Below are 116388 nucleotides of genomic sequence, written 5' to 3'. Positions count from 1 at the left end.
CAGTCTGGTTCTGGGAGAGGACCAGGACTAGAATGCAGCAGTGCTTGGGGGGCTGGCTGGTAGATTTTCAGGAACTAGCTCTGGAGCCATGGGTTTCCCACCCCAGCACTATTGGGCGGGGCCAGTTTTAGCCACACAGTGGGCATAGTGCCAGCCTTATGTGCTTCAGTCACCTTCCAGGAACCCCAGAACCCTCCCCCTCACCTCACCCTGTTGCAATCCTCTGCAGTGGGCGGAGCTTCCCAGGAAGTCCCACCCTCTGCTCCTCAGAGGATGGAAGGCTTGAGGCCTGATTATTCATTTCCTCCTTCAAACAGGCATCCTGCTCATTCCAGCCTCTTCTCTCTGCTCCTCCTGCTCCCTTGCACCAGAAAGCTCTCCTTGGACCTTTCTACCAACCAGATGCAGTACAGAGTGGAAGAGAGATCTGGGTTTGAGTTTCAGCTCACATTTAGAAGTTCAGAGTTGGGCAAATTATATAACCTCCTTGAGCCTTGGTTTCCCCTTGGTAAGTGGAGAGAACTGAGCTTCTTGTGAGGGATATAAGAAAATGTACATATAGTGCTTATGCAGAAAGACTTTAATGTTGGATCGCTTCCTCTGATCCACTGTCCAAGACCCAGCTTCATTCAAGTTCTGTCTCCACGCCGCTTTCTTGGGCTACTTACCCTTACCCATATTTTTTTGTCTAACTCCTTTTGCAATTATTTTATGTACCAGAGAATTAACAATCTCATATAAATGTTTTCCATTTGAACCATATGATTTTGTGCGTTGTTGTATCATTCTGTAATAGTGATAATATAAACTATATTAGGGGGCTTCCCAGGTGGTGCTGGTGGTAAAGAACCCACCTGCCAATGCAGAAGACGTGGGTTTGAATCCCTGGGTCAGGAAGATCCCCTAGAGAGTGCCTGGCAACCCACTCCAGTATTCTGCCTGGAGAATCCCATGGACAGAGGAGCCTGGTGAGCTGCAATCCACAGAGTCACAAAGGGACTAATGGAACTTAGCACGCATGCATGAAAACTGTATTATACAAAACCTGTCTCAAGCATCATAGTATAACGGTTAAGAAGACAAGTTTGAGAGTCAGAAATGCCTTCATTCAAACCTTGGGTCTGACAGTCACTTTGAGATCTCAAGCAAATTCTTTAATCTCTCTGAGCCTAATTTTATCCATCTATAATTTGGGGATAATTACAATACTTATCTTACATATTATTGTGAGAAGTTAACAACTGGGTATGTATGTTTAATTTGGTGATTCAATGCCTGGGCTATAATAAATACTATTAAATAGCACATATATGGTACATCTATTATTATAAAATAAATATTAAATATATTAAATTAAATTATTGTTAACTAATAGGTAAACTTCTTGTGAGGGATTGCACTTTATGTTTTTTTTTTTTTTTAAACCATACTCCACAGCATGTAAAATCCACCAAGGATTGAACCTGTGCCTCCTGCACTGGGAGGCAGAGTCTTAACCACTGGACTGCCAAGGAAGCCCCATGTTTTGTCTTTTATACATATATCTCAAGGTGTCTGTTTCTGAGCACAGCATACTGTCACCCACTCAACAAATATTTTCAGAGTATTTAACAGATTGCTAAATTGAAGGATACCAAGATAACTGAGGAGTGAGCCTTGCCTTTGGGAGACACATATGTAAACAGATAAACGGTGATGTGAAGTAAGAATGGCAAAGTTACATTTCAGGGGGAGCAAAGGAAAAGCAGCCTCAGAGGAAAAGCCTCAGAGAAGAGGTAACCTTTCAACTAGTCTTGAGAAACAGAAGAATATGAATTTTCTAGGGAGAAAAATAGGAGACAGCATTCTGGGAAGAAGAAACATTATGTGTAAATACACAGTGGTGGGGGAAAAGTCTGTAAAGTTTTGATCAGTTACAGAGTCTAGGAGTCCAAGGGTATTTTTAAGGAGATCTGGTTAGAGGGGTAGTTTCCTGAACTTTCCTGGGAAAGTAGGGTAGGTCGTGGTGACCAAGCCCAGGGCCCCCTCCCTGCCAGGAGTCTAGCTGTGTATCAAAGTTCTCGGGATAGTCCTCTCCCTCCAAGGACGCTGGGGCAGGTTTGGCTGACCTCCCCTGAGAGCACTAAGGGTGTTTCCCAAATTGCTTCCAGTCTCTTGGAGTGACTATTCCAGCCAAAACCAACAGGACGGGGGCGCCCTGGGATTCCCTCCCCTGTCGTCCCTTTGAGTCCCCATATCTTGTGTATGGTGATGGAGAACCAGGATGAGCATTGTCTAATTTGCTCAGTGTCTGCTGCTTTGTGCTCAGTCGCTCAGTAATGTCTGACTCTTGAACTATAGCCCACCAGGCTCCTCTGTCCGTGGGATCTTCCAGGCTAGAATACTAGAGTGGGTTGCCATTTCCTCCTCCAGGGGATCCTCCCGACCCAGGGATCAAACCCAAGTCTCCTGTGTCTCCTGCATTGGCAGGTGGGTTCTTTACCACTTTGCCACTTAGGAAGCCCCACTGTCTCTGGATCACTTCCCAAATTCTCTTGTGTTGAAAGCTCTTCCCATGAGGTCTGTTTCCACACCAGGGCCTCCCACTTTCCCTGGTTATTGTCTGTGTTCTTTCTGGTTGCAGCTAAAACCATGCCCATAGGCCGGTGTCTGCAGTCTCTGGCCTTTTTTCCCCTCAACGAGATCACTTGCCAGAGAATGAGATGTCCACAAGGAGGAAGGTGGAGGGCTCATGGGCCCCATCATCCCCCAACTATCAGCTTCCCTTTTTGAGAATGGAAAGAGAGAAGGAGAGACAGAGACCCATCTGATTGGTGTAGATAGAGCCAGCATCTCAGTCGTCCAGACAGGAAATGAAAAGAAGACTTCATCACTTCTCTCTCTCTTGTGTTAGGAGAAGTGGAAAGAAGAAATAAGGGAAAACCAAGGGTTAGAAAAGAAGATAGAATAATAAAAAAAAGAAGAAGAAGATAGAGCTGGAGCAATTCAATGCAGAGAAAATCCTCTGAAATTGAAAGTACTTATTCCCCGGTGGTCCAGTGGTCAGGACTCGGCACTTTCACTTTCAGGGCCTAGGTTTGAACTAAGATCCTTCAAACTGCACAGAGCAGCCAAAAAAAAAAAAAAAAGGAAAGAATCATCTTCTGTTTACCATCTGCCTTTCCTTCTCATACCCTAACACTCCTCCTCCCATCCTAATACCCTCCTGCCTCAAGGACCAATAAACCATTAGTACTATCTTTTAATTTTAACTTTATTTATTTTAAAAATAAATTATTTTTTTGGCTATGCCATGAGGCACGTGGGGGATCTTAGTTCCCCAATCAGAGATTGAACCTGCACTGACTGCACTGGAAATGTGGAGTCTTAACCCCTCGACCACCAGGAAAGTACCTGAATTTTATTTCTAAAATAATCCGTCCACTTCCCTTCACATCCAGATCTATAAACTTGCATTCAGCATAAACTTCCTTGCCCCTCTCAATCTCCATTGAACTTTCCTGTAGAACAAAACATTTTTGGTTGAATCCAATGATTCAGCTTCTTCACATCTATACCTGGGCAACTAAATATGGATGGAAGAGGGACTTACTGGGTGGTCCAGTGGCTAAGACTCTGTGCTCCCAATGTTGGTGGGGGGGAGGGGCGGGGGGGGGCCAGGGGGCCAGGGTTCGGGTCCTGGTTAGGGAACTAGATCCCACATACTTCAACTAAAGATACTGCATGTCACCATGAAGATCGAAGATCCCTTATGCTGCAACTAAGACTCAGCACAGCCAAATAAATAATACATATTTTTAAAAATATATATTGATGGAGGAAATTCCAGAATCTTGTTAAGTAGTATATTTCAAATTTATGCCCCTAAAACTCAACTAATTCAAATTTATGCCTCCAAATTCCAACTAGTTGCCAACTAATTCTATATTTACCTGGTAAATTCCTCTTTTGTTTTTTCTTTTGTGTGTGTGTGGTAAATTCTCTTTTCTACTCTACTCTGTTCAATAACTATTTCAAGCTTTCTCTCTTTTAAAATCTCTAACACCACCTCCACTTTTGACCTTGCCTATATTTCATTGATAAAATAGATGTAATCTGATGAGATGTCCCTATTTTTCCAATACAAAATCCTCCAGCTTACGTGCATCTACCTACATGCTTGACATTCTACGTCATTAAAATGAAAGAAGTACCCCTGTTCCTAAGTAAGTCCATCCCCTCTCAGTTCTCTGAAAAGATGAGAAAATTAGATTCCTCTGGGTGCATAGCAAAATTCAATTCTGTTCCATAGCAAAGTGCAGCCAACTGTATGGATTCAGTCCTGAGAAGAGTGATAAAATAATTCAGAGGCAGGGCTGAATCACAAGGTGGTAGTCTTAAGAGTTCATCCAGGTAGAACTCCTCACCCATTCTCTTGGATGAAAGCAGCAGCTATATAACCCTGCTGCTGCTGCTGCTGCTGCTAAGTCGCTTCAGTCGTGTCCGACCCTGTGCGACCCCATAGACGGCAGCCCACCAGGCTCCCCTGGGATTCTCCAAGCAAGAACACTGGAGTGGGTTGCCATTTCCTTCTCCAGTGCATGAAAGTGAAAAGTGAAAGTGAAGTTGCTCAGTCGTGTCCGACTCTTTGCAACCCCATGGACTGCAGCCCACCAGGCTCCTCCGTCCATGGGATTTTCCAGGCAAGAGTACTGGAGTGGATTGCCATTGCCTTCTCTGATATAACCCTAGGAAACCCTAGGAAGCTTCATCTTTGTGGTCTTACGTTTCATCATAGCTGTATGCTGGGGAGACACTTCCTATACGTCGGAGACAAAGCCAGACTGTTATTAGGTCAGAAAGATGCTACCTTCTGTTGTCTCCTTAAGACCTGCTTCACTGAGCACCCAAGACTTGAGTGACATGTCCTCACCAGTCACCCTGTGGAGGGCACGTGCCCACATATCTAGCCAACAGCTGGAGCTGCCAACACTGCTCTCTGTGATTACCACAGTTTGTACTGTTTCCCATTCTGCAGTGGCTGCAGTAGAAGCAGTCTATGATTGCTTTAGCAAGAGGCAGAGCAAGCCCTGGGCTTGGAGTTAAAGTGCTCAGCTGATAGAATTACATTCATTTTCTTTGTGTGTGTGCGTGCGTTTGGCCTCGAGAGACTTGTGAGATCTTAGTTCCTTAACAGGGATTGAACCCAGGCCACAGCAGTGAAAGTACTAATTACTGGACAACTAGGGAATTCCCTTATTTATCTTTAAATTTTTTTCTTTATTTTTGAGAATATAGTTCCCTGTGCTATACAGTAGGTCTTTGTCAGTTATCTGTTTTATTAATATGTATAGTAATGTGTACATGCTAATTCCACACTCTTAACTTATCCTTTCCCCCACCTCCTTTTCCCTTTGATAACCATACTTTTGTTTTCTCTGTCTGTGGGTCTATTTCTGTTTGTACATAAGTTCATTTGTCTCATTTTTTTAGATTCTACATATAAGTGATATCATAACTGATACTATCTTTCTCTGTCTGATTTGCTTCACTTAATATGATAATCTCTCATCCGTGTTGCTGCAAATGACATTATTTCATTCTTTTTGTGGTTGAGTAATATTCCATTGCATTTATGTACCACATCTCCTTTATCCATTTATCTGTCAATAAACATTTAGGTTGCTCCCATGTCTTGACTTTTCTATTGTAAACGATGCTGTGATGAGCACTGGGGTGCAGTATCTTTTTGAATTATAGTTTTCTTTGGATATTTGCCCAGAAGTGCGATTGCAGAAATATATGTGGTAACTAACTCAAGTTTTAGTTTTTTAAGGAAACTCCATATTGTTTTCCATAGCAGATATACCAATTTATGTTCCCACCAACAATGTAGAAGGGTTCCCTTTTCTCCAAACTCTCTCCCACATTTATTATCTGTAGACTTTCTGATGATGGTCACTCTGACTGATGTGAAGTGATACCTCATAATAGTTTTGATTTGCATTTCTCTAATAATTAGCAATGCTGAGCATCTTTCCATGTACCAAACAGAGAATCTTCTTTCCTAAACATCACTGGAGAAATATTTACAGCTTTTTGTTGTTGTTGAGAAGGCGAATTCTGTGCAGACTGTCTCCTCCCATGAAGACAAAGTACAATTCAAGTGACTGGGTTTCAGCTTCAGTCAGTCTAGGTGAACTGTGTCTAAGCCAACTCCAATCCCTTTTCTGAGTCTCTGGTTCCATTCTAGAATGGAAAAGCACAACAAAAAACCCCTCTCAATATCTCTGAGTACATGAAATACAGTAATCTTAGAGTTACAAGAAATAGAAACATTGTTGACTTTTTTCTTTACCATGATCCAAACCTCAGCTTGCTTGCCCAGAACTTGATTTTGGTCAATTAATTCATGTTGGGAGAGCCCATTCATGCTGACTAAACTTAATAGAGGATAATACATAAGCCATACAGTTGATTTACATTGTTCGTTGTTCAGTTGCTGGGTCACGTCTGACTCTTTGCAACTCCATGAACTGTAGCACACCAGGCTTTCCCATCGTTCACCATCTCCCAGAGTTTGCTCAAACTCATGTCCACTAAGTCAATGATGCCATCCAACCATCTCATCGTCTGTTGTCACCTTCTCCTCCTGCCTTCAATCTTTCCCAGCATCAGGGTCTTTTTCAAAGAGCTGGCTCTTTGCATCAGGGGGCCAAAGTATTGGAGCTTAGATTCAGTATCAGTCCTTCCAATGAATATTCAGGGTTGATTTCCTTAGAATTGACTGTTTTTATCTCCCTGCAGTCCAAGGGACTCTCAAGAGTCTTCTCCAGCACCACAATTCAAAAGCATCAGTTCTTTAGCACTCAGCCTTCTTTATGGTCCAACTCTAATATCCATCCATGACTACTGGAAAAACCATAGCTTTGACTGTATGGACCTTTGTCAGCAAAGTGATGTTTCTGCTTTTTAATACGCCGCCTAGGTTTGCCATAGCTTTTTTTCTAAAGAGGAATCTTTAAATTTCATGATTTTTAATTTCAGTCACTGTCCACAGTGATTTTGGAGCCCACGAGAATAAACTCTGTCACTGTTTCCACTTTTTCATCATCTCTTTGCCATTCAGAAAACTAAAATCATGGCATCTGGTCCTTCGTGGCAAATAGATGGGGAAACAATGGAAACAGTGACAGACTTTATTTTGGGGGGCTCCAAAATCACTGCAGATGGTGACTGCAGACATGAAATTAAAAGACACTTGCACCTTGAAAGGAAAGCTATGACCAACCTAGACAGCATATTAAAAAGCAGAGACGTTACTTTGCCAACAAAAGTCTGTCTAGTCAAAGCTATGGTTTTTCCAGTAGTCATGTATGGATGTGAGAATTGGATTATAAAGAAAGCTGAGTATCCAAGAATTGATGCTTTTGAACTGTGGTGTTGGAGAGACTCTTGAGAGTCCCTTGGAATGCAGAGATCCAACCAGTCCATCCTGAAGGAAATCAGTACTGGTTATTCATTGGAAGAACAGATGCTAGAGCTGAAACTCCAATCCTTTGTCCACCTGATGTGAAGAACTGATTGATTTGAAAAGACCCTGATGCTGGAAAGATTGAAGGTGGGAGGAAAAGGGGATGACAGAGGATGAGATGGTTGGATGGCATCATCGACTCTATGGACATGAGTTTGAGTAGGCTCTGGGAGTTGGTGATGGACAGGGAAGCCTGGGGTGCTGCAGTCCATGGGGTTGCAAAGAGTTGGACATGACTGAGCGACTGAACTGAACTGAACTGAACTGATGGGATCAGATGCCATGATCTTAGTTATTTGAATGTTGAGTTTTAAGCCAACTTTTTCACTCTCTTCTTTCACCCTCATTAAGAGGCTCTTTAGTTCCTCGTCACTTTCTGCCGCTAGAGTGGTATCATCTGCATATCTGAGGTTGTTGATATTTCTCCCAGCAATCTTCATTCCAGCTTGTGAGTCATTCAGCCCAGCATTTTGCATGATGTATTTTGCATATAAGTTAAGTAAGCAGGGTGACAATATATAGCCTTGACGTACTCCTTTCCTGAAATTGAATCAGTTCATTATTCCATGTCCAGTTCTAATTGTTGCTTCTTGTCCTGCATACAGGTTTCTCAGGAGACAGGTAAGGTGGTCTGGTATTCCCATCTTTTGACGAATTTTCCAGTTTGTTGCGATCCACACAGTTAAAGGCTTTAGTGTAGTCGATGAAGCCAAAGTAGATGTTTTTCTGGGATTCACTTGCTTTTTCTATGATCCAGTGGATGTTGGCAGTTTAATCTCTGGTTCCTCTGCCCTTTCTAAATCCATCTGGAAGTTCTTGATTCACGTTCTGTTGAAACCTAGCTTGGAGGATTTTGAGCATTATCTTGCTAGCGTGTAAAATGAGTTCAGTTGTACAGTAGTTTGAATATTCTTTGGCATTGCCTTTCTTTGGGATTGGAATTAAAACTTTACATAGATTTACATAGTTTGACATAGAACTTTCAGTAGCCTAGGCAATCCTATTGACTGATGAAAACAGTTGACAGTTTTGGAAGTCAAATGTTATAATTAGAAGTTGTTTAATGAACAAGTGATTCAAATTAGCTGCATAATTTTGATGGCTAATAGAATTGCATCGCTCACCTTTGTAAATATATTACATTCTCTTGGCCAAACAGGGAATGTTCCTCCCTAAACATCACAGGAGAAATAGTGGCTACTTTTTTTAAATTTGGTTGGAGAGAGGGAATTCTCTGCAGACTATCTACCCTTTCTAGGAAGACAAGGTGCAATTCAACTGATTGGGTTTCAGCTCCAGCCAAGTTAATATAATTGATTCTGTTTCTGTTCACTTCAGCCATTTTATTATAATTGATTGGGTTAGAGTTTGATTGTGTTAGGGCTTCAGCCATTTTACTTTAAGTGATTAGGCTGCTAGAGCTTTAGATATATTGATAGAATTATGCTTTCCTGAAACTACCCCAGCTTATTTGCGGCTTCTAATAAGGCTGATCGCATCCATTACACTTTGACTTTTCCTTATTTCACTTGTGGAACACAATCTTTTGAGTGCATTATCCTTCTGTTACTATTTTGCAGGTTTGTTGCAACTTGAAGAAACGCAATGCCTTCCTAGTTGGTCCTTCTGCCTTTCATTTCTCCTCCAATCTTTCCTGTACACACAGTTGTCAAATCAATTATCTTAAAATCTGTTTCAAACATCCTACAAAGTAGGAGAAAATACTTGCAACTCATATATCTGATAAGGGTCTAGTATCTGGAGTATATAAAGAACTCTTAGAGCTCACCAACAAAAAGACAAACAATCCAATTAAAAAATGGGTAAATGTCTTAAATCAGTTCAGTTCAGTTCAATCAGTCGTGTCCGAATCTTTGCAACCTCATGAACTGCAGCACGCCAGGCCTCCCTGTCCATCACCAACTCCCAGAGCCTACTCAAACTCATGTCCATAGAGTTGGTGATGCCATCCAACCATCTCACCCTCTGTCATCCCTTTCTTCTTCCGCCTTCAATCTTTCCAGCATCAGGGTCTTTTCAAATGAGTCAGCTCTTCGCATGAGGTGGCCAAAGTATTGGACTTTCAGCCTCAACATCAGTCCTTCCAATGAACACCCGGGACTGATCTCCTTTAGGATGGACTGGTTGGATCTCCTTGCATTCCAAGGGACTCTCAAGAGTCTTCTCTGACGCCACAGTTCAAAAGCATCAATTCTTCAGCGCTCAGCTTTCTTTATAGTCCAACTCTCACATCCACACATGACTACTGGAAAAACAATAGCCTTGACTAGACGGACCTTTGTTGACAAAGTAATGTCTCTGCTTTTTAATATGCTGTCTAGGTTGGTCATAACTTTCGTTTCAAGGAGCAAACGTCTTTTACTTTCATGGCTGCAGTCACCATCTGCAGTGATCTTGGAGCCCAGGAAAATAAAGTCAGCCACTGTTTCCACTGTTTCCCCATCTATTGGCCATGAAGTGATGGGACCGGATGCCATGATCTTCGTTCTCTGAATGTTGAGCTTTAGGCCAACTTTTTCACTCTCTTCTTTCACTTTCATCAAGAGGCTCTTTAGTTCCTCTTCACTTTCTGCCATAAGGGTGGTGTCATCTGCATATCTGAGGTTATTTATATAACCTTGATTGGCAATCTTGATTCCAGCTTGTGCTTCTCCCAGCCCAGCGTTTCTCATGATGTACTCTGCATAGAAGTTAAATAAGCAGGGTGACAATATACAGCCTTGACGTACTCCTTTCCCGATTTGGAACCAGTCCCTTGTTCCATATCCAGTTCTAACTGTTGCTTCCTGACCTGCATACAGATTTCTCAAGAGGCAGGTCTGGTATTCCCATCTCCTTCAGAATTTTCCACAGTTTATTGTGATCCACACAGTCAAAGGCTTTGGCGTAGTCAGTAAAGCAGAAATAGATGTTTTTGTGGAACTCTGGGTTTTTCAATGATCCAACAGATATTGGCAATTTGATCTCTGGTTCCTCTGCCTTTTCTAAATCCAGCTTGAACATCTGGAAGTTCACGGTTCACGTACTGTTGAAGCCTGGCTTGGAGAATTTTGAGCATTACTTTACTAACGTGTGAGATGAGTGCAATTGTGCAGTAGTTTGAACATTCTTTGGCATTGCCCTTCTTTGGGATTGGAATGAAAACTGACTTTTTCCAGTCCTGTGGCCACTGCTGAGTTTTCCAAATATGCTGGCATATTGAGTGCAGCACTTTCACAGCATCATCTTTTAGAATTTGAAATAGCTCAAGTGGAATTCCATCACCTCCACTAGCTTTGTTTGTAGTGATGCTTCCTAAGGCCCACTTGACTTTACATTCCAGGATGTCTGGCTCTAGGTGAGTGATCACACCATCATGATTATCTGGGTCATGAAGCACTTTTTTGTACAGTTCTTCTGTGTATTCTTGCCACCTCTTCTTAATACCTTATGCTTCTGTTAGGTCCATACCATTTCTATCCTTTATTGTGCCCATCTTTGCATGATGTGTTCCCTTGGTATCTCTAATTTTCTTGAAGAGGTCTCTAGTCTTTCCCATTCTGTTGTTTTCCTCTATTTCTTTGCATTGATCACTGAGGAAGGCTTTCTTATCTCTCCTTGCTATTCTTTGGAACTCTGCATTCAAACTGGTATATCTTTCCTTTTCACTTCTTTTCTTTTCTCAGCTATTTTTAAGGCCTCCTCAGACAGCCATTTTGCTTTTTTGCACTTCTTTTGCTTGGGAATGGTTTTGCTCACTATCTCCTGTACAATGTCACAAACCTATGTCCATAGTTTTTCAGGCATTCTGTCTATCAGATCTAATCCCTTAAATCTATTTCTCAATTCCACTGTGTAATCATAAGGGATTTGATTTAAGTCATACCTGAATGGTCTAGTGGTTTTCCCTACTTTCTTCAATTTAAGTCTGAATTTGGCAATAAGGAGTTCATGATCTGAGCCACAGTCAACTCCTGGTCTTGTTTTTGCTGACTGTATGGAGCTTCTCCATCTTTGGCTGCAAAGAATATAATCAATCTGATCTCACCATCTGGTGATGTCCATGTGTAGAGTCTTCTCTTGTGTTGTTGGAAGACGGTGTTTGCTACGACCACTGCGTTCTCTTGGCAAACTCTATTAACCTTTGCCCTGCTTCATCCTGTACTCCAAGGTCAAATTTGCCTGTTACTCTAGGTGTTTTTTGACTTCCTACTTTTGCATACCAGTCCCCTATAATGAAAAGGACATCTTTTTTGGGTGTTAGTTCTAAAGGTCTTGTATGTCTTCATAGAACCATTCAACTTCAGCTTCTTCAGCATTACTGGTCAGGGTATAGACTTGGATTACCATGATATTGAATAGTTTGCCTTGGAAATGAACAGAGATCATTCTGTTGTTTTTGAGATTGCATCCAAATACTTCATTTTGGACTCTTTTGTTGACCATGATGGCTACTCCATTTCTTCTAAGGGATTCCTGCCCACAGTAGTAGATGTAACGGTCACCTGAGTTAAATTCACTCATTCCAGTCCATTTTAGTTCGCCGATTTCTAGAATGTCAACGTTCACTCTTGCCATCTCTTTGACCACTTCCAATTTGCCTTGACTCATGGACCTAACATTCCAGGTTCCTATGCAATATTGCTCTTTACAGCATTGGACCTTGCTTCTATCACCAGTCACATCCACAACTGGGTGTTGTTTTTTGCTTTGGCTCCATCCCTTCATTCTTTCTGGAGTTACTTCTCCACTGATCTCCAGCAGCATATTGGGCACCTACTGACCCGGGGAGTTCATCCTTCAGTGTCCTATCTTTTTGCCTTTTCATACTGTTCATGGGGTTCCCAAGGTAAGAATACTGAAGTGGTTTGCCATTCCCTTCTCCAGTGGGCCACATTTTGTCAGAACTCTCCACCATGACCAGACCATCTTGGATGGCCCTACACAGCATGGCCTAGTTTCATTGAGTTAGACAAGGCTGTGGTCCGTGTGATCAGATTGGCTAGTTTTCTGCGATTGTGGTTTCAGTCTGTCTGCCCTCTGATGCCCCCTCTCAGTGCTTACTGTCTTACTGGGGTTTCTCTTACCTTGGACGTGGGGTATCTCTTCACGGCTGCTCCAGCAAAGTGCAGTCACTATTTCTTACCTTGGATGTAGAGTACATTTGTATAAAATTATCCAAATGGCCAATAAGCACATGAAAAGATGCTCAGAGCCTTAGTCATTAGGAAAATGCAAGTCAAAATCACAGTGAAACACTACTTCATGGATTTCCCTGGCAGTCCGGTGGTTAAGATTTCGCTCTTCCATTTCAAGAGGTACAGGTTCAATCCCTGGTGAGGGAACTAAAATCCCACAAGACTCACAGTGTGCCCCCCACTCATATGGCTATTAAAAATGTGAGGGTGCATCTCCAAAATGTGAGTGGTACTACTCCAAATTATGCAACCTAGTGGGATTGTCTCCAGCCTCTTTTTCAGTTTTAATTTTCTCTATGACACTTATCACTACCTAACCTCCTATATAGTTTACTTATTTCTTTGGTTATTGTCTGCTCCTCCTCCCCAACTTGAATGCAGTTTTCATGAGGGCAGGAATGCTTGTTTTTCTGTATCCCAGAATGAATGGCAGGTCCACGGATGGCATTCAATAAATGTTTGCTGAATGAGTGAATAAATAGGAAGAAACATTTACAAACACAGCTATTCATGACTTACTTTTTTAGTGAACAAAATGGAATCATACCACGGAAATTCCTCTGCAATTTTTTTTTTCCCTTTTGGCAGCACTGAGCAGCATATGGGATCCGTGACCAGAAATGGAATCTGAGTCCTTGTAGAGGAAGCTCAGAGTCTTAACCACTGACCCACCATGGAAGTCCCCCTCTACAACTTATGTTTGTCCTTTAACATGCCATTGGCATTTCTCTAGGTAAATGCAATAGCTCTAACATACTTTTTTATGAACTGCATATTATTCCACAGTCCTGGTATACAATAATTTGTTCAGCTATTCCCCTATTGACATAATAATTTTTTCACCATTATAAACAATTTAGCAATAAGCCTTCTAATGTATGTATCATTGTGTGCTGGCAGTGTTTTTAATTCTCTAGGAAAGGATGTGTCCAAGCTTAATTTTACAGGATATTGCCCTAATACTTCCCAAAGAGCATAACAGTCCCAACTCCCACAATCATCTGTTCCCACTACATCAGCTATCTAGGTTTGCATTCATGGTATTTCACAATCTGGCCACAAAGTACCTTTCCAGTTTCATCTACAACCTCTCTTATTTCTTTATTAGACTCATCTGTCCCATGAAATCAACCCCTCAAAGATTTACACAACCATGAAGACATTATATTAGTGAAATAAACCACACACGAGGACACATATTATGTGATTTCACTTATATAAGATACTAGAATAGTCAAATTCATAGAGACAGAAAGTAGACCACTGGTTGCCAAAGGCTGGGGAGGGAGAATGACAGAGAATGAAGAATCTTGGTTTATGGCTAAGGAATTTCAGTTTGTGATAACAAAAATTCTGGAGATGGAGAGTGGTGATGGTTGTTTAACAGTATGAATATACTTAATGCCACTGAACTTGAACCATTTAAAAATGGTTAAAATGGCAAATTTTACATTACGAATAAAAATAAATTAAACTATTTTCATGTATTTTACAATTAAAAAATAATTAATTTAGTTGGCTTTACTGGGTCTTAGCTGGTGCACTCAGGCTTCGGTGCTCCATGGCATGTGAGATCTTACTTCCCCAGCCGGAGATGGAGCCCATATCCCCTGCACTGGAAGGTGGATTCTTAACCACTGGACCACCAAAGAAGTCCCCTATTTTAAAATTTAAAAATTCAAAAAGTGAAAAAAATATTTCTTACACATTTTAGCCTCTATCCCTTTATTCACACTAAACCCTACTTATCACGCCATCAATGCATAAATGAATCAAGTCCTAACTCAACAGCTCCTTTTCTCCTGAACTCTCACCTGAAAACCTCACCCCCAAATTCTGAACACCTCACTGAAACTCTCCTGAAGACCTCAACCCCAAATCCCCAGGGATCATTTCCTTCTCAATATCTGTGCTCCTTCAGTTCAGTTCAGTCGCTCAGCCATGCCCAACTCTTTGCGACCCCATGGACTGCAGCATGACAGGCCTTCCTGTCCATCACCAACTCCTGGAGCCTACTCAAACTCATGCCCATTGAGTCTGTGATCCCATCCAACCATCTCATCCTCTGTCGTCCCCTTCTCCTCCTGCCTTCAATCTTTCCCAACATCAGTGTCTTTTCATTGAGTCAGTTTTTAGCATCAGGTGGCCAAAGGATTGGAGTTTCAGCTTCAACATCAGTCCTTCCAATGAATATTCAGGACTGATTTCCTTTAGGATGGACTGGTTGGATCTCTTTGCATTCCAAGGGACTCTCAAAGACTTCTCCAGTATCACAGTTCAAAATCATCAATTCTTGGGCGCTCAGCTTTCTTTATAGTCCAACTCTCACATCCATACATGACTACTAGAAAAACCATAGCTTTGACTAGACGGACTTTTGTTGGCAAAGTAATGTCTCTGCTTTTTAATAAGCTGAATAGGTTGGTCATAGCTTTCCTTCCAAGGAGTAAGCATCTTTTAATTTCATGGCTGCAGTCACCATCTGCAGTGATTTTGGAGCCCCAAAATATAAAGTCAGTCACTGTTTCCACTGTTTCCCCATCTATTTGCCATGAAGTGATGGGATCAGATGCCATGATCTTCGTTTTCTGAATGTTGAGCTTTAAGCCAACTTTTTCACTCTCTTCTTTCACTTTCATCAAGAGGCTGTTTAGTTTTTCTTCAATTTCTGCCATAAGGGTGGTGTCATCTGCATATCTGTGGTTACTGATATTTCTCCTGGCAATCTTGATTCCAGCTTGCGCTTCTACCAGCAGCATTTAATTGCAAACTCCCCTTTGACCTTGCTCACTCAACCTTGTTTTTTGCATTTTCACAAATATTCATTCTATTCGGTAAACACTGAGTATTTACCATTTGAAGACTAGATGCTAAGAAAACAAAATGAATGGGACAAACCACTGCCTCAGATGGCAAGTCTGGTGAGTAAGATTGATGTATTACAACATGAGGGCTTCCCTGGTGGCACAGACAGTAAAGAATCTGCTTGCAATGCCAAAGACCGAGGTTCAATCCCTGGGTCAGGACAAACCCCCGAAGAAGGAAATGTCAAACCACTCCAGTTATTCTTGACTAGAGAATTCATTCCATGGACAAAGGGTCATGGCAGGCTACAGTCCATGGGTCGCAAAGAGTTGGACTCACTGAGTGACTAACACACACACACACGCACACACACATGCATTACAACATGACTATGACCAGAGCCAAGGATGGCGGCAAGGAGGAAGTGTTCAACTTCATCTAGGGATATCATGCAAGGCTATGTGGGAAGAGGATGTTGATTTTGCCCTTTAAAAACATAAAATAGCTCACTTTTCTCCTTTTAAAATAGCACCCACACATTTTAGGACACCTAGAAAACTTGGAGAAGGCAATGGGAACCCACTCCAGTACTCTTGCCTGGGAAGTCCTGTGGACGGAGGAGCCTGGTAGGCTGCAATCCATGGGGTCGCTAAGAGTTGGATGCGACTGAGTGACTTCACTTTCACTTTTCACTTTCATGCATTGGAGAAGGAAATGCCAACCCACTCCACTGTTCTTGCCTGGAGAATCCCAGGGAAAGGGGAATCTCATGGGCTGCCGTCTATGGGGTCACACAGAGTTGGACATGACTGAAGCGACTTAGCAGAAAACATGGAAACTTCTTTTTTTGACCACACCACTCAACCTAGGGGATCATAGTTCTCTGACCAGGGATGGCACCCTGGCTCCTTGCAGTGGAGTCTTTTCCCCACTCCCCAATATTTTAATTAACTAATTAACTAATTTGGCTATGATGGGTTTTAGCTTTGGCATGTAAACTCTTAGTTGCTGCATGTGGAATTTAGTTCCCTGACCAGGGATAAAATTCGGGTCTCCTGCATTAGGAGCCCAGAGTCTTAACCACTAGAATGCCATTGATGTCTCTGGAAAACATGGAAACATTGAAAAAAGTCCTAGCACTTCAAAACAGCCACTGGTTACATTTTGGTGTATTTACTTCCAGTCCTTTCCTCCACATATTTTAAATAAACTGTTTGTAACCATATATACATGTTTTTATATGCATATAAATAGAGAGTGTGGGGGCAGGCAACATGCATTTTCCATTTGATTCGTTCTTAAAGGTTTTCCAGGTGAAGAAGAGGAGAGGAAGCAGGAACAGCAATGACCACAAGGTTCTATGACCATAGAACTTTAACGCTATGTTGGACCCTAAAAAGCTCTGGTCTGAGCCTCCTCATTTTCCAAAGTGGCAGCTATAGTCCAGAGATGATACAAGGACTTTATTAAGACAAAGTCACTGACCAGTACTAATGACTCGCATCCAGCCAGGTGTCTTCCCTCCACAGCACAGTTAATCAAGAGGCTAGAGAGCTAAGAATCAGCCATTTTCTGCAACAATGTCTAACTGTTAAAATTTGTCAGTTACTCCACAAAGAAAGAGGAGTCAGCCACCTCCCACAAGCCAACCACATAACATAGTTTTCCTCTCAGTCCCTGGAGCACATCCGGCACTGGTGTAGGCTACTTTAGGTAGGACTAGGCTACAAGAAAGGCTGTATTACAGGTCAGAGGAGTGGATCGCGGGTAAGAACACGGTTTTAGAACCAGAGCCCCTGTGCTCGAATGCACTGTTGTTTGGTCACTCATTTGTGTCCATCTCTTTGTGACCCCATGGACTGTAGCCCACCAGGCTCCTCTGTCCATGGGATGTCCCAGGCAAGAATTCTGGAGTAGGTTGCCATTTCCTTCTCCAGGGGATCTTCCTGACCTAGGGATTGAACCCGTTATTCTTGCTTTGCAGGCAGATTCTGTACCACTGAGCCATCAGGGAAGCCCCTGATCAAATGTATGGCTACCAATTAATAGTTGTATGGCCTTAAGCAAATTACTTAACTGCTCCGAGCTCCACTTTTCTCATCTGTAAAATGGGAGTAGTAACCATCTACTTTATAAGTTTTTTAAAAATATATTAAATGATGTAGTTAAAGATGTAGATGTGCCTGGCACATAATAGTACCTGGTCAGTAAATGTTAGTAATATCATTAAACTGCCAAGCCAAAGACTATCTTGTGATTCCAGGAACAATGCTAAATGTTTGAATGACTCCACATGGGAATAGACAAAGGCTAAACCTTTGCTTCTCCCAGATTTGGGGCTTGTCACCTGGGACATTACCAGAAAATCATACATCTTCCTTCATAGCATATGTTAGCTCTGTAGTTTGTTTTGTATTGCTCTATACTTTTCTCTTGGAGAAGGAAATGGCAACCCACTCCAGTGTTCTTGCCTGGAGAATCCCAGGAACAGGGGAGCCTGGTGCGCTGCCGTCTATGGGATCGCCTAGAGTTGGACATGACTGAAGCGACTTAGCAGCAACAGCATACTTTTCTCTTAGGCAGTCTGATTCTGCTCTGAAAATTTTAGAAGAACTCCTGGGTTTAGATACTCTTTTTGGAGAGCTACTAAAGACATAACTGTTAGAGATGGAATTTAAAAAAAACTAAACCCACAAAAACCTCTGAGGGACAATATAAGGCAATAAGGGCTTCCCTGATGGCTCAGATGGTAAACAATTCAAGTGCGATGCAGGAAACCCAGGTTCCATCCCTGGGCCAGGAAGATTCCTCAGAGAAGGGAATGGCTACTCACTCCAGTATTGTTGCCTGGAGAATTCCATGGACAAGGGAGCTGGTGGGCTACAGCCCATGGGGTTGCAAAGAGTTGGACTCAACCAGCGACTAACATACATATAAGGCAAATAAAGGTGTCCCTGACCTACGAAACGTCAGGGACCAAGAAACTGAAGGGTGAGGAAAGCTAAACTTCATCAAAATCCCTCCCTATTGTGAAATCTCTGCATTCAGTAAACTTCTCTTTTCTCATTGTGCAATGGCTTGTCCCTACTGGAAAACGGCATACCCTGCTCCCTACATCGTTCCTTATCCTGGACCCTTTATTCCTGTGTCCCTCAGCATCCAAAGATCTCAAATCCCGTTTCACGGCGGGCCAAACAAAATCTGCTTTTAGAAAACTCACTAGCTTCTTGTCCTTCCCTGGATCAAGCAAAGTCTGGGACTCCACCTAGGGTAGATTGTTATTTTTAGCAATCAACCTCTAGCGGCCTTCTTTTTATCAAAGTAACACGCTGGTCATCTTGTGGCTTTACTTTATGACTGTGCAGACTTTGAGTATGCTGAAGTGATCTGAGCGAATCTGAAGGAAGAGCTAGTAGTGTTTGCCAAAGCTACCGTGAACATCGGGGACCCAATGGAGGCTCCGGAATGAAGATTCCGGTGGGATTACATCAAGACCTGCCAGTGTGAAGGGCCAAAGAGACACAGCGCCCCCTAAAGGGAGTGCGAATCAAAGTTACTAAATCCGACCGATGATATCACGTGCCCTCCGCCAGGCCAATTGAAAATTAACAATCGCTTCCTCTGTTCCCCATGGAAACAACCCCGCCCCTCTGACCTTCCCTCTCCATTCAGCCTTGAGGTTTTGTCGTTTTATTGAATGTTTAAACTGACAATCAAATACCTGCGCCTTCTGGCTGGACACCTTGCTTCCGCTAAGCAAACTAGTGCACTGATTGGTCAATAAAATAATAGATGACATTTGGGCGTCCAATAACCTTCATCCCAGGCGGGATCTAATGAGGACGTAGGGCCAATCAGAGGCGGCGTTGCCTCTGTGGTTCCACGTCGGCACCAGCTGCGGGGCAAGATGGAGGCGCTGATTTTGGTAGGAGCTGGAGGGGCACCCGAGATCCTGCACTGTCCAGGGGGGCCGGGAGTCGGAGTTCAGTCTGAGTGGGAGGGGGTAGAAAGGGGAGTTCCTGGTAATCCTCGGGGTCCGAACGTTTTGCAGGTCCCTGGAATAAGCCTGTGGCCTAGTGCCGGAGCTAAAGCCTCGGTTTAGAGTAGGAAGCTGTGCCGGGGTTAGGGCAGAGTTGGTGGAAAGTTGAAGGGAGCACATGGAGTCCTTAGGACACATAGGATCATAAGCGTACTGGATTGGGGTCCTTCAGATTCTCTCTGATTATGTGCATTGTGGATGATACTGTGATTTGAGTTCCCCCAAATCTCCAAACTCGCCTCGAATTGTAAGAATAGAGTGCAGGTGTTTGTCATCACAGAAAACTTGTCACAGTGCAACTCTCCGTTGATAATTCCCTGTCGTAGACCTTAAAAAAAAAACTATTTTCTTCTTCGATTTCCTACTATGTAGATTTTGTCATCATAAAGAATCAGTATTCCATTAGAGTTCTGGAATACCTGATGAGAGTTAGTGTTGGATTGTGGAATGTTTTTTCAGACTTCTTATTCTGTTCTCCTTTTCCCGGTTCATTTAAATTTTGGGAATTCTTACTATAGTAGGATCTGGGATGCCAACTTTTCTCTGGTTATGTAAGAATTTTGGTGACTAAAGAGGTGTGTTACCTCCCCTGTCCATATAATCCTTTTTGCTTGCTCAAAAAAAAAAAAAAACAAACAAACTATTATCTCTTCTTTAGAACTGAGCATTTCTCTCAAAAGTGCCCCACCCCTTTCAAACGTGGGGTTGTTAACATATATATGTATGTGTAATGTGTAGGAATTTAACTCCCAGCTTCTTAATTGAATTGAACTCTAGGTTCCTTTTTTACCCCCCTTCAGCTCTTCATATGTACACCTCCAAATCCTCATCAGGTTAAAGAGAATAACAGGTTTCAATATCCCTCTTTCAAAATGGCAAATGCAGGGATTCAGTTCAGTTCAGTCGCTCAGTCGTGTCTGACTCTTTGCAACCCCATGAATCGCAGCATGCCAGGCCTCCCTGTCCATCACCAACTCCCAGAGTTTACCCAAACTCATGTCCATCGAGTCAGTGATGCCATCCAGCCATCTCATCCTCTGTCGTCCCCTTCTCCTCCTGCCCTCAATCCCTCCCAGCATCAGGATCTTTTCCAATGAGTGAATTCTTTGCATGAGGTGGCCAAAGGATTGGAGTTTCAGCTTCAGCATCAGTCTTTCCAATCAACACCCAGGACTGATCTCCTTTAGGATGGACTGGTTGGATCTCCTTGCAGTCCAAGGGACTCTCAAGAGTCTTCTCCAACACCACAGTTCAAAAATATCAATTCTTCAGTGCTCAGCTTCTTCATAATCCAATTCTCACATCCATACATGACCACTGGAAAAACCATAGTCTTAACTAGATGGACCTTTGATGGCAAAGTAATGTCTGTGCTTTTGAATATGCTATCTAGGTTGGTCATAACTTTTCTTCCAAGGAGTAAGCGTCTTTTAATTTCATGGCTGCAGTCACCATCTGCGGTGATTTTGGACTCCAAAAAAATAAAGTCTGACACTATTTCCCCATCCATTTGCCATGAAGTGATAGGACCAGATGCCATGATCTTCGTTTTCTGAATGTTGAGCTTTAAGCCAACTTTTTCACTCTCCTGTTTCACCTTCATCAAGAGGCTTTTTAGTTCCTCTTCACTTTCTGCTAGTTTCTTCCAAAAATATGGTTTGTTTAAGTCTAGGTAGAAAGCTTTGAAATCTTACTAAAGATATTTTCTGTACCAACCAGTTAACCAGTGTTCTTAACTAGTTAACAGACTGAGATGAATTCTAGGGAATTGGTTTCTTTGGAAGTTTTAAGAAAATTTTAGACTGCCCCTTAGTTCTGTTTAGAAGGGAGCCTGCTTATAGGTAAAGGAGTGAGGAAGATGATACTCCAGGAGCCCTTTTAACAGGGGATCTGTGTATAGAGTGACCTGAGTTATATGTGAAAGTCTCTCTCCCTCTCACATTTTCTCTTACTTCAGTTCTTATCTTTGCTTCCATAATGAAGTTTGTTTTGACCTGCTTCTTCCTTATATCCATTTTAATCTTTACCTAAGATGCTTCATTCACAGATCCTTGCTGACCTGATCAGGTATCCCTGAAGTTTGCTTTAGAAACCTTACTGATTCTTTGTCCTGAGGAACCTATGTGATGTGTAAGGGGAAACGAAGATTAAGGGAAAAGGGCTTCCTCGAGTAAGCACAGTCAAAACCAGGATTAGTTTTTGACTCCTAATCCTCCCAGACCTAGTATTTCTCTCATATTATCGTGTGCTTCCACCTCTTCAGTATGCCAAATTGCACATTCAACTATCAGTTATATAAAACATTAGTTAGGTACAAAGTACCAACTTTCAAAGTACCAACAAAGTACCAATACAAGTTCTTGTCACCAGAGTTCTTAGAATATCATATTAGTAATTTCCTTCCTCTTTGTCTGTGCTTCCCAACATTTTTGTATGTGTGTGCTCATTACTACCTTCAATATATTTTGGGCCCCCAATTAAGAACTTACGTATCTTTCTCTCCATTCCAGCCCTTCTCAACTGGAGTTCCAGGGGAGAATTAAGCCCTAATGCCGTAAGACATCATTGTATGTAATGAATCAATTTCTCTGTATACGCAGTGTCACTAGTTTTATACTAGCTTTGGGAAGAGTAAAAAAATAGTATTAAATAATTTTCAGTATTCAGTGTTTCAGTTGTGGAACCCTGGTTGAGAATCAGGTGGTATTCCCTAAATTTTTCTCTTCTCACTACCCTCACATTCTGATCCACAAAATAGAGCTCCATCTGATTCAGAATCACCCTTTCTCACTATTCTTTTTATCTCATCCCCTTCTCTGCTCAGTGGCATCTTCTAATTCTTGGGTCAGCATCTTCATTGTGAAAAGTATAAGGAGTTCCCTGGACTTTTACCTGAGCTTCCTATTGAGCTAAAATGTTGATTGTATCTGGATGAAAGTGAAAGTATTAGTCACTCAGTTGTGTCTGACTCTTTGTGACCCTCTGGACTGTATCCTGCCAAGCTCCTCTGTCCATGGAATTCTCCAGGCAAGAATACTGGAGTGGGTTGCCACGCCCATCTCCAGGGGATCTTCCTGACCGGAGGATTGAACCTAAGTCTCTTGCATTGCGGGCATATTCTTTACTGTTTGAGCTACCAGTATTTAACAAACCACTTCTTAGAGAAGGCAGACCTCTTCTAAAGTTCTTTTAGGCTTCTCCCTCTCACGTGTCTGTTTCCTGGTTTGACTGGCCCTCTGGGAAAATCTGATCAAAGCATATTCAGTCTTCACCTTTACAAGACACATAGCCATCGGATACTGAGGAGAAGGGAAAGTAGAGTGGGGGGAGGTGTCAAAAAGGATCATCATTTGAAATTTGATCTGATTATGGCACTTTCTAAATACCAGTTGTTGTTCAGTTGCTAAGTTGTGTCCAACTCTTTGTGACCCCTTGGACTGCAGCACACCAGGCTTCACTGTCCTTCACTATCTCCTGGAGTTTGCTCAAACTCAGGTCCATTGGCTTAAAACTCAACGTTCAAAAAACAAAGGTTGTGGCATCTAGTTCCATCACTTCATGGCAATTAGATGGGGAAACAATGGAAACAGTGACAGACTTTATTTTCTTGGGCTCCAAAATCAATGCAGATGGTGACCGCAGCCATGAAATTAAAAGAAGCTTACCCTTTGGAAGAAAAGCTATGAAAACTCTAGACAGTGTATTAAAAAGCAGAGACATTACTTTGCCGACAAAGGTCTATATAGTCAAAGCTATGGTTTCTCCAGTAGTCACATACAGATGTGAGAGCTGGACAGTGAAAAAGGCTGAGTATCACAGAATTGATGCCTTCGAACTGTCGTGCTGGAGAAGACTGTTGAGAGTCCCTTGGAGAGCAAGGAAATTAAACCAGACAATCCTAAAAGAAATCAACCCTGAATATTCACTGAAAGGACTGATGCTGATGCTGAAGCTCCAATACTTTGGCCACCTGATATGAAGAGCCAACTCATTGGAAAGACCCTGATGCTGGGAAAGATTGAAGGCAGGAGGAGAAGGGGATGACAGTAGATGAGATGGTTGGATGGCATTACCGACTCAATAGACAAGAGCTTGAGCAAACTCTGGAAGATAGTGAAGGACACACAAGCCTGGCATGCTGCAGTCCGTGGGACTGCAAAGAGCTGGAGACGACTGAGGGGCTGAACAGCAGCAACAACAGCAGGTGCATTGAGTCGGGGATGCTAATAGGTTCCCTTTGTTTATGTACTTGACAATGGGCTACGCTTCTTTCTTGAATTAAGTAGTCCATTCCTACCTGTCAAGCAGATTTGTCTAATCTTTTTCAGGTTCTTTTCTAAGGAAAGAGACCCTTTCATCTCCTTCCATTCTTGGTGCTTGATATTAATGCTCCTGGCCTGGACACAGCTTTCTCTTTCCTGCTGTTTTCTGCTGGTTCTCTGTTAGTTGTGAATGGAGAGGGATCTCTGCAGGTCACCATTCTCCATTAATAACCTCTGGAATCTTAAAAGATAATGACATATCCCCTTCCACCTTCCCTCTTTTACCCTTTTTTCATCAAAACTGAATTACTCTAGCAGTCCAGATCTTTAAATCTTCCTCATAGGTTTCATTTTTCTTAATCCTCTCTGGATTCACTTTCTGAGAGCTTTTCCAGGGCTTTATGGACTAGACGTCTTAATTCTATTCTTTCTCTCCCCTTTGTAAATTTCTATCCTAAAACAATGACCAGATCCTGAATTCTAAGCCTCATTCAGTAATCAGGGAATCCAGGGTCCACACAGGAGTATGCATATATATTGGAGGAAGAAACTATGCAGAAAACATCAATGACTTTTAAAGGCTCATATTGCTCTGTGGCCTTAGCTTCCTGAATCATCTTAATGGGGCTTTTGTTAAATTCTTTTGGCACTAACAGTAGAGGTACTTGGCCTAAATGCCCCCTTCCCCTGCTCTGGGCAAAGGTATCAATTACATTAAGCCCCCAAAGCACTCCCATCTCATTCCTGGCAGTCCCCTGTGCCCCTCTCCCAGCTGCGTCCTTGCCGGTGCCTGGCTGGTCCATTTCGTTAGGAGAAGCAATCTCCTCATTCCTGCACTGTGGAGATATATTTCTCAGCTAGGGCGTGAGCAGTGCCAGCACTGCCCCCGGTGAGGTCCCTGGCAGCCATAAAAATTTTTATTGTGATTATGTTGGTGTCGGGGTGTCCATCTGGGTTATTGCACACCTAGTTTAATTGATTGAAGTTTAATTTATTGACACTTCAAATTAAATGATCAGAATAAACTGTGCTGTTACTCTGGCCGGCTTGTTTTAATGGTTGATTGCTGGAAGCAGACCTCGGCTTGAACTAAAACCCCCAAAGAGCAATTGACGCTGCTTCTAACTCTCCTCATGTCTTGCCCTCCAAGAAGACCTCGTTATAGATTTCCGACGTATTTATATATATTTTTTCCCTCTCCTTCACAGTGGTGGGAAAGAGTTGGTCCCTGGCAAGGTATAAATTATATCAGAGGTCTAGGGGAGCTGTCACATGGTCAAAGGAGGAGGAGGGGGCCTCCATGTGAAGAAAGCCAGACCCCTGAGAAGCCAGGTCTTCCTTGGGAGGATGAATGCAATTATCCAGATATTTGAGGGAGCCTAGTGGCAGATTTAGGGTCTCTTTTTCAGCTAGATACTTGCTACTGTTTTTTTGCTTTACTCTGTCAACGTGACTTGGTTAGAGTCAGGATACTGACAAGAAAACTGAGAGGCAAATAAAGGATGGAACAGGGATAAAGAATCAGTGCCTACCTACCCACTTATGCTAGAGTAATTAGGAAGATGGAAGGCAGCGTGCCCATGGACAGCTTTGATGAAGATGGATTGGGAGGTTGAGTCCATGCGCATGATGAGATCCCCGTCCTGGCCAGAGCCTCTTTCATCTCCCTCTGCTGATTCTACACAGTTTATGCTTTCTCTCAGATCAGGTTATTAGAGGAGTTCTGTTCTTAGACTCCCAAGCCTGTCACCTCTTCTGATGTTTGACCACCCCCATCTCTTCAGGAAGTCTTTCCTGTTGTGTAATCTAAGTCTTACATGCTGCAGATGAAACCTTGGTCTCCTTATTTGGCTTTTAAATTTTCCCACTATTAAGGTAGGCATCCCCATCCACAGCCATTTGGCCCGGATAGTTCTGTCTACCAGTTTTCTCTAGCTTCTTTTCTATTATTTGTGTAGTCTTTAGAGGGAGGCTGAAACTAGGGGAGAAGATAGCAATTCTGTCTCAGGATTGATTTGGGGGAGCAAGTAGCTTGAAAGATGAACACAGAGGCTGTCAGTTCAGTCTTTCAGAGACTAGCTTTTTGTTTTCAGGAGCACACGGGTGGGGGGAATAAATCCCGATACAAACCATGATTAAGGACTCATCAGAAATAGATCTAGCCCCATTTGAGTTTTCCCTTTGCTGTGTGATATTTAAATGAGGGCTCTTGGATTATCCAATGGGGCAAGCAGGAAGTTCTAATGTTGCTCTCAGGGTTCAGATATTTCACACCTGAGGAGTATTCTGATTTCTGCTTGTTCAGTTCATCTCTTCATAGCACTACTCCTCACTTTTGACTCTCATTTTTGTAATTCTTTCATTTCCAGAATAGCTGAAGAATTAGGGACTGTGTAACCTCTGTGCAAAAAATTCTCTGGCAGGTGGGCTTTCAGACTTTTAAGAAAGGACTTGAAACTGCATTCCTGAAGAGTTTCGGCACCTGATTATCTTTGTCCTGCCTGTCTCGGAGCTGCTGGATTTACTCACTGAAGGCTGGAGGGGTGTGGTGCTGACCTTAGCTCCCCCTGCTGGCTGTGTTAGTTTTCTCAATCATTTATTTATGAAGGCCACACACATGTTTATTGAAGTCATTATTCGGTGCCTGGCAGAGGCGAGGGGGTGGTTTACAAAGTATCACTCATTTCTCCTCTTTTTCTCCCCTCTCCACACCATCTTTTTGTCTTCAGAGAGAATCTCATGTAATTCTAAATCTAGGTCTATGAACTCCTTGAAATCATCAAAATTTGTGAATGTGTGTTTTCCTGGTAACAACGTCCATGGATTTCATCAGCTTATCGAAGGAGGTCTAACGTAACTCAAAAAAGCTACCAACCTTAACTGATCTAGCTCAGGCCTCTCATTTCTCCTGTGAGAAAGCTGACTCCCAGAGAAAGGTAGGACCTGAGTTAATGGCTGGTGCAGACTGTAATAAAAGAGTTAGGAGTTAGGGACATTTGTTGTTGCAGTGGCAGACTTCCGGTGGCCGTGCTTTCTTGCTTTGTTTCTGTGTCAGATCGGAGGAGTCTTTCCGGGTGGCTCTTCCTGCCATCAGTTCTTCCTTCCTGACACTTGGGTTCACTTTCCTCTTAATAACCAACATTTGGTCTCTTGTCGGCTGGGGAATGTTCTGTGGTACCTGTGGCTCCTCTTTTTTCCTGAGCTGTGTTGTCTGAATCTAAGTAAACCCTTGGGTAGGATATGAAAACGGTTTTTCTCTGGCTAAACCTTTAGCTAGTTCTCATCTGAAGTCCCTAGGCTTGTGGCTGGAAAACTGGAGCCTTCAAACCTAGAGGAGCTTTTCATTTTAGAAATTGGCACAGAATCAGGGAGCAAAATACCTGCTCAGCCATGTGGAGCTGGAGTGGTATCTAGAAATTTCTCCTAGATTTTTTATATTCTTGGTTTTACTTTATAAAATATATTTAAGGAAAGAGCATCTTGTTTCTAGTTGATTGAGATCTATTGTTAAGCCAGGGCACTACTTTCTGGCATGGCCATAAAGATTTCTTTATAAGTAGAGAATGAAGAACTTTCTAGAAATCTCAACCAGATTTTTTACTTGTGTCCTTTCAGCTTTGTGGATCTCATCCTCTAACTCCACAAAGGCTTCTTGGCTCCCTCCCTTCTGCCTTCTCCCCCTGCCCCCACCAAAGATCAAATAAAGTAGTCATAACCCCCAAATATCCTATCTGCCTCCTCTAAGCACTACCCTGGTCCTCTTCTGGTGGCATAATCATGGTCTTATCCCAGAGTATCCTTTTACTGTACATTGTGAACAGACTTAACTCCATGCTTTTTCAGGGCCCCCGTTTCTTCTAGTTTGACTTAAAAGACACACAGATAAGAGCTTTTCTCCAGCGCTGCCTTTTGAATATTTTTGCTAATAATTATAGTCCTGAGGAAGCTGCAGGTCATCTGAAGACCCACAGGGGGCAGCACTAGGAATGACTCCTCCCTTCTAGTCCTCTGTGTGCTGGGGCAGGGGTACCAGGAGATGTTGATGTTTTTCACCAAGCTTCAGAAGCCTCTGATTGAGATCAAAGACTTGTTTGTAGCAGTCTCTTTGCTTGTCAGTGTTGTTTCAGCTCTCCTGAGGAGTACAGTCTAGTTTTCTTGATAATAAAAAGGGACATGAAAATCTGAGCCACCCAACCTCCCACAGACCAATCTGCCTGTATATCATTTCCAGCCACCATTAGCATTTGAGGTGAAGTTCTGTTATACACTCAGGCTGTGGCTCTCTGAAAGTCAGTGCATCACAGAACTTTGTCTCGAAAGCTTTCTAGCAGCTGCCCATTTGGGAGTGGGAGGGAAGAACAGGCCTTTAAAAATCCTTTGAACGTGTCCCTAAGCGTGTAGGGTCTTTCTCAATAATCAGCATTTAATGTGTTAACAAGGTCAGGCCTAGTCCATTGTCCAGGAATGCTGCTTCTCAGTAGCTGGGAGTTGTTTATAAACTTGCCCTTTGCGAAAAACTTAAAATGAAATTACATTATCAGTAATCTCAAAGAGTCGGACACGACTGAGCGACTGAACTGAACTGAGTGGCTTCTGGGCCCTAGAAACAGGCTGGTTTTATGATATGAGAGGAACTTCAGGCCCTCCCCTGCCCACCCCTTCCCCACCCCCACACACACTCCTGAGAGGTAAAGGCCCCAAGCTGAAGTGGAACCAGCTGCAGTCAGGAGGCGGCAGGAAAGTAAAGGAGAAGCTGCCAGTCTGGCCCTAGCCAAGCGGAGAACTGAAGCAGCATGGAAGCTCTGCCCAAGTTCTCGGCTTTATTTAGAGTGGTCGTTCCTTTGGAAGTTTGAAATGACCAGCCTTTTCTCTAGTGCCTTCTTACCCCTTTCAGATTTACAATCACATCTGGTCTTCTCCTTCCCCCGCCTTTGCCCTGTCTTTTATCCTTCCCAGGAAGATCCATGTTTCTATTTTGGGGGTTTCCTTGATGGTGCCTTCTAGGAAGCCAGTGAAAAGAGCCGGGAACAGGACCCAGGCGTCTGTCCCCTCTTTGCCAGTTGTTTTAGGCACTCTCTTTCCCTGTTGGCCACAGAGGATTGTCTGGCTCTCCGACTTGGCTGATGGCCGTAACCGTCTTCCTCTGCTTTGGGATCCGGTTCTTTCTAGAGATGCCAGACTCTGCGGCTGCAAGCATGAGTTACCTGTGCCAGATCAATGCCCGTTTAAGCCATTGGGAAGCTCTCTAAGGTTGCAGATAGCCTGAACAGAGCCAAAGATTTCCAGGGAAGAGGCTGTGGGAAAAATTTCTTCTGAATTCCCTTCCTGATGGACTTCTTTTCCTTCGTTAAGGAAACTCATTCCCCTGATGTGTTCATCAGAGGAGGATGAGTTGGTAGTAATGTCACCCAAAAGGGCCACACCAGAAAATCTACCTGTATGCGGAAGCCTGATTATAAGAGAAATCCCCTAGATGCTTATTGCATCAATAAGTTTTTATCTTACTCTCAAAGTTCATTTATTCTCAGAATCATTCAATAAATTTTGAGAATTTAGTATGTGTATTATTCTGGACACTTGTAATAAATCAATGAATGAAATAAAATTTTCTTCCTCAAGAATCCAAGTGGGGAAAGCTTACATTCTTCATCTTCATTCTTCAAAATACTGGGTTCCCTTTCCTCTCCTTCTGAACTCCTTGAACTCAGGTTGGTTCTTTGTTTGGAACCATAAACCTCTTGGAGCCTCATAGGATAGTTTACCTTGGTAGAAGCTACAGATCCTTGGCAGCGATTCTTTCCTCCTCACCTTTGGGTCTTTGTTAAATGTATGCTTGGAGAATAGAGAATGTGTTTGGCCCTGTGAGAGCTGTGGGTTTCCTAAGTAGGATCAGGAAATGGAGGTAGCAAACCATCAGCCTTGTCTTATAGCACAGGAGAAGGATATGCATGGTAAGTAATGTTGATAGTCAGGACTGTGTGCCGGCAAACGCTTTCATACATGTACCGCTGCCTCCCTTCCCTTCTTCCTTTCGTGTTAGTTGGTTCCCTGGAAGTTGCAGAAGTGGAGGAGCTTTTACAAAGTGATATGCTTTGAGTTTGAGTGTAACCATTAAGGCTGAGATTCTTGATTTCTTTCTTTCTCTCTTTCTTTTTTTTTTTTTGTGGCCGTGCCGTGTGGCATGCAGAATCTTAGTTTCCCAACCCGAGACAAACCCATGCCCTCCACAGTGGAAGCATGGAGTCTTAACCACTGGGTCACCAGAGACGTCCCTGATTTCTTTATGAGAGCCAGTTTCCTCAAAGGTTGATTCTTGGTGGTGAAGGACCACTCCTCTCCTGCTCCTTATCTGCAGGTTTCACAGTGTTTCTTAGATGGAGCCTCTTCTTACTGCTTCTTAACGACCCCAAATTCAGATTGTTTTTTGTCTTGGCAAGTTAAGTGGTGGCGGTCAGGGTAGAGTAGGGGAGTTGGGATCCTAGGAGAAGTCTTAGAAGATGGATGTCTCCCTGGGCTGCATTCAGAACTGGTGTGTCTGTGTGTGAGTGTGTACATGTGCGCATGCCTGCTCCTTCCCCTCTGCTCAGTGAGTGGGTGGTTTAGGGAAGGCTTGCTTTATGCCTCTGCATTGCCACTGCAGCAACTTCCAAGTACACTAGGGCATTCAACCCTGTTTTCCTATAGCCCCGTGCAGTGCTTATTAATTAATCTGGTCACATTCCATACCCACCTGTGCATGGGAGACCAGGGAGGAGGGAGAGTAATTTGGAAAATAACTATAGCATAATATTTGGAAATAACAGCATGACCTACTTTGACTAAGCCCTCTGTGAGTCTGGCTCATAGAAATTGTTTCTCTGGCACTGCTCTGGGTCCTTTGTTGAAAAGTCCCCTCCCTCAATTCAGTTCATTTGTCGCTCAGTCATTCTCAGTGGCAAATGTCAAAATCTAACCAGGCTGGGATAGGGGACATACAGAGACATCTCTAACCCATTGCAGCACCAGTAGGATTAGGAGAAGGTATCTGGTTTGTGAGTGGTGGCAAGAGCCTTCAGGACTGAAGATGTGTTCATATCTCTTCAGGAACCCTCCCTGTATACCGTCAAAGCCATCCTGATTCTGGACAATGATGGAGATCGACTTTTTGCCAAGGTGAGATTCCCTTTCAGATTAGTTGAGAAGCAAGACAGAGTTTTGGATCTTGGGACTGGCCCCATTCACTCCTATTCATCCACAAATAATTTTGAGAAATCTTCTATCTGACTACTCCAGATAAAACCTAAACTGCTCCTATCTGTTAGTTGCTCTGCTTCCCTATCCACCCATCCTTAGACTTTGTCATCAACATCAGAAGAGAGAAAAGCTTTGGAGCTTGGTTTCTGAACAAAGAAGTGTATGGATGTAAGAAGCAGCCTGCCTAGGCCCATCACCCCTGTCCCTTTCCCTTCTACCCCATCATCCTGCCTGAGTTTTTCCAGGGAATTCTCGTGCAGTTCCATGGTTCCAGCCCTACATCCGCAGTCACCACCAAGCTTGCTACTTCCTGACTTTCCCGGTCCGATGTTTCTAACTTTGGATCCATTGAAAGAGAAGAGGAAGGACACCCCTCTCCTCTCTCTCCATATTCTCCCCCTCCTAGAGAGATTTTTTCTGTCCCTGGTGTATTAACTCCGGGCAAGCATCACATAAATCAATCAGCAGGTAGAGATTAGTTTAGAATTCACCAGCTGTTCCTCCCTGTAATTGGATGTAACTATGCAGGACACCTTTTGAAACAGTTATCCAGTTACTAAATGCCAGACCTGTCATAGGTCTTCAGCTGACTGCGACGGATTAGCCCCTAAAGAGCAGAGCGATTTAGCAGCCTGCATCTCCGCCCCCGTGCCAGGGAGAGCTTGGGAGTGGGCTCCATGGTGTGCTAGCTTGCCTCCCGCTTGTTTGAGTTTGCTGGAAAGGAAGCTAAAATACCAGAGAGCCGAGAGCCCAGGCAGAGCTTGTCCTTCTACGGAGGAGGGTTTTGCAGCCCTTCCCAATTCCTCAGCTTTGCTCAGTGAGTGAGGGCTGGTGCCTTCTGTGTTCTCTAGCAGTGCTCCCTGACCTGGTGCCTGGGGATGGCCTCAGGGCTGCTGCTCTGGCGTACAGATGGGGCAGAGCCTCCTCACAGGGCTTCTAGGCCTTTTGCCCTTCCAACCTGGGAACCATGAGGTAGGGTGGCTTAGAGCAGGGTCCTTAAAAAGTTTGTTTTCTATCCGATTACTCACTGCTCATTCCCTACCTCTATGGTTCTCCCTTCTTCCTGTCAGTATTTCTCTTCACCCCATCCCTTGAAGGGGAGAAATCCAAGACCCAGGGCAAAACAGTCACTAATCATCCTGCGCTTCCAGCTCTAACAGCCCAACCCGTCTCCTTCCCTCTGACCAGTACTATGACGACACCTACCCCAGTGTCAAGGAGCAAAAGGCCTTTGAGAAGAACATTTTCAACAAGACCCATCGGACTGACAGTAGGTCGTTTTCCTTTTCACTACTCCCCGTGGTGGGTGGCCAGGGGGAAGCCACAGCGGGAAGGGGGCAGCAGTGGGACTGTGGAGAAAGGATAAAATGACTCTGCCTCCTTTTTCTCTTTTTTCCCTCCTCCCCTCATATAATAAACTCTTCAGAAATGTAATGGGGAGGTGAGTGTACCTCACGCGGGAATACCGTGCTAGAAGGTTGGCTGTTAGCTACCTGTCTAGTCCCTGGATTTATGAGCCTCACTTGACAAATTTAACTGCAGCTCTGCTTATTGTACCGCATCCATTAGGGCAGGTAAATGGAAGTCTGTAAAGGTGACCGCTCTGCATTTTCACCTCCGAAGGATCGACTAGTATCCTGTCTCATATGCAAGGAGGGAAATAAGGGTAGTAGGGGCGGGGAGCAGTTAAAGAAGAAGGTGCTTAGACTCCCCCATTCATACTTGCCTTCTGTTATCATCTGAAAAGAAAAAGCAGGTCAACTTTGGTCTTGAGGGGGGCCATTAAGACCCACCTTCTGTCAGCCCCACGTAGCTGAATACTAATTCATGGTAAGTCCCTCTACCCTAACTCTTTAAGTCTCAGACCACCCACTGTTTCCACCTTTGTTTCCCCCACCCATCCCCACAGGTGAAATTGCCCTCTTGGAAGGCCTGACAGTGGTATACAAAAGCAGTATTGATCTCTATTTCTATGTGATCGGCAGCTCCTATGAAAATGAGGTGAGAATCCCCACACTCTGCCATCTCTGCTCTCACTTCCTGAACCACTGGCAGGCCCTTGTGACTGGTTCTGGGCCCAAGGACTGCCGTGTGCCTTTGGCTTCTGACTGGCTGATGAAGTTGTCCGAGATCCATGTCAGCCTCACAGACATGGCCGAGCAACTAAATCAACCTGGAATGGAAGCTTTCCCAGCTTTCTCTCTGTGTCTGCGTAGGACACACTGTCTGTGTTTTGATAACATACTAACATACAGTATCAATGGCCTTCCCTGCATAGTGTTTTGAAGATGGATTTCTGAGTTGTGATCAGGGTTTACCTGTGAATGAGGCACACCTGACTGAGTTTGGGCCAATTAAGCAATACTCCGGGTCATATTGAAGCCATATAGTCTGAGTAGCTCTTTGAAGACTGGGTATAGCCCTAACCTGCTTGCCGTATGTAGGAAAAACTATTTACCTCAGGTCACAACTTTAAGGAGAGTAGATAAGTAAAAATAAGCCTCCACATAATTTGAGGCAAAAGTCACAGTTTGAGAAAACCAGTTCTTACTGAATTTTTACTGCTGTAAGTGCTTTGTAGAATGCATTATTATTTAAACCTTGTAGCACTTCTATGAGTTTTGGGCACTAGTGCCCTCGTTTGATAGATGATTAAACTAAACCTTGAGGAACTGTATGACATCTGTTTCATGTGGTTCAACCTGATAACTTTCCCAGGGTCACACATCTAGAAATGGTTCAGCGAGGATTTAAGTCCAGATCTGTCTGACTCCAAAGTCCGTGCTGTCTGCACAACCACCTTCAGCTATTGCTTGGTTAATGATTTTTCTAAGACATAGGGTAACACATATACAGTTGGGAAATACACGCAAAAGACTGACAGGAAAGTTCTGTTTGAACAGTCTGGTCAAAGAGAGACCTCAAATTACGAGATCATGAAGCAGAATTTATTTTTGTTTTCTTCCTGTTTTACTCTCACTTCCACCATATGCTGTTGGTCTTTTGTGAAAGCCTGTGTCTTTTGATCCTTAATGAGTTAGAGGGTTTTGTTTTCAGGTAGCAGCTTTTGGGGCCTTGAACTTTATCCTTCTGCTTCTTCTGTCTCCAAATAGCTGATGCTCATGACTGTTCTGAACTGCCTCTTCGACTCATTGAGCCAGATGCTGAGGTGAGCAGGCCATTCTTGACATCTGTTTGGGAGAGAAAGTCACTATTCTTGGGGCCCAGGGATTTGTGGGGGCTCAACAGAGGCTGCAAGGAGTTGACTTACCTTGAGAAATTGGGCTTATTATTTCAGAGTAATTTACACTGATGGGGAGGACTGGATGGGGGAGTGTGTTACTCCTGTGGAATAATTCTCCCGAGAAAAAGGATTGGGAGGGAGCAGAATCTTTGCCTCTCTCTGCTGTCACATTCTGCCATGGCTCTGTCAGAGCTCCAAGCACCTCACAGTGTTCTCCTGGGCTTCATTCTTTACATTCAAGATAGAGAAAGGGCAAGCATAGGGAGGTGTCCCGGATACGACATCAGCACCTCGGGAATGGAGACACCACTCCTAAGTTTTCATGTGCGGCCCTTAGTTGTTCCTTCTATAGAACAGGAAGAATGTGCCTTTTACCCTCTCCTCCCCATCTACCTCCCCACCATCCTCTACTCCCCACGTAGATGGGTCGTAGAAGAGATATAAGATACTTTTCCTGAAAACATCCAGGGCTCCCCAGTGAGCCCAGTACAGACATCCATCCAGACGGAGCAGAACAGCAGGCGCTCTCAGCCCCACAAAATCAGCAGGGTGAATGGCTCAGATTTCCTCAGGAAGGGGATGATTTATTTCTCAGCCAGGTGAATGAATAGGGTTCATTTCAGTGATCTAGTGAAAGAGTCAAACTGACGGATGTGACTGGCCATGTGCACCAACCACCGGATCTGAGGCTGGTGGGTGCTGGGCCCTGGCGGTTCCCAGCCCCCTAGTTGGGCTTCTTTTCAAGGCCTGAGCAGAGCTGGGGAAGGAGGCTGGGGGAGGGGAGGGAGCAAGGAGAGTCTTAGAAGGCTTGTCAGAGCTTGAGTGCAAATAGAGTTTGCACTCAGCCCCTCCTCACCTCCCGCCACCTCCAGATTGAGTGTTAGCTCTGTGGATTTCCTTTTTCCACACACTGATGTCAGTGTTGGTGAGCAATGTTGTAAGCAGCATCATAGCAGATAGGAAAGAAAGCATAGCTCTGGAAATGAGCCCTCGAATAGGCAGAAATTGACTGTATGTATATTTTGAATCTCTTTCCTGGCATTCCTGATCCTTACTCAGCAAAGAAGTGTAGGAAGGGTGTTAGGATGGGTTAGGCAGAAAGTTCTTACTCACTTCTTTGTGTGTTTAGTGGAGACATACATGGGTCTAGCTGAGGCTCCCCCAACTCAGACCATGTCCTAGGATCCCTTTCACACCCAGGCTGGGTTTTCTCTTCTCTTGGGGACTCAGGAAAAATGTAGAAAAGCGAGCTCTGCTGGAGAACATGGAGGGGCTCTTCTTGGCTGTGGACGAAATCGTAGATGGAGGGTGAGTTCTCTGCCCTCCCTGGACCTCCCTGGATCTGGGGTAAGGGGTGGGGCCATTGCCCCTGTCCTGAGGCAAGGGGGCTGAGTGACCAGAGTTCCCCCACAGTAAATTGGTCCTTCAGGACAGAGTGAACAGTTGGTCTCTTCTATGTCTCTTCAGGGTGATCCTAGAAAGCGATCCCCAGCAAGTGGTACACCGGGTGGCATTAAGGGTAAGTATGACTGTGCCCGTCCCCCACAGCCCCTATCCATTCATCCTCTAGGACCAAACCTCCTCAATGATCTAAAGGGTTGGGGCTAGTAGAATACATATAACTGTCTCCTTCCCTTTCAAATTTTCTTATCTCAAGGACGGGAAGCAGAAGGAAGGTGTTTCTGCCCCTAACCTGGTACCTAGCATCTCATACAGTCTGCACAGAGTGGACATTTAACACATACTTTTAAAATCAAAGATGAACTAAACGGAACTTGAATGTTGATGGTTCTAAAATGATAAAGGACTTTGAGGTTGGCTGCTGCTTCCTGGGGGAATGAATCCAATTGTCTGAGGCAGAGGTGTGTCTTCCTTGTCTTTTAAAGTCTCAGGAAACTGAGGACAGCACCTCTCCATCAGGAAGTACTTATTTGTCAGAACCTCTGTCCTCTTTGATGCCAGTGGTACCAGAAAGAGGCTTCTGAGTTAACCATAGAAAGCCTCAAGTCATCGAGGTACAGAGAGAGCCCACCAGCAAATTGTAGGGCTACAGAGAGGCCTGAGCAAAGCCAGTCTTCCCACTCACAGAATGTCCCAGCTCTGACCTCCAGAGTGAAGGCTGACAGTGCCGGGTAATGGGAAATCTTCTCCCTTAACTGCCGTGGGCTCCATTTGCATAGTTTAATCTTCTCCTTTAACATATGTCTCTGCATGGCAAGAGAGACGGTCCCCCCACCCCCTCAACCGACTCCCTCCTTTCCCTTCTCAGGCTGCTGTTGCAGCAGTTTATTTCTCAAATTAACGTGCTGTCGTTACCCATCAGGCCTTGCGGGATCCATTAAACTACCCGGGCTCCCCCTCATCCTCTCCCTAGCGATATTGATATTCAGGGAAGGTCTTCTCTGACTAGGGAATCAGGTCTCCCACCCCCAAGTTGAGAATCAGATAACCTGCTGATTACCTGGAATGGAATAAATCTTAAGAAGTCCTCCTGCCTTAAAAGAGAAGATGGATTAAATGACCCTTTTTTTTTTTTTTTTTTGCTCACAGTCCCTCTGGCCAAGTAAAACTGTGGCTAGCCAAGTAAAATTGTAGCTGCACTAACTAGTCCCTAGGAGGGACTGAGAAGGTTAGGGCATGTGCCCTTCACTTCAGTTTAAAGGACTACCTCTTCCTTCCTCACTGCCCAACCTCAGTCAGGTCTTACTCCAGCTTTTTTCCACACTGAACACTTGTCTCTCTGTGCCACAGGGAGAAGATGTACCCCTTACGGAGCAGACCGTGTCTCAGGTATGACTTTCTTTCCTCCTCTCCAGAGGGACCGGGTCACTAAAGAGGCTAGCATAGCATTCCACCCCAGCCCACCAGGCCTGAACTCAGCAGACTAGAGACTGAAGACATGTCTTCTTTGGCTCCCACTTAATCCCGAGAACCGGGGCTCATGGCTCATACAGTCCAGTGCTCCCTACCCATCCCAACTCCTATCCACTTTCCTATGAGCAGTGGCTGTCAGCCTTGCTCTACACCCTTCAAACCCTCCCTGCCTGATGCCTCATTCAGTGATTTATTTCCCAGCAGAGGCTTGCCTTAAGCAGATGGTCTGTGTGCATGCACACACACACACTCTCTTTCTCTTATTATTCAAATGAGAGCTAAGCTGGCAATGCATACTCTAGAATATGCATGCAGGTTTTGCAGATCCATCTTGCTACTTTGCAGATAGATTGTCTACCTGATGGGGGCGGGGGCGGGAAGGTGCAGGGAGGGATTCTGTTTTCTACCCACTTGGAATTCTCACCAAGAAGTCCATCTGGATGTGGTAACCCCCCTCCTTTTAACATGTGTCCAGTAACCCCCAGTTTTTTCTTTCCTCCCAGGTATACCTCTTCTCTCTTCATCCCCCCAGTGGACTTGAGTTTTTTTGGAATTTCCCAAACTGACAGTCCTCTAGGGCCTTAGAGAACTTCTTCCCATCCCTCTACCCTTGGGGATTTTCTATTTGCCAGTCTTCTAAGGACAGGGAAGGCAAGTGAGGGGAGGGAGAGCCCCATCCCCACCCCCACCCTGCCCCTCAGCAAGCCCCTCAATGCCGCCCTTGTCCCTGCAGGTGCTACAGTCAGCTAAAGAACAGATCAAGTGGTCCCTCCTTCGGTGAAGACCCCACTGTTCCTGGCTCCTCACCCCCTCAAAAAATCCACGTCGGCTGTGACTTGTCATGCAGTCCCCCAAATGATGCTGTCAGGGTCATCTTGGGGGTCACAGGGATCCTTAAATCTCCATCCTGTCTGTCGGTGCCTCCTCATTCCCACCCCAAACCCATGTACACTTCCCATTCCTTCTCCCTCCTTTTGGCAGTTCTGGGGGTCAGTCGGGCTCTCAGTGGATTTGGACATGGGCAGGGGCAGCACCTTCTTCCTTTCTCCCCTGTATTAGGCCCCCCTATATTTTCTCCTCCATTTCTGTGCCCTTTGCTGCAGCTACTCTTCAAAGCAGGAGAATGTGCTGAGTGTTTTCCTCCCTTTGCCTTTATCCCAACAGCCCAATATGTCCGGCAAGGGGAAGGAAAGGGAATCCTTTCCTATAGAATGAGTGAGGGTGGGGAGAGGCATATCACGTCTCTGCCACAGCCCGGCTGGGCTTGGTATTTTCTCCCATTTCTTCTCACTGCCCAGGTCTTCAGCCTTGGGAAAAAAGACTGGGAACAACTCATAGGCAGGGGACAGTGTGGAAGAAGCAGTGATTTAAATTTTATTGGAGAGGGCCTATAAAATTCTTTATTTCAAACACAGCTGAGTTTTTTTTTTAACCCCGATCCTGGCTTGTAACTTCAAGACTGCTGTGGTCTGTGAGTGTCCGTTGTGGGAGGGTCTGTCTCTTGGTCCAGTACCTTAACTCTCCACCTTCACTCCCCGTGGGATCTCCGCCTGGCTTGTCCTCTCTGTGCCCTGGAGCAAAGCCAGTCCCTGAACTAAAACTCCATTCTAGTCTTGGGAAGGAGAGTTTCTGCTCAGAACAGGGACAGGGTGGAATTTATGACTTGGGCCTCTGGGCTCTCTCAGCCCCTTCTCTCCCCCACATGCATTTCACTACTCTGCCTTGGGTCTGCAATCTGTGTCTGCTGCTTAACCCTGTCCTCTCTCTGCCTCAGCCTTACATCCAGGCAGTAGGTCTGGGGCGCCTCCCCTCCCTTGGTCACTGAGAGAGGCACCTTTCTTCAGAAAACCTTGGGGATTTGGATTCCCCCAGGAAGACAGAGGAAGGAACAGCCACTGTTTCGTCTCATCTCTCCCCGATCCAAAACTTCCCACAAAAAACATCTCAAGAAATCTTCCTGAGACTTTGAGTTCTGCCCCACCAACTGCCAATTCTCCAAGAGTGTGGGCGGATAACTGGGCATCCATCCGTGAGGGGGCATTTCTGTGTAAGAGATATGTGGAGTCAGGATGGTAGCCACCTTCATATTCTGCTCTGTGCAAAGAGGAATAAAACATTTCTTTTTCCAAACTGCCTTTGTGTGATGTTTGTGTTCCTCTTCCTCTCTTTTTGGCAGCTGCTCCTGTTCCTCTAAACACCACCCCCCCTTGCTCCCCATCTTATAATATTTCTTCCTTCCTACCTCAGAGACTCCCCAGCATTCTGCCCCCCCAACCCCCATCCCTAATTTACGGGGCTGTTTGCCTCCTTGGCATCTCTCCGTCCACTCTCCTGGAAATTGGCGCCAGGGGTGGGGTGGGGATGGTATTTTCTCAGTGGGAGTCCCAGGGAATGGAGTGCTCCCCCCACCACCCCCAAAGCCAGCTGCCTGCTCCCGCCTCAGCCATTAGTAACCCAGAGACGCGCACCTGCGTGGGGGCTTGCCTGCAGCCCCGGCTCCCTTCCTGCACCTCCCTCTCCCGCTCCGAAATGGCGCTGAGCGGGTTATTTATCGGAGCCAGCACTGCTCCAGAAGGTCAGGACGGTGGTGTAAATAACCTCTCCTCGCCATTTCCCCATCCCTCCAGAGCCTGCTCCCCACCCCCTCCTCCACCTTTATTCGCACAAATGAATGTGGCTGGGCTGGCGCAGAGCCTGGCCCTGCATCTTAATGGGGCGGTGAGCTCACAAGATGGATTTAGCTGGGGGTTTTATGGTTGCCTCGGCGACAGGAGAATGCTTTGGTTTTCTTTCCCCCTTCCTCTGCAGGATTTGAAGGGGGGCGGGGGTGGAGTGTGGGGAGCCCTTCTCTGCGCTGCAATTTTAAGGGTCTCTGCAGTCACCTCTACTGCTCATGAGATGGGCCTGTAACTTCAGGATTAGGCAACAGAGACAGGAAAGGTTGAGGGAAGGAAGGTAACCAGAGGGAGAAGCATCAATGATGCCTAAAACATAGAGGTGCCATCTTGCCTGCTCTTTGAGAACCTAGCAATTCAGCTCAGCCACTGTGGGACCCCTGAGCCCGGGGTCCCCTTCAGCAAAGAGGGGAAAAAAATGCTAGGGTATAGCACTCTGCAATCCTGCATTGAGAGTTGGGGTACAGGGGGCTGGATAAGGGCTAGGGATCTTTGTCTTGCCCGTCTAAGCTGGGAAAAAAGCCGTGTTCAGGCATTAATGTCACCACCCTAATCCTCCGGGCTTCCCTTTTGGCTTAGCTGGTAAAGAGTCCACCTGCAATGTGGGAGACCTGGGTTTGATCCCTGGGTTGGTAAGGTCCCCTGGAGAAGGGAAAGGCTACCCACTCTAGTATTCTGGCCTGGAGAATTGTCCATGGGGTCACAAAGAGCCTGGAGAATTGTCCGTGGGGTCCCAAAGAGTTGGACACGACTGAGTGACTTTCACCCTAATCCTCCTACTCATTACCCAACATGGACCCTGCTGGAGTTGGGGGCTGCCAGACACGACTGAATACGCACGAGATCAGCAATGGTGTGGAGAATAGTGTTCTATCCAGTTCTCCAACTTGGAATTCTCTGAGCTTGTTTTCCCAGCCTGGCCTGCTGTGAACTTTTCCTGCCTTCTGTTTCGCACTAGGAATGGAACTCTGGTGCCCTGGCCTACACAGTCCTCTGGCCAACAATGTTCTTTCAGGACAATGAGCAAGCCCTCCCCCAGCACTGACTGAAGCAGAGACTGAGGAGTAGGGTCTGATTCTCTCCTTCCCTTGGTCTTTTTCTGTCTGATTCTGGGCCTCTGTCTCTGTTTGTGAGCCTTTCCCTCTTCCCCAGGGGACCCTGGGAACCCCTCCTCTCTCCTGTCTCCCCCTCCTCCCCTTTGGCTGGGAAAGTGACTAGAGCCTGAATAGTGCCAGACACCTGCCTGCCAGATGTGGCGATTCCCTATTCTTCTCTCCCCCCTCCCCAAATGTCTATCCTTTCCCCACCCCACTGAGCTCAGGCAGAGGGAGCCCCCCTACAGGGTGATTTAGTGCTGCAGCCCCTCTTCCTCAGTGCCCCCTCCAGTTCCTCACTCTCTCCCTGGTGCCCATGCTCCCACTTTTTCCCACCTGGTACAGCCTCCTCCCTGCTCCCACCCTGGGGTGCTGGCTTGTGTAAGTTTCAGCTCCTGGACTGGAGAATGAATGGGTGGGGCAGAGGTGACTGGCCTCTTTTTCACCGATGGGAGAGTACATCAGCTGGGCTGAGGACAGTGGCAGCCAAAGCTGATGTCATTCTCACTGGTAAGGTGAGGAGAGGGTGAGTGGGAGAGAACTAGCACTCCAAGACTGACTGCAGAGGTCTGTGAGACCTCCCCAGGTAGGCAAGAGAGCTCAGAATTGTGGCTGCCTGGTAGGTATCACGTCTCTGGCTGGGTCTCCTGATCTTGTCTGGATCAGTGTCTCAATATGACTCAGTAAATGCCCTTCAGCTCCTCCCCTTCAGATTTATCCAAAACACACACTTAAAGGGAACCCTTAGTCCTTACCCTTCTCTCGTCAGTGTTTGCCCTTCGGTGTCTTTTCTCTATTAATCTCTCTTCCCTCCCATTTCACCCTCTTCAATTTGTTGAATTTCCCTCCCGGTCACCTGGCCTCCCCCAACTCCATCCATCCCATATCACAACACAATATGATCCCAGACCTCCTACCAAAGCAGAGACTCATACAAAGTCACTAATTTCTCCTTTCCATCCCTCTTTGCAATCTGACAGTCCCCGTGGGCCAGACAGAGAGCTCTGAGGTGGGGGTAGGGTAAAGGATGGCTGAGTTGAAGAACAGCAGAGGCAGGACAGGCAGATGAAGGTTTCAAGGAAGTAGGAGAGGTAGAAGGAGTGGGACAGAAAGATGGAAAGAGAAAAAGACGACTGCGACACAAAGAGGGTTGAGGGTTAGCAGAAAGCCAGCATAGCAAATTGCGTAAGAGAAACCCACACAAAGAAAGCAAAGCCGGGAGCAGGGGGAATGGAAAGATGGAGACAGGAAAGTTATAGCAAGAGAAGGCAGCTAGGGAGGGACCAGGCAAGGGGCAGCCTGGCCCTCCTGGGCCCCCTCTCACTGCTGGGCCATAAATCTAGTGTATGCGTGCATGTGTGTCTGTCTGTCCGTCTGTGTGCCTGAATTCAGGGCACAGGCATAGAGGGGTGTCTGGTGAGGGTAGAGATGATCCCCACAATATTATTCTATTTCTTTCAGCCGCCTCCTTCCTTGAGGCACCCCACACCTATACACCCCTCAACCAGGATTCCTGATGCTCCAGGAGCCACCCCAAGGTATTTCCAGGATTCCAAGGAATCCAGACTTTTTCACTTGGAATGCAGGCCTGCTGGAATGTGCAGTTAGGATCTGTAGCATCAAGAGGCCCCAGCACCTCACTGCCCACCCCCATGCCTGCTCACCAGCTGCTCCTGTCCATCTTCTCCTCCCACTCTCCTTGTATCTCTCCCTCCTCTGCACTGACCCCTCCCCCAGCCCCTGACCCCCAGCCGCCTGGGGCCTGGGTTGGAGGGGAGACAAAGACAGGATTTATCACCAGGATAGAGAAGCAGCCAGAGACCAGGGCTGAGGGCAATGGCTGACCTCCCTTGATGGGAGGGAGTGCTTGGCCAGATGCTGGGAGGTGGAAAGCCTGGGTTCTAGTGGCTCCTGCTCACAACTCTCGCCCCCTCACCCTTTCCCCTACTCAAACCTTGCTTTCTCCTTTGTCCCTGAAGATTGAGGAAAGAGAGGATGGCCTCAGGTGATTTTAGGCCCCTGAAGAACAACTTGGGAGAAGGGAAGACAGGAGATGGATGTCTTATGGATACTGGGGAGGATCTGGAAACCAGGCTTCTATTATTTCCTGGACTAGAAAGGAGTTCAGGTTTAGCAATGCAGCAGATGAAATGAGATGGAGAGGTCCCCCAATCTAGAGGGACTTCTCCAGAACAGGCCCTGATTGCCAACAAAGAGGGAGATAAAGGTGACTGTGGGTCTTGAAAGATGGAAGATACCATCTCACCTGAAATCAAAGGAAGAAATGAAATTCCCCAAGAGTAACTAGCTCCTGATGGCTCAGATAGTAAAGAATCTGCCTGCAATGCAGGAGACCCAGGTTCAATCCCTGGGTCTGGAAGATCCCCTGGAGAAGGGAATGGCAACCCACTCCAGTATTCTTGCCAGGAGAATTCTACGGACGAGCCTGGTGGGCTACAGTCTAAAGAGTCAGAGTCGGACACACTGAGCAATTAACACTTGCTAGCTCTAGTCCCTTTGAGAAGACCTGCCTCCCTGAGATCCCCCATTGCCCACTGAGAGGATGGGGAGCAGCTGGACCCTGCCTTTACAGTAAATAGACTATTGGCCCGAAATTGTCTCTACTCAGCAGGCAGGGTGTGTGCTCAAGGAGAGGGAATGGTGTGATCCAGGAGTTTCCGAGAAACTAGACCATATATCTTTCAGTGGACAGCTCCTGCAGCTTCCCTAGCCGCCCTTGGAGGCCCACTAGCCCTCCAGAATCTCAGCATGTCAGAAGCCTCCAAAAACCCAACTCTGAAGCTGCACCACTTCCAACTCCTGGCCCCCACTCCCTGACATCCTGCTTTCTGCCTTCACCCCACTGTTTCAGGAGAAGGATGCTTGAATGAATTACCTCCAAGTGAAAAAAGGATGGAGGGAAGAGAAACCAAGGCAACTGGGAGCTTTCAGTCTGTCTACCAGTCTCTCAACACAGCCCCACCAAACCATCCCACCCAGGGGCTGATGAAGGAGACCATCTCGTGGTTTCTTTTTAAATTCTGCAAGCTGAAACCATCCTTTCAATTCTCAATGGAAAGCCCAAATTTGGAAATTTCAGTGGGAAAGGCTCATAGGTTGGGAGCAGAGACTGGGAAAGGACAAAAGAATGGCGGGGCAGGGGTGGGTGGGTGGGGGGGATTTGCACAGGGTAAGGAAAAAAACAGGAAAAGGGAGAAGTGAGCATCTCCAGCATCTCTCGTTTTTCCTGGCTCCCCTTCCCCCAGTTGAGAAGGCAGATTTACAGCCCTGGTTTGGGGAGGGGGGGTGAGCATAAGGAAGACAGATCTGCAGTTCTGCCCTCTGAGTGTCTGGGTACTTAGCTTTAACTCCCCCATTAGCATCAATCCCCATCTTGCTGCCCATCCGTCTTCTGACATCAGCTCCTTCCCCTCTCTGTAGCCCAGGCTTTCTGACCCTAAGTGGCTCTTAAAGGGCCAGTCTAGACCTTTCTCTCCCTCCCTTCTCCCACTCCAGGCAGCACAGTCTGGGGTGTGTGTGTGTGTGTTTATGTGCAGCCATCCTTGCTGAGGCCAGAGTGGATGGGAGGCCCACTGTGTACATGTGGAGAGGGGGCAACTCTTCCCTAGCTCCCTCTGTTCTCTTTAGGTCCCTCTATATCAGGGACCCCCATCTTTGTTCACTACCTCCCCAAGCCCAGAGCAAGCCCTCCAGTTGAGCTGAGGGTCACAGACATGGCTCCTAAAGCTGAGGGCTGGAGAAGTCATGTAGATCCACAGGGAAGATCCTCTCTCCCTCTCATTTCCTGGAGGCCCAGGGCAAGGGGGTATCCTGAATTACAGGCTGTCTTTAATTCTCAGCCAGCAGTGGGGGTGGATAGGCTGAGACTCCTAGGAGATGCCCTGAGCCCCACATTCCTGGCCTCCTTTCCCAGGGACCCAGGCTGTGGTGGTGGTGGTGGGGTGGCATTTCAAATCTTCCTCTCTCTGTGAGGGTAATGACAAGCCAGAGAAACCTGCCTCTACATTTACTGGCTCCTCTTTCTTATTCCTCAGCAACTGAGTTTAGGGGGTAACAGGGGAAACTGGCTTCTCCCCATTTCTCTCCATCTTCTGCAGAAAATGCTGTAACTGCACTCCAGGGGCTATAAGAATGCCAGGATGATTGGAAAGTTCCTCCCCCATCAACCTTCAATCCTTTCTGCTGCAAAGCTCTGCAGTCCTCTGAGGGGCTTTCCAGGATAGTCAAAGCCCCTTCCTGATATCTGAAACCCACTCCCCACCTCACTCAGTGTTCCCTTTTCTGGCTCAGGATGAGAGAGAACTGGTAGGTGGGGGGAACTGGTAGGTGGGGGGGCTTGGGAAAGTGGCCACGCTAAAAATAGGAGCCCCCAGCTGCACCCCCCACCAACGGCCCCTTATTTATCACCTTCCAAACCTCACTCTCAAAGAAGCATAAATATTCCTAATTCCTGAAGGCCAGCCCTGAACTCATAAATTTAACTGGGGAGGTGGGCAAGGGGAGGAGTGAGGTGTGGGGAAGGGGAGACTACTGCAGCCTTGAGGAAGCCGAACATCTCCTGGGGGGCGGTGTCTGACTTACCCCCAGGCTGACGCCTGTGGGTCTTCCGTTGAGAAGAGGAGGAGTTGCGGCTCTCAATATTTCCTCTAGGAATTAGCCTTTTCTCACTCCCCGCCCCGAAATGAAAAACAAACTTAGTTCTGTCTTCTCGATTATTTCTCCATCCTTCTCCATCCCTCTTTCTTTGCTATTACCTTCTAGTTCTTTCCTGCGCCCCTCTTGCCTCTCTGCTGCGCTTTTCTCTACGCCTTTGCTCCTCCAAGTCTCTCGCTTTTCAGAACCATTGTCTGAAGAGGAAATTTTCGTCTCTTGTTCTGTCTGGATAGTGAGGTTTGAAGAGAAGAGTCCCCTTCAGTGCCCCCATCTCCCCGCTTCTGCCCATTAGCCCCCTCAAACGCGCCCTTTTCAGTCTTCTCCTCACACCCTCCCTTTCTCTCCCTCGGCCTTCCTTTCTCCTCGGTCTTCCTTTTCCTGTCACTCACTTCGCCTCCTTCCTCAGTTTCCCCTTCAGCTCAGGATTCTCTCTCTCTCTCCAATCTCCTTTTCTCTCCCTACTGTACCCCATCCTACCCCGCGGACTCCTCAGGTCCTATTTACCCCTTTAGACCCCCTCCTCTGCTTCAGTTTCTACCACCACCACACCCCAATTTCCTCTCCCAATGGATGAAAGAGGAGGAGAAAGCTTGAGGAATAGGTATAGGGAATGCGGTTCGAGGAGGGGAGGGAGAGCAAGGAGAGAAAAAGTAAGGGAGAGGGAGACGGAAGCGGTGCAGAGGGGAGGGGCGTCCTCACTCCCCAAGCGGCGCCCCCCTCTCCCCGCCGCCACTGAACCATAAATCAGAGCTAAGGCGGTTTGGCCAATGGTAGAGTGACTCGTAAATCGGCCTGTCAAGATCAGCCAATGAGAGGCGGCGTTAAATCAAGTCCTGTCAGCGCTTGGCCAATGAAAGGCCCTGGGCTGACCATAAATCTGCCTGTAAGAGACAGAGAAAGAGAGAGAGTGTGCGTACGAGCGAGAGCTGCAGGGGCGGGGGACAGGGGAGGGGGCGGGGGAGAGCGGGCTGGGGGCCAGGCGCGAGAGAAAGAGCTGCGGAGAAAAAAGGGCGATAACGGAGGTACAAGCGCTGAAGACAGCGTAGAGGAGAGACGGACAGATGGAGAGAGACAAAGAGAAGCCTTGAGAGATAGCGTCAGAAAGTCAGCGATAGAGCTGGGGCTCCGGCGGGAGACTGACAGAGATAAAGAAAATAGAGAGACCGACACTGACACCCTCAGGAGGGCCCCCGTGAAACAGTTCCCCAAGACAAATGCATACACTTGGCCGAGATACGCGTGAGCTCCGCACCACGAGGGACCTCGTGCGTGGACACAAACGCGCGCCGTGCACACACGCAAGAGAGAGAACGAGCCTGAGGCTTAATCTTCCTTCTCTTTTCCCCTCACTCGACGCCTATGGAGATTAGGGGTGGGGTATATGTGTGGGGCTGTTGAGGGTGAGAGAGGAGGGGGTTGCTTTCTCGCTATGATGTGTCCTGTTTGGTCTCAGACTCTAGGGTTTCCCATGTCCTCTTGAGTCATTTTTTCCAGTGACTGAGGATTGGGAAGTCCCTTCTGAGGTCTAACTTCAATCCCTATTGCTGCTCATTTCTACTTGCCAAAGCTTTTGAATCGCCTTCAAAGATTATGAAAAATGAAGCCTTTTACAACCCCTTCAGAGAACTCTTAACTTTGAGAATCTTAGAAGGTCTGAGCAGGAAGGATTTTTAGGGGTCATCTGATCACTTGATTCTAGTTATAGAAGTTTCGGTCTTACTGTGGTTAGACATGTAGACTGGTACTAAAGTCAGACTTTCAGTTCTCAAATCATGATCATATCACTTATTAACCCTTGGACTTTAGACCAATGGCTTGCCCTATTTGTGCATTATTTATTTTTTAAGCAACCTATTTGTGCATTATTTATTTATTTTTTAAGCGAAAGATTATAATAGATATGCTCAGATGCTCAGTTGTGTCCAACTCTTTGTGACTCCCATGGACTGTAGCCTACCAGGCTCCTCTGTACATGGGATTTTCCAGGCAAGAATACTGGAGTGGGGTGCCATTTCCTCCTCCAGGGGATCTTCCCGACCCAGGGATCGAACTCGAGTCTCTTACATCTCCTGCATTGGCGGGTGGATTCTTTACTACTGGCACCACCTGGGAAGCTCATTATAATAGATACCTTATGGTAAATTTTGTGAAGATTACGCAAAATAATATATTTACAGGATTTAGGACAGTATAAGGTGCATGGTAAGAGTGCACCCCCACCTGCATCTTTGTACAGATGATAAAACCTGAGGTCCAAAACGACTCAGGTTCCTGGTCCAACTCACAGAACAAATTATCGGAGAGCCTTGACTGGAGCCCTGGTATCTATACTCCCAGGCCAATGATCCTTATTGTTCTTGCTGTTCAGCCCACCTGTCTGGACCCCCAGCTCAGTCACCTGAACTTGATTCAATACAGGCTGCTGTGATTTTTGTGAAAGGAGAACACTCAAAAATACATGTTTCTTATTAGGAAGCAGGACTCTTGGGCCCTGGAGGTGTGTTGAACGTGAGGGTATCAATTTGTCCACCCTGACTATGGTCCTTTCTGCTCTCATCTTCTTCTCTCTGGACTTTGTTCTCTCAAACCACGGACTTAGGGGCCGGGAAGGGACACATGCAGCCAGAGCAGTGTCACCATCAGTATGACTCTCACATTCTACCCACAGTGCCCACTCTTTTTCCCCCACCCCAGCTAGGTAGACAGTAAATATCTCATGAATAATAAGTGTCTACTTCTTCATTTTTCTCCTAAGATTTGGGCAAAAAGGAGGGGTGGGGATTCCTGATCTCTGCCCTTGCTGGCCAGGAGGGTGGTAGTATATCTGGACTCCCTGTCTTGCTGATACCTTCTGTCCTCACAGGGAAGCGAGAAAGGAAACACAGAGAACCAGCGTCACCTGGTGGCCACAGGTGCTTTGAATTCACGCATGTGCATGCACGTGCACACGGCTGACCGGATATTGGTCACACTGGAGGAAGGGAGTGGTGTGACCTCCCCTTAGCCTGGCCCCTGGGCCTTCTTAACTAGAGTCTTTTTGTAACTTTTGTAACCCAGGATGACAAGAGCAAGTCTGAGGGAAGAGGAGGGGCCAGGACCCAGGTGAATTAACTCCAAGCAGCGTGACCCTAGGGTAGCTAGAATGCCTGCCTGCCACTGCCTTGGTTAAGCTCAGTTCCATTTCCACAGAGAGAGGAGTTCTCCCCCATGTCTATTCTCTTTGGACTGGGCAAGGGTCAGGGGACTGGACTCAACTGGAGTGGCTATCAAAGCTGGATTTCAGAACTTTTTTGTGTTGAAAAAAAAAAAAACCTGTTTGTTGTGATGGGTCATCCTGGCAGCGGTAGCTAGAGGTGGGGGCCATTTCTGGGAAGTTAAACAAATCAGTTCAGTTGCTCAGTCATGTCTGACTCTTTGTGACCCCATGGACTGCAGCATGCCAGGCCTCCCCGTCCATCACCAACTCCCGGAGTCCACCCAAACCCATGTCCATTGAGTCGGTGATACCATCCAACCAGCTCATCCTCTGTCATCCCCTTCTCCTCCTGCCTTCAATCTTTCCCAACATCAGGGTCTTTTCAAATGAGTCAGCTCTTCGCATCAGGTGGCTAAAATATTGGAGTTTCAGTTAAACAAAAAGGCAGGCTAATAGAGACTTCCCTGGTGGTCCAATGGCTAAGAATTCACCTTGTAATAATGCAGAGGACACAAGGTCGATCCCTTTTCAGGGACCTAAGATCCTACATGCTGCAGAGCTCGCCACAGCTAGAGAGTCCGAGCACCGCAAAGAGAGATCCTTCATGCTGCAACTAAGATCGGTGGCAACGAAATTTAAAAAATATTTTAAAAAGAAGAATTGGTTGTCTGGCATCCGCTAAGGGTGTCCGTGCATGCTGTCTCTTCAGGCGTGTCCAACTCTTTGCAACCCTATGGACTGTAGCCTGCCAGACTCCTCTGTCCATGGGATTCTCCAGGCAAGAATACTGGAGTGGGTTGCCGTGCCCTCCTCTAGGGGATCTTCCCAACTCAGGGATTGAGCTGGTGTCTCTTATGTCTCCTGCATTTACAAGTGGGTTCTTTACTGCTAGCGCCACCTGGTAAGCTAATGGTAATTGATTTTTTTTTAAAAAAAGAGGCAAGCTAATCTTCTTAAACCAACTCACATGATTTACACCTGGAAACCCCTCAGCTGGTCTTCTGCTTCCTGCCCCTGCTCTGACTTATGTCCCCCCAAACCCTCAACTATTAGGTTCCAGCTGCAAACCAACCCTGGCCTATTTTCTTCTTCCCCACAGATCACAGCTGAACATGAAGAGGATAGAATTCATTTATTAATAATTAATAATGCATCTTGAGCAACCTAGGGCTGAAATGTTGAGTGAAGGTTGGAGAGGCTGGGTTTGGGGAGTTTGGGGGGTGGTTGTCCATGAAAATTCCCACAGGTCTCACTTTCACCTATTCCTATAACAGCTGGCCACCTTAGTTCTGGAAGAGACAATCCCAGATTCTGGTGACTGGGGACACAGTTTTAATGGAACCTACGGAAACTCTGGGGCCCTCGTTTCAGGAGGGAGCCATAGGCTTGGCGGAACTGGCGGTTCATGGCTGCGTACAGCACAGGGTTGATGCAGCCATTAAGCCAGGTGAGGTTGGCAGCCAGCATGTGGACAACTCGGGGAGCCTGGACTTTGGCATCCAGGATGTTGAGTAGCAAGAAAGGGATGTAGCTCAGGGTGAAGCAGAGGAACACAGCAAAACACATCCGGGTCACCTTCCCAAACTCTGATGGAGAGTCCTGAGCTCTCTGGGCTCCTTTAGTCATCCTGGCCTTGGCAGCCACTCCTGGAGGGTTTTTCTCTGCCATCTGCTTAGCTGCCTTACTGTTGCTCTGGTCCCTGACTTCTGATGAGTCTCCTTCCAGGGTCTGGGTGGTGGCAGCACTGACTGGCTCAGATGAAATCCCCTCGCTGGGCCCTCCTGATGCCAGCCCACTGTCCAGCTCCTGGAAGCGACCAGGCGCGGCCTCCTGTGCCCCAGCCACATGGCTGGAGCGGGTGCTTGCCTGGCGCAGCTTGTACTGATCCAGTGCTTGTGCTGCTCGCTTCACCTGCCGGTGGATGAGGCAATAGAAGACGCCGACACTGCTGAGCCCAACCACAAAATAGATGCCCAGGAGGACGGTGGTGTAGGGCTGGCCTCGGATGCGATCAAAGCTGCAGGTGCAGACTACGGGCACCAAGATATAGATTGGCCAGAGGGGAGCGAAGCTGGCCACAGCCACCACCCAGGTGCTCGCCAGTGCCAGCACTATGCCCTTGGCACTGAAAACTTGGGGAAAGAGCTTAGGGTGGGCAATGAGGAGATAGCGTCCCAGGGCGATGAGGCAGAGGGTGAGGATGGAGACAGAGTTGGATGCAAAAAGGAGGAACCCAAAGATGCGGCAGAAGGTGGCACCAGTGCGCCAGTGCAGGTTGAGGTAGGTGTCCACTGAGAAGGGCTGGAGAAGGGTGCAATAGAGCAGATCAGCCACTGTGAGGTTGGCGATGAGCAGGTTGAAGCGGGTACGGAGCTTGGGCTGGATGGCCAAGGCCAGCAGGGTGAGCACGTTGCCCACGGTGCCCGTCACAGCCACCACAATTCCCCAGCTAACTGCCACGTAACGATAGCCCAGCACAGACTCATGGTAGCAGGAGAAGCTGATGTCAGAAGCGTTCCACATGATGGAAGCTGAAAGGGGTGGGGAGAAGAGGAAGTCACAACCTGACCTTGAATTCAGATCTCTCGAATAACTCTCGGCTTCTAGGCACCAGAATTGTTCCAGGAGCTCCTGAGCCATTCCCAAGCTTTTTCATCCCAAGATCCCCAACCTCCTCTTTCCCATTCTCAAAGATTTTCCCAAATGTTTATCTATTTTATCTATGAAGTTTCTGTCTACTCCCATCTCCAGGCCTTTTCAATATCCCTCCAGATACTCTCCCCTGTCCTTTAAGACCACCCAGCAGTCCCCTCTCCTCTGTATTCAGAATAGTCCTATCTGTCTGTAGTCCCTTCTGCCACACACACATAACAGGCCTCAGTTTTATTTTATTGTTTGTTTGTTTTTCCCACCTGGGAGATGAGACAGAGAATATAAAAGTATATCCACCACAAGAGTACTCACCTGAGTCTCCCAGCCTTCAAATCTCTCTTCAGCAGAAGTTCAACTCACTCAAAGCACAGTCCTTTCTGGTGGGCAGTCAGGCTTCAAACAAGAGGTGCTCTGCTCCTATTATACCGGCCTGAAAGAACAAGAAACTCCCCAGTTACCCAACCTCAGCCACTTCCTCCCTTGCCTCCGGTCCTACTCATTTGGCTTTAACTAGTGAAATATGGGCTTCTCTGTTGAAATTTCCTTACTACTTACTGCACTGGACACCACAAATGATGTAGCCAGTCCTGGTTAGGACAGTGGTTGTGGGAATTGAGAACAATGATCAGGATCCATAGGTTATTGAGAGGCAGATAGGATTCATTTAATGACTCATAGGAAAAAGGGTTAGGAGGGAAGACTAGAAGGACGCCCACTTTTCCAGGTGGGAGTGGTTCTCTTAATCAATGAGATAGGGAATGTGGGAAGTATCGCAGGTTTAGGAAGGGGGTAAATAATGAATTCAGTTTTATACCAGATTTGAGGTACCTGCGGGATATGCTAATATCCTTCCTCCTCTAACCTAAATTTCTTCCAGCCCCCCCAACCTTTCTCCACTTGTGATCCAGCCCTACTTTTCTCCGCCCATTTTCCTATCTGGCCACTTCTGCCCGTCAGATTTCTAGATCTCTAGGCTCTTTTTTGAGCTAGATCAACCTGAAAACAAAACAAATACACGCACAAAAAAAACCCCTCAAACTCCTCGTTGGGTTCTATTTCTGAACCTGTAGCAAACTCTCACCCCCAACTTGGTAACTAACTCGAGAGGCCCGATTTCCCTCATCTTCCTCTTTCAGAGCCCTCATCCCACTTTCCTTCCCCCTTTCTTCCGCAAGACTGGAAAGTGCGTAGAGGTGGAAGTGAGCAAAGTAGATGCGACTCAGGATGAGCCCACGTAGAGGCTGGATTCCGGTCTGTCCTTTTCTGTTGACCTTTTTGCTGCCCTGCCGGGCTAGAGGGAGGGAGGGGGTCACAGAATCACTGGCTGCTCTTGGGAGTGTGTGGTTGACCCGAATTCTGAAGATGGAGAGACCCCTCCCCCGCAGACCCCTTCCCCCAGCATCATGTGAGAGGCAGCTAGTGAAGTGCGCCTTCCTGTCCAACAGACCACGTAGGGAACCAGATGAGAAGGCATGCTAGTATCATTGTAAACAGCACGGTCCCAGCTCTTTAGTCGTTGATCCATGAAATCAAACGAACTTTTAAGAGACCCAAACTTGCTCATTTTGCAGATGGGGAAGTTGAGGACTAACCGCAAGGTCACTATTTATATGGAGCCGAGTAGAGCCTAGAGCTCAGATTCCCAGGTCCCTCCTCCCATCTCGCCGTGCTTTGAGTGTCGCTGGCGTGGGTTTCCCACTAAAGGCACAAAAGTCTGGATCCTTTCTTTGTCTGAGACCGGGTCTGACACCTGTCTCCCTAGGACCTCGAGACGCCGACACTGCACTGGAGCGTCTTAGCCCCGCGGTTTTCTTTTCCATGTCGTTGTCGCCGCCTGGTGGAGTTGCGACGAATTCTGAACAGCCGTGGCTGCAATCCGAGACCTGGACTCGAAATGATTCCCCAGGGCCAAGTTGACACTTGAGCTAGGCCGGAGTGGGGCTGAATGGGATGGGGGGTATTGCTCGCTTTGCGCAAGCCTCGAATCTTGCCTCCTCCCAGCCGGGTTTTCCCGTCCCCCTCCTCCTCCTGTCTCTCTTTCCTGGGTGCCGTTCCCCGCCCCCCACCCCCATCATACACACACACACACCCCTTCTGATGCAACTGCTCCCCAAAACAGCAGGCAAAGATTGAGAGTCTGAGTCTGGGGGACGGAGGGCAACGAATCCAGATTTTATTGTCAGGGACTGGGAAAAGGGGAAGACGTGGGTGGGGGGCCGGGGTTGCTACATCGTCAAGCAGAAAGAGTTGATGTGGAGGGGAAGGCCAGAGGGGCCCATCCCTCTCCCGGGTCGATGCTGGGAGGGCTGACGATACGGAAAGCACAGGGGGTGGAGGGAGGGAAGGTCACGACCCCGCCCGAATTGTGCAGTGGAGGTGTCTGGGGGGAGGGGACAGCCGTGAGGTCTAGGAGCTGCGATGGGGGAGGCTACAGACTGCAAATCCTGCGGAAAGGGGCGGGGCGGGGGCGAGGCTTCTATTGCTTTTTGCTCACAGTTTTGCGGAAGGCGAGGCGGGGGTGGGCTTGGACTGGACACCCCTTGCCCCCCTTGGTACCCCTTGGGCGATGGGTGCTGGTGAACAGAATGGAATCCGGACTGGGAAGGAAGAAGGTGAGGGAATGGGTCTATAGGGGCATCTACTTGGTCCCACCCAAATGCCAGAGATGCCCCTAAGTGCTGCCCGTGGGCCCGGCTAGACCTGGGCTGGGGCATGATGCGGGGCGGGCACAGTGAGGTTGCAGGCGGTAAAACCAAAGTGCTTATGAGGGACCCAGGATTCCGCCTGCTCCCCTCCCCCTGCAGAGGACAGGGGTGATCACGGAAGCGCTTCAGTTTGGGGGTAGGGGGCGCCGGAGTCCCAGAGTCCGCTTATTGCCAAGAAAATCCATTTCTGCCCCCTGGACCCCGACCATGGCTTGTGAACCCCGTTTTGTGCTAGGTTGGGGGGAAGGGCTGGATGGACATGGCTTTTGGGAGGGGGGGTGTCTCCAAGGGGGCTCAGGGGTGAGACGGCCCCCCCTTTTCTAGGGGAGAGGGAAGGGCAGGGGGCGGGGTTCCCTGAGATCTGGGGTGTTCCCCCCCTTCTGAAGCCCCCCTCCCCCGCTACCCCTCCCCTTTCCTGGAACCCCGTACCTCGGGGTGGGGGGGAGGGAGAGAGATCATTCAGGGAGTGCCGGGAGGAGGGGCGGGCTGGGCGCCCGGAGGCCTGGGTCCCGGCTGGAGGTGAGGGGGGTTGAATGGGAGGGGGTTCAGGGGTCAGGTTTCAGGTCAGTAGGGGGAGAAAAGAATGGGTCCGTGCGCAGTTCGGATGGGCCCGGGGGCGGGGTGGAGCAGGGGATGGGTGATCGGCGGTCCCTGGAGAAGAGGTGCGGCTGGAGCCGGGCGCAGAGACAGCGGGGAGCCTGCTGCCGCTGCCATCACCGCAGCCACCGCCAGGGGGCTGGGGAGCAGGCCGCCGGCCAGGGACTTGGGCAGTTCCTTGGAGAAAGTCAGCGTGCCCTGCAGGGGGAAGAGGGCGGGGAGGGGAGAGGGAATAGTCATTCTGTGGCCTGGCCAACTCCACCTCTCCCAGGGCGGCCAGCATCCCGTCTCCTCCCCTCCCCCGGCTCGGACCCCGCTTTGGCCAAATTTTCCATCGTCCAGGCCTCACCGCTAGCTCTCCAGCGCCCCTAGGCTTCTTGTGACGGCTCAGTAGCGGGTTGGGCTTCCCGGCCACGCCGTCTCGGTGCCGCCGGCTGGAAATGTGCTGTAAGGACCAGTGCGGGGCGGGGATGGGGGGTGGGGTAGGGGGTGGGCAGGGGGGGGCGCACCGTGAGCCACGGGAAAACAGGGAACTCACACCTCAGCACCTGGGCCTGCCCCTTCTGTGGCACCAAAGGGGGACCCTAAGGAAATGCCCTCCCCCGAGCTCCCCCTTAGCAGGTGAACTCCCGAGAATTCTCGCGAAAGGCCTCAGACCCACCTGTTTCAGTTGGACCTCCGAGTTGACCTTGACATTGCAGATCTCACAGTGGAAGGTTCGGTCCTGGGCAGGGGCCTCTGGTTCCCCGGGAGTGGGAGGCCCCAGCCGAGGATAAGCTTTGATGGGGCCCAGTCCACTTCGGGCCTCCAGAATTGTCTTGTGCTTAGTACCTGGAGCCCACAGAGGGCAGGGGGTTAGGGGTGGAGAAAAATTCTCCAGGTCTACGAAGCCTCAAATACCCACATTTCCAATTACAATATTGAGGGGCTGCATCAGGTGTGGGGGTTTGCCAAGCCCCTTGTGGCCCTTTCAAAGGTGGGTCAGGGGAGGGTCACAGTTACAAGAAATAAAGTAGGGAGGGGGTGGGGAGGAAACTGAGGAGGCAAGGGGCTAAGGAATGAGAGAGATGCTTAGGGAGGGAGACAGGCTGGTGAGTCGTAGAGGAAACTGCGGAGCTGGGAGGTAGGGGGCAGTAGCTGGCTGAGGACAGGGCCATGGGGGCCGGGAGGGGAGTCTTACCTTTGTTATGTGCCTCGAGCTGGGACAGGGAGTTCACTGCCACCTTGCACAGAGCACAGTAGAGCAGCCGCTTGGCCTTCTCCTCCTCTTCCTTGCTACCCCCAGGCAGGGAAGCTGGGGCTGGAGTCCCCCCTTCACCCTTGGTTGCACCCTGACCAGTCTCCGGAACGCTGGGAGGGGATGGGGAGCCAGGCTGTTTCTCTGGGGATCCTGGGGCTGGACCCACTCCATTCTCCATGGAAACTGTCATTGGGGGAGAAACATAGGGATCATCCCAGATAGCTTTCGGAGAAGATTCTTTATGTAGAGGAGACCTACCCTCATTTCCTGGAGGGCAGGGGCCCAGGAGTCCCCACCCTGTGACAACATGCATGCACTCATGCCCTGGACCAGAGCCACATGTGGTCCAGCTGCCGCAGGCTGGGTGTGAGACTCCAGCGCCTGGCTCGCTCTCTGTAAGCTGGGAGGCTGACGGGTCCGGACCCACCAGCCTCCCGTTCAGCCAGGGTGAAGCTGGCATCCAGTCTAGCCAGGGTGAGAGGGGCATGGAGCAAAGACTCTCCCCTCCAAGGCCTGCCAGCCAGTCTGGGCTTTCAGCCCGGCCAGCCCCCTCTCAGAGGCCCAGCCAGCCCCCTCTCAGAGGCCTGCCCAGTCCCTGGGGAGGCATGCCAAAGAATTTTAGGAAGGGGCTGAAGCGAGGTGAGGAGAGCCTGGGGGAGACAGACACAGACATGGCGAAAGGGAAACAGAAACAGCAGAACCGGAGAGGGAAGAAACAGGGATGTGGGCTGCTCTATAATTCATGGCTCGATTAAAGATGCACAGGCCCCAGTCCTCAGCGCTGGGTTCTGGCCTCTGCACAGGGGAAACTCAAGCGCTCCCATTCTTGCTCCAGTGGCTGATCCAGTTTCCGGGTCAGGGAGAGGCCGGGGGTGGGAGTAGGGGTGGGGATGGGGGGCTGGTGGGAGGAGACCCCCCCCACCCCGAGCCATGCAGATGTCCATTCTGGGATCTCTGGTCCATCCTGGGATCTTTCTTGTTTTCTCCCCTCTCTCTTCCTCATTTCTGCCATTCTTTATCTCCATCCCAATCTAGACAGCACACTCATATCTCAATCCGGACAGGCCCTCCTGGCTTTCAAAAGCAGGACAGGTTTCCTTACCTCTTTAGGGAGGTACCCTAGGAACTCAGTGAGGTAGTATACATTAAGCATTGAGAATGGTGCTAGACAGGCAGTGTTAGCTACATCACCACCATCGTCAGTCCCCTTTGACAGAGACATTACCAAATGAACACAAGATGTTCAGGCTAAGAAGCAGCTAGAACACAATTAGAACTCAGCTCACCTGCTTGCCCTATCCGTGCATCTCTGAGGACAGTGTGTACATGTGTGTGTGTGGTGAGAGTGAGGACCTGTTTCCCAGTTCTCATTCTTAGGGTGGGGCAGGAAGGACAGGCAAGGACAAGGAGGACATGGGGTTGCTGAGTCTCCCTAGAGTTGGCCCTGACTGACATCTGATGTGGTAATCCCGGGATGGGGGTGGCTCAGATCTTCCTGTCTTGATAGTCCTTTCTGGTTTCTTGGCTGGGAATATGGTTGAGGATGGCCATCAGCCATGAGGGAGAAAGAATCTCACAGATCTTCAAGTCTCAGTCCCTCATGTCCCCAGAAAGAAAATTCTGGCCTAGAGAGGTCAAAAGATCTACCTAAGATCACCCAGGGAGTTGCCTGGGTTTCCGGGGCTCACTCCTCCCCGGTGGAGCGGGGAGCCTCCGTGGGCAGGCCCTCAGATAGCTTGATTGTTTCCCCTGCTCCTCTGCCCAAGATGAAGGGGCCTTTCCCTGCATTTGATGGTTCTCTTTCTTGAGGAAGTCTGCCAGGTGGCCTCACCCTAGCCCCTCTCTGAGTCACTGGGCAGTGGGGAGGACAGAGAGTGGGGACTCTGCTGAGAGGAGCTGGGGCGGGAGTGGGGGTGACAGGATGGAAATTTTGCATCACTATGTTTGGCTGCAGGACTCACCTTGGGTGGGGGTGGGGTGGGGGCTGAGGAAGAGAGATGAAAGCAAAGGAGAGTTCTGGGAGTGGGGACAGAATGGAGGAGACAAGATCTGTTGAAGGGTGTGGGGGTGTTGGACTTACCTGGACGGGGGGCTACACCATCTCCATTTGGGGGGGTGCTGCCTGGGGGAGCTGGGTCTCCTGGTTCCCGGACGCTGGGCTCTCTGCCTCGGGTCTTGGCAGCCTCAATGCCTTTGACTCTTCGGGCATGGCGATTACCCTTGTAGTGTGCCTCAGCCTGGCTCTTTAGGGATGGAGGAAGAGAAGGGAATCTGAGATCACCTTTCATCTGGGATCTATCAGATCCTGGGGTGGTCTCAGCGGGCTACAGTAAAAGCTCTCCCCACGCCAGGGATATGTAAAGCTTTACACCGAGGAGCCCTGATTATTCCTGGGGCTCAGTCACGGGGAACCTCGGTCCCCATCTAGCCCGGGCTCTACCCCACCACCTCACCCAGGGCCTGGCTGCTGACTCAGGCTTCCCACCTTGTCCAGGGCTGAGGGAAAGGGAACTCACGTCTATGCGTGCTAAGTCGCTTCAGTCATGTCCGACTCTTTGTGACCCCATAGACTGTAGCCAGCCAGGGTCCTTTGTCCAAGGGATTCTCCAGGCAAGGATACTGGAGTGGGTTGCCATGCCCTTTTCCAGGGGATCTTCCCGACCCAGGAAAGAGACATAACCCGAGTCTCCTATGTCTCCTGCATTGGCCGGCGGGTTCTTTACCACTAGCACCACCTGGGAAGCCCACTCACACCAACAGGGGAAATGGGAGGGGCCGAGCAATCCAGCCAGCCTGCATCTCCTTTCTGCGCCTATGTCCCTGGCCCCAGCATCCAGCTTTGCTGCTTCCACGCTCAAGCTGGGAGTCCCAGGAGCATTGAAGCCTGGGCTCTACCCTGAATACTCCCCCCTGGTCTCATTTTCCCTGAGGCCTCTGTGGACACCCTGGAGGACCCTGGCCCCAAGCCCAACTCTGGAGACAGAGACAGCAACAGAGACAGCTGTCAAAACAGAGCTGCTTGGTGGGGGGTGGGGGGGGTGGGGGTGAGGGAGGGCAGAAAGAGGGGAGGGCTGCCTACCCCTGGCCCCTGGCCCCTCCAGTCTCACAGTGAGTGGAGCCAGGGTTGGGAGAGGGGGTTCTTGGGGTCAAGGTCAAGGTGAAGTCTAAATCTGAGTTGGTCCTGGCTCCACCCCCACCCTGCATGCCTCCTCTGCTAAGAATACACAATCCTGGAACCACAAAAACATCCAGACAGGGTAAAGTAGAAATAAAAGGTGTGGATGGGCAGGAAGAGATTGACAGCCCAGGGTGGGGCAGTGGTATGCAGAGTCTGGCAGCATGGTGTGTGTGTGTGTGTATATATGTGTGTCCTGGGGAGAGAAATAGAACATGCTTTCTTTTCCCCTGCTCAGCAGAATGAGGCTGTGCTGTTTTTCTCCAAAAGCTCTCAGAACCTGCACCCCACAGAGTCCCCTACAGACCCATAGAAAAGGGAGCCTCAGAGGAGGATAATCTGGGAGGCCAGATACATTGGTTCTGACACCTAGGTTTGGGTGGCTTCTCCCATGGGAGACACTTTCCCACAGGAGAGCAGTAGGGGCCAGACCTTGGGTGTGATTTGGAAACAGGAGGAAACCAAGAGGTTAGAGGGAAGTGGGGGGTGCTGGGAGGAGTTTAGCAGAGGCCAAGGAGGGCACTGGGCTTCCTGGGTGGCTCAGCAGCAAAGAATCTGCCTGCCAGTGCAGGAGCCTGAGGGTTTGATCCCTGGGTCGGGAAGATCCCCTGGAGGAGGAAATGGCAACCCACTCCAGTATTCTTGCCTGGGAAATCCCATGGACAGAGGAGCCTAGTAGGCTTCAGTCCTTGGGATCGCAGAGTCGGACACGACTGAGGGACTAAACAACAATAAGGAGGGTACACAGACTCTGCAGGGGAGCCAGTCATACAAGTCAGCCCTGCACCCAAGACCAGCGGGCCAGAGGCCACGCTCCCACCTGGACACAGATGGCCACCTGTGTTCTAAGAAGTTCTGAGGCAGGAATGCCTCAGTCCCTGAGGGAGGAAGTTATAGGGCACAGGAAGAATGTCTGGAAACATTATGAGTTGAATTGAGTCCCCCAAGAAAGATCTCCGGTCCCTCCAAAGGGCTTCTATCATTCCCGCCCCTCCTGCAGTATCCTCTGAGACCCCCTTAATCCCCACCCCTGACCCAGAGCTCCCAGCCCCCACCCTCCCACAAGATGCCCCGCAGCCCCTGTTCTGCCCGCCCCACCCACTGGGTGGCTGGGTATCTTACCTGAGAGTTGAAGCGGATCTGACAGACATTGCAGGAGATGACGGGCCGCTTGTTCTTGAGCAAGGGCCCCCCAAAAGTGTGGGAGAGCACAGCCTTCTGCACAGGGTCCATCTGTGGAAGCAGGCTGGGGTAAGCCAGGGACCCCAGCACAAGCTCATGTCCATCATAACCCCAATGGCAGCAGCTGGGCTGAAACAAAGTGCCCAGAGCTTCCTCCCCACTCCTCAGTGGGCCAGAAGGCCCCGAGCCTCGGTTCCCTGATTCTCTCCCAGCCCAATCTTCATAGCACTGGAAGGGCCCTGAAAGAGCCACTAGCTCAATGCTTCCATTTGACAGAAAGTAGAAGTGGCTTGCCCAAGGTCACAGCATGCGTCAATAGCAGAGTTGGGACTTGAACCTGGACTCTTGCATCCATCTGTTATACCATGAAGGTCGAATCCTGTCACAATGACCTTTTTCCTGAGCTAATCCACCAGAGGCCCACTTAGGAAGTCCCCAGAGCATCCCAGATCCTACGGCCTTCAGCTAAAGCCTTTTCCGGCCTTTCAACCAAGCCAAGCCAAGGAGACAGATATTCCTAGCTTCCCATTTCTGGGCCCCAGGTTGCCCTAACATGCTCACTCCCTGGACCTCTTAAGAGTAGCAGTTTCTAGAGGGAGTGAAAGAACTCAGGCAAGAGTAGGTGGATCCAGTGACTAACGGGGAATAAGGGGAACCTAAGAAGCCGGTCTGGCCTGAGGAAGCCCAGGCATCTTCTGAACTCCCTCTCTCTGGTCACAGGGCTTCTAGGGCAGGGCTGTGGGGCTGGGCGGGATTAGGAACGGCCTCTGCCCCCACCCTGGATCAGCAGATGTCTTTGCAGTGTCCTGCCAAGAGTTCACATGAGGAGGGAAGAGGATGGGAGTTTCTCTCTGAGGCTTTCTGCTATCAGGGGATGAAGCCAGGGGCCCAGAGGCATGAAAACTGCCTCCCTGCTCTTCCTCCTCCTTTCTGGCCCCTCAGTGGCCAGGGAGAGGCGAGCCTGGAATGCAGTTGAGGTTGTGCAGGACTGGGTGATCTCTCGTAAGCTTAGAACCAAATGAGAGCTGAAACCTTATCTCCTATGATTAAGTGGAAAAAAACGTTGCTGGAGACTGAGGGGGGTCCATAGCTCCTTAGGCGAGGCCCTCCCTGTGCCCAGGTCTTCATGATTCCCAAGGAGGCAGTGGTGAGAGACAGGAACACGGAGCAGGGTGAAGAAGGTAGTCTGGAGGGCCCACACATCCTGGCTCCTCTCTGCTCCCCTCAGTTGTCTCACTGGCTGCTTGGGGTTAATGTCAAGAAAGGGGCTTCTGCATCCCTGTGAAATAGGCCACCCCCTGGCAGTAGCAGAGGCAGGAACCAGGTTCAGATAACCAGGCTGACAGACAAATGTCCATTGCCTGGCCTGCCCATGGCTGGAAGCAGCCCCTCTCAGTGGCTTACTCTTCACCTCCTGGAATCCTAGGTCCTTTTTGGGGAAAAGCCAAACAGGGGAAGACTGGGTGTGTCTGTGTGTGTCTAGGCAGGCTATGATCAATCTGTGCAGGGGTGGAGTGTGAAGGCGTGTCACGTGCTGTGTGTACATCATTTATGGATCAACATTTCTGTGTCGGGGGCTCTGCTGAAGCCATGAATGGTCAGGTTGTGCAATCTTCAGCTGTGTGTTTATCGGTGTGAATGTACGATGTGTTTGGCAGAAAGATAGACAGACCAAGTTGGAGACAGGCTTTAATCACAAAGAGGAGACATGTGACTGCACTCGACTCTCAGCCCCTAGCCGACAGTCCTCCCTAATCAGGGACCCCCAACCCTGCCCCAGGGATCCCCGCAGCTCCTGGACGTCCTCACATGCTGGGTGGGGAATGGAATTCAGCCCAAACAGAAACCCAATCTGGGCCAGGAAACCTAAGTCAAAGAAAACTGTAGGGAGAGAGAAGTGGGAAGGAGAGGGGGACACAGAGGCCCTGGGTTCTGTCTGTGCCCCACCCAGCACCTCTGCCTGCTCCCCAGGGTGGCTGAGGACCAGTGCCCTGAGGATGACCTGGGAGTTGACCGTCCCAGCATCCATCCTCTGCCAACAGTCCCTCCCCGGCTTGGGTCCTTCCTGCAGGGCGAGAGCCTTTTCCTTTGCACACCCCACTCCTCAGGTTTAAGTCCATGAACACCAGCTAAGGGTGGGGGTAAGTAGAGAAGAGGGCAGCAACCCAGCCAGGTGGGTCCTTCCCACCCCGTCCTCCGGGAAGTGAGGAGACACCGGGCTGAAGGTGAAGGCTCCTGGGCCCAATCCTTGCGCAGGTGGAATGTGAACCACTGAAGTGCTGCTCCAGGCCAAGGTCAAGAGGCCCTGGTGACCTAGATGAGGGCTCTCTGGGGAGGGTGGAGGCCAGCGTCTCCCAGAGCCCATTCCACTCCAGAGCCCCTTCCCTAGGATTTTGGCCTAGATGCTGTCTGGAAAAGTCCACAGAACAGTCCCCTCCCACCTGCCCTCCAACAGCAGACATGAAAGGGAATCGCTCCTCTAAGCTGGGGCAAAATGAATCAGGAAGGGCAAGGGGGAGGGAAGGGGGAAACCAGATCAGGAACACGAGGAGGGGCTCTGATTATATTTCCTTCCATTGCCCTTTATCTGATGGCACCACTGCCCCTGTTTGACCACCCCACTTCCCCATCCCCCCCAAATAAAGACAAAAAAGGGAAAGGGGTGGAATCTCGGGGATGGGGAGACCTGAGAGGCAGGAAGGATGAAATAGGAAAGAGAAGGGGCTAGAGGATGTCCAAAGAGCAGGTGGAAGCTGGTGGGGGAGGGATGCTAAGAAGAGGACTAAGGCTGAGATGGGGTCAGGGCTGCTTTAGGGATCTGAGCAGCGGCGTGGCAATCGGAGGGTAGGTGTAGGACCTGATGGGAAGTCTTAAGATTTGGGGGACTTCGAGGATCTGAGAAACAGAGGCCGGGGTATCCAGTATGGTGGCAGCAGGCTGCGGGGCGCCAGATGGGATCCGGAGATTGGTTAGGGCCGCGCCGGTCGTGGGGGATGGGCCGGATAACCCGAGGACCAGGCAGAGAGGTAGGGAGTCGGACAGGGGCGAGCGGGCGGGGATTGCGGGGCGGGGATGGGGGGCCGCTGCGGCAGCCGCCGGGGCCAGGGAGAGAGGAGGGGCCGGGTGGCTTACCCTGCGGGACCCCGGGGGACGCGGCTCCATGGCCCGGGTTGGTGGACCCGGGCGGGGAGGCCGAGCCGGGCCGGGCCGGGCAGGCCGGGGACGCGGCGCTCGTTGCCCGGGTGGCTCGGGGCTGTGCGGCCGGGCCGGCCGGGAGAAGGGGAGGCGGCGCCGGCCCGGCCCGGAGCCCGCCCCAGAGGCGGGGCCGTGGGAGGGCCAAGCACGGGGGCGGGGATAGGGAGCTCGGGAGGGATAAAGGGGCGCTAGGGCGAAAAGAGGACGGGGTGTCCATGTCCAGACACTCGTTCCAGGAAGACCTGGTCCTGGTGAGCGGCATGGGTCAAACGCCCCATTGGGCTTCCTCCACTGGGGACCTTGCTGGGGCTTATATCCCTACCAATCCCACAGCCGACCCTGTTTCTCTAGCTTGGACCTTTCTCCTTTCTCTCACCCCTTCCACCCTCGCTCTTCTGCTAACAGCTTCTCTTTCGAGTCCACAGACGACCCTTCTCCTGCTCCCTCTGCACACCGCCCCCGTGCCCCTTTTACATGTCACTTCCCCTGCTAGGGATGGGAGACGGAGCCCCGGTACCCAGGTGCCAGGCACTGCTCTCCTAGTGACTCCTCTGGATGGTGGAGCTGGGGTCGCCCAGGGCAGAAGCGACCTCAGGCTGGGGACATCATCCCTAACCTCTTCCCACCTGCTCCGCTCGCCCGCCACCTGCTGGAGAACCAGCGTCCCGAAGAGCTTATGCTTCGTGCACTTGCTGCCCTCTGGCGGTCGAGTAGGGACAGCACTGGGGGATGAGGGCCAGGAGGGCAGAGCAGCCCACTCCCCCAAACACTTCCTTATCCTTTTCTGGATAAATCCTAGGAAATTCCGGCTCTCTCATCTCTGGATCTCTTCCCCTCTGTTCCACCTAGGGCCGAGAGATGAGCGAAGCAGGGGCCAGGAAGCGGAGAGAGAGAGTCTGTCTTTGGGAGACAGTGAGGGATATTCAAGGGCAGAGGGATGAGTAATGCAGGGAGGGGTCTAAAGAGTAAGAACTACCGGAGTAGGAGAGATCTGGAAGTATTAGAGCAGCGAAGGGGAGACTCTGCCATGAATAATAATATCACCACCACCATCTAATGTTGATTGAGCCCTTGGAATGTGCCAGCCTGTGGACTGAGCTCTTTGCATGGATTATCTAATTTAATCTTCACAACCACTATTGGAAGTAAGTACTATTATTATCTTCATTTTATAGATGAGGGAACTGAGGTTTAGAGAGGCTAAATAATTTGCCCAAGGTCATAAGCTAGTAAGTGGCTGAACTGGGATTTGAATTTAAACCTGGGCAGCCTGACTCCAAAGCCCTGTACTTAACTGCTGCACACCACTGCCAAGGCCTGTCTGCAGCTTTTCTGCAGTCCTTGTTCCCCTGCAGAATTTGACACTATTGATGCAGCCTGCCACACACTCTCACTTGGCTTCTTCAACTCAACAAAAACCCAATTCTGTCCCCACCCCCTCCTGTGGCTCCTCCATTTCCTTTGCTGGAGCCTCCTCCTGTTACCACTGCCTAGTTCTGCATATTCCCCAAGGCTTGGGCCTTGGCCAAACTACCTTTCTCTCTCTGATCATCTATAAAATAAAAACAAAAGAAATAACATAATAATCATAGCAGCTTACCTTGAAAACTTACTTCATGCTAGGCATTATGATTATGTAATACAATTCTCACAATAACTTGTGAGTTGGTACTATTGCTGTCTTATTTTACAGCTGATAAAATTGAGATTCAGAGTGGTTAAGTAATTTGCCTAAGTCACACAGCCAGTACTTTCAGAACATCAATTTGAAGCCTGTCAGTCTGATGCCAAAGTTGGTGTTGCTCAAAACCTGGTCACACTCTCTCCAAGCTTATCCATGCTCCTGGCTTTAAATGGCTTGTCCCCACGAGAGGCCGTGGAACCATGAACCCAGGGAGTCAGAAATCTGGGATTAGCCAAGTGAATAGACTAAGTAGCTTTGTGACCTTGGGCAAGTTACTTAACCTCTCTGGGTTTGTGTTTCCTCATCTATAAAATGGGGACAAAGGGGTCTTCCCTGGATGTCCAGTGGTGAAGACTCTATGCTCCCAATGGAGGGGACATGGGTTTGATCCCTGATTGGGGAACTAAGATCCTGCATGTTGCATGATGTGGCAAAAAATAAAAAATAAATGGGGACAATGATGGGAGACCTGAGGTTAAGTGTCAGTCAGGTATGCAGATTGCGGGGAAAGTATTCTCAGCACCTTCTGCTCCAGTCACACCCAATCAATTGCAGTTTCTCAAATGCTCTTTTCTAGTCCTTGTTTCAGTCTGGAATATTCTCTGAGGCCCCTTTTTAAATCCTACTAATACTTCTTCAAAGCCCAAATCATAACGTCAATGCTCCAGCTTCAATCCCTTTTTCCTCCACTATTTTTTTTTTTCCTGCTCAGCTCCAGTTGGCCCCTCACCACATCCAGGGAGTCTTTTCTGATACTCCTTTGGGCTGCCCTACAAGCTGCATGCCTCCAGCACAGCTCTTCTCACACTATAGGGTAAATGCTAAATTGTTATCTTTCCTACTACACTGTGAGCTCTCCAAGCAGACTGAGTCGTGTGTCCCTGACACCCGGTACAGTGCCTGGCACAGAGTAGGTGCTCAAAAATTTTGTCATTCAATTGAATTTTTGTGACTGTCTCTTTTGCCATATTTCGAACCCTTCCTCTGCTTTGCACTGTAGATCATTTCATGCACATCTATACTTCTTCCCTGAATATAAGCATCTTTAGGACTGGAGCAGGTTATATTTATCCCCACATCTCCATCATTTCTAGGACAGGACCCTGCTTATAGTCACTATCAGTTTTCTTGTCTATAAAACAGGGATAAAATGGCAGCTACCCCATAGGGTTGCTATAAAGATTGAGATATGAAAAATGCTTTGTAAATGTCAAAGTGCAATGCAAATGTTGATTTGGATTCCTGAGAAGAGGTTGGAGGGAACAGCAGGTATGAAGAGAACTCTTTTGGAGTTAGATGCTCTGCATTCAAATCATACCTTAGGCACGTACCGTGTCAACTTAGATACATTCCTTCAGGGCCTTAGTTTCTGTCTTCCTATATGTCAAACTGGAATAATAGTGTCTACTTTGTTGGGTAGTGAGAAGATTAAATGAGATCACATGTAAAGAAACATCTACTGGTCAGGACTCGCTTTTTCACTGCTGAGGGCCCAGGTTCAATTCCTGGTTAGGGAACTAGGATCCCATAAGTCACCCAGTGTGGCCAAAACAACAACGACGACGATGACAGAACCATTTATGCAGTGCCTGATGCATAGCTGATGCTCAATATGCTCATAACTGGATATGGTTTGATGGTGGGTTACTTGAGTTGAATAAAGCTGAACTTTCCCCAAACCTTTAGTTCCAGCCAACTCTCCAGGCCCCAAGTTCCAACTGTCTGTTGGACATTTTTGGCTCAATGTCCCACCGGTCCACCAACTCACCATGACTTCAAGTGAGTTCAGCAGCCTCACCCCAGGCCAGCCTCCTCCGACCCCCTGCCTCTGGCAAGGTAACTTCTTTCTCTCGGTCACCGAGGCCCGAAACCGGGAGTCATCCTTGACTCATCCTCTCTCTTCTCCCCTGATTCCCAAACCCTGGTTGGTCACCGTACCCTGTGAACATTTCCCTGGAAACACCTCACCCCTCCCCCTTCCCCTGCTCACTCTGCTGTTGTCATGGGCCTAGTCTGGCTCTCCAGGCTCCCCTGCAGGCTCTGGACAGCACCTTGTTTACAGTCAGTACTCCCTTTTCTTATCTGTAAAAGGAGGGTAAAATGGCAGCTACCCCTAGGGTTGCTATAAAGACTGAGATATGCAAAATGCTTTGCAAACCTCAAAGTGCAATGCAAATGTTGGTACTGCAGGGCCAGCCTCCTGACTGGCCACTGTCCTCCAGCCTTTGCTCTCTTCCCTCCTGCCCCACTCACCTGCCTCAAACACTGCTTTTCCAGCTCACTCTCCTGATCAAGAATGGATAATGTCACCCTATTTCATATAGTATTAAATCTAGACAACTTTGGCCCTTCAAGCCCTACCACACTAACCCTCCCCTCGCCAACAGTGGGCTCCAGAGAGATGGAGCTTACAAACAGGCTGCCTATGCCCTTGTGGAGTCTCTCTTTCCATCTCCTTGTCGTCACTGCCTCCAGTCTAGGTCTCATGACTTCTCTCGATGGTGGACTGAATGAGATGATTCACATAAAACACTCAGCACAGTGTCTGGCCCGTAGCCGAACTTCAGTGATTATTAGCTATTATGGACATTGTTGTCAATAGTATACCAGAAAGTCAGCGATGCTTGTAACTGACTAGAAGTGAGGGATGGGGCCCTGAGATAAGGAATTAGACAGAATAGGAGAAGGCAGGGATGGATCCGAGGGAGAGAAGGAGCCGGGTGGCAGGAGGGTGGCGAAGGCAGACAGGCAGGTTGCTACTCACAGCGCTGTAATTGCTGAAGAGGCCCAGAGTGGGTGCCGGCTCCAGTGGGAAGGGCAGGATCTGCTTGAGGTCCAGTGGGGGCTGCATGATCGGGGGCTGCCGTAGCAGAGGGAGGGGCCCTGCCCGGCTCAAGCTGCCTAAAGGGCAGAGAAAACATTATGTCGGGCAGGAAGACTGACACTTGGGAGCCCCACCCAAGCCTGGCAGCCCCAATCCCCAGCTGGGGCCCCCAAACTCAGAAGTGCGACCGACCCCCATCACACACACTTCCCCCTGCTGACTGGCTCCGGAGCAATGGAGCAAGGTGCCCTGTGGGCCTGGGGGAGGGTGCAGATCTGTGGTTCTTCCCTTCGGGGTGATTTTCACTTCCCCCTTCTCCAGCCTCCCTCTGCCAAGACCTTTAGGCATTTTACAAACCCAGAAAGATCACAGGCCTTATCTGCAGGCCGCCTGACAGACCAGCAGGACTGGGAGTCCCAGACCCCTGGCCACTCCCTTCTTCCGGTTTTGCTGTTCCCCAGGGGATCCCAAAGGCTTACCCCAGGGAGAAGAGTCAGGTGAGTGATTCATCCCACTGCTTAGAGGGGAATATTGAGACCTGGATTTGAAGGAGGGCTGCTGAATCTTTCAGGCTCCCTAAAGAGTTATGATTTTGTCCCAATTGTAATTCATAATGAACTGTCGACGTCCGGGGTCAGCGAGTGGCATTTGCTCTGGGAGGCGGGCTGCCTGGGACCATTCTCAGAGCTCCTTCTCCCAACTGGTCTGTCTTCCCCAGGCACCTCTGTTGGTCGCTGCCGGAATGTTCACTCCGGCTCTGCAGGAGGAACTGTGACCGGCCTCTGGGAGGGGAATGCCTGGGTCTGACCCCAAGGGGAAATGAAAGTCCAGGCCAGCCACGCCACTACCCTCCCTGAAACCTTCTCCTCCCCCAGAGCCATGGGAGGAGCCCTGCCAGGCTCCACGGGGTGGTCCCCAAGGCCCTAAGGACCCCTCTGAGCTTCTGCTGGCCCAGCTCCTTTCTGCGATCTCACTGTCCACCGGTCAGGGAACTCTGGCTGCCCTTCACGGCTCCAGCAACCCCCTGCCAGCACCAGGGGTTCCCAGGAACAAAGGCAAACCCAGGAGGCTGCAAGCTTAGCCCCGTCCTCCCTTGACCTCACTGGGGCAGAGGGTCCCCCCTCACCCGGATCCTTTCCTGCTCCCTTCAGAGACAGCCCCCTTTCATACCTTCAGTGTCTGGTGCCCTCTGCCCCCAGGCAGTGGCCTGGCCCTGGCCCCCCAGGGGCCTGGGCCTGACAGCGTCCCCTTCCCTTGGTTCTGCCCCCTGCCCCCTCCCTTGCCAGCCCCCACCCCCAGTCCAGTCAGTAGAACCAGCCAATCAGAGTCCTGGAAAAGTGGGGCAGAGGGGAGGGCGGGGGAGCAGGGATTAGGGGAATCAGAGGCAAGAGGGAGGGGGTGGGGAGGGCTCAGGCACAGCTGGGGGCAGGGAGCTGGTCCAGGAAGGTTGGAGGGGTCTGCCTTTTTCACCCACTGCTATGACTGCGTGGTGGCCAAGGGGCCTGAGGCTGAGAGGGGTCAAGGCTGCTGGGAGCTTGGGCGGCAGACGTCTAAGGGCTGAAGGAGAAGGGTGGGATGCTTAGCCTTGGCCCTTGGGCAGCTGAGGGTCTGTAAGTCATGTCCATTCTCTCCTCACCTTGAGGTTGCGAGGGAGTAGGGGGGCAGAAGAGAGACAGACAGACAGGCAGACAAAAGTGAGTGAGAGAGAATGGGAAAGACTGACAGAAGCAGAAATAGGTGACTGAGAAAAGGGACACAGACGCCTGGAGAGAAGAGGATAGGCGACAATGGAGAGGCGAAGAGAGTAAAATGAGGGAGAAGCAGAATACCGCAGGACGCTGGACACAGAGCTAGGGACAGGGCAGAGAGGCCAGAAAACAGAGAACGAGAGAGGAGACAGAGGGAGGCACAGGCTGACGGGGTGGGCCGACCGTCTCCCCTTCCCCTCTGTTCCCCCCGTGGCTTCTCCCTTCTGTGCCCACCCCCTCCTGCCTGGCACACAAGGCCAGGGCAGCCTTAACGAGCCCCGGGCGGCATCAGGAATGGTGAGAGAAACCTGAGCGCTCCCAGAGTCCCCGGCACCCAGCACCCACCCCGAGCAGCTGGTTAGGGGCTGGCACTTGCCCCGGCCCCAGAGAGGGCAGCAGCTCAGCTCCCTGACCCTTTCCCTGGCTCAGGACTCTCCAGGTCCCTACCCCTCAAACACCCAACTCAAAGGAGAGAGGTGAGTTCCGCAAAAGGCAACAGAAAAACAAATATATCCAGGCATTCTGAGTATTAGCACATTTTATCTCTGAGGGAACCATTCTATGCAGTAGCTAATACTAGGTTTTAACCATTTGACATATGAAGAAACTGAGGCTCAGAAGAGTTACAAAGACTTGGTTGATGTTACACAGCCTGTAAGTATCAGGGCTGAGATTTCAATGACGATCTGTCACCCTCTGTAGCAAATTCTTCCTCTGCTACATAACCCCAAAGTGCTCCCGTCTAACTCTGAATTCAGCAAAGATATGAGCAAGGCTTCCATCTTGTCCAAGGAGAGGAAATGGAGAGCAAGTTCCATGCACCTCCTGGGGCTGGAAGAAAAGAGGTAGCCACCACTTGGTTCCCTCTGGCCAGCAACTCATCTTTTCCACTGACATGAGCCCAAGGGTGGGGGGAGGGAAGAGGAAGTGGGAGGAAGGAACTAAGGATGGAGTGAAGTGAGGAACCCAAATGGACAGCTAGAGATTCGTGTGCCTGGGTCCATTCCACTGAGATCTGGGGTGGAAGAGGGGCAGACGGCAGCTTATGGACCCAGTGAGCAGAAACAGGCCTCTCAGTCTGATAGCCCAAGCCTCAGTCCTTTCCTCTCCTTCTTGGGAATAATCACTTTATTAATAACTTGCCACTTTCTGGGGGTCCACTGTATGCCAGGCACTGTACATACACGCCTCCCTGTGGATGGCTCCACTGCTCACTAGCTGGGTGACTAGCTTGTTTCCCAAACTCTCTGTCTCACTTCTCCTTTATCAAAAGAGAGCAATGGTATCTTGCGTTGTGGAGTTTTTGAAAAGATAGAACAAATCCATGTACAGTGCTGGCCTGCCACAAAGAAAGCTCAATAAATGTTTGCTAAATAAACAAATCCTCATCTTTTAGATGACGGCCATCGATCAGAGAGGGGGAGTTACTTGACCAAGGTCACACAGCTAGTGAGGCATTTGAATCTGGATGGCTGGCTCCAGACGGGGCTTTCAGGCACCACACTTTACTAGGGGGGGAAGAGGGAGGGGCAAGAATATAAAGAGGGCTTCGCAGGAGGAAATGAAGCAGGAAGTCTGGGCTCCTGATGGCTGGTTAGGTGAGGGCTTCAGGGGGGTTTGGAGGAAGAGGAGGTGGACAGCAAATCGGAGTATGTATGTGTGTGCTAGTGCACAGGACTGTGGGCGTGCACACCATGTCAGGCAGGGCAGGGAGGAGCTGGGGCCTGGCTGGGACAGGCCACTCCAGAGGGAGACTCATTAGAGTAATTACCTCCAGCAGATAGAGCCCCACCCAACTCTGCTGGGAGAAGCCAAATGCTTTATTAAAGACTGTTCCCAGCCAGTTTAGGGGGTGAGGTCTCGGTCCCTTGGATGCATGTCCATCTGCCCATTTCTGCACCCTACCTGGCCCTAGGCACTTTGATCTTGTTCAGGTTTCCCCTCCAGCACTAATCCACGACCAAGCCAGGTCAGACTCCTTCCATCCCACTCAGGGCTGGTCTTTTCCTTCCTTTCTCCCCAGAAACTCTGACCAGGTGGGAGTCCCAGCCCTGGCCTCTCTTAGGTGGGCCTGGGGCCTGAAGCTCCTGTGGCAAAGAATGGGAGTGTCTGCCATGAGCTGGCTCTGGGAGTGGCAGCGTCTGGTAGGAACAGGATCCAGGAAGGGTGCTAGGGTAGGGCTGCAGGTTAGTGTTGGTCTGGAGATTAGACCGGGATGAGATTCAAATCAGAGAGAGGATTTGGGGTTAGGGTGGCAAATGTGTTAGGGCCCATGGTCGTGAAAAACAAGGGGTCAACACTGTGTTAAAGTGGGAATTATGCTCTGGGGTCAAAGGAGAAATGAGATTGGCATCTGGACTTGAATCTCATCTCTAATCCATTTTTTTCTCTTTAGGCCTTTTGGTCTCTTCTAAACCCCAGACATTTTTAAAACTAGGGGGTTCGGGGGGAGAGCCTGGAACCGCTAGATCTCACTTTCTTGACCAGCTGTCAGGTATCTGTCCCCTGCTTCAGTTTCCCCTGTCTTGGCAGGAGGCAGGCTGAGTGCTGGGAAGGCTTTGAAGTCAGAGATGAAAGCAACAAGGGGATGATTATGAACAACTACTCAAAACATCATCCCTAATAACCCTGGGGTGGATGTAGGTGGGGGCAGGGCCTAAAGGGAGGAGGTGGCCAGGAAAGGAAGAAGGAAGACCCCTGGAAAATTTTCCCCAGCCTGACTGGAAAGGCCTCCTTCAATGCCCCTAACCCCCATAACACCACACCAAGGGCCCAGTTGCAGAGGAGCATAAGAAAAGCTCAGAATAGGGAACCTGAGCCCAGAGTCACCACCTTAAATCTGGGCCCACAGTCTAGTTCTTGAACAGGCAGGCTGGGCCGTGCCTGCTGGGCAGGACACCCACACACAGCTTCAGTGGACCTCAGCATTTAGAACCTGAAAACCTTAGAATGGGCCTCAGGCCCAGCTGGCAGCTTCCTCCCTCCTTCTTTCCTTGTCTAAGAGAGCTAGGTGTGTGGCCCACCAGGCTTCCCACCGGTCTATGGGCTTGGCACAAGGAGAGAGTTAATTACAGTGTCTGTCCTCAGGCAGATGTGGTGGGGGTCCAGTTGGTGGCCCCAGGCATTCCTCCTGTGGTGGGGTCTTGGTCTGGTACTAGCAGAGGTCCTCTCCAGGGCCTACTGACCAGGAGAAGCACAGCTCCAACCGGTCTGTCCCAGACAAGCGTGATGCTGCCTCTGGGGTTCGTGCCCAGGGAGGGGCCAGGGTGTGGGGGATTGCACAGGTTGGAGGAATGTGGAGCCTGTGCTCTGGGGACCCGACTCCAAATGTGTTGGTGGGGGTCACACAAGGGTAGGGATTGTCTAGATGGGAGGGGAGTCTCTTCCCTGCTAGAGATCCTCTTGGGAAGGAAAGCAAGCAACCAGTCATTCGTGCCTCCGTTGGCTCATTCATTTAATGGATTTGATGGAGTGCCAGGTGGAGGGAGGCAGACATGGAGTGGTGAGAATGAGGAGATACAGGAGGGGGAGAGAAAGAGATGGAAGAAGGAGGGCAGAAGGGAAGAGAGACCCCTAGTGGGAGTCAGCAGGGGTCAAGCCAAAGAAGAAAAGCAAAAGAGCCAAGGAGGCACCAGCAGAGGGCTGAGGTGGGAGCCAGGCCAGCCCTGGAGCGCCAGCATGGAGCCAGGTGTCCCCGATGGGGGCAGGGAGCCCACAGGTGCCTGACCTGGTGGGCAGTCTCCCATCACAAACAGGGCCCAGGAACTGGCCTAGCCAGGGCAGGGATCAAAGATTAGAGGACAGAGCACAGTAGTCCACCGGTAGACTATTGTGGAGGCAGGGGCCTGGAGCCGGGATTTTGAGAGTCCTCTCCTCCCCCACTCGGGGCTCCCTTCCCATGTAGGTCATGAGGCTGGGGTGGCTGTGGTTGAAGGGATGTGGAGCCCCGCGGGAGGCTCCCTCCCCCATCCTGATGCTCTCCGTTGCCCCTTCCTCTGAAGGTGCCCCTCGGCCCAAGGCAGGGGTGGGGGTAGGGTGGGGGAGGAAGGAAGAAGAAGGAAGCCGGGAAGGAAGGGCCCGGGCCGCCAGAGCTGGGAGAGAGAGGGGCAGGTCCCGGCGTGTTGGGGCAGGATCCTGCGGAGGCAGGATCCGAGCTGCAGGGGCCCTGGGATGGACAGTTTTCCCCTCTGCCTCTCCCCAGACCCCTTATCTTCAGCCTTCAGGTTCCCACCTCCCACCACACACACCTCGAAACTACACCCACCATCTTCTCCCCTCACCCGCCCCCCCACTTCCTCCTTTCCCTCTTATCCTGGGCTCAGAAGGGGGTCGGGGTGTTTGAGCTAAGGGTGGAGGAAGGCGCTGGGGGCGGGGGGGGGGCGGGTCAGAACCTTTCGCTCAACTCCACCAGGCCAAGGCCAGCCCCCTCCCCCAGCCGCTCGTAGACAGTCATATAATATTCATGAGGCTCATGAATACGCAATGTGCTCATTGTGGGGCTGGGGTCTCACTCGGCTCTGCCTCCCCCTTTACCATTCCCAGGATTACCGGGAGAAGAAGCGGTAGTTTGGGGAAGGAGGGGGCCCCAGATGTGGAGCCAGATGAAGGGGGAGGGGGGAACCGGTTGCTGACGGGCGGCCGCAGTCACCGCGGTGCGCGAGGTTGGGGGGTGACCTACTGAGAGGGACCCAGGAGCCTGGAGCCGCAGAGCCCACTCACCGAGGATCATGCTGGGGACCCAGGCGCCCGGGGGTTCCGCGTCGCTCTGTCCCGGGGGCCGTTCTGGCCGGGCTGGGGGTAAGGGGGGTGGAGTCGGGGGAGGAGCAGAGGCCGGCCGAGGCGGAGCGGGGGCGGAGCCCGCAGCAGGTGAAGACGGGAGGAGGGGGGACCCGGGCACCCGGGGCTTCAGGAAGGGGCGTCCCGGCGGCTCCTCGCCCTCTCCCGCGTTCTTTTCTACTTGCCGCCCCTGAGCCTCCTGGATTTACGGTGACACTGCAGCCAAGGCTTGGGGAACAAGAATCTAGAGGACGGTGTGTGCTGACACAGGAAGCTGGAAACTAAGATGCCTGGGATCCCGGGAAGGGCTGAGTCTGAGGGCGGGAAGTCTAGCCATGGATTGATACGGGGTGGGGGTGGGGTGTCTAAATACTGTGGGGAGGGATGGGGCCAGGGTGGATGGAACACCTGAATCCTCTCCGGAGTGATGGACTGGGCAGAAGTGGAGGGTGGGGGCAGAGAATGTTTGGGTCCTCGTTTGTTTCTCTGGCTCTGCAGCAGGATGCCTGGGGGCTGGGTCTCAGAGGTGAAATGTGGGGTTGAAGATGGATCCCCGGTTAATCTCTGGCTGGGATCTGAATGCCTAAGTCCTAGGGAAGGTCTGAGGGAAGAGACTGCAATCAATGGACCCAAAGAGGTGGAAATAGATGCTTGCAACTGAAATCATTAGGGCAGCCAGAGGTGACAGGAAATCCAGAACTGAGGCTCAACCTTGTAGATATGGCCTGGATTGGTGTGGGGATGGGAGCGTCTATCCAGGGCCTTCCCCACTAAGGTGAGCTTGGGCTAGAGAGGCCTGGTGGGGGGTCTTTGATAAGGTGGAGGAGAGGATGGAAGATAGAACAGACTGTATGTGCTGGTGAGAATGTGGGGGTGGCAGGGCAGAGTACAGGACACTGTATTCTAAGCACCAACAGGATGTATTCTAAGGCAGGCAACTTGGACCGCAGCATGAGGCTGGAGCCTGGGAGTCTGCGAGGTGTCTGGAAAAGATGCAGCTGCTGCAGCCTGGACCTGTCTGTACCTGCCCCAGGAGGGTGGGCGGGAGGATTTCCCAGAATGCCAAGCAGCCAGCTTCAGGCCAGCCCCAGCCAGAGGGAAAGTAGGTGTGACTAGGAACTAGAACACTTAGGATTTAGGGAGAGTGGAGGCGGGGAGACAGAGGTCGGGAGGAGGGTGGGGGGGGGGACTGGCGCCTTGGAATAGTCTAGAAAAGAGGAAGAGGACTGGAGCGTAGCATTCCTGGGTTCTGCAGGAAATTTAGGACTATATGGCTAATTAAGGTACAGGAAGTTTAAGTTCCTGTTTCTGGGCCTCAGCAGCTTCTTGTCCTCACCCCACTGATCTGGTTTGAAAAAAATATCTGTTTCTCTACCTGCCGAAATGCTCCAGCTCAAGGGCCAGTGAATTCTGGGGGTCCTAATGCCTTGGTCTTGTTCTGATCCAGAGGCCGAGAGATCTAGGGAGACTGTGGCTTTATGCCTAAATCTGACCTTGGGGGAGGAGGTAGGGTCTCCTAGCCCATCAGAGTTTGTCCTTGGGGTCCAGATCCGACCTACCACCATGCTGTTCCAGCCTCGTATCACCAAGCTTGCTCTTCCCAGTTCTTGTTATATCCACCCCCAACACACATATACTCCCTCCTTGCCTCTTGCTATTCTTTCTCCTCCTGGGCAGACTCCCGAGCAGACTAGAGTCAGCATCAGACATAGTTGATTAGTGATAGAGACCCCTTTGCCCTCAGCTTTGTCCACCCTCTCACTCTGTACCCCCCAGGACCCTGAGTTAGAGGGGTCTCAGAAGGGGGGTTGCTTAGCTCGCCAAGGGGAGGCAGCTGGCTGGAGGGCGGGGTGACCTTGCAGGCAGCTGGAGGGGGGCAGTGTGAAGGGTGAATTCATTATTGATGAGCCCTGCACCCCAGGCTACTAATGAGCCCAGGCCGGCTGCTCTAATTGATGTCAAGAAACTTGAGACCCCCAGATCAGCTTCCTGCTTGCCAGCTGCCTCTCCTAAGCCCCCTCCCCCTTACGCGCCCCCAGCTGCTCTGTTCCCGTCCCAGGCCTCCTTTCCGTTTCCACTGACACAGACAGGGCTAGGACTTGGGCCTTCCCCTTCTCTCTTCTCTCTGCATCACTCAAGTCTCAAGATGAGAGGCAGACATGCTTTGGAGGAGCTAGGAGATTCAGAAGGCGAAACTTACCAGAGCCTGAGAATTACAGTTCAGCGACAGAGAGATTGGTGCTGGGTTACATCTGCAGCACTTCTGAGCCCAGGGAATTCCTACCTTGTATTGTGCCTCCTTGAGAGAGACCTTGTCATTCTCAGACTCAAAGGTACAGGCACTAACTACAGACACACCCATGATACCAGCCCAATACAGCCCACTTCCCCTCCTCATTTCCTCCTAATCATAGTGTAAATCTCAGATTTGGCCCCTGGAGTATGGCTGTTGCCATTCCCACCCATCCCCCAAGAAGGCGAGTATGGGATTTCATTCTTGGAGAAGTCTCAGTGCCTTGCTATGCCACAGCTGTCATCCTTGGAAATATTGGGTAGCTCGTTGCCTCATCAGGTCTTGCCCTCCCTATAGTCCTTCATTTATGGGTTCTGGGAAGAAGTTTCTGAGTTACAGAATTATTAAGAAGTTGAAGATTGGAGTGTAGAGCAGGTATGAACTCCCAGGAGACATATTTTGAGATCATGCTAAAACTGCGAGGCAGGAGCCTAAGTTAATAAGAATTGTCTTGATGGGGGAAGAGGGTGAGGACCTCATACATAGGCTCCCTTCTGCAAATTCCCATAAATTTGTGACTGTGCTGCCCTCTGGTGGCTGACCTCAGTCTAGCAGGACATAGACACGTTTGCCTCTAACAATCCTATTTGAATTTCAGCACCCCTCCCCATGCTCTTGCTGGACATTAGTTTAAGATAGGCCTCCAGGAGACAGAGGATGCTGAGGGGTTCCCTCACTTCATCTTCAAAGACCTGAACCATCTGTCATGTCGGTTAAGAATAGGGCTTTCACAGTCAGGCAAGGCTGAATTAGACTGTGACCTTGGGCAAGTTATATAACTTCTCTGGACCTCAATTTCCCCTTGTGTAAATGGGGTTAATTGTGCTTGCCTCACACATTTAATTTGATCGAAATTAGATGAGATAATGTATGTAAACTATTTAACATTCCCTCATGGAGAAGGCGATGGCACCCCACTCCAGTATTCTTGTCTGGAAAATCCCATGGACGGAGGAGCCTGGTAGGCTGCAGTCCATGGGGTCGCGAAGAGTCGGACACGACTGAGCGACTTCACTTTCACTTTTCACTTTCATGCATTGGAGAAGGAAATGGCAACCCACTCCAGTGTTCTTGCCTGGAGAATCCCAGGGACGGGGGAGCCTGGTGGGCTGCCATCTATGGGGTCGCACAGAGTCGGACACAACTGAAGCAACTTAGCAGCAGAAGCAGCAGCACCCATCGGAATACAATGGGTAATGAAAACAAAACACAAACCCAACTGGCTTTCTTCTGATTTCGTTCTGTGGCCTTTTCTCTCAACCCTTTTCATTATTCTAATTTCTGGAAGCCCAAGTGAATCTTCTGGGCCACCTTCCTCCACCTTCAGCTTTGACCTCTCCTTTCATATTCTTCCCTAACCCTCAAATCCAAAGAGAAGGAATTCCTCTCTCTGTTCTCTTAGAGGCGTTGGCATCAGATCTGGTGGGTCTGGGGGATGGGCAGGAGTCAAGTCCTGGTCTCACCCCTTCCATCATCTCTTCCATGTAAGAAAAGGTAACCCCAAAACTAGTTCCACAGTTCCTGGGGGTCATACTCCTGGCTCCCAGTGTAAAGAGACTGCAAGAAACATTTCCTATCCACCAAGAGGCCTGGTTCCAGGAAAGATCTGGAAAGAGTAGGGAAAGGACAGATTCCAGCTCTGATCAGTGGGGGCACCGGGCCGGGTTTATTGCACTTGCAACAGAGTTTAAATAAGTCCCGGGTGTCCGGAGCCGAGGTGAGGGGAGGGTTGGGTAGGGAGAGGAGGGGCAGCGTCAGTGCAGCTGGTGGGCAGAACCCAAACCCGCAGGCTCGGGACAGCAGGCTCCCCTTTCTGCGGAGGACTGAGAGGGCCTACGTCCAGCTGGGGTTAAGGTTCCAGATCTGTTAGCATCATGGCCCCTTCAGGGTCCTGGGCAATTCCTGACTTCTCCTGAGTCAGAGGTGGATTTGGTCTCCAGGCCCAGGTCTGGAGCAGGCTCAAATGTCCTGGATCTGCCTAGTTAGGTTACCAACGTCTGAGTCTGGGTCCCAGATGAACTTCAGGCCCCGGCCCCAGGTTCGATCTGGCCCTGTGAAAGTTCTGGTTCCCCTTGGAGCTGCTTCTGGGCCAGCGTGGATCCTGGTGTGGGATCTGTCCTGAGCTGGGCCTGGGGTGCCATCCATGGTTAGTGTTCTTTGTTGGCCCACCAGGGTGGGGGCTGTCCAGAGCTGCCATGTCTCGCTCCCCAGGTTCCAGGCTCTTAGCTGGGGGCTTCCTGTGGATCTCTGGCAAGGCCGACGACAGATCTCTGCGGGGTTGGAGCTGGACAGGAAGTCCTGGTGCCACATCTGAGCCGGAGAACTGGGATTGGATCCCCTAGTTCTGGTTCCAAGGTGTTTTCAGGAAATTCTCCAAAATGCAAAGGTGGCAGGGAGGCTGGGGCCTCTGTCCCTGGATCTGAGTTCCCTCATCCATGAGGAGGGCATGTGTAAACGAGGGTCCTTCACAGTGCATGGGGGGAGGGGATCCCCAGCTCCTCACCTCCCGGCTCTGGCCCTTCAAGTATGTCTCTGGGCTGGGGAGAGGAGCTTCTCCCTGGCCCTCAGCACCTTCAGGAAGCGCCCAGCCCCCTCCCTGTCAGTAGACTGAGGGTGGGGGGACTGGGCCTTCAAGATTGGGAGGAATCAGGCATCGGAGGTGGCTGGAGGCTTGAGCTGAGCTTTTTCCATGGCGGTGCCGTACGGGAGGGAGCGTTTGAAGAATCCGAGCTAATGAGAAGGAAGGAGGGAGAACTGAGTTAGTTCTCTGTAGATCTTATCCCAGGAGGGGACAAAGATGACTTCAGTGCTTCCAGTCTCCCCATCTTGCAAAAGCGGCCCAAATTCAGGCTGTGAAGACTACCTCTCCAAGAGGTCTAATGGGCCAGGAGGCCTTAGGCTGGGCTGCTTTGGTGTTGTAAAAATGTCCACAGTTAAGCCAGGGATGGCAAACAGATTTGAAGTCTCGCTGCCTAGAAGTGGCTGCCTCTTGAGAAGGATTCTGAGGCTATTTCTAGAGTATGATCAGTTAGGGATGGCTACCATGGGTTTTTGGTGGAGGTGACACACACATGTGCCACACACTGGCCACTTGTGAGTCACCTTGATTTTGAAAGTATTGGTAAACTTATCAGCTTGAGTCAAGAGAACTCTTTCTAAGCTAGGGGCTGTAGAATGAAAGAAGGGATGGTATAGGCAGTGTCCAGAGGGGATGCGTGTGGCTGGAGAACGGGTCTGGAGGCAGCTACTAGGGAGTGTGCTGGGTCAAGGGCAGAACCTGGTGAGAGAAGGCCAAGTCGAGTAGGATGTGGCTGACCTTGTAGAGGATATAGATGAGCAGACCGAGCAGCAGGAGGCCAATGAGGATGGCTAAGATAATGATCCAGAGAGGGACTCCGTGGCTGCCTTCTGCCTTGATCCACTGCACAGCCGTGGCCACCTGGGGAGCAAGCCAGGAGAGGTCACTGGAAAGCCGTCTGGTTCTTCCCACCCTACACCTGGCTCCCACTTGCCACTCCCATTTTAGGCTAACAGAATTCTGAACTTCAAATTTCTAAAATGTGCATTACTGTTTCTTTCAGGCCTTCACTCCTGCTCATTTCCTCTCCCCAGAAAAGACTCCTTTCCTGACCGGTTAGCCTGGTAGATCCCATGCAGTCTTCAGGTCTTGCTGAAACATCACTTCTTCCAGACAGCCCTTCCCAATTCTGCAAGTGTGTGTTCAAGTCCCCTCTGATGTGGTCTAAACATGCTGACCCTGTCACAGTCTTCTCACTGCCCTGTCCATCTTGCTTATCACTGTGTTCCCGGGACTTAGCACAGTGCCTGGCACACAGCAGGAGCTCAGTCAATGTTTGTTACCATAATCGGGCCAGCGCCCGTCATGTAGTCCTCGTGCCAGGCCCAGAACTGTCTTTCACGGCCCAGCCTGCTGGCCTTAGACTTACCTGCAGCTCCTTTTGGGGAAGCTGCCGAGGCAGGATTTTATAGGGCATCTTCAGGGCTTCATACACGGCCTCACACTGCAGGCTAAATGGCTGGTGCTCCCCCTGTGGGTGGGGGAAAGGTGTTCAGGGTAGCACCTCTTGGCATCTGGAGGACATCGGGCTCCCCAGTTTCTGGCTCTGGTTACAATCTTTCCCTATTTTGAACTCACTCTCTGAATCTCTCTCTATAGTCCTTATAGGAGAAAATAAATGTGTAACTAAATAGTTATAACTGAATAGTGGATAATTAGATAACGGCATGTTCAATAGAAAAAAAATTTCTTGAGTCATTAATATGGGCTAAGCACCTAGGACAATGTTTAGCCCATAGTGTGCACTCAACAAATGACTACTATTTCCTGTTCATACATCTGCTTGCCTCTCCACGATGGATTCATCCTCTCTGTCTGTCTGCCCTTATTTGCCGGCTGGTCTCCCTCCAGCCCTCCCCTCCTAATCTGCCAGAAAAGGGAAGCTGTCGCTCCCAGTGAGGCCACTAGGTGTCGCCAAGCACACACAGCCCTGTCCAAACAACGGTGAGGGAGGGGAGTGGGGCTGTCTGGGTCCCAGTCACGAAAGGGGTGGCTAGGGCAGTGGGGAAAGCGGGAGTCAGTCCAGCAGACCTGAAGGTCAGGGGTCAGGGGTCAGGACTAAGGTGAGGCTCCCTCACCTGTAGGAAAGTCTTGGCCCAGACGCGGAAATGCAGTTGCAGACTTCTGCTCTCTTGCCGGTGGAGTGGCCCTAGCTCGCAGCGCAGCTTGAAACACTCTGCCTCTGGGCATTTCTGGGAAGAAATAGGAGGCTTGAACCGTGAGTTCTGCCCTTCTGGTGGCTCTGAGGACCCACAGAGGTACTCAACACTTGGGCCCAGACCTCATTCTCAGGACAACTTACCAGAATCTGAGGCCCTGAGGAGGCAGGGCTCCGACCTGGAACATCCCGTCTTTGCAGCCGGTGGTGCTGGGAACCCTCGGGATCCAACTGGAAGAGTAAAGAGACCATTAGCTGCCTCTCCCACCTCATTACAGCATCTGAGTCAGCCTGCATTTGGGGTCTGCAGCAGCTTTGACCTGGTCTTCCATTCATGCAACTGACCACCTCCTATGGCAAGGCAGCAAACTCGTTAAAACGAGTAAGATTTGGTCCCTGGAGTTTAGGAGGAGGCGATGTGTAAATAAATAATTAGGGCACTGTCTCTGCCTTGAGGCCTTTGCACTGGCTGTTCCCTCTGCTTGGAATACTCTCTTAAGTCTTCACAAGCAGTTTCATCCTTATTTTTCATACTCAATTCACCTGTTCCTTCCTCAAGAGGTTTTCCCTGATGATCCAGCTCAGACGCTCCCAGCTCCACCCCACCCCAGCATGTGAGCACTGCACTTTCATCACTTTTCAATATCTGTTCCTGTCTCTATTTTTTATTGCGTGCACACGCTCAGTTGCTCAGTCATGTCTGACTCTTTGTGACCCCACGGAGCCCATCAGGCTCCACTAACTATGGGATTTCCCAGGCAAGAAAACTGGAGCGGGTTGCCATTTCCTACTCCAGGAGATCTTTCCGATCCAGGGATAGAACTCTCCTCTCTTGCATCTCCTGCACTGACAGGAAGATTCTTTACCACTGTACCACCTGGGAAACCTTATTGTTTATTACCCTCCTCTAACTCCATGAGAGTAGGGACCTTGTAAATTTTGGTTCCTGTGATATTTCCTGAGCCGGTAACATGGTTCTGTACAGTCATTCATTTAATTTAAATGTTGTCTATGAATAAAATGAACTTTAAAACAGACACTGGGGTCTAGGGGAGTGGGTCTGAAGACAGCTTTCCAGAAGGGGTGGTGCTGAGCTGGGCCCTAGGAGTATGCCAGGGCATGGAATCAGGGAAGGATACTTCAGGCAGAAAGACAGAAATGCAGTGCTTAAAACAATCTTTTCCCCTCCCAGGGCCTCAAGGTGTCTGTGGGACTTCTGACTGCCTTCCAGTGGCCTAAGTCCTAGCTCCAGGCACATCCTCATTAGCTCTTCTAGGTCCCTGCAAACTTCCCCAACTACCATCGACTTGGTGCCCCCCACCTCCCGGCCAGTCCCCAGGCCCCTCACCTCCAGGCCCTCTGGGTTGGGGGGGTGACTGGTGGTGCAGTTGTTTAGTCCTGTGACCCTGGTCACGTAGAGGAGCTGCTGGCCATCCAGAGCATGGGGACAGCTGAGCTCCAACACGCCCTGGCTAATGGAGCTGGGGCCCAGGTTGATGAGCTGAGGAGAGGAAGGCACAGTCATCATGGGAAGGGAGGGAGCGATTCTTCCCTGTTGAGACCCGGGTCCCAGTGGCCCATTCTTCTCTGCTCTGAGTCTCAGGAGTGAGGCAGGAAATTAATGGGCAGAGAAGAAATCCTTTCCAGGCAACCCTCCTGGAGGTGGCTCCAGCCTCCCCTTCTAAGTCACTCAGCTGGCTGGTCTCTCACTGATCCTGTCCAGGCCTTTACCTCCCCCTTGCCCCTCTTCCCCTCAGCCCCTCAGGCTGGCCCCAGCCATCTGTCACTCATACTGGCTCCTCCTTCCCTGTCATTCATTCTAGCCCCGCCCTCCATTCCCAGCAGCCCGCGCACCTCGTAGACATGGTGGACGGCAGGGCCCACGTCACCCTCCTCCTGCGGCTGGTCTTGGGGACGCCAGTCGCTCACCGGAAATAGCACTGCCTCGGGCTTGGAGACCCTGCAGAGCAGGGTGGTTTAGAGGATAGTGGAAGGGACCCCATTTCATATGCCTCCTTTGCTAGAAGTCCGTCTCCCCTCCCAGAGACGCCCCGTTTTGCCCGGGCACTGACCCGTTAAGAGAGACCTGGGCCTGAGCCTCCACCGACAGCCGGAAGGAAACCACGTCGCTTTGTGAGTTGTTGAGATTCTTGCTGTGGGACGAGGAGAGACTCTGATGGTGCTAGAGCCCAGCCAGAATGCCACCTGCGCCGGACTCTGCCCCTGCCCCGCCCCCTCCCTACCTGAGGATCTGGAAGTCAAACTGGATGGTTTTCTTCGTGTCCCTGAGGTGAGGGACTGTGAACCGAAGGCCACCCCAGAGCTGCGGGACAGGGAGGACGGACAAGCGGGCTGTTAGACCGAGCGTCTGCCACACACCGACTGCGGCCCTCCTTCCCTTCCCCCCAGCTCAGTTCGGCGTGAGATGGCCCCAGACTTACACTGGCCCCGGCCTTCATGGGGTTGCCCAGGTCACACACCAGCAGACGACTCTGGTTCACAGCAAAGTAGTCACAGCTCAGGCTGGAGAAGTTCTGGAGGTGGGGTGGGTGCAGGTAAGGCTTCGGTGTCCCTTTGGCAGGGTCTCCTCCCAAGCCCCTCCTGTGGGTCCTCACTCACCCCTGGGTGTCTGACGAGTCCCGAGTACTCAGCTTCCGGAGGGGCCGTGACCCGAAGCTCTGCCTCGTAGGCGCCACCCTCACCCACATTCTGGGCGTGGAAAGTGAGGTTCAGAGAATTCTTGTCGCCCAGGTATACGTGGTTCTGCTCCCTGGAGGGGACACAGGGGTCAGGGACACTGGAGAATTAATCCCCAAGCCAGACAATGGGCCATAACGATAATAATATAATAATAATAGACACCGTTCACTGACTTCTAGCTTTATGGCAGGCACTAGGCTAGATGGTTTATGTAGATTATTTCATTTAATCCTTCCAAAAAGCTACAGAAATAGATGCTATTATTCCCAGTATACAGAGAAGTTGCATTATTTCCTGAGGTCACACAGCCAGCTGATATGTTCTTCTTCTTCTCCACGTGCCAGGTGCTTCCAAGCTCCATGTGTCCTGCTAGGCGACTTCAGCATCTGGAACCCCCCAGCCTGACGTCAGCCTTCACTCACCCAAACACTTCCAGCTGTAGGTCTGGCACACAGATATTGTCTTCTCCACAATCCAGCAAGATCTGAGCCTGGAGAGTGGGGCAGCCGTGAGAGGGGGAGTTGCGACTGCCTCCCAAGCTGTCAGCTCCCCGCTCCAGGGCCCCGCCCCCAGAGGCCCAGGCCCCTCTCCTCCTGGCCTGTCTCCCCACCCTGCCTCACCTTGTCCTCTATGCGGCTCTTGCTCTGGTAGTGTAGGACTGGCCGGAGGCCATGGCTGTCCACTGGGGCTTGAGGGTCCAGGGAGAAATTGAGGGCGATGTGAATCGGGGAGAGTTTATCTCGAAACTCTGATTCGTTCTGGGGCGGCGGTGGGGGGGAGGGTTCACAGAGTCAGGGGACACAGGGGACTTGGCGACCCTGCTCCTCATCCTCTCACATCTCCCTTTGTCCATGCAAGACCCTCAAGAATTTAGGTGTCCCAACAACCGCGCTCATTGCTTCTGAGGCAGCCTGGTTCCCAGCTCCTCGGACAGAAAGGCACTCTGCCCCAGCCCCCCAAAGACCCAGGACCTTCACTGGAATCTCCCAGTCCTCTTCCCTTCAGGACGGGTCCCCGGTTCTATGTGGCCACCCTCCCCAAGCCAGTCCACGCCCCGCCCTCCTGCCCCTACCCTGAGGTAGATCTTCATCTCTCTGCAGTCCTCCCGAGCCCCGTTCTGGATGAGCAGGGTCTGGGTCAGGGTGGCCTGTCGGGAGGCCAGGAACAGCGCCCGCCGTACCCCGCCCTTCTGCTTCTGCCAGTCCAACTGGAGCTCCACCGTGAAGCCTGTGGCCGTGCATGTACGTTAAGCAGCATCTTCCCCTCTCCTAATTTATCCAGAGAGAAAAGAGGTCCCCAGGTCCCCAGCCCTTCCACCCCCGTCCCAGTGCCCGAAAGGTTCATGCAGTCTCCCTCACCGATGGAGTCAGGAACATGTTTTCCAGAAGCATTGAGGCAGAAGCTGAGATTGATGCTAGAGGACCAAAAGGAAAGCTGGTGTATTCACCTGGAACAGGCATTGTATTCTCTGCCTGCCTCCCAGACAGACCCGGACTGGGACAGGCCCATGTGCCCCCTTTCAAAGGCCTGCTCACCCTCCCCACTTCCAGGCACAGATGAGGTACCCCCAGACTCCATCCTGCAATCTCCCTCCCCCACCCCCCCCCTCACCAAGTCACAGGGTTTCCCTCCAAGCTGCAGCTGTGCTCTTCTGGGTTGAACATGGCGGGAAAGATGGTGAGGGAGGCACTGGCAGACACGATGGGGCGACCCCTGCCAAGAGTGAAAGTGGGGGGTCAAAGAACTAAGGCTCCTCAGGAACCCGGGCACAGGAAGCCGATGCCCAAGCTCCAGGATCCCAGTTTGTATACTTCCCCAAACTCAGCCCTGTTGAGAAATCCCCCAGTTCCCGTGTTTCCCAGGCTATCCCCTGCCCGAGTTCATACCTGTATACCACAGCCTTGTCTACACCAAAGGACCCCACAATCAGATCTGCAAGAAATCAAAAGAAACTACCCCATATAGCAGGCCCCCAAACAGAATTCTTCCCAACCCTTTCTAGCTGCTTTTTCAAGGAGGCTGAAGTGAGGGGGCATCGCCATCTGGTGGCACATCCTAGAACTGCACCCAGGAGCTTAGGCAAATACATTAGAGAGGCTAGGGGGTCTGCGACCAGGGAATTCTCAGGTGAAAGGGGCCTCAGGCACCACTCACCAGGGTATCCATTGCCGTCTAGGTCTCGGCCTCCTCGAAGGGCAGAGCCAAAGAAGTCCGGTGTCTGGCCAGCTGCCCACAGGGGCAGCAGAACCTGGGAAGGCTTAGACGCCAGACCCCCTGGGCCCCCAGGGAATATAAACACCACTCCCTGCCGGTTCTCCCCACCAAAGGCAGCCCCAATGGCTACATCTGCAAAATACACAACACACACCAGTCAGCAGGCCAGGAATCCAGGAGTTCAAATCTCTACCACCAGACCCCAGGACCCAGGATCCTATTTTTCCCATCTGTCATTCCCAGTATGCTAAACTCTTCAAGCCCCAAGATCTAGACATTGGGATTAAAATCCTCCAGGAGACGCTGGGAGGTCTTGGTTATCTTATCTGACAGTTACCTCTCCCCAGATCCCTTCTGACTCAGGCCCCTGGCTCCTTCTCAGCCACTCGAGCCCATAGCGTGCTTACCATTGTAGCCATCCTGGTCTAGGTCCCCCAGGGGGGTCAGGGAGCTGCCGAACCGGCCAAACTCATCCTGGCCAGTGAGGGTCAGGGTGGGCGTGGGCTCCATGCCAGCCAGGCGCTGCAGGTAGATGTAGACCCTGCCCACCTCCTGCGGCCGCCCATCAGCTGTCCGCTCCATGAGCAGGGGCGCCCCTACCAGCAAGTCGTCCAGCCTGAGGATGGGGGAAACACCGGCATCCTGAGACTGTGTCCTTCCCCATCCCCTCTTCAGTCCCAGCACCAGGAAAGCCCAAGCATCCTGGATTCCTGGCTCTTTCCCACCCAAGGGAGAGACCTGAGATCTGGCCTTTGGCCCTCAGCTCTCTCCTTGCCCCTGAGCCGAGGGTATGCAGGCAGGAGGAGAATCCAGAGAGGAACTCTCCTTGCATTTTTCTGTCCCACCCCCACTCCTCGCCCCTGGGGAGGGCACCGCTTTGCCTTCTCCACTACTCACCCATCCCCGTTGATGTCTGTGGCGGCCACTGCGTAGCCAAAGTAGGAGGCCATCTGGTGGGGGGACAGAGCGGCAGCAGCGGGTCAGTACCGGGGAGTCAATCAACAAGGGTTGTGGGGGGAAGTCAGGGACTCCAGGGAGCCTGAGAAGTTGGGCTGAGCTTATGACTCAGGGCCAGGGCTTGGTTGGCAGAGGGCCAAGCTGGGTTGTAGAGGGGGTGTCCTCACCTGTTCCCCTGAAAAGTTGTAGAGGGACCGGATGTCTGAGCCATTAAGGATGGTGACCTGGGGATGAGGAGATACACCCATTGGTCCCAGACTTGGATGGAGGACAGATGGGTGCAGGATACCCAGGGGCAGTCATTCCTTGGAGACACAGACCACTTGTCCCGTAATTCCCTTCTTTGCTTTGCCTTCGCCATAGTCTTATCTCTATACTGGTGGCTCCATCTCAGGTGGACTTCATTGTTTTCCTCCATGTCACCTATCAACCACTACTGAGAGATTCTGTACTTATCTGTCTGTTGTGCATCTGATCTACCTACTAGAATGTGAGATCAGTGAAGGCAGGAGCTGTTTTATTCTTTGCTTTCTCCCCAGAGCTTAAAGTCATGCTTGGTGAGAGCAGACACTCACTAATTATTAGCTGAATGATTGAAGCCTCATGCTCCAGCCCTCCCAAACCACATACACTCATGTCTCGCCCATGTCGCCCCTTAGTGATGGGCTCTACTGGTCTCTTGACTCCTCATTCTCTTCCCCAGTCTTGCTGCTATTCCTCTGGTGTGAGCCCTCCCCAAGGAATGCTGGAGAAAGCCCTGGTCTCCCCTTGCTTTGGACATTCCCTTCCCCCCACTGCCCTACCCCACGGCACCGAGACTGATCACCCTAGAGCTGGTCTAGGAGGGACACTGCTGGCTTGGGAAATCGTGGTGTTTCCCCGCAGCCATGGCCCAATCTCAGCTTACTGGCTGGTCCTCTGAGGCCCTGGAGACTCTGCCCCCAACCTGTTTTTGCCCAGCCTCTCTTTTTTTTGTTTGTTTGGCTGCACTGGGTCTTAGTTGTGGCGTGCAGGATCTTCCGTTGTGACATAAGGGATCTAGTTCCCTCATGTTCAGGGACTGAACCCAGACCCCTTGCATTGAAAGCATGGATTCATAGCAACTGGAGCACCAAGGACTCCCCCAGTCTCTCTTCAGTCTCTCCACTGTCAGTCAGCCCATGCTAAACTGGCCTGAACTGTTTCCCTTTCCTTCCACGCTTTTCTCATGCTCCTGTCTAGGATGCTGTGTTTCCTCATCTCCTCTGGCCTTTCACAGAACCTTTTCTGATCCATCCCCACCCTAGAAAGGAGGTTCTTACTCCCCCCAAACTGCTGTATCATCTTAACCACTTTTCTGAAACTTGTTAGTGCAGAAAGAATGCTGACTTTGGAATAAGACAGGTCTGGTTTTAAATCTCTGTCTAGCCACTTACTAACTAGTGATCTTAAACAACTTACTTGGTCTCTTCGAGTCTCAGCTTTCTCATATGTAAAATGTGACTGGTAATATCTCCCCCGATAAGCTTGTTGGGAAGAATAGAAATCACGAGTGGACAGCGCCCGATGCACTGAGAGGCGTATGCCTAAGAGCTGCAAGCTAGATTACCATCATATGTATGTCTTATCTTACATACTTGATTAGAAGCCGTACAAGACGGGGTGTGATGTCTTATTCATCTTCTTATCTCATACCTTGCCCTAATAAATGTTGGTAATTGAATGGACTCCTATGGCATTCTTATCTATATCCTTTTTAAAGCACTCGCCATGGTCTAATAATAACAACTACAGTTGTACCCTGCCTAAGAGTTCACTAAGTACTTTCACGTGCCTTATCTCACTTCATCCTTACAAGAGCCTTGTGAGGTCAGAACTATTATTATCCCATTATTTAGAGAAGAGTGAGGCTCAGAGAGGTTAAGCAGACTCAGATTTTTACAGAATGAAGTGGGATAGGAATAAATCACAGATTCATCCAGAGTAAGTGCCAGAACTTGAACCCTGGTCTGACCCAAGAGCCTGTGTTCTGGTCCACTTTTTGAACCCTCCCAAATCATCATGCATGGTTCTTTGTGATTAGGCAGGGGAGGGGGTGAGGGGAGGGAGGGTCAGGCTGGGCCTTACATAGCCGTAGGTGAGGTTCCCTTTGGGCACACCAGCAACGAAGTCTGGAAAGGGAAGAAAAGGTTGCAGGCTAAGGGCAGGGGAAGGGGAGTCAGACAAAAATGTCTCAGTCCTTGGGGCTCCAGATCTGGGGTCTTCATCTGCCCCCTCCCTTGGCCCCAGCCTGGGGACACACTCACCTTCTCTATCATCACCACTGAATTCACCCACAGCCACAGAGTATCCTGGGGGACAGGTGGATGGATATTAGGTTTCTTGCTTTGGGGACCCCTCTGTATTGGCCCATCCCTTCCCCACCCCTACTGAGCCTTCATAGTCAACCCACACATGACACATGGGGCCAGGGCCTGGGTGGGAGAAGGGAGGCGAGGGGTGAGGAGGACAGGGGCCCCCCCTCAGGTTCTCCCCCTGCAGCTCCCACCCATTTGCTCACTCACCCAGGTAGCTGTCATCGTAGATGGAACTGGCTTGGCGAGTCTGCAGCTGTCCCCGAACTGGGTTGATCAGGTACCCGGGATAATAGGATTCTGCAATCTGCTCCTGGGTGGCGGACAGGATCTGGCCTGGAGAAGGGGATAGAGGGGATGGCCGGAGAAGGAGGTGGCAGGGATTGCGGCACTGGGGGCTGATGGGGAGACATTCAGGAGTCTGGTTCAAGGAGGGGAAGCTTTTGGAGGCTGGTGGGAGAGGACAGGTAAGTCTCAGAGGACAGGAAGAGGAGTACTGGGACAGGGGCAGAGGAAGGAAGGATGGTGGTCTTGGGCTGAGAGAGGGATGAGAGGCTGGGTGCGGGAGACGGACGCAGGGACAGTGGAGGAAGGACTCACCTTGCCAGAAATAGCTCCCTGGTCCACCCAGGACCACACGCCCAGTCTGTGCAGGGGAAGAAGGTGAGTCAGCATCTGGTCCTGATTCCCCTGCATCCACTACCCACAGCCAGGTTCCTCCCAGATCCCTTCTCACCTTGGTGAACTCGGCACTGAAGCCCCCTTGGCAGTAACCCTGCCCTGCTTCTTGGCTGAAATCTGCAAGAGGAGAAGGAGGTGGGAAGACGCTCTGCATAGAAGGGTCAGGCAGGAAACAGCAGAGAGTTTGGGGAAGGCAAGGGGAGAGGGGGCCCTAGAAAGGACCTCCCTGGGCCAGAGAGTGGGCTATCAAGGCCGTTGGGGGTGGGGGACTGTGGGGACTCACGCCACCCCTGCGCTACCTGAGCGGCAGGGTGCATACTCCAGAATCCGGGTGAAGTTGCCTGTGGAGAGGTAGCAGGTGCCCACGGGATCACTCTGCGGCTCCTTCTCGGTGCGCCAGCTGTAGAGGGGAGCACAGGCCTGGGAGGGCCCAGGAGGAGGCGGTGCCAGGTTTAGTCCACAGGGCCTCTCTTCCCTCCCTCCTCACTGTGCTGTTATCCCCAACCACTACCCCTCCGGCCCATCATGGCACTCAGCCTGCTGGGCCCTCACCAAGATGGAGGAGCCATGGGCTCGCACTGTCGCTCCAAACCACTGCAGGGACTTGTACTCCACAGGCTCCTCTCCCTCTGGGCTGGACGTTGAGGACTCCAAGATCCGAGAGCCTTGGGGAAGTGATAAAGTGGGGTCATGCCAGCTGTGGGCAGCCAAGCCTTAGAGCAGCCCCTGCCCTCAGCCTAGGGGTATCTCAGCACTTGCAAGCCCTGAGTCCATGACTCATGGGAGGGAAAATGAGGAAGGGTCTTTACAATCTGCTTGTTGTGGCCCGACTCATCTGCTGCTGCGCGTGTGCACATATACCCACGTGTGCACATATGTACTCGTGCACACACACAGAACCTGGGGTTTCTAGAGCTGCAGTCCCCTGGTGTGCTCGCCTCCTCACCCAGCTGGGACAAGGATGCTTGTGATAAGGTGGGGAAGAATGCCTATTTCCTGACAGGGCAACCCTCTGGGTGCACATCTGTCTACACCTGGGCTTGTGTCTTAGCACCTGTTCTATGACCTGGACCTCTCTTACAGTTCTGGATCTCTGCCCTGTCTATGTGTGTGTGTGTGTTCATGCATCTGTCTGTCTGTCTGTCTCTATCCTTCCAAGCCCTCTCTGCCTTTCTTAATACAGCCTTTCTTATTCCTTTGCTTCTCACTTGTCTTTCAGATTAAAAAAATACTAATAATCAGGGACTTCCCTGATGGTTCAGTGGTGAAGAATCCACTTTTCAATGCAGGGGACATAGGTTCCATCCCTGGTCAGGGAACTAAGATCTCACACACTTCAGAGCAACTAAGCCTGTGCACCACAACTAGCCTGTCCGTGGACCTCGATGAAAGATCTACGCGAATGCCACGACGAAGACTGGATGCAGCCACATAAATAAATATATACTTAAAAGACCTTAGACAAGTTACTTAACCCATTTCCCATAAAATGGGGATAATAATACCTCATGCCCTCATTCAAAGGATGAAGTGCGTTAATGTGTGTAAAGTGCCAACAATGTTGCCCAGTGCATAGCAAGTGTTCTTCAAGCGTTAGCTGTTATTACTATTTCTCAGCCTGTCTCCCTTGGTCCATCTCTGCATCTACTCGGGACCTTAAGCTCCTTGAGGTCGGTGGCTTAATCATGTTTCAAGCCCCTGCAGCACACAGCACAGAGCCTGGCACGCATTATCACTTAGTCAGTGCTTAGTTAAAAGAATTGGACTAGGTTCTGTGACTCTCCCTGTCTTTGTCTGTGTTACTGCCCTGGCCTCCCAGAGTGTGGGTGATTCAGGGAAAATGAGAGCCACATGTTTCTGAATCATGCCCGCCCTCCTTGGGCTGGGCTGGACTGGGAACGTGGTGTGAGTGCCACGGGGAGCCGCTGCACCGCTGCTGCGCAGAGCTGGAGTCCCAGAGCCCGGGAGCACGTGGCCCTGGAGCTGGTTAGGCTCCGCCCCGCGCTCCCGATCCCGCCTGGGCCCCGCCTCCAAGCCTCAGTCCCACCCTTTAGTCCCTCCCCGACCTGCGAAGCGGGTTACCTTTGCTGTCAAATTCAATGGGGGTGCACTGTGCCGGGCTGGTGCCCCAGGGGCAGAGGTAGACGGCACCGCCCTGCAGCACTCCCGGCTGGCTGGTGTTAGCCTTGGGCGCCCCCACCAGCACGCTGACCCTGCGGAGAGGAAAGGAGAGGCGTTTCAGGGGGGCTCCTAACTCTTCTACAGTCTCCCCAGGCGGGGAGGGGCTGGCTGGGGGTGGGATAGATGCCCCCCGAGTTGTATTTATATCTCCGAAGATGCCACGGATGCCAGAGGCACAGGCTGGAGTCAGGCAGTCCCCATGTGCCGCTGTCACTAACACAGCCCCTCCTCCCCCTCCCCCAACCCTCTCCTTTCCTACCTTCCCCTGTCATTAGAGGGAGGAACCAGAGTCAATTCTGGGAAGGGGTTGGGGCCAGAGGGCCTGGACCCCAACTTCCCCATCTCCCCTATGGACCTGCGAAGACTGGAGGTGCAGCCCCTGGAACCCCAGAGTCCTTTTACCTACCCTCTGCTCCCAAGCCAAAGCCCTTCTCTGGGCAAGACCCAGGCGTCCGGCTGCCCAGCCCTGGGGTGTGTAGGAGGAAAATGTGAGGCTTGGAAATCAGGCAGTAGAAGTGGAGAGAGGCCCTGGAGGATGGTGAGAACAGATTGTTCCCCGGGGCCTGGGCCTGCCCTCACCCTGGGCTCCGGTGGGACTTCCCCATCCCGACTGGATCTCTGTCTCAGCCTCTTAACACCTTTCCCATACACCATCCCTCAAATCCAAATTCAGATCTCGCTCTGCTGGCTCTCAGTTATGGACACGGTGCCTCGTTCCCCCTGAGAGGACGAGGAGGAGGTTGCCTTTGCTGGGGGTTCTCTGTAATGGCGTGGTGTCAGCGAAGGTCCTGGGTAATCTTCCTGCCTCTGGCTCTGCCTCTATCACTTCTGGGTCCTTTGCCTCCAAGGCCTCAGTGCAGCTGGCAGCCCTCTGGGCTTTCTCTTCCAGAGTCTCCCATGAGGACTGCATCTGGCAGCCGGGGCAACTGACCCAGTGTCCCTGCCAGCCTTGGACTCTGCTCTGCTCCCGTATCTGCCTCTGGCACCGCTTCTCAATCTGTTCCTCTGCCCCATGACTGCTTGTGCTCTTGGCTCTGGTTTTAGGTCTGTCCCCCTTTGTTCTTCTATCTCACATCTTGGGCTTGTCTATCTCTGTTGGATTCTGGCCCCTTTCAGCTCTCAGCACCCCCAACACCCATCCTTTTCTTGATATTTGGATCCCTTCATCAGCCTTTCTTACCAGGAGTCTCCAAGTCTGAGGTTATGATAGAGATCACAAAATCAGGGGTGTGTGAGACACGGGGATGGGTTGGGAGACAGGATGGGTGACAGTGGCAGGCACACTGAGTAGGGGAGGGGCGAAGGGGTGGTGTCCAAGAGGAACAGGATGGGAGCACCAGAGGGAGCGGCTCCAAAGGACTGAAGTGAGGGTGGCTGGACCAGAGGATGAGGACGGAGCAGGGAGAAGAAGGGTCCAGAGCAACAGGAGGGGAGGCCCGGAGTGAGAGTTCCTGGAGTGATGGGGGGTGGGGTGCCAGCCTCGGTTACCCTAGGGACAGGAAATGTTTACTGCCTGTGGCTTCCTGTCTGTTTCCAACCTCTCACTTCTCCGTTTGTCTCCCACCCGCCTGCTGGGCCCCACCCCTCTCACTCAGGCGGTACAGCCAGCTGGGGGTGGGTGGGAGCTGGCTACTCAGAGGCACAGTGACCTGGTTGGCTGCCAGGCCTAGTAGGTGAGGTTGGTGTTGGGGAGAGATTGCCTTGCCCCAGGGCTGGGGGAGAAGAGGGGTGCAATCCCCCGTAGCAGAGGCAGCTCCAGAAAACAGCAGTGGTACAGGAGTTCTGGGTCAGGCACTAGCTCAGTGGAGACTTGGGAATACCCTTTCCTGCTTCCTCTGGGTGATGAGGTTGCAATGGTTACCTCAAAGTCTTCCAGAGCTCTGATACTCTTCCAGGCCTTGGCCAAGGGACCCTACTCCCACCCCCAATTCTCCCACCACTTCCCTGGGTGGGGGAAGCAAAGCCTGAGGAAGAAGCCTGGAGTTTGTGGGGGGGGCAGGGAGGTGTGAGAGGGGCCTTACAAGGTTTATAAATCCCCCAGGCTTGTGGGACAGGGGCCTAGGCTGTGGCTGAGTGAAGGTTCAAGGGGTCTGGCACGCAGGCGATGGACACAGATCCCAACTCAGACCTGCCCCGCACCGCCTGTGGCTTACAACTGAGGGTGCATGGCCCTTCCTTCCCATCTCCTCCAAGTCCAGTCAATAGTGCCCTCCCCCATTGCCGAGCAAGGCACCCGGTGTCTGGCGTGGCACCTCACATAGCTTATCCTTATTCTCCCACTCCTGGTTCCTGCTTCCTAAATCTTACAGCAGATGGATCCTACTAGGGGTCCAAGAAGGTAACAACAGAGGGTCCTTGGGCTATTTTCATTATTCAGAAAGCCTAACGGAAATCATGCATTTACCTGATAAGGCAGCCCAGGCTAATTAAAACCTCAAGTGTATTTGCTTTGGGCTGTAATTATATCGACTCCTGTGGGGAACCTGGTTATCTCATATTGGTCAGAAGCTCTGATTGGCAGCTATGGATGTCTTCTTGTTCTAACTTCTAGTTGATAAAAAACAGGAAAAAGGAATTAATTATTCCTTCCTCAGCGCAGCTTGGCAGATAAACTCTTCCAAACTATGGAGACCAGGGGAAAAAGTAATTGCCATAATTTATTCTGAAGCCTCAGAACCCTGGTATACTAGACTTGGTTCTTGGAGACACAGGCTGCCCCAGCTGGAAGGCGCCGAGGAGGGCATCTGCAGGATTGAGGACTTTCTTGGAGAAGCCTCAGGGCTGCCACATCGAGTAAGCGGAAGCCAATTTGGTCCTGACACTGCTCCCCTTCTTTCAGAGCAATCTCTTGTGTCTGTTTTATGTAGAATGCCCTGGTAAGATGTCATTTGAATTAGAAAGAAAAAGAAAGGAAGGAAGAAGAAAAGGAAGAAAGAAAGGAAGATGGAAAAGAAGAAAGAAAACGTTAACAAAAAATACAGCTTATCCAGTCCCCTGTCTTCATTGTACAGAGGGGGAAACTAAGTCCCAGAGAAGTTAAGTCACATGTCCAGGATCACTCAGAATCTTTTCCAATGGAAGAGCCAGAAGCTGGGAGTCCTGTTACCTCGTCTACCTTGTTGCCAATTTGTCCCCTCCTCTCTACTATCTCACCAGTCAGGCTTCTGATTAACCAAGTTCCTGTTCAATACATGGTTACTGTTTGACTCTGATGGCCTAACAAGGTCGGGGGTGGAGAGTAGCAAACGGACCGACTCAGCTCCTGCAGGTCCTACAGCAGCCCTGGCCAGGCCAGAGGAAACACCTGGTTCTGGGTCCCCCATTGTACTCTCCAGGGAGATGCCTGGCTGGCTGAGGAGGAAGAGTTGCCTCTACTTGTGGCAGTACTACAAAGGGCTAAGGAGGTAGGCTAAGGCTGGTGCACCTTTTAAGCGCACCTCTTGGGCCAAGTTACTGATTTCCCCTTTCCAAGACTTGAATTCTCTACCTGTAAGATGATGGGTTGCCCTTGGATGGTCTCTAAACAAACTTCTAGTTCTAACCTTCATAACCTTCACAGTCATAACTCCTGAAATATAAATATATATACATATATATACACACAATGGGGACAGTAAGCTTCATCTGTCTAAGGCAAGGATTTTTGTAATGATCCAACAGAAAAACTGGTATGAAAATGCAAAGAAATGTGCTTATAGCTATCACTGCTATAAGCAAATACTAAAAGCCAGGAAGAAATAGTGAAAAACTTAGATGAACTAGGTGGTGTGCAGGGAGGAGGGAACCAGAAACAGAAATTAGGTACCTCATAAAAGTCAGGCCTCCCATGTATACTGATCACCCTCTGTGGACCAGGTCCCTTTATACATATTGTCTCAGTTAGTCCTCAGAACAGCCTCATAAGGTAGGTGTCTGATTTTCAGGAGAGGATCAGGTTCCAAGATTTAAGTCTTAAGTAGCTCACCCCAGGTTACACAAAAAACAAGAGGTGGGGCCTGGATGCACACCCAGCTCAACCTGACTTAAAGCCTGGCCCTTTCCTACCGTGGAACTTCTCTCCGTGCTTACCCTGCCCTCTGATGCCTGCTTACCCTGCCCTCTGATGCCCTTTCAGTTTCCACCGTGAGAGGTGAGGGAGGAGGCTGAGAACAGTGATGGCCCCAGGTGAGGGGCTATGTTTGTCCCCTGCAGGGAGGAGGGCTTGGAGGCCCAGCTGTGGTGGGGAGGGAGGTCACTGGGGAGGTGGAATGTTCCAAGTCCTATTCTAAGAGTGCTTTGTACAGAGAAAACGAGAGGGGGAGGTGTGCAAGCTGGACACCTGGGTTCTCTTGGGAGGAGAGATGAGCAGAAGGGGAGGGGGAGGGGTTGAGAATGCTGGGTCCTGCTCTAGAAAAGGGCTTTGGGGACTGCAGGATCAGGCCAGGGGCCAAACAGACACCTAGGGAACCTGGAATGTGTGAAAGTCCAGATGTTTCAGAGGCATGTTTTAAAAGGGAGATGACACTCTTGTTAGGTGGGGGTTGGGTAAGAGGAAGGTAAAGAGCCAGATAACTGACCCCAGCCCTGGTGCCCTGATGTGGGGAAGGATCCCATCCCCTCCCTCCCTCTTCTCTTCTCCATTAGGGTTGCGGTAAGCAGTTTGAGGGGGCCTTGGGGAGGCCAGGCCTGGCAGAGACTCCAGGCCAGGGTGATGCAATGGGGTTTGGGCAAGAGGCCAGGGGGGTGGGGTGGGGGTTGGGTGGGGACCTTGAATAGTCCAGAACCAACAGCTGGAGCCTAACCATCTTTCTTTTTTCCCCATCCTCAGGTCCTCCAGACAAAGGAGAAATCTGTCCCTGTACCCAAGTGGAATTACCTAGATTAACCCCTTTTCTCCAAAAGGAACGGGATGAGTAGATACCAGCTAACTGCATGTGTAAAAACAGCTCACCTCTTTGACAGAGAGCCTATCAAACCCGGATACCAGGAGTGGTTGTGCTGGTGGTGAAGAGCAGTGGTGTGGGCGATGGTGAGGAGCAGTGGCGGGCTCAGGGCCCAGAGACAGACGTAGAAAGAGGACTCCTCCAGAGGTCGAGGATCAGTCACCTGGCACCGGGAGTCCCTGTCCCAGCCCGGGAGCAGCTTCCTTCCCCTCTTACTACACCTCGCTCTCCACATTTAAGCAAACACCCTTGTTTTTATGTTGCCCAGCTTGTCTCCCCAAGCCTGTGGGCACACAGGATCCAGGCTGCTTGTTACCCTGCTGAGTTGGGAACTGGGATCCTCCTTGGAGACTTCCCGGTCGCTGAGGTCCTGTGTTCTGACGCTCTTGGGCCCTCGGAGCCCGCGTCTCCCCAGCTTCCGACCCCAGCCCCAGAAGTCCCGGTCTCAGTTCAGCTCCAGCCGACTAGCTACAGGAAATCAGCTTTTCTCTTCCTCCCAAGAGCTAGAGGAAGAGGGAAACCGCCCACCCCCCTTCACGCGCGCACACACACCCCTCCCGACACATCCCAGTACCCGCCCTTGGCTGAGCCAGCCCCCAGCCCCAGCGCCCCCCAGGACCACAGTCCCGGGACTCTCCCAACTTCCCTGATCCCCGCGTCTGAACAGAGATGGGGTAGGGGGTGGCGGGCTGAGTAGGAGACCGAGGAGGAAGGGGAGGGAGCCGCCATCCCCCTCCCGGGTCTTTCCCAGTCTGAGTTGAGGGGGGAGGGGAGGACGAGGCTGGCCCCCATTTAACCTCCGGGACCCCTTCAGCCTCCGACTTCCTTCTTACTACACACACACACCATACAGCTCATTCTGCTTCGTCTCGTCCTCTCTGAGCACAATGGCCCTCAGGGGTCCCGGGGTTCCCCAGTGCTCTCGAAAGCCTCCTGGCCTCCGCGCCCCCTCTCCGTCCCCATCCGCCTCCGGTCCCCGCAGTTCTCCAGTCTCAACCAGAGACCCTCTGCTCTCCTTCCCCGCGCCCTCCTCTCTCTTGGCCGCAAGACCCCTGCCCAGACTTCTCCAGCTTGCAGCTTCGTGTCCTCTCCCCACCCCACACATGTCTCTCCGCTGATCGCTCTCAAACTCCTGCCCACCCCCCCACCACGCCGGCCACTGTCCCCTCCCTACTCCAGCGCGGGCCCCCAACTTTAGCGCGGGCCCCCAACTCCAGCCCCAGTTCCTCCAAACTCCGCCTCCCAAACTCAAGCCTCGGTCCCCTCCAGACTCCAGCCGCGCCCCCAGTCTCCAGGCGCGCACCCCCGCCCTCCGCCAGCCCGCCGCCAACCCTCCTCAACTCACCCGTCCGTCCCCGGCCGGTAAAACTCCACCGAGAAGCCGAAGAAGGAGCCCGGGGGCCCGGAGAGCACTGCCGGGGCCTCCGCGTCCAAATTGAAGCCCCCGACCCGGGGCGGCGGCGGCAGCAGCAGCAGCAACAACGGCAGCAGCCGGGGGCCGCGCCGGGCGCCCCGGCGCAGCTGCACGGCGTGGAGAGGGGACCCTGGCGTCCGGCTCCCCATAGCGCCCGCTCTTCCCTGTCCTGGGGCCACCGACCCGGAGCCGCTTCCTAAACCTCCCAGAGGCGAATGACTCAACGCGGGGAGGAGTTTGCCAAACTCCCGGCTGAGCCCTCCCCCCGCCTGCCGGGGGGGTGGGCGGGGGGGCATTCCTGGGTCCCTGGAACGCTGAGCCCGCGCCCCCCACCCCGAAGGGGCGTGGGGGGGCCGCACCTCTCCACTTCCCTCGCCCCAGCCCCAGCTGGAGGCCGGTTGTCTGGACTGGGTCAGACTGGGCGGGTTTGGGTTCTCCCCCTCCTTCTCTCTGCTTCCCCCTCCTTCCTCTCGCATCCTTTCCAGATGTACAACGTAAACGCTCGGAAAAGGAGTCGGAAAAAGGGAGTGGAGAATTTCCTAATGAGGAAAGGAATCACCTCTGGAGGGCGGAGGGAGTGTGAAATATGTGTGTGGGGTCTCCCCCACTAATTCAGGGAGGAGACTCCGGGGTCTAAAGAGAGAGGAGACACCTCTGGCAGCTGGCCAACTGGGATTCCCCCTTGCCTTCCGGGGCCACGGGGTGCCTGGGTTCCAGCCAGCTGGATTTGGGACTCAGGAGTTGAGGTACAGAGTGCTCCCAGTCAGCCTGATCTGATGGAGGACTTACAGTGCTCTCCGCTCCCCACGCCCCACCCCCAAGTGGCTAGAATTGAAAACTCAGGAGTCCAGGAGTTTGCGGTTATTCACCAGGAGATTTCTGGTCCAAGCCTCCCCCTTTTTGGTTGTAAATGTCCCTTCCTAGAATCTGGAGGTTGACCAAGAGCCTGGTGGTGGTGAAGAAGGGGTTGCTTTGGCCCTTCTGTGTCTTCTTGATTAAACTGGCCTGATTGCTACAAACCTGGAGAATTGTAGGAAGGGATGGGGTCGGGGTGGAGGTGGCAGTGGGGGTAGTGTCTTGCAAAGGGGCCCAACATTTGGCTTCTATTGCCTTTATGGCCTGGGAGCTGGAACCCAGGACCCCATTCTCCCAAGATTCCCTATGACTGTAGAGGAAGCGACTGTAGCAGGAGAAGGCAGTGACCCCCCTGCCCACCCCTTCCCCCAGTCCTGGCTCTGTGTGATGAGATCACCTTTCAGAATTCTAGTCTTTATCTCAGTCTGGGGGAGGGGGACCAAGGGGCCTAGATTCTCTCCTAACCTCCTCTCCTTTCCAGCCCTCTTCCTGTCTTTTTCCTGCAGGACTCCACCCCTTCCAGAATAATACGCACCCCTCCCTCTGAACTCTGACCCTTCTCCTCTCCAGTCCCTGGCCCACTCTGGCTTGGGGGACTCAGAATACAAGCGCGGAGAATCAATACTTTTTCCTTTGCTAGGAGTCTTCTCAAACTCTACTTCCTGTCCCAAAGCACCCAGCTGTTTTTTTAAAAGCCCCTCTCCAGAGTCAGCGAAGCCCAAGGGAGAGGCCAGCTGGTCAGACCGTGGGGTGATGCTGGCTCTGGTCCCACTTCCACATCTGCAGGTCCTGACCCTCTCTTAGGCGAGGAACCCAAGGAATCTCCGGGTCAGGATCTTAAAGCACAGCACTACCGCGAAGGTAACCTCTAGGTGAAAATTACTCAAGCTGGGGGTTGAGACCCTCTCTGGGAGGAGACACGATGAAGCCCGACTCCTGCATAACTCAGCAGAGCACGTGTGTGTGAACCCAGCTCGTTCCTTTTTCAACCAGGCATAAGCTCTCTAGATTTTCCCAGGGTCTGGAAGCTTGGGGTGGGGGCGGGGAGGGGTACAGGGAGGGAGGTGTGTGACTCAGCTCCTCCCAGGAGCCTTGGTGAGGGACAGGGGACATAGCGTCCTGCCCCAGTCCTCCTCCCCACTCCACCCCCCCAGCTTGGCCAAGTCAAACAGGCCCCCTCCCTGGCCATTCCCTGCTCCTGTTTACTCCGGGAGCCCCTTAGTCATTCTCTGGCTGGCTTTTCTCCTCTCCCCAATATCCCTCCTCTCTTGGCTCTGTCTGCCCTTATAAGTCCTCTCCCAAGTGGCCCCAACACCTCCTGCCTTTCCTCGCACCATGCCTGTCTCTGCCTGGCCCTCCCTTCCTCTGCCCTGGGTCAGGCCTGCACTTGGGGTCCCCTCCTAGTTAGAGCTGCTTCAGCGTAGCCCTCCAGGTCTGGTAGCTTGCTTAGAAAGTTCAGCCAAGAGGGGTTTCCTAGGGGTCATCAGCCCAACTTTCTCCTTCAGAAGAGGAAATGGGTGTAGAGAAATCAAGAGACTTGTCCAAGGTCGTGTGGCTAGCCAGTGAGTTAGTGGCGAGTCTAGAACCTAAGTGTTTAGACTCTAAATCCAATGCTGTCTCCTCTTAGCCCACTGCCCGCTAAATGCTCTGGCTCATGTCAGCTTTTTCTCTGTGTATCTCTCAGCTTGTGTCTGACCAGGCGGTGTGTCTCCAGGTGTCTCTGTTTCCTCTCTCAAATCTGACCTCCCTGGTACCCTCTGTCCCGTCATTGCTCAGCAAGAATGATTTGCTGTGATGACTGGTTGTTATTAATCACGGTTTGCTTGACAGAGGGGCAGAGAGGGTGAAGGGCAAGGACAGGACACTCACCAGACTCCTGCTGTCACCAGCCTGCCTGCCCTGAAGGCGGGAGCTTAGAACCAGGAAGACTGCATTTCCACAGAGGGGTTTAGGAAAGAGGTGAAAGTTTTAGAGCTAGGAGCCATGCTAAGTTTCAACAGGGTGGGAGACAGACAGGTGAGGACTATTAACAGTTTATTTAGCATATGCTATATGCCTGGCCTCGGGCTTGGCTTTTATCCCATTTCATCTTCTGAACTATCCAGCACTGGAGGCATTAGGATCCCCGCTTTATTATTACAAACCGAGGCTCAGAGAGTGAAGTGACTAAGACAAGAGCAACAGAAAGAAAGGGGCCAAATCCAAATTTCACCCCAACTGATCCCAAAGTCCTTCCTTTTCCCACAGCACTGTTAGTTTAGTCCTCTAAACTGGGCTGGGACTTCCCTGGTGGTCCAGGGGTTAAGAATCTGCCTGCTAATGTTAGGGACACAGGTTCGATCCCTGATCTGGGACGATTCCACGTGCCTCTGGGCAACTAAGCCCCGGAGCCACAACTACTGAGCCCTCTCACCTCAGTTATCAAAGGCCCTGAACACCGACCGAGAGCCCTGCTCTGCAACAAGGGAAGACACCACATGAGCCCTCTCACCTCAGTTATCAAAGGCCCTGAACACCGACCGAGAGCCCTGCTCTGCAACAAGGGAAGACACCACAGTGAGAAGCCTGCAGCTAGAGAGTAGCTCCCCCACTTGCTGCTGCTAGAAAAAGCCTGCATGCAGCAATGAAGACCCAGCACAGCCAAAAATAAATAATTTTTAAAAAGACTGGAAAATTAAACTGAGCTGATTTTCTATAGGGGGAAGATTTTGGAGCAGAGACCTTTAAGATAGGATGATATACAATTCACTGATCCCCTGAAACTGGATGGAAGAGTGTGTGTGTGTGTGTGTGTGTGTGTGTGTGTGTGTGTGTGTGTGTGTGTGATTTCTCTGGGGGCAAGACTTGCGTTGCTTCTTCTAGGTGCACAAATTGCATGGAAATTCTGAGTGCATGGAGGCTGGATATCCTGGTTTCAGGGAATAATCTTGAGCCTCATGGAGCCTGTAAGAAGCCTGGTTGGGTGGCATGGATGGAGTGAGATACTTCCGGTAGTGCACACAGATAGGCTGTCGGTGTGTTGAGGCAGGTATCAACCTTCTTAGCCCTTGCAGCTTGGAAAGACCTGGGACCACCAGAGACCCCAGGCTGCTGGCTTCTGGCCAGGGCAACTTCTCTCACTTACTCTGGCGATGTTACAAATCTAATGTTCTCAGTGTGACAGGATACAAAAAAGAGTGGGAAGAGTTCAATGGACCAAAGGATCAGAGTTGCTTATTGGGTTTGTGTCTCTTGGGGCCTTTTTCTCCTGTCCCATGGTGGGGGGATGAGAGGGAGTTTGTTCTCTCAGAGGGGAAGGAAGGAAGGATAGGTATACAGAGTATAGAGCTATGGTGGGAGGAGGGTATCTCGGGAAACAGAGTAGGATCCTGGTTATCCTAGGAGTCTGAGTCTGGATGCTGCTAATGATGGAGTGCTGAGGGAATTCCCAGGTGGTCCAGTGGTTAGGACTCTGGGCTTCCACTTCAAGGGGGCATGGGTTCAATCCCTGGTTGGGGAACTCAGATCCTGCATCGAGACCAAAAAAAAAAAAAATTTGGAGTATTGCACTGTATGTGTGTCCAAGAGAAATCAGAAAGTAAAGGATCCGACTATATAAACCCTCAGGCTCCGTCACCACCCTGACTCAGGTCTCTGCTTAGGGGAACTGATGGCTCCATCATCTGTGAGTCACCACCCACCATCCCCACTCCCTGTCTGATCCAGAGAGCAACACCTCCTCCATGTCCCGACCTAAAATAAACCCAGACTACCCTTACTACCCCCACTTTGCTCAGAGCACTGGAGGGGTGGATGAAGGATGTTTGCTAGACATCCTGGGGACAAGACCAGTCCTGGGATGCTCAAATTCTCTTGCTCTAGGGCTCTGAACCTAGGGCTTAAGATTGCACTCAGGTATTTCCATTAGGGACCAAACTGGGGATTTTTCCAGGCTAGACTAGGTTTGGGAGGGACAGAGGGACAAGGATTAGGGGAAGGGCATTGAGGGAAAAGGGCAGGGCTAAGGGAACACTGGGGTAAAAAAAGTACAAGACCCAGGGGTCCAGGACAAGCAGATTAACAGGAAGGAATTTCCATCATTCGAGCTAGTGTCTTCTTTTCCAAACCTTCAGTTTTTCTATTCTACTTTTTCCCTTTTTTTTTTTTAAGGCAACAGCAAAATGTAGCAACTTCACATAGGAAGTTAAAAGGGAAATAAGATTCTCTGGGGTGTCCTAAACAGTGGCCTCATTTTATTTGCTCACCCACCCCACCCCCATTATTTTCCATCCTTTTTCTCCCCTGTGTTGCCTACCTTTAAAGAAGAGAGGAGTGTCGGAGCTTCTGGGCTCAAGGGCCTGGGAGCTGGAGGAGAGAGCCATCCGGGGTGGGAGCAGTGGGTGGGAGAGTCAGCTTCCTGGGATGGCCTTCCCAGATGTAAGCACATCTGGAGCCCATCAGGGAGGGACCTGGAACACCAGGATTCCCACTGCACACCCGACTGGGGCTGTGAGGAGCTGAGGATGAGCCAGGCATTCCCTCCCACCCCCACGATTTGCCTGTCATTTCTAGCCCTCTCTTGGGAAGGATGACCAATCTCAGACAGGAAGTTCAGGCATTGGAAGGGCTGGGAGGAAGGCAAGAGGGCCAGAGATTGCACCCAAGATGCAGAAATACTATTTCACCTGCTTTGGTTCTTTCTGGCTCTATAAAGGTGACAGTGGGAATTCCCTGGTGGGCCAGTGGCTAGGACTCTGTGCTTTCACTGCCAAGAGGCCAGGTTGGGGACCTAAGAATCCAAAAGCCTTGTAGCAAGGCCAAAAAAAAAAAAAAAAAGGTAATAGCAATGATGGCATCTCTGATCAATTTGGAATCTGTGTGTGTGTGTACAGCATAGGTATGCCATCTGTCCTTAAACACACAGTAAATTGACTGTGGTGTCAGGCTGGGGATGGGGGTTGGCATGTCCTCCTTCTTGCTTTTCATGAAAAGGCCCAAGTCCTCCCCATGACTTCTCTGGACTTCTGGCACGTCTCACTCCTCCACCCGCAAACAAACACAAACACACTCCTTCCTTGGCTCCAAATTCCTCCCTGTCCATCATCACCTTGTAATGAGTACATTTGTTTGCCAGGGATTGTGTACAGGGCTAAGAATAGGTCATCCCCTGGCCTTTCTCTTCAGGGACATGTAACATGTTGGGGTGCTGAATTAGGGGGTAAGTGGGGATATACATCGATCCCTTCGAGGCATCTAGGTGTTCCCAGATGTCAGCCCCAAGGGGACAATGAGAAGCTTCTGGGGCTGAGATTCAGGAGCTCAGTGACAGGGAGAGCTCCTCTGCACGGTCCCTCGGTCACAGCCGCAGCTGGAGGGGGAACCAAGCCTTAGAAGATTAAAAAAAAAAAAACACAGAGTTTTTTTTTTTTAAACAACCTCTGGACTTCAAGGTTGTGGCTTATTGAGTTGAAATATCAATATAATAGAAGGTAGTGGTGGATACAGTTTATTAGTCTGACATATAAAAAAATATCAGACTTCTCATGGACTTCCCTGGTGGTCTGGTGGTTGAGGCTCTGTGCTTCCAATGCAGGGAATTCGAGTTCTATCCCTGGTTGGGGAACTAAGATCCCACGTTCCTGCTGTGTGGCGTGGCCAAACTATACATGTATATATAAATGTAATTATATATTTTTAATATGTATTTTGGGACTTCCCTGGTGGCTCAGATGGTAAAGAATCTGCTCGCAATGCAGGAAACCTGGGTTCTATCCCTGGGTCTGAAAGATCCCCTGAAGAAGGGAATGACTACCCACTCCAGTATTCTTGCCTGGAGAATCCCATGAACAGAGGAGCTTGGTGGGCTACAGTCCATGGGGTCACAAAGTGTTGGACGTGAGTGAGCAACTAACACTCAGTCATATTTGGGGAGGGGGCTTCCTAAATTACCTGCAGCAAAGGTCTAATGGACTACCCACTTTCAGCCTCTACCTCTTCTCACCTCTGGCTTCAACCTTAGATTGGACCTCAAAGCAGAAGCCAAAGGGAGGAGCTCCCTGACCTTTTGCCTTAGATCCCTTTCAATAGCTGTCCAGCTGCTCAGAGGTTGGGCCCTGGACTCCTCTCTGGTCTAGGTTTGACTAGATCTGGTCCCAGATGACAGAAGTGGGGTCGGGGGCATGGCTAGGGACTTCAGGATCAAAGACGGAGGAAGAATGTGCAGTAGATGGACAGGGGAAGAAGGAAAAGTTTGGGGTTTTGGTGGAGAGCCGAGTGGCTGGGGGAGGGGAAGGTGGAATGGTGCTCTAAGCTTTTACCTCCTGGAGACCAGCCCTCCCTCCAGGCCACACCCTCACACCCAGCCTGCGAGGCTGGCCACACCCCCACAGCTGGCTGGGAAGAGCTTCCCCCCCCCATAAGACGATTGCTTACAGATGTTCTAGGAAAGGGGGGGTTGAGAGAAGGGAGGGCAGAATAGGGGTGCAGAGAAGGAAAAGTGAAGGCAGGAGGGGGTAATTCATGGAAGAAGAGAGAGAGAGGCTGTGGTCAGGTGGGGAAGCCTGTGAAGATGAGGAGGAGTCAGGGGGAAACAGCTGGAGAGAAAGGCCCTCCTCTCTGTGCAGCTCACCCTCCTCACTGCAGGCAAATTCATCTTCTAAAACCAAGGCTCAGAGGATGTTCCTTCTCAACGTAAGACCTTGCCTGGCTTCGACCTTTTAATTAAGAAAAACCTGTCTACTCTGAAGTGACATGACTGAGCGACTAACACACATTTCTAGGTATATTATGCAAAGGCTTCCCTGGTAACTCAGTTGGTAAGGAATCTGCCTGCAATGCAGGAGACTTGGGTTCGATCTCTGGGTTGGGAAGATCCTCTGGAGAAGGAAATGGCAACCCACTCCAATATTCTTGCCTGGAGAATCCCTTGGACAGAGAAGCCTGGCAGGCTCCAGGGGTCACAAAGAGTTCGACCTGACTGAGCAACTAACACACAAAGTATCTAGAACTGCAAAGCACACAGGAAGTGCAGTGATCTGATTCAGTAGACATGTTTGGTGTGTGTCAGTCACTCTGCGTGTGTGTTAGTCACTCATTCGCGTCTGTCTCTTTGTGACTCCATGGACTGTAGTCCACCAGGCTCCTCTGTTCATGGGATTCTCTAGGCAAGAATACTGGAGTGGGTTGCCATTTCCTTCTCCAGGGGATTGGGTGCTAACTATGTATAAAGCTCAGTGGGTCGTGCTGGGGGGAATGAAGAGGGAGAAGAGGTGGGGAATTGGGCTGGGATTAGACACAAACACGGAGAAGGCAATGGCAACCCACTCCAGTACTCTTGCCTGGGAGATCCCATGGATGGAGGAGCCTGGTGGACTGCAGTCCATGGGGTCACTAAGAGTCGGATGCGACTGAGTGACTTCACTTTCGCTTTTCACTTTCATGCATTGGAGAAGGAAGTGGCAACCCACTCCAGTGTTCTTGCCTGGAGAATCCCAGGGACGGGGGAGTCTTGTGGGCTGCTGTCTCTGGGGTCGCGCAGAGTTGGACACGACTGAAGCGACTTAGCAGCAGCAGCAGCAGCAGCAGCAGGAGGACATAAATAAGAGCAAAGAGATAGGGAGAGGCTTCCCAAGAGAGGACAGGCAGAGGGTGAGCCAGGAGTGCTGAGCGGAGAGTGGAGGAAGTAGGAAAGAGGGTCCTTGAAAGAGGGTAGGAGGGAGGGAAGGGGAGAGGAAAGAAGGAGAGAAGTGAGAGGGGGGATGGAGGGAGAGGACCACGAGAGAGGGAGGCAGGGTGCAGAGCACGGGGGTGAGGGGTGGTGAGAGATGGGCAGAAAAGGGGAACACTTCCTGCTGGCCTCTGGCCTTTGGATGGGCAGAGAACCCAGAGGCCCGTCTGCTCCCCACTCCCTTCCCATTGAGGACTTTCTCTATCCTTTGTTATTTTGGGGGTCCTTGAATTGACTCTTCCTTCTGTGGTTCCCATCCCTCCCACCTTCATCTCCTGGGCACAGATTTCTGAAGTCAGCTTCCTTCCCACTCATCACACTGCGTGGCCCTCTTCTCTGGGTTTCTTTTTTTGAAGTGGGTGGGCAGAGATGAAACAGAGCGGAGGTGCTTCCAGGACTGGTCTGCTCGGCACTCAGTGGCCCGCCTCCTTCTCCAAACCCTTGCAGGGCTGAGAGCGTGTGTCAGGAGTCCCTCTGGCCCCTTGCCTGCTCCTGAGTCTCTGGGGTGGTATTTGGGGGCGGGGGAGGGGAAAGGTCTGAGGTGGAAAGTCTGACGCTAAGTCCAGGCCCCCAGCCCCACTCAGACTGGCTGAGCTCATCTCTCCAAGCAACCACAGCTGGACATTTTCCATGTGATCACCTCAGGGAGGGGGGCTGGCTTCCAGAAAGCCAGACATCACTGACTGAGTCTCACAGCGGGCTTGTGGACGGGCCACCCTCAGGTGCCTCTCACCCTACCCCTGCTGGGCTCAGCAGGAAAGGCCCTGGGAGAGAAGCAAGGGCAGAGGAGAGAGAGGCCTGGAGAAGAGCCAAAGCTGGGATAGATTTTGGGCCCAAGTTGGCCCACGTTTCTTTATCCATACATGTGAACGTTCACCATTTGCACTGGTTAGACAAGGAAGATGCAGTGTGATTGAACGCTTATGTGGGGTGAAAACCTGTGTGTGTGTGTGTGTGTGTGTGTGAGGTCTGAACACCTGAGCATGCTGGTCTGGGTTGGCGTGTATGTATGCATGGATGGGGGTGTCTGTCCTGGGTGGTCGAAAGGCCAAAACTGGGGTGTGTGTGTCACAGTATGTGTGACTGCCTTGCTCCCTCCACAGTACAGTGGGAGCTTAGGGAGCTGCCTGCCTCGCTGTCATTCCATCCTTTCCCTAACCCATAGTCTTCTCTTGCAACCACAGATAACGGGAGGCTTAGAGAAAGCAAGGCAGAGAACACAGAGAGGAATGGGTCCCTTCCTCCCCAGTGGAAGAAACAGGGGCAAGGGGCTTCCAAGCTGGCTGAGGAGGGGGTGATCACTGGGCAGTGCATGCCGAGGAGCTGGGAGAGCAGCCCCTGGCCACCTGCCCTGAAGGCTGCTGAGCTGGAAGCGTTACAGGCTGTCTGGGGTGGGTCTCTGTACCCTTTTCCTTCTTCTCCCCAGCCTCAAGATGCTGGGACAGGCTGAAGGAGGTTGGTGGGGAGTGTGAGGTGGGGAGGCAGGGGTGAGGGTGGGCAGGAAGCCCTTGGCTGTTTGTTCTCTCTCTTTCCTGACTCCTTTGTGGCTGCAGACGGGCTTCCTTCCTCCCCACGGCACCTTGGCTCCCAGCTCATTTCCTCCCTTATGCCCTTAGCGCAAGCTCTCAACTTGGCACAGTGGAGCTTTTCAAGCTGGGTTTCTGGGCCTGGGGACCTCTCGATGAGTGGGAATAGGGGCCGAGGAATGGAAATGAGATGTCCATCTGCCCTTCCCTCCACTCATTCAAGGTCTGTAACCTGACTAGAGTGATCATCGGAGGGGCTCATTGGCCAGTGAATGGGAAGTGCTCAGACAAAGCAGGGGCCCAGGTGTGTGGTTACCTGGGGGCTGACTCTCCTCCAGCCTGGGATGTGGAGAGAGCCGGGCTGGAGAGACACCCCACCCCCACCCCAGCCTGGCTTCCCTCTCTGCGTCCCTACTTGGCTGTCCTTGCTTCGGTCTGCCCCTGCCCCACCTCCCACCTCCATCCACTGCCCTACAAGTCAAGGAATGTAAGTTTCCTCTCTCACCCTCTCATTGATTAGTCATGGGCACCCCGATCCCCACGGGAACCGTTACTCACCCTTGGGCCCCCCCTTAACGGCAGTCGTCTCCCCAGAACTGGCTGAATTCCTGTAGGAGGAGCTCACAGGGTTGACGTGGCGGGGAGGTAGCAATACGGGGGTAGGGTTGTGGGGGGGTGGGCAGTGTCCTGTAAACAGCTCAAGCAAGAGCCCCTCCCTCCCCCTACACACTGATACTTAGGGAGGTGGTGCTCCTGAATCCAGCCACTTTAATGGCCACGGAGGTTTAGGCAGAGGGGTGGGGCTGGGGTAGGGGACTGTGCTGTGACTGTGTGGAGAAGGGCCCAGAGCAACTGAGCATCTCGTCCCCTCACCGGTGCTGCCTTTGGGGCCAGGACCGGGGCCTGGGGCCCACTCTTGGACTTGGCTGTGTGCCCAGGCCTGGCCTCTGTCTCACAGAATCAGACAGGGGCCTTTCCCAATAAGGAGCCTCAAACTCTGGGTCCACTCCCCTGCTGCCCCCTCTCCCTCTCCCCTCCAACAGCTCCTCTGCCCTAAAATGGCCACATTTTCCCTCCTTCCCTTCCCAACACCCCGGTCTGGGCCCCAGGGGAGAGAGGGGGGCTGGTTAAGGGTAAGACTGCACGGGGGCCAGATGGGCAGGTTTGGAGAAGGGTAATGGGATCCCAGGGAGAGAGAGGGGAATTGGGCTGCATGATCCAGGTATGTATGGGGGTGGGGGTTGGAGACACAGCTTCCTGGAGTTATTGTCTTCCCTACATCGATAATAATAGCATAAGCCATTATTATACATACTATATTATATATATATATTAATATAAATATTATTGGGCTTCCCAGGTGGCTCAGCAGGTAAAGAATCCGCCTGCAACTCAGGAGATGCAGGAGATATGGGTTCGAACCTTGGGTCAGGAAGATCCCCTGGAGAAGGGTATGGCAACCCACTCCAGTATTCTTGCTTGGAGGATCCCATGGACAGAGGAGCCTGGCAGGCTACAGTCCATGGAGCTGCAAGTCAGACATGACTGAAGTGACTGAACACACACACACATACACATAAATATTATTAACATAGCACATACTATGTATTCTAAAAGCTTTACATGTATTAACCCATTTAATTGGCACTGACACTCTATGAGGGAGGTACCATTGACTTCTCTGGTACGATGAGGAAATCTGGGCACAGACAGTTTAAGTAACCTGCTTAGGGTAAGTAGAAGAGCTGGAATTTAAACCCAAGCAATCAGGCTTCTCTTAGGAGAAACCAGCCCACTTTTGCTGTCTGTGGAATAGTTGAGACTCACTGGTGGAGGCGTAAAGAATGCTCAAATGGCTTATGGGGCGGTGATGCTCACAGAAGTTGCTGGTCATGTGTGCCTGACTATGTGCCTGACTGGGGTGTTTGCATGGATTCAGATTATTCACTCCCAGAGAGCCACTGATTCATTAAAAATAAAACACAAAACCAAACTGAACCCAAAATTTATTGTTGAGTGACAGGCAAAGGATATGCAGATTAGCGCAGAAACTAAATAAATGTGACTAGGGGCGGGGAAGAAATGGAGGGCAGGGGGTGAAAGGAAGCGTGAGAAATGGAAGTTAGGAAAGAGCCAGGGAATGAAGAAGAAGCCATAGGCTGTGTGTGGAAGGACTTCCTCGAGCCCTTCTCCAGCCTTTGCTTATGTTCTAGGCAGTTAAAAATAGTGACTTACTCTCCCCATTGAGAGGGAGAAAGAAAGAAAGAGATGAGAATTCTAGCCTAGCCACGAGGGCAGACAGGAACCCCCTGGGAGAAATCCAGGTCTTTGACTTGGAAGTACCAGCTTAAGCAAGACTGCCCCCTTTTCTTGCTCTCCCTCTTGTCTTTCTAAGCCAAGAGGATTGAACTAGATTATCCTTGAGGTTCCATCTCCAACACATGCAGATTCCTCTATGGGAACTCAGTGGGGAAAACCAGTGTGGGGGCTGGAGTCCTCCTGTGGGGCCAGGACTAAACAAACATTGGTAACTAGGATGAGCTCAGGGCTCTAGGGGAAAGGCTCTGCAGGGGGTGATGAGAAAGCAGCCAGGCCAGGAAAGGCCAGACCCCGGAACAGTGAATGGAGGATGGACTCATTCATTCATTCAACTGTGTCCCTTTGAAAACCTAGAAAGCTGAGCTTCCCATTTGAGGAGGCTGTATGAAAGTATGAGTTATAGATGTCTAGGAAGGGCAAACTCTTGGGTCCCTCCTCTATTTTTGAGGTATTACAGGAAAAATTAGCTGTTACCAAGTACCAGGTGCAGATCTAAGCATTTTACATGTATTACCTCATTTAACCTAAAAGAAAAACACAACCCTGAGGCAGCATATCTTTCAGATTGATGTTCCTCTTTCATCTTAACAACGCTCTAAAGTTAACAAGGCCATTTGTTTGATGAGAAATCTGAAAAAGCTGAAAAGGGGGAAATTAGATTTCTAGTGGGATTTTCTAACGGGTTAAGGTGGGAGACCCTGGAGTTAGGGGACTCTCACTTCCCAAGAAGATCTTTGCTGGCTCTGAGTTTCTAGATGGGTTTAGCAGGAGGGAGGGTGGGTGTGGCCTTCCAGCCCTTGACAATAGGCAGAGGAAGATATGCATCAAGGTCACCTGACGTGTTACTGATTAGGGAGAAAATGACATTCTGATATCTTGGAGAATGCTTCCTAGAAGTCTTTAGAGACAGGAACGACCATGGGGGTCAACTTAAATCTGTGAAAGGAGCTTAAGAGGAGGCCAGAGGGAGAATTCTCAGTGAGCTACAGTGGCTCTTTGTTTCCACCAACTACTGGTCCAACAGCAGGAGAGAAGGCAATGAGATATACGGAAGGACTTCACTATTGTTTGGGGCTGATAGGGGAATCTTGCCTCCCGTGGTGACTGTGAAGTCAACGCATTCCTCCATTACCAGTCTGCCAGAGGTGGAGGGATGGTGGTTGCAGTGGTGGTGGGGGGGGGATGGTGGAGAGGGAGATGGTAGTGAATGTGGGATGGTTCGCCTGCTTGACCTCTGACCAGCTAGAAAAGCCTGGGATTTCTAAGGAGGAGGAGGACATTTGCCAAAAGGGCACTTGAGGGGAGGGTCAGTATGTTTGGGCTCCAGTCGGGGGTGAAGTCAGAGACATAAATCACACCTCCCAACTGCCCATTTCCTCTTTGAGCCAAGTTCCCAGCCAAAAGCCCAGCTCTCCTGCCAGAGGAGTGAGTGCGGTGATGGGGGAGGAGCCAAGGAGCTGGGAGCTGGTGCTTGGGCATGGGAATCAGTTGGGACCTCGAGTCTGGTCTCCTCAGGGTCGTGAGATGCGCTCAGGGTCAGGGCTGGTAGGACCGGGAGGCCAGAGATCTTAACTGAGTAATAATGAGAAATGCTTATGAGGGTTGTAGATCGTCATTCCACTCAGGACACACCCACTGCACACCCGGTCTGCCAAATTCTCCCCCACAAATAAAACCACTCTGACGTGCCTAGAGGCACAGATACCTCCATAGACAATGGCCCCCATCCAGCTCTTCCCCTTTTCAGCTGCTGCTCACTTTTGCCCGAAAACCCCAGATCTTCCTGTGAGCTGCACTAGAAGAAAGGAGCAGGGGTTGAAAGAGATAAGAGTGTCTTGGATCTCCTTTAAGATCTGGGAGCATCCTCCCTAGTGCTCTGCCTTTTGTGTGTCGTGTCTGCTGCCCCTCTGCACTGGGGACAGGTCTGGAGGGTGTTCCCTCTCACTTTAGGAGAGACTTGGCGGCACCTGGGGATCACAGTCACGTCACGGAGCAGGAGGCCTAATGGGGTACGCATGTTGGGAGTGGGGCAGGAAATTGAGAAAGCAACTCAGACAATGGTGGTTTCCGCTGGCTTGGGTCCAGGTTGCTGGGTCCTGTCTGACCCTAACAGCACCTCCTACCTTTTCCTTTGGTCAGCTTCCTACTCAGTGCTTATTTGTGGGGAGAGGCAGGAGAGGCAGGGTTCCTTTGGAAGAAAAGTAGCCCTTCTGTCAGCCCTTTTCCAAGTGACTGTTCTGGACTAAGAACAGGGATCGGGATCTGGGGGAATAGGTAACCTCATCCAGCCTGAAGCCATCCCAGCCCTGCCTACTCTTCTCTTCCATGTAAAGCTTGGCATGGCCCCTCCATGCTGTAGCTATAAGCACTTTGACGTTTAAGGGGAATCATGATGCTCTTATTTTGGAATAAGTTTACCCCATTCCGTTCTCTGAATTGTCTGTTTGCAGTCCCATTAGTCTGGAAACTTCAGTGGAACAAAGACTGTGTGTCTGTCAGTTGGTACAGGCCCCAGACCAGCATTAAGAAAATAATATACTATACTTGGTAGGCAAAGTGACAATATGATAATAGTGGAGCAGGGGGGAACTTGGGAATGCTAAAATTATTATTACTTTTATTCCTAGAAAAGGGGTGGGGTTAGGGCCATAGCTACCAGGACCACTTAAATGGGGGTAAACTGGCCTGAGGCCTCCCTTCTCCCGTACCTGTGAGGACCAGAAAAAGCCTCTTTCCAACAAAACCTCTGTTTGTCACTTGAATCTCAGTGTTTCCATATTGTCTCACTATTACGCCGGGTTTATCTTTATCTTTGCTCTTTTGCATGTCTGGAATGCTCTGTATCATTCATCAAGGCCCACCCAAGCCCTGAATACGCTTCCCCAGTTCATTCTAATTCTCAGTAATGTCCCACTGTTCTGAATTCCTGCACTCACAGTCTGGACTATAGTCTTCCACTTAATTATACAGGGTATTTACAAAATCTTTGTGCAATTTAGAAACAAAATACATTTGGATGTACATATGAAAACATTTATCTCAGATTGGGACTTGAATCCATGTGGCCAGGACTTGAACCTGGCTAAAACCCACAGTCTTCCAACTGAGATCACAGACCTGGTTTCAGAACCTAATGAAGCTCAGGTTGTTGATGTCTCGTCACAGAAAGAATTCAGTGAGAGACAAAGGGATAGGTGAAAAGTGGACACTTCACAGACAGAATGTGGGCCATCGCAGAGGGCAACTGCTGCCTTGAAATGTGGCGGGGTTTGCTTTTATGGGCTGGGTAATTTCATAGGCTAACGAATGGGAGGATTATTCCAATTATTTGGGGGAAGGGGTGGAGATTTCCTGGAACTGGGCCACTGCCCCACTTTTTGATCTTTGATGGTCATCCTTGGAACTGTCATGAAACCTCTGGGTGTGTCATTTAGCTTGCTGATATATTACAATGAGCATATACTGAGGAGCAAGGTTTATTTGCATGGTCAATCAAAGGTTAATCGAAGTTGACTTGTCTGCCACCTTGGACTCATTTGATTCTAATCAGTTTATGTTGTGTCCTTGGTTATGTCATTCTTTCAAAAATTGTGCCCTGCTCCCTTCCCTCCTGTTTCACATATGGTTCAGTTTCAGTTCAGTTCAGTCACTCAGTCGTGTCTGACTCTTTGCGACCCCATGAACCGCAGCATGCCAGGCCTCCCTGTCCATCACCAACTCCCGGAGTCCACCTAAATCCATGTTCATTGAGTTGGTGATGCCATCCAACCATCTCATCCTCTGTCGTCCCCTTCCCCTCCTGCCCTTAATCTTTCCCAGCAGCAGGATCTTTTCAAATGAGTCAGCTCTTCCCATCAGGTGGCCAAAGTGCTGGAGTTTCAGCCTCAACAGCAATCCTTCCAATGAACACCCAGGACTGATCTCCTTTAGAATGGACTGGTTGGATCTCCTTGCAGTCCAAGGGACTCTCAAGAGTCTTCTCCAACACCACAGTTCAAAAGCATCAATTCTTCAGCACTCAGCTTTCTTTATAGTCCAACTCTCACATCCATACATGACTACTGGAAAAACCATAGCCTTGACTAGACGGATCTTTGTTGACAGAGTAATGTCTCTGCTTTTTATTATGCTGTCTAGGTTGGTCATAACTTTCCTTCCAAGGAGTAAGCATCTTTTAATTTCATGGCTGCAGTCACCATCTGCAGTGATTTTGGAGCCCAGAAAAATAAAGTCAGCCACTGTTTCCCCGTCGCATATGGTAGAAACAATTAAAAATATTTTATGAACGCATATTCCATATAGAATTTCTAATGCTAATGTTTGCTTTTTGTTGAGTTGGTGATGCCATCCAACCATCTCATCCTCTGTCACCCCCTTCTCCACCTGCCTCTTGCTTTTTGTTAATGTACTTTTAATTTGCAAAGGCAGAGTGCATTCTATACTGGAAAGACCCGGGTTTGAATGCCGCCTTTCTCACTTAATAGATATGTGACCTTAGGAAGTTAACTTTCCTGGGTCTCAGTATCTTCATCTGTAAATGGACAAGACAACTTCCTCATAGATTTATTGGAGAATTAAACTAACATACTGTATGTAAAATTACCTCCCACAGTGCTTGACTGCACATATTAAAGCCTCATTCAGTTTGTCTGAGGAATCTGAAATCTATTCAAAGTCTGATGTGGTCTCTGAATGGAATGGAATGTATTTTATAGGTCAGTTCTCAACACAGATATTTCTTCCTCCAAGGAGCCTTCCTTTTTCCCCAACCCAGTACCCCAGATTTCTCTGTCATAGCCCGTACCTCACTGTATGGTATATCATTCTTTAATTGCCTCTCCCACTGGGCTTAATTCTGTGGGGATCTTGTTTACTTTTGTTTTCCAATTGCCTAACATGTTGCCTAGATCAGTAAACATTATGTGAATAAACTAAATCTTAAAAAAAAAAAAGGAATGGTAAACAAC

At 50.6% G+C, this 116388-nt stretch overlaps 4 protein-coding genes and 3 long non-coding RNA genes across 19 annotated transcripts; 3 read left to right on the top strand and 4 right to left on the bottom strand.

Annotated features, from left to right (window-relative positions):
- Positions 1 to 19341: 19341 nt before the first annotated feature.
- Positions 19342 to 39298, top strand: COPZ1 (COPI coat complex subunit zeta 1). Of its 6 annotated transcripts, none has more exons than XM_069584240.1 (9): positions 19342 to 19441; positions 30901 to 30969; positions 32239 to 32320; positions 32960 to 33051; positions 34164 to 34219; positions 35525 to 35602; positions 35762 to 35813; positions 37046 to 37084; positions 37902 to 39298. In XM_069584240.1, the coding sequence occupies exons 1-9, from the start codon at positions 19424 to 19426 to the stop codon at positions 37947 to 37949; spliced, it is 534 nt and encodes a 177-aa protein (XP_069440341.1). In that variant the 5' UTR covers positions 19342 to 19423; the 3' UTR covers positions 37950 to 39298. The 6 variants fall into 6 exon arrangements, with proteins under 6 accessions (XP_069440341.1, XP_069440340.1, XP_069440344.1 ...); XM_069584239.1 differs by having other exon boundaries at positions 37672 to 39298; XM_069584243.1 differs by having other exon boundaries at positions 19355 to 19441; positions 32202 to 32320.
- Positions 33977 to 35577, bottom strand: LOC138437275 (uncharacterized). Its single transcript, XR_011255850.1, has 2 exons — positions 35408 to 35577; positions 33977 to 34241 (listed from the first exon to the last, which is right to left on the bottom strand). It is a non-coding gene; the product is annotated as an uncharacterized lncRNA (long non-coding RNA).
- Positions 39299 to 49920: 10622 nt separating the features above from the next.
- On the bottom strand, positions 49921 to 53227 carry GPR84 (G protein-coupled receptor 84). The gene is made up of 2 exons (XM_069584237.1): positions 51772 to 53227; positions 49921 to 51338 (listed from the first exon to the last, which is right to left on the bottom strand). The coding sequence occupies exon 2, from the start codon at positions 51328 to 51330 to the stop codon at positions 50140 to 50142; it is 1191 nt and encodes a 396-aa protein (XP_069440338.1). The 5' UTR covers positions 51331 to 51338; positions 51772 to 53227; the 3' UTR covers positions 49921 to 50139.
- Positions 53228 to 53608: 381 nt separating this feature from the next.
- Positions 53609 to 76935, bottom strand: ZNF385A (zinc finger protein 385A). 8 transcript variants are annotated; one of them, XM_069584228.1, is made up of 9 exons: positions 69232 to 69329; positions 68541 to 68843; positions 68002 to 68138; positions 60299 to 60409; positions 58082 to 58244; positions 55942 to 56184; positions 55423 to 55592; positions 55111 to 55206; positions 53609 to 54959 (listed from the first exon to the last, which is right to left on the bottom strand). In XM_069584228.1, exons 2-9 carry the CDS (start codon positions 68569 to 68571, stop codon positions 54729 to 54731), a joined length of 1182 nt encoding a protein of 393 aa, XP_069440329.1. In that variant the 5' UTR covers positions 68572 to 68843; positions 69232 to 69329; the 3' UTR covers positions 53609 to 54728. The 8 variants fall into 8 exon arrangements, with proteins under 8 accessions (XP_069440329.1, XP_069440332.1, XP_069440337.1 ...); XM_069584231.1 differs by lacking the exons at positions 68541 to 68843; positions 69232 to 69329 and adding an exon at positions 76786 to 76935; XM_069584236.1 differs by lacking the exons at positions 68541 to 68843; positions 69232 to 69329 and adding an exon at positions 74529 to 74619.
- A 1583-nt stretch (positions 76936 to 78518) lies between these two features.
- Positions 78519 to 102531, bottom strand: ITGA5 (integrin subunit alpha 5). The gene is made up of 30 exons (XM_069584227.1): positions 98948 to 102531; positions 92582 to 92712; positions 91052 to 91164; positions 90799 to 90919; positions 90555 to 90616; positions 90419 to 90464; positions 90029 to 90154; positions 89771 to 89815; positions 89592 to 89635; positions 87653 to 87709; positions 87426 to 87478; positions 86936 to 87144; positions 86469 to 86660; positions 86201 to 86246; positions 85926 to 86027; positions 85673 to 85728; positions 85387 to 85541; positions 84935 to 85072; positions 84737 to 84804; positions 84234 to 84384; positions 84056 to 84148; positions 83858 to 83937; positions 83687 to 83767; positions 83469 to 83574; positions 82963 to 83115; positions 81759 to 81845; positions 81535 to 81648; positions 80826 to 80927; positions 80195 to 80317; positions 78519 to 79608 (listed from the first exon to the last, which is right to left on the bottom strand). The coding sequence occupies exons 1-30, from the start codon at positions 99490 to 99492 to the stop codon at positions 79525 to 79527; spliced, it is 3483 nt and encodes a 1160-aa protein (XP_069440328.1). The 5' UTR covers positions 99493 to 102531; the 3' UTR covers positions 78519 to 79524.
- Positions 84024 to 89191, top strand: LOC138437272 (uncharacterized). Its single transcript, XR_011255849.1, has 2 exons — positions 84024 to 84169; positions 84659 to 89191. It is a non-coding gene; the product is annotated as an uncharacterized lncRNA (long non-coding RNA).
- LOC138437271 (uncharacterized) lies at positions 95894 to 97640 on the top strand. The gene is made up of 2 exons (XR_011255848.1): positions 95894 to 96084; positions 97488 to 97640. It is a non-coding gene; the product is annotated as an uncharacterized lncRNA (long non-coding RNA).
- Positions 102532 to 116388: the final 13857 nt, after the last annotated feature.

Source organism: Ovis canadensis, chromosome 3 (genome assembly GCF_042477335.2).
Source record: "Ovis canadensis isolate MfBH-ARS-UI-01 breed Bighorn chromosome 3, ARS-UI_OviCan_v2, whole genome shotgun sequence".
Classification (NCBI taxonomy): Eukaryota; Metazoa; Chordata; class Mammalia; order Artiodactyla; family Bovidae; genus Ovis; species Ovis canadensis.
Note: the sequence above shows the minus strand (reverse complement) of the source record. Positions and strands in the feature narration are given on the sequence as shown.

Bases quoted from the DNA above. Each gene is read 5' to 3' on its own strand.
- ITGA5 (XM_069584227.1), bottom strand. From the start codon at position 99,492: ATGCGAGAGGAAGGAGGGGGAAGCAGAGAGAAGGAGGGGGAGAACCCA. The intron at 89,636-89,770 runs GTGAGTGTGTCC...TTCCCTTTCCAG, and splicing joins CAGTGGTGATGATAGAGAAG to ACTTCGTTGCTGGTGTGCCC. The intron at 80,318-80,825 runs GTAAGTCTAAGG...CTTGCTCCCCAG, and splicing joins TTCCCCAAAAGGAGCTGCAG to GTGGCCACGGCTGTGCAGTG.
- GPR84 (XM_069584237.1), bottom strand. From the start codon at position 51,330: ATGTGGAACGCTTCTGACATCAGCTTCTCCTGCTACCATGAGTCTGTG.
- ZNF385A (XM_069584228.1), bottom strand. From the start codon at position 68,571: ATGAATCACTCACCTGACTCTTCTCCCTGGG. The intron at 60,410-68,001 runs GTGAGTAGCAAC...CTGCTTCCACAG, and splicing joins TCTTCAGCAATTACAGCGCT to ATGGACCCTGTGCAGAAGGC. The intron at 54,960-55,110 runs GTGAGGCCTGGA...TTCCCCCTGCAG, and splicing joins GGGGCGCTGGAGAGCTAGCG to GGCACGCTGACTTTCTCCAA.
- COPZ1 (XM_069584239.1), top strand. The intron at 33,052-34,163 runs GTGAGAATCCCC...GTCTCCAAATAG, and splicing joins GCAGCTCCTATGAAAATGAG to CTGATGCTCATGACTGTTCT. The intron at 37,085-37,671 runs GTATGACTTTCT...CTTTCCTCCCAG, and splicing joins CGGAGCAGACCGTGTCTCAG to GTATACCTCTTCTCTCTTCA.